Below are 144,179 nucleotides of genomic sequence, written 5' to 3'. Positions count from 1 at the left end.
TTTATAGAAGGAGAAGAAGGAGTAGAAGGAGAAGGAGGAGAAGGAGGAGGAAGAGGGGGAGGAAGATAAGGAGAAGGTTGGAGAACAACAAAACAAAACAAAACAAAACAACAACAAAAACAGTGAAAACACACTCACCAGTCAGCCTTCATTTTATACTGTAAAAGCATCATTAGCCCATGTGAGCCCAGGAAAGGACTGAGGCCCTAACTGGGAGAAAGCAAACATTGACACCATTTGGTCATGCCACAGCAGTTTTCTATTTTAAAGATGCCACCATAAAAGAAGCTTGAAGGTGCAGAGGGAGAGTCTCAGGACAGGTGAAGGGTGTGAATCCAGGAAAAGGGGAAGATTTGCTATTTTCTACAGCAGCATATCATTCTCTCTGTCATCATTGAGACACATGGGTTTTGCCAACGTGGACGCATGGATTATACAGTATTATACGGGATTACACCACCTATGTCAGCATTGACTTCACCAGTGATTCTTGAAATACCTGTGTGACATACACTCCCGATGGCCAAGACAGGTTTTATAAAAATTCTAGTTTTCTTGAAATCTCACTTCGTATGACGGGATTAACAGTTCCTGTAATTTCTTTTGCTTAAATGGACAAGTCTACTCTGCCCATTGTCTTAAGCACATCAGCCACACATCTCCGTTTGAATAGATGCCGGTTACCTAGCAATGATTCTTTCCAGTAAATCAGTGTTGGCTGATGAGGTGCCTTGTTCAAATCCCCGCCGTGGTAATCATTTTATTTCAGGATGGGGTGACCATGCTTGGAGCCTATGTCCATCTCATCACACAGAATAGCAGGCAACTCATGACTGGGGAGAAGATTTAATACAAATCGAGTCTTCTGTCCTGTTTCATTGAGGAGGGTCAAATGAAAAAGCCATCTTTATTTTTCTTCCATGCACGTGACCACCAACGAGGCTGCTTTCTACGGCCGGATTCAAACTCAGACACCAGCAGTGTGAGGTTTGCAGTCAGTGAACATGCCAACAAAGGAAAGGAGGCACAGAACCCTTCACAGGGGCTGTAAAGAGTTTTGCTCTCGGGAGCTCCGCCTTTTCTTAATTTCTTACTCAGAGATTTTCTTCTAGTTTTCCTTTGTGTTAAAAATGATCACTATCAACACATGTGCGTGCGTATGTGTTATGGGTGTGTGTGCACATGTGTGCACTGTGCCATGTGTGTGGAGGTCAGTAGAGAACTTTATGGAGTCACTTTTCTTCTTTCTCCTTTAATGTGGTTCTGGGTTTGAACTCAGGTCTCCAGTCTTGTACAAGGAAGCACCTTTACCTGCTGAGCCTTCTAGTTGGCCCTTGATTTTCCTCCTCCTCCTCCTCCTCCTCCTCCTCCTCCTCCTCCTCCTCCTCCTCCTCATGCTCCTCCTCCCTCCCTCCCTTTCTCTTCCTCCTCTTCCTCCTCCTCTCTCTCCTCTTCCTCCTCCTCTCTCTCCTCTTCCTCCTCCTCCTCTCTCTCCTCTTCCTCCTCCTCTCTCTCCTCTTCCTCCTCCTCCTCTCTCTCCTCTTCCTCCTCCTCCTCCTCTTCCTCTCCCTCTCTTCCTCCTTGTCTTCCTCCTCCTCTCTCTCCTCTTCCTCCTCCTCCTCCTCCTCATGCTCCTCCTCCCTCCCTCCCTTTCTCTTCCTCCTCTTCCTCCTCCTCCTCTCTCTCCTCTTCCTCCTCCTCTCTCTCCTCTTCCTCCTCCTCCTCTCTCTCCTCTTCCTCCTCCTCCTCTTCCTCTCCCTCTCTTCCTCCTTGTCTTCCTCCTCCTCTCTCTCCTCTTCCTACTCCTCCTCTCTCTCCTCTTCCTCCTCCTCCTCTTCCTCTCCCTCTCTTCCTCCTTGTCTTCCTCCTCCTTCTCTTTTGTTTCCTCCTCTCCCTCCTCCTCTTCAATCCTAGATTATCTACAGGGCTTGGGTACTTCTACTCCCTTCATTTTGTTTCCCAGCTATGTCTGGTTTCTGCACCCTTCTGTCCGTTCCGTGGTCTGTGTGGCAGCAACTGACATCACTGTTTACATACCAATGTTCATACATGCTGACCTGAACATCCACCTTTTGGCCATTTCGCATGCCTTTGTACATTCCTTTTCAAGCCTCTCTCTGAAGGGTATCCTCCTGCTCCATATCCTTCAGTGTGGACTCGCCACTCTCAGTATTAAAGGATATTTTTGCTGGAGAATTCCAGGTCCACAAACTGTCCTTGAATGTCTTGTAGCTCATATTCAACTGTCTTGCCTTTGAGAAGTCAGATGTCAGGGTTAGTCTTGCTCTGTTGAAGACTGTCTGTCTGAGTTTTTTTTTCTTCCTTTCTCTCAGATTTTAATGCTTTTTCTTTGTTTCTGATCTCCGTTGCTTCAGCCTAATGTGATTGGAGGCCCTTTGTGGTCATGAACTGTTTCTGAAAATTTTCTCAATATATGTATTGTTTTTTGAATGCTCTCCGCCATTGGCTCCTTAGGTTCCCACCTCTTCCTCACTCTATCCTGTTTTCAAGACTCCAGTTCCGTAGGCTTTCTTGCAGTTCCTTAGGATTTCTACAGTTTCTTCCCCCTTTTGATAGAATCGTTTGAGACATTTTCTTCTGATATATCTCTTTTTTTTCTGATTATCTCTTCAGCTACACCCATGGATTAAATCTACCCATTGGGGTTTTAGTTTCAATTGCTTTAAGTTTTCTAGTCTTAGGATTCACATTTGATTAATTTTAATAGGTCCTGGTCATCAGACACAATCTTCCTATCTTTCCTTTTGAGCACCTTAGGTTAATCACTCCTGGCTCCATCAGAAATCCTGTGGGGAGTCCCAATGTCACAAGCCTTTGTTTTCTCCCTTCTTACTTTGTTTCTTTGTTTGCCTGGTTTTGATTGAATACTGGAAAACCAAGGACCAGGACAGTTGTAACTCGTCCAGAGAGGTTTAATGACAACAACAACAACAACAACAACAACAACAACAACAACAACAACATCAATTTTAAATCCATCTAGAGATGGTAATGTCTTGAGTTGGGTTTTGGTCTCTCTGAAGGACGGCACACTTCCACTTTGCCTTTACTGCTAGGGTGAATCCCCTTAATATCAGTTAAAAATGAAACACATGGAAATCGCTGGAAACTGATAGCTTAGAAGAACGGTGAATGTTGGAGGGAAGAAGACAAGAGAAGGCTGTACTATCTCACAGGGTGCATGGTAGCCAGCTCATGTCAACCACAAAACAACCAAACCAACGCCTTACTTTTTCTCCTGTTACGACCTCCCTGGTTAGGACCTCCCAGAAGTGTCTGTGTACATTGACAATCCATGATATAAAAATCTGGGTACCAGGCACAAAGGGACAAAACAAAGCTGCTGCCCAAATCAAGCTTACACAGCAGCGGGGTGACAGTGTGTGTGTACACATTCACCTGTGCATCGTGTAGACATGTGTATGCACATGTGAATTGTCCACACGTGTGAATGTGTGTCAGGTACTCTTGAGGAGAGTTGGGCTAAGGCCTCTGGGTCGTCTGGCTTTTTATGGAACTGTATGTGCAGAAGGAAGTCATCACATTCTGCCTGCTGTTCATCGAGAATCTTCTATCACTTGGCACTGCTCTCAGCATTTCCAGAGGCCTTTATTGTGCCATGGCTACACACCCTCTACCACTCCTAGCTCCAAGCCTCAGAATATTACTTCCCCTTCCTTCTGGGAAGAGAGCACCTATGTCCCGTGCTCTGTTTCTATTCTATGGGGAGTCTGCTTTGTGGGGTGATGGCTCATCAGTGTGTGGAAGGTCGGTTCTGCTTTGGCCTCCCATCAAGGACTATACATGTCTTCAAGAAGGATTAGTCTCTTCTTATGCGCTTATGGATGTAGATGGGCGGTGAGAGGGATGAGGAAGGTGGGGGACGTGAGTATTAAATTATCCTCTCACTCAGCAAGTCTGAGTTTATTGAGCATGTACTTTGTAAAGTGAACCAGCGTCTGAGAGAGGATTCAAATCCAGATCTATCTAGATGCTGCAGCCTGTGTGGCCACTCCCACCATCTAAGATAATGCCCACCGTAGGGGAGTTAGGAAGAGGCCAGACATTCCATGCAGCAGGAACAAGTGGGCGCCTGGCATTTAAGAACTGAATGGTCTGCTGATGTCTCTCTGCGAACAAAAAGGAATCTTAAAGGGAAGTGAAAATCTGTTGCCTTGGAGAAGTTTGAGAAGAAATCAGATAGCGCGTGGGCAGGAATTCACTTAGTCTGGGATACCACACAGGTCCGGGTGGGCTCCGAGTCCCTTGTCCCCTAAGGATGGGGCATTGGCCCACCTCATCCAGGCTGATTTCCTCCACTTCCCCTGAGTGGATGGACAGTTGTCCTGGACAGACAGCAGTGGGTTGGTATCCTTTTCTGGCAAATGTTGTGGCCCTGGGCCTTATCATCTACTTACTGTGACTGTGTTCACAGGAAAGGCTGCACACCCAACAGATTGGGCGCCATCCTGGAGGCCGTGCTTACCGCACTTCTGTGGCTCGGATCAGCTTGAGAGAGAAGAAGAGGGAGGGGGTTCTTTGTGAAGAAAGCATTTTTTATCTGCCTTGTCATTACAGAACACCATCATGTTGTATTCAGCCCACCGTGTAGATTTGACGCTAACACCATCCTTAGGATCATCTCCTTCACTTTCCCTGGCACAGGCAGCCCTCATAGCTAACTGCCCAAAGGGAACGTGTCATGGAGCAGAGGAGGCAGAAGCAGCGGCTCTCATCTCTTCCCCCTTACTGCAGGGGCTCCCTGATGTCAGGTCTCTTTCCCCAGTGATTTGCTATGTCCCTTCACAACTCTGAGCTCTGGCCTTTCACCCCTAATGGGAGCCTCGAAGCCAAAGGTTCTCAATCTTCCTAATGCTGAAACTCTTTTATATCGTTCCTCATGTTAGGTGACCCTAACCGTAAAATTATTTTCGTTGCCACTTCATAGTTGTAAGTTTTCTATGTTATAAATCACAATGCAAATATCTGATATGCAGGGTATCTGATATTTGACCCCTGTGAAAAGGTCATTGGACTCCAAAGGGGTCTTGGCCCATAGCTTGAGAACCAGTGCTCGAAGATCTCCTGACTGGCTCCGCTGGGCTCAGGTAAGACCTTCTGTGAGGTGGTGGTCAACTGAGCTTGGCACCCCCTCAGTGTTTCTTCTCTTGTGTGAATTCTTCTTAGAGGTTGCTGGCTATTGGCTGGGACTCCAGTACAGCTGTGCCATCAACACGTGACTTCCTCATATGCCCTTTTGTCCTTCCAGTGGTTCAGTTCTGCATCTGTTGCTCTCCACCATTAGCCGTCATTGAGTTCATTCAGGATCAGTGGTGCAGCCTCTGCTGGGGCACCGAGTTTCTGGGATGGGGATGACTTTTGGAGAATATGGTTGGTCAACCCTAGGATAACGACAGTTGGTGTTTGGGTCCCTGAGAATTAATGAAATGGCCTTCATAGGGATTGAGATCTAGGGGGGGGGGATTCCAAATTCTTTGGTCCTCTTTTTTTGATGCTGGACTCTTCCCTCTTCAAGGTAAGTGGGGCAGGTTCTGGTGGCTTCCATATCTCAGGGCCTGACTGACGAGTTTTGGAGCCCTCTAAGGTTTGGTGGTGTGCACAGAAAGCTGTGTTGTCAGGCATCTGTCCAAGATGGCATTCTGTCATCAAGTCTGCCCTTCCATGTGGGATGCTCAGGTTAAGTGAAGGACTGAGGATACCAGACTACAGACCACGAGGGCTCTCCCACAGTCCTTTGCTTTTCGCTGATTGAAGAATTTGCTCATGTATGCCTCTCATTAGCACGGCTCAGACAAAAGAAATAACGTGTGAGCCAAGAATGTGGATTATATGACACAAGGGCTAGCATGGACTCAGGGTGGTGGCGTTGACAGTCATGAACTGTCATGAACTAAGGGAGTCAGGGTCTGACTCTGAGCATCCTGTTTATGTCTGTGAGGATATGATATTGAATGTTCTAAGATGGCGGAGGCTTTTGTTTCTGCCAGGCCATACAGACAGTGAGCTGGGGGTATGCCTGACATAGTCTGAATGACTCCATGTCTCCTACTAGGCAAAACCGTTGTGAAAGGGGGGATAGAGAAAGGAGGCTCAGCATGTACCAGGGAGATCTTTGGCAAAGGTGGTTCCCTTCCAACTTCTAGGAGTCTTGCTAGAGAGCAGCAGGAGTTCCCCATCCACTCAGGAACTTTTTAGAGAGGTGTCTTTCTCATATGCCAGAGGCCCCCACTTGGGGGAGAGGGTGAGGAGCAGATGCCTCATTCAGAGCTCAGTATCCTACAGTCTCTTACCCTGCACATCAGTACCAATCACCATTTACTGCAAAAACCTTCTCTGATGAGGACTGAGGATGGACCCGTCCATGGGTATAAAGATCAGAGCCCCAGGGCCAGTGCGTTACTGTATGGCTGGTTCTGTGTGTCAACCTGACAGAAGCTGGAATTATAACAGAAAAAGGAGCCTCCCTTGAGGAAAGGCCTCCATGAGGCCCAGCTATAATGCATTTTCTCAATTAGTGATCAAGCGGGGAGGACCCAGCCCATTGTGGGTGGCGCCATCCCTGGGCTGGTGGTCCTGGGTTCTATAAGAGAGCAAGCTGAGCAAGCCAGGGGAAGCAAGCCAGTAAGCAGCATCCCTCCATGGCCTCTGCATCAGCTCCTGCTTCCTGCCCTGCTTGAGTTTCAGTCCTGACTTCCTTTGGTGATGATCAGCACTGTGGAAGTGTAAGCTGAGTAAACCCTTTCCTCCCCAACTTGCTTCTTGGTCATGATGTTTGTGCAGGAATAGGAACCCTGACTAAGACGATTACTATGTCCATCTCATAGATGAATAGTACTAGAGTCTCCTCTAGGGCCCATTACCTCACCAGTCATGGGCTCTCTAGCCCAGTGCATGCTCCCAGGCATTGTTTAGGGTGAGTAAAAATCCTACTCAGGCCCTAGTAGGCGACAGGGCATCCTCAGATGTGGCTGTTAGAAGTCAATGAAGTAGATAGGCCACCTGCTGAAGGGACAGACAGAGAGGAAGAGGAGGGTCTGAAACTCCTCGGTCAGGTCCCTGGGGACTGCAGTTGTTAGAGCAAGAAGGAAAGTCCAGATGGGATTGGAGGCAGAGTGGGCTGGAGAAGGGGGACTGCAGCAGCTTGATGGGGTCTGGCTGGTGCTCAGAAGGGGCTGTGACCATTTGACTCCCAACCTTCTGGCTTATTCATTCTTATTGCCTATTCTTGGCCATCTCCGAGGGAAGCTCCAGGGCTTGGGGGTGCACAGAACTGTTTGTTGGACCCAAGAGGAGCCTTCGAGGAGACTCCTGGGAGACACAAGGATTATAAGCAGAGCCACCGAGATCATCCTGGGGGTGTAGGATTCGTTTCTCCTACTCCACATGGCCACCATGGCAGTCACAGTCCATTCACTGACAGTGGGCAGAGTCAGCCTGTGCTGAGCCAGTGCGGGTGGCCAGGACAGTTCCCCCAGTTCTAATCAGTTATCAGTCCCACAGCCTTCTACCCGTGTCTCTCAGCATCTTACCCCTGCACAAAGCCTTATCGGTCTTGGGTGAGGTGTAAGTTTTAGCCAGGATCCTGATGAAACTGGCTACACGTTCCTGTCACTTATAGTGGCTGCGAGACCTTGGCCAGCTGCTCATTCACTCCCCAGCCTCATTTTGTTTATCTGTAAAATGGGAACCACTACACCTGCCTCCCAGCCCAGCTGTGTGAAGGGCGTGAGCTGAAGCCTCTGTAGCTGGGCACTGGTTTAAATAGTACTGGCTGAGTCCTGAGTCCTCAGGAGCCATTCCTGTTCCTGGGATGGGGTCAGTGAGCCTAGGTGTGGGGGAAGTGGTTCTGGCCACTAAGTAGACGGGTGAGTGAGGTTTCGGGTTTGCGTTTGTGGAGTAGAGAGGGTCACGCTGGGGCTGGATGTGTGCTGTGGGGCAAAGCTCTCGCTCTGGGAGGGGGCATGAGATCGTTTGCTGGATAGGGTTTGGGGAAGGAGAGAGCAAACTTGGAACAACCAGGGGAAGAATGCTAGACAGCAGGGGTGGGCATGGGAGATCCCCCCGTGAGATGTATTTCAGTTCCAAGAAGATCAAGCAGACAAGAGGGGGATGGAGGGGTCACAAGTTGAGTGGGGGTGGGGTGGGGCCAGGCAGACATGGACTTGCAGGCTGTCACCAATAAGTCAACTTGAAGTATCTGAGAGACAGGAAGCCAAGGGTATGGGGAGTTGGGACATGCCCTGTCCTTCCCTTCCCTTATGATTTTCCCACTTTTCAATAACTGTTAAAAAAAAAAAAACTTTAAACAAACTTCTCTTCATTTCTCCCACTTACTTTCTCTCGACTCAAGAACAAAACGAAATGATTTTGTTCTTACCCAATGTGTTTAGAAGCAACCCAGCCTTGTAGTTTCCTTCTTACCCACAGCTCCAGAGATCCTCCTAATAGCCCCAGTGAGTGGCACCATCCAGTACCCACTGTGCACGGCTTCACGTAGCTTGTGGCAAAAGTAGACAGAATCAAACCTGGGTTGGCCTTTGTCCAGACATTCTCTTGATGGCAGCTGGGGAGGTCCAGTCCTGGAATCTTGTCGGCTGAGGGTCTTCCTCTCTCCTCTTATGTCCCCTCTAGCGTCAGCCTCGTGAGAGAGGGTGAGTGGTGTGGGAGACACAGGCGTTCCCATCACCTGGCAGCCTTGACAGGGCCGAGTGAATTTCTTTTCGAGATGATGGACATAATTAATTTAGAAGAGAAGTTGCCTTATGCTGCTGTGAAAGCGAGAGGGCTGTCCGCACACCTGGTGAGGCATTCTTGGGAGACGGCTAACACTCGGGGCCGTTGCCCTCAGCGATGTCTCCACTTGGTACTATCCTCAACTGTAAGTAAAGTACTAAGCGATGAGGGTGACAGATGTGAGAGGCTGGGCTATGAAGACTGGGCTGGGCTATGGAGACTGGGCTGGGTTATGGAGACTGGGCTGGGCTATGGAGACTGGGTTGGGCTATGGAGAAGAGCTGGGCTATGGAGAAGGGGCTGGGCTATGGAGAAAGGGCAGGGCTATGGAGACTGGGCAGGGCAATGGAGACTGGGCAGGGCAATGGAGACTGGGCTGGGCTATGGAGACTGGGCAGGGCTATGGAGAAGGGGCTGGGCTATGGAGAAGGGGCAGGGCTATGGAGACTGGGCAGGGCTATGGAGAAGGGGCAGGGCTATGGAGACTGGGCAGGGCTATGGAGACTGGGCTGGGCTATGGAGACTGGGCTGGGCTATGGAGAAGGGGCAGGGCTATGGAGACTGGGCAGGGCTATGGAGACTGGGCTGGGCTATGGAGAAGGGGCAGGGCTATGGAGACTGAGCAGGGCTATGGAGAAGAGCTGGGCTATGGAGACTGGGCTGGGCTATGGAGAAGAGCTGGCTATGGAGACTGGGCTGGGCTATGGAGACTGAATGCCAGGCATGTGTGGGACATTTCCAGAGCTCAGCACTCCGTGCTTAGTCATTACTAGGATTCAACCTTCAGCGTCCGTCCGTGCCCTCCCAAGTTTCTCCCTCCCAAGTGCAGATTCCTCAGCCACATTCCCGGAAGCTCTGTTTCACTCAAAAGGTAGCTGGTGTTGTTTGAAGGAGAAACATCCCCCACGGGCTCGTGTATTTGAACACTTGGTCCTCAGCTGGTAGTGCTGTTCGGGAAGGTTGCAGAACGTCCGGTGGGGGGGGGGGTGGATCCATGCTGGAGGAAGTGTGTCACTTGGGGCTCTGAGGGATTTATAACCCCATGCCACTTCAGGCTCCCTTTTCCTGCTTCCTATGTGGAAAGACAATGTGATCAACCAACTTCCTGCTTCTGCCTGTTGCCGCGCCTCCCTCGGCCATCACGGGAGCCTCACACCTCTGGAACCACACACCGAAATCAACCCTTCCTTCCCTCAGTTGCTTTTGGCCGTGGTGTTTTTATCACAGCAACAGAGAAGCGACCGATACAGTAGGTTTCCCTTCACGGTTCTTCCAGATGGTATAGGAATGTCGAGGGATGTGTGTACAGGACTTTTGCGCATAGCTTTAAAAAAAAATTATGGGTTTGACATCGATACAACCCTATCCAAGCTATGACCTCTTGACCTTTGCTCCCTCTGTATGACATGGGCCTTAAAGTGCAAAGTCTTCCTTGCCACCATCTTATGACTGCGGCCTAATCGTCTACAGAGACGTGACTCTATAACGTAGGCCCTTCCTCCTTGTTTTCAGCTATAAACATTGCCCGAGCGAACATCTTCATGTTTCTGTTGGTGCAACGAGAAAACCACACGAGACGCTGAGAGCAAACACTTTTTAACGGCTCATTTCTGTAAGAAGGTTCACACTCAGCAAGTTCACAGGACAGCGACCAGCCTCACGTTATAAGACGCAGAATAAAATGATACTTTAGCTGTACCTGTTAAATTATCAAGGTACCCCCCCACCCCAAACCCCCAGTGTGCACTTCAGGCATTGAGAGCGACAAAGTCGGCTACTGACTTTGGCAGCAGAAATCTCTACCATGTGATCACGAGTTAAAAATGGATATTCCTCCTCCTTGGAAGTCTGTTGTTGTTAGGGTGTTACTATGGACCTCAGACTCACGATCTTACCACGTCAGTCTCCAGAGTGTAGATGTGCGACGCCACGGCCATCTCTGGGATAATTTCTGAAGCAGAGATTTCTCCCCATACGTTGGAAGAATTCATAGTCTGTTCGCGGCTACCTCTTACGGAGACAGAATTCTCCTTTGTATGGAGATGGCTTCTACAGGATTCTAGGTCAGCGTGGATCGAGCTCCAGACTGGGGGGCTGGGAATGGGGTTGCAGATCTTGAGCTTGTAGAGTTGGTAGTTGGTTGTTCAGTAAGTGGGAGTGTGGAGTGGTAGGGACAGGTTTCCTAGCTTATACGTGTGTGTGTGTGTGTGTGTGTGTGTGTGTGTGTGTGTGTGTGTGTCTGTGTGTGTGTGTGTGATTCTCCTATATTTATGGCAGGATGGTGGAGAGGTAGCTGGGCCCTTGGGATGTCAAAGAAAGAGCCTGGAAAGACCAGATCATGACAGTCTTTCTTGGCCCTGCTGTGGCTTCTCCTATAGATGTTGTGGGGGTGGTTCTTTGGAGACTCTGGACTTCAGAAGACTTCATCAGATGCTGGGTGGAAGCTAGAGACAGGGGAAACAGTGGTGAGTGGTGAGGCCTGTAGAATCCTCTTGGGGAGGGAATTGGATGAAGAGGAGGTGGACTTCATGATTTTAGAACGTTCCCTCAACTCCCTCTGCAGCCCTCCCCCAGCCTCCCCTCAGGGCATTAAGCAATCTACTGCGTCCTCTCATGGTACCCAGAGTCTCCTAAAAGCCTGAGGTGCCTCCATCAGCTTGACACGTTACAAATCTTGCTAATTGCACAGTGGCTAATTGCATAATGCGGTTATCCGCCTAGTGGATTGTGGCCCGAACGTGGCTCCTTGCAGGATAATTATACTGGATAAGTGAATGACTGGTTACAGGATTCTGTCCCCTGGTCGATCTCCTTTCTCAGAAGACAGCCGCTGTGTGGGGTAAAACATAAGACAGAAGACATCTCTGGGGCTTGCGCAACATGGCGACAGGCAAGCGTGTGGCGTTTCGAAGAGGAACATGCGAAATATTAAGTTTGGATAAAAAAGAGCATGCAACTGTTCTGTCCTTGGTGTGCATATGTTCCGCCTGATGATTGGCAGGGCTCGATTTGCTCTTGCCTGCTTCCAGCCGAGCAGCGTTTCTCATTTTCAGCTCAGGCCTGCGCATGCTGTGAACCCCCTGTGAGCTTGGGCATCGGCCCACATGGTTCCAGGGGGTGTGGCTGGGTCTCAGGGTTTGCTGGATCACTTTGGGATCCTATTGGGGGAAGTCTCAGAGGTAGGACATGTGAAGAAGGGGACTGAGATGCTCATCCCCCCACGCTCTCTGTTGTCTGTGATAGGCCCAGTGAAAGCTCAGTGCTGGATGTAGATAGGACTCCCAGGAAATGGAGGGCATCCTCTTTTGCATTAACTTGTTGTCCAAGTTAGTACCAGCTATCCACTTGACACAGCCTAGAATCACCTGAAGGAGGAGTCTCAGTTGAGTAATGTCTTTATCCAGTTTGGCCATGTCTGTGAGGGATTGTCTTGATTATTAGATGATTCAGACGTGCACAGCCCACCATGGGTGGCACCATTCCCTTGGCATGTTGGCCTGGCCTGTGTAAGGAGATTAGCTGACATGAGCCTGAATGAGCTACCCAGGACTGTTCCTCCATGGCTTTTTGTATTAAGTTCCTGCCTTGAGTTCCTGCCCTGACTTCTCTCAACGACAGACAGAGTGTCCTGAACCTCTAACCTGAAAGTGCAAGTGGACGTGGTGAGACTCAGCGACTGGGGGGGGGGGGGGAACCACTGAAGGCATAAAAGACTGGTGTTGTGAGACAAATGTCTTAGGGACCACTATAGCCTTAAGTGGCGCTTCCATTCAAGTTTCTTAGTAGGCATTTGAGGCTCAGAGAGGCCACACATCGTTCCTTGGAACCCACATCTCACACATAGCAGGAAGCATCTGAAGCTCACTCTCCAGGGTGCAGGGGGCACGGACCTATCTGGTGGTAGTGGTCGACATCATCACCACCAGCTGTCTTCGCCCAGCTCCCTGCCATGGGCATCTCCCATTTCAAGACCTTCCTTGCTCTCTCATGGGGTGAGCTGATTAGTATGTTTCTCGCCAGGCTTTGGTAGGAAAGAGCTTCCTGGATTCAATGGCACTGAAAGGAAAGACTTCTGAGTGGGCTGGAGACTAGGACAGAGTCCTGGGCCCGGGTCCTGGTCTGTACTGACCACCTTCTTCGAGAACATCTTTAGCTAAGTCCCGACTTCTTGTTCCTCCATGTTTCTACCTGTCCAATGGGCACACACAGTTTATCCCTGTTGGTGAGGATGAAACAGAACGGCAAATACAGAATGGGTGAGACTGTGCTTGTTTTCTGGGGTGTGGTCTATTTCAGGCATTGTCATTATTAATTAGGGTCCCCTGGGAGATGGAGCATCTACCAGACACCTAAAAAGAGGTAAGAAAAATTGGAGTTCCTGCTTTTGACTCCACTGGACTCTGATGGCACCAAGCTACACACCTGGGTGGGGAAAGGAGGAACCCAAGGTCTCAGGATAAGTCTCAGTGCTCACCCCAGTGCAGCGTCATGCCTAGGGCTCTCTGAGGGTCAGTGTCACTGGTGTTTACTGAACTGTCACCTGTGCAGGAGCAGGGGGAAGATGAGCTGAATTCTCGCTAGATTGAAGTCGGAGTGAGTGGGTGCAGCCAGTGTCCATTGATGCATGCAGTGTGGAGGGGACCTTACAGTTCAAGCTCCCAGCATCTGTGGCTCCCCAATTTCCCATGCACCAAGACTTGGTCTTTCCAGCTTTGCCCCACCCTATTACCCCTGGCCACCGTGCGAATCCCAGTCTTGCTATCCCAGCAGCTTGCTGTGGCTCTAGTTTGTCCTGTGTACTTGGCCTGGTGTCCTCAGCTCCCTCTGAGGCTGTGCTGGCTGGCGGGTAGGGCTCAGTGGGTGCAGGTCTACGGCCACTTGTACTACACTCAGTACTTGCTCAGACAGGGCACACGGGGGGGGGGGCGCTGAGTCGCTGTCCTTGTCTTGGGGGATCCTTCTGTACTTGTTCTGCTCGGCCCCCCACCCCCGACCTGTCACCTAGCAGAACTCAAGATTGACCCTGGCAGTAGTGAATGATATGTCACCTCCTCCTGATAGCCCCTAGACAAAGAAGTTTTGATTGGAAACTTGCTATGGAGGAGAGAGAGGGAAGGATGAGGCGGAGGAGGAGAGAGGGGGACAACATGTCCTATGGGTTCTGTGGGTCCCTGTTGGCCTGTTAAGCCTCAACAGACTAAATGTTCAGTTTGAAACTGTTATAAATGACATCACAGAAAGACAATTTTTATGTGAAATTTGAGAGGAGAAAACTCGAGGGTGAAAATCTCTTCCATATGAACCGTTCGTGTGGGCATGTATTTTCCCGTGTGTGCATCTGTGTTGTGGTAGCTCTGTGGAGGACTGTTCCGGATCCATAGATGGGGGGGGGGGGGCATTACCTTGCCTCCCATCTGTCTTTTCAAGGATGTGTTTAGAAATTTCTGGCCTGTAGAGGTATGGAAGCCTGTGGTGATTTTGGCCCCACTATGCCGGTCTCCGTGCTGTTCATTCTGGGGTCTGCTCACAGAATATCTGTACCTCAGACATGGGCCCTGCTCTACAAATACAAGCCTGGCTCTGGAGGCTGCATGGCCAAGGTCGAGGTTGTTGCTTGGGTTAGCAATTGGCTGATGCTTCCTTACTGGTGATAGGGGTTTCTCTAGGCCTCTCTCACTGGCTGGTCAATGGCTTTAAAAAAAAAATCCTCGCATTGTCTTCTTCTATGTAAGTCTTTGTGTAGACTGTACCATATAAGGCCTCCAGCCGTAAATATATCAGGGCCCACCCTGAGGTCATTTTTACTGAGTTACTTCTGCAAGTCTTCTATATGTCCAAACACAGCTGCATCCTGGGGCCCCCGTGAGGAGACAATTAGGTTGTCTTTTTTTTTTTTTTTTTTTTTTTTTTGAGCTGGGGACCGAACCCAGGGCTTTGTGCTTCCTAGGTAAGCGCTCTACCACTGAGCTAAATCCCCAGCCCCGGACAATTAGGTTGTCTCAGAGGGGAGGAAGAGTCGGCTGTGAGGAGCTGGACCACAGTACCTTGGGGGCACAGCCTTGGTGCTGAGTTGGCTTAGAAGGATCTGGAAACTTTGACAGGCAGCAGGTAGGCAGGTGGGAGGGCAGGGCGGGGCGGGCGCTTAGTGAGCTATCCCTGTGGGTGGATGTAGGGCATGTCTTGGGCCTCCTCATGCTGAACTCAGGGAGCCGCGCCTGTAGGGAAGGCTGCCATTGTGCCTAGGTGTCTGTCTCATGAACTTCAGGGCACAGAGGGTGTACAGTGGGCAGGGCTACCTTGTGACTCCCACCTGAACACCATGGCGACTCTGAGGTCAGGGATGAGGTCAAACGTAGACTTTGCCAGGTTCACGCTTACCTTTGGTCATCTGTGCCCTTACTGGACATGCTCAGATTGACTTATGAAGGGACCTTCAGCTCGGGGTCATTCTGTGGACTGCAGTCTCACTGACCGTGACTGCATCTTCTAAGTCCCTCTGGGACTTGTTTTCTCTACTGTGGGTAGGGGACATGCCTGCTAGGACGTGCTGGGAAGGTGGCATGGTTTAGGAGTTACAGTGCTCAATCAATATCATCTCTGGTGCCGAAGGAGAACGAGGCAGGAGAAGGAGATAGACGGAAGCAAACACAGGAGAAGAGAAAAGGAACGAGCAGAAGAGTGGGGAGAGCCAGATAGAGCCACGTGCTGGGAGCAGGACACTTGGTAAGACCAGGGGTGTCCCCCAAACCCCCAGGTCCTCAACCCTAACGGTCTATAGATCATCTTCCATAAAAGCTTGAGGGAGAGACCAGGCATCAGGAAGGGGTCCTGGGAACAGGGAAGGCTATGTAGAAGGGACTGAGTTGGGTGATGGCCACAGGGATGCTTTGAGAGTAGTAGCAGAGGCGTCCACGTTTTTGATACAATGGACAGCAAGGTCTATGCTTGAAAAACATACCATCTAGCTACAAAAAAGGTCGCACTCAGTAATTTCACAACGTTTTAAATGTTTGATTTTACACAGCTATCCTGGGTACACATGGCCTGTGGGCTGCCGTTTGGACGCCCTGCAATGTGTTTCCTGCGGTTCTCCTACTAGGTGCTCCCCTCTGTGAGCTGCACACACCTGGGTGGCAGCAGGCAGGTTATGTGCCTGGTTCCCGTCTACACAGAGGAAGCAACAGCAGACAATGGACCCCGTATCCTTGATTGTTCCCTTAGGTGCTCCTGGTTGAAAGAGTCTGGGCCTTGGCTGTTTTCCCAAGTACAATGTCTTCCGTGGCAAGGACCTGCTCTGTCTCCCTTAGCATAGGACTTGACAGGCATCATGAGGTCCTCACTATGCAGTTGCTTGGGGCCTGTCTATGGTCCCCAATACTTTAGTTGCCTTCCTTTACAGAAGGACTCCGAGAGTTAAGAAGTGTCTGACACCATAGATGCCTATGCTAACTTACTTGCAAAATGGGGCATCCAAGGGCCAGGCCTGGTGTGGCATTGACAGGAAGATGCTTAAGCTGTCATGGCTACTCCAGGCATCTCCAGGATGGTGGTGCTGACTGTCTAGTGGATAGGGTCTAGAATCACCTAAGATCTAGAATCCCCTTTGGGCTTGAGGGAGTTTTTGGATGAGGTTAACTGGGGTGGGAAGCACCCAAACTGTGGGTGGCACCATCAAATGGCCGCACTCTCAGGCTGAGTACAAAGGAGAAAGTGACTGACCTCTCATGTCTCTCTGTTTCCAGAGGGCCTCTGCACGCAGCGTGACCGGCTACTTCACGCTCCTGCTGTCAAGATGCACTGTGCCTGGAATTGTGAGTTGGAGCAATCCCTCCCTCCCTTGGGTTGTTTCTGTTGGGTGTTTTCTTGTGCCCAGCGCACACAGCCTGCGACCATGACTGGTTAACTCTCTGGAGAGCACGCTTACCTCTACCATTTGCCCATGTCTGTGGTAAGCACACAGCCAGTTTCAAGACACTGAAAGATGTCACCGAGTGCAGATTGGGAAGGTATAGGTACCCCCACCACCACCACCAGAGCAACACAGGGCGGGTGTATTTAGCATGCATGGGTGGTGTCCCTGTTACTGTCACTGTTGAAGACTGAGAACGATTCGTGGATCTGTCAAGTGGAGGACACCAGCCAGAGTGTCAGCAAAGCAGGTAGAGGGTTTGCTGAACCCAGCCCTGCCCTCTGTGTCCGGGCTGGCCTCGTGCCTGACCCCACAATCACTGCCATCCGGAATGAAGGACGAAGCTCAGAGAGGCCAAGGCCCTCTGCTTCCAGGACTGATCTCCGGGAGGAGAAAGGAAGCAAGATGGCCGGCAGGTAGCAAAGGAGGAAGGATTTTGCGAAAGTTCTCTGTGTTCTGGAAGATTCTGGGGGGAGCAAAAGGCTGATAGAAGCTGAGGCAGCTGGGCTAGTAGGGCTGGGTACTACTGGGGGCCCATTGACACTTCCGCCTGGCTGCCCCTACAGAGGCAAGCAGCAAGGGGTAGCTGTTTGTGAAGGCAGGCTTGCAGAGGTCTGTGTAGGGGAAGTCCGCAGCATCAGCCTCTGAGGCACACACGGAGATGCTGGTGTCTATAAGTAACTCAGTAATCTATCCCGCTCAGAGCCTCAGGCTGACTACCTGGCAGGACAGTGTTGCACTGTGCTCTGCAGAGAGGGAAGGGATACAGAGGAAGCACAAGTGATAGCTTCAGTTTCCTCGTGCTGCCTTTAGGACTCGGTGGTACTAGGCCCTCGGAGAGTGAGGATCTTAGTCTTCTTGAGGGTGCGTGACCAGCACTCTGTGACGATTTTTGATCCATTTCACACGTCTCTTTGTAAACAACAGCTGCCCCGTGACATTCATTCTAGGTCCTCCTTTAGCCCCAGGGTGAGGTGTTGACAAAGGCCCTTGGCTGGCCCCTCCTGGGAAGACTGGGTGTGTTCCCAGTTGAGGCTAGGACTGCCTCCCCTATTGCCTCCCAAGCAAGCTAGAAAGCCATGCAGTGAACGTGGGCCACAGCCTTGGCTGCCTAGGGCTCTGTAGACTCTGGCTCAGAGCAGCTAGGACAAAGCCCCAGTGTGCAGAGCTCACCCTCCTGTCTGCTGTGTGAACCTGCCGACCCGGCCCGCCCCAGCCCACGGAGGGCTGGAGCCTCTGTTCTGCCTGTTATTGTTCCCACAGCGTGAGGGAGGTCACCCAGGGTGATGCTGCCCAGAGGTGGCCTTTGTGGGTGCAGGTGGTGAGTGAGTGCTGGTTGGAGGGGGGACCGGTTGTTCTTTATCCCAGCCAGGGTCCTGGTGGGAGCCGGTGGGCTCTCTGAGGCTGGTTAGTAGGGTTGGCAGGAGGCCACCAGAGCTGTGGTAAGCTGCAGGCTGGGAACCAGGCCCCAGGTCCCAGGCTTCATTTCCAAGTTGGGAGTAGGTGCGCTGCCTACCTGGCAGCAGGGGTGGACAATGTTCATGTGCGGTGAGTAAATATTTGTTGAGAGCCCACGATGGGCTCCAGCAAGGCTATAACTATGTTGGCTTGGGTGGCGCTTGTCTCCCAAGGCCTCTCTCAAGATCTTAGTGCTCCTTGCTGGCTTCCCAGCCTTTATAAGCCTTTATAAGCTTGAGAGCCAATACAACCTGGCCTCTGGAGTCTCTCTCCTTCCTGCCCTCTTCTTACCTTTCTCTCCTCCATCTTTCCTTCCTCTCCTTCCAACTCTCCCTCTGTTCATTTATTTATTCCCCCCTAACTCCCTCTGTCCCTCCTCCTCCCCCTCCCTCATTATTCTCACTCACCAAGCAAGACCCAAGGTAAATCATTCCCCAGTGCAGTCATCAGAATGTTAGACGTTTACCAGCCCACAACAGACCTGGAGACTAGGCTCACACACCTACTGCTGTATTGAGGATGTGCCTGTGAGGTCCTGTGATGCAAAGGTTGCTTACTGGTGGGCAACCATAGTTTCAAAAAGAGACCCCCTCAGCCTCAGCCAGTTCCCCAGAGACCTCCGAAGTCCACCCCGCTCTTCCTAGGTTGTCGTGGCTTTGAGTAAGGTCTGGACGGGTGGATGGCTGAGGTTTTATGACACCTACCCTCCCCCACCTCAGAGCTGAGACACCCCCCTCCCTGTGCAGTATAGCATCTCACATGGGTTAGGTGGTGTAACAGGTAGAGGTGGGAAGGGTTCGCCCAGAAGCACAACGTGGAGAGGACTCCAAAGTGGCTACTGACAGCCCCACATTCAGGATCTGCAGGAAGCTATGATTTGAGCCCAGTCCTGCCGATTCTCAGATGCACTTCCCTTATCCCTTTATCATTCAAGGTCAAAAATATTCACGCGTGCAGAGCTCCTGTGGGGAGGAAGACCTTTCAGGGGTCACCCCAACCAGATCCTTTACTTATGGGCCAGGAGGAGCCGTGGTTCCTGGATGTGACATGGTTTCTTGATAACCACAGAGGGATGGCATTCAGTCTGGGCCCAGCGTTCCAGCTGTGACCTTGTGGAGGCTCAATGCCCGAAACTTGGTAAGAGGAATTGGGGGTTCCTTAGCTTGCAAGGCCCGGATGTTTCCTTCCTCGGTGGTCCCTTGGACTTTAGGATGTACAGAAAGATGGAGGGATAGTGTAACAGTACCTGCCTGCTTCCCACTGTGGGGATACACCAAGGCCAGGACGGGTCATCTTAGTTGGGGAACCTGCAAAGGGTACCTTGTTGGTTTTGACTGGTAAAAACCTTTGATTCGGGCAGCTTGTCTGCCAGACCCCAACACCTGCCTGCGATGTGATAACCTCTCCAGCACCCTTGTTCCAGCGCCCACCCTGGTTCCCAGGAAAGAGTACGGAGAAGCCTGTAGAGCGTTTCTCCATGAGTAATAGGAATTTTAAATCGCACCATCTGTGTCCATTGCAGCAACACATCGTGGAAAACTAAGTTCTCTTAAAGGAGTCACCTCCACTTCCTGCTGTGAACTGAGGACCTGAGTGAGTCTTTCAGGCATTGTCTCTCAACCTGCTCTTTGGACCATCCCTGAACCATTAAGCCAAGAATAGAATACATCCGCTTTAACTAGAGCAGTGGTTCTCTACCTTTCTAACGCTAGGTACCTTTACTACAGGCCCTCATGTTGCATCGAAACCCCAACCCTAAAATTACTTTGTTGCTGCTTTGTAACTGTGATGGTGCTACTGTTACAAATCCGTAGTATAAATATCTGGCATGCAGGATATCTGATCTGTGACCTTCCAAGGGGTGGAGACCCAGAGGTTGAGAACTGATCTAAACAGAGCCTTAAAGGCTTCAAAGCAAACATGGTTTTGGGGGCTTATAACAGGGCAAGATGCACTTTCAGATGGTCTAATACGGGGCCACGGCATGTATGTCTGTTGAGACAACTGCTGGCAGCCATCTTGGAACAGCTGGTCACATACTGGGCTGAGCACCTTGACTGCTAAGACCCTTAGCTGGGTCACTGTAGGTTGAGGCTCTGGCCTGTCCCTGAGGTCATGATCCGTGTAGCTTTACAAGCGTCACTGTGCATCTTTTCTGAGATGGCCAAGGCTATCTCCTGACTATGCACGAGCTGCTGGAGAGCTGTCTCCCTGCTAACCAAGGCTGAATGAACCTCGAAACTTACACCCTGAGAAATCTCATAGACATTGTTTCCATGGATTCATCGGCAGGAGATGGGCACTTGTTCGTCTGCTTCTGGTTTAAAGGAAACAAAGGCTCAGAGAAGTGAAGCGGTTGTCCCGAGGTCACACAGCTGATTACTCTGTGATGGAGCTAGAAGGCCACCATGGTTGGCCACCAGGATTCTAAGTCCTCTTCCTCACTAGGAAGGGCACAGGACAAGTTCACTGCTAACAGCCAGGCACCCTCTAAACCACCTCTCCTCCCCATTCCCATCTACAAATCTGTGTTAGTCTTAATAGCAACCAATGGCCTTGGTTTTCTTTCTCGTCTGTAGCTGTGATTCAGACAGCCGCTGAGTGAGAAAGTGATTTTTAGGGGCCAGTATTGGGGAACATGCAAACTTTCAAACTTCTGGTTTGTTCCCCGGAAGGCGATAAACAGTCTCTCCCCAGACTAGGGGCTGCAGACTTTTTGAGTGCCTTGCATTTTTGGTGACAGTTTTGCAAATTGCGGGTAAAGAACCTAAATGTCTAATTAAGCCCCGAAGATGCACAGGAGTTTGAAGCGAATGATTGATGTTCACGGAGGTGCGGCTGTGTGACGGAGGCCGCCTGACAGGGACTGCGAAACCCGCGCGGCGGTGATGGCTTGTTGTGATCCGCGTTGTCATTTTTTCATTACTGATTAAAATTAAAAATCTGCTTGGCAAATCCATTGTAAAAATTCCCTTCATGAGCATCGACGGGTACAAATTATTTTGTCAATCGTCTGGCAATCAAAATGGGGCTGGAGACGATTTCTAGCCCACACTTTTCTATCCCCCTCTCCCTCACACCGCTGACTTTTCATCACAAAGTTTTAAAAAGCGTAGGTAGCAGTCTTGGCAGCGCTTGAAAAAAAAAATTAAAAGATTCATCTGTATTTTTTTTTTTTAATGAAATGTTCTGTTTGTGTGCGCCCCCTTCAGCCCCCCGCCGAGAGCGGAGGGGAAGGTTCTCGGAGGGAGAGCCAGTCTGTGCTCTGTAATTGTCTAATGCCGTGTAATGACAGGTGGATAACGGTAATAAAAGCCTTTATTAGGATAAAAATCTGTTTTGAGAATGGAAGCGTAAATTGTCTAAAACTGCAAAGCAGAAAAGAAGTCTTGCTAGCCGGCAAACCAAGTGGAAGATATTCACCGGCTCTCCACTGAGATGGCTTTCTGTTGGGTGCTCACGTGTCACGTGAAAGACGAGGGGGTGGGGCGGGGCAAGGTGAGGGAGAACCAGCGCGTGGGCGGGAGCTCTGCATTAGGTCCTGGGAGTAAGTGGTCCTGGGCTCCAGTCTTAGCATCCGACTGTGTGACTGTGAACCAGTCACACGCCCTCTCTGGTGCCAATTTTCTCTTTAACAAGTGAGATGATTGATGGCTCAGCCAGTCCGAACATCCAGTGCGCTCCGTGTTCATTTGCCCAAAGCCTGAGAGTCAGCGAGGGGCCCCCAAATAATTTTTGAGATAGACAAGAAATCAACCCTGGGTTTGGAGCTCAAAGCTCTGGGAAGGATCCCAGGCAGTATGAACGAACCATGTATCTTAAGAAATGTCCCAGAGCAGTAGAGAAGGACAGTGAACTGCCTGTCCGTTTTCTTTCCTAATTTAAAAAATGTTCTCGGGGTTGGGGATTTAGCTCAGTGGTAGAGCGCTTGCCTAGGAAGCGCAAGGCCCTGGGTTCAGTCTCCAGCTCCAAAAAAAAAAAAAGAACAACAAAAAAAAAAAAAAAGAAAAAAAAAGAAATGTACCCATATAGCTGAGCTCCCGTCCCCCAATCTGTGCCCAGGGCCCCATGAGCTATCACTTGCTCCTATCCTGACTCCAGGGGCCTGGGTGGAGTCAAAGGCAGGGGTTCAAGAAACCTTTGCTGGCCTTTGCGAAAGAAAGACTCCTGTTAGTCAGAGCAGTGTCATCTGTAACCCTGGTTCACAGGGCACTGATGCCTGAGGCTTTCAAGTCTAAGACCCAACTCAGCCAAAATGAATATTTCTAGATGAAAGAAAAGAAGAAGGATTCTTTGTCCACACATTGCTGTCCAGATCCCTGAACCCCAAAGTTCTACAGAGGGCTTCAGCATACTCCCAGACCCCTCGTCATTGAAAATGGGGCGTCTTAAAGAGGCAGTGCATGGGCCTGAGGGCCCAGCAGCACCCAGGTCTGATACTGTAAGCACCACACTGAACTTTCAGGAAGACCCCAGTCTCTGAGGAGACTGCAAGGCTCTGGGATACAGGGACAGGTGGAGCCGTGAAGGTCGTGACTTCCGGTAAATTCTTTGAACTCTTAGACCTGGACAGTACTTCTCTCTGTTTCCAGATGTTTGCCTATAGTGTGTATACTTCATTTCTCCAGCTTTTGTTTTGTCTTTGCAGAACCTGAAGGCTTCCAGTCTTCTGAAGGACGGGCGAGCGTGGGGTGTACTTGTTAAAGTCTGACTGAGTGACAGGGTCGGCCTACTGCGAGGCAGCCTATCCTTTCAGTCCAACAGCCCAGCTGCTTGTTCATCCTCACGCAGCAGAGAGGGAGCCCGAAACCTCCGAAATCTGAAGGGTTACTGTCCAGCCTACTTCTCTTTCTGACCAAGCTGAAATATCTCTCTTCCTTCACAGTTGGCACGGAAGTCTGGTGCAGAGAATAGGGCTACAAAAAAAATGCAAACACATCTGTACTCTCCTGGGTCTGCCTGCGGCTTAGCAGGAGCAGGGCTCCCGAGAATCAAGGCCAGAAATGTGAATCTCAAAACAAAACAAATAAAACAAAAGAAACAAAAAAGCCTCAAAAACAAACAACAAAAACAACAATAAAAAAACCACCAAAAACCTGAAACAAACCAAAAAACAAAAACAAAAACAAAAACAAACAAAAAACCAAAAAGCAACCAAACAAAAACTAAAGCAAAACTCTTTGTGATTGGACAATTTTTTTCTGAACAGGGGGCTGGTCCATCCTATTCTGTAGGGTAGTTTTCCCCACACCTATGTTTTGTGGATAATCTGTTAATGTGCCAAACCGCAGCTGGAAAAGATGGCACCCTCCCGCGCATGCGGTGTGAGCACCACCCACGGTGCTGGAGGAGTCCTGCCGGGCTCTCTTCTTCACTGTGGGACAGGTGGGGGAAGAGTTCTCTGAGACTTGTGTCCATTTGCATGTCCGCCCACTTTCCTTCTGGACCCATTGCTGCACCGTATTTAGTTAAGCTAATGTTCCCCAAGAGCGAGCGCTCTCAAGGACCTTGGGCTGTGTACTGGTTGGGGTCTGGGAAGTAGCCCACTCCCTAGAGGCGCAGCCCCGACCCCCCCCCCCCCCCCCGCTGGAGGGGAAACAAAGGTGGACCAGAGGGGCTGGGAGAGAGATATTGACAACAGGTTGCAAGCTCCATCCTCTTAGAATCTTTCAATTAAAAACCCAGCGACTCTAATTGATGTGGATGTGGAATGATCTAAGGCCTGGGTGAGTCAACAGTTGCCAACTGCACTCCTACATCAGTGGCAGACATGACCAATCAGTCACAGACAACACCCTTTCTGCTTGAGCTCGAGGCCACCATCACCATCTGTTGGAGCTGGCACAGGGCGGCAAACCCAGAGGCTAATTGCGGCGTGGTCCCCGGGGAGGAGGAAGTCAGGAGAGAAGCTTGCTGGGAACTCTCTGGAGGAGACTAGTCATTGCGGGGAGATAGGCGGGCTAGTTACCTGTAACTCAGACAGGATGAGTTTAAGACAGCAAACACCGGGCTGAGGGCTTACCTTTTGCTAGGCCGATAGCTATGGCTGGCAGTATAACCTGATCTCACAGTAGCTAGAATGTGGGAGAAACAATATGGTCTGGTGAAAGGCTTGGAAGAATGAGTGGGGAGAGAAAGATCACCCATGGAGAGGACCCAGATGGCTTCCCCAAGTTGCTGACCTGCAACCTGGGTCTCCATGGAGCCACAGAAGACCGTGAAGTGGTTTCGTTGGCTGTGAAGGTCACCTGATTCCTGTTTCTCTCCCCTCCAGCCTCCAGGTCTATATCTGCAAGGTGGGGACCATGCCAAGGACCCTTCATCAGATCAATTAAGACAGATGTTGGAATCACGCCTGGAAACAAGAGTCTTACACGAACGGCCGTTATCAATATTCATTCACTCATTAGCTCGTTTAAAGGATTTTAGTCAAGTGCCCACTGCATATCGGGCCCCAGGGAAACCCTGGGACAAGGAAGCCAATGGAGGTATGACACTCTTCCTTCTAGGAAGTCTGCACTGTGAGGTTTGTAGGTGTGTTCATGTCACTTCCAACTGGGTTTAGAAGTCAAATAACGGTTATAACACGGGGCTTCTGTCTTCAGGCGACATCTCTGCTTTCTTGGAGTCCCTGGTCCCCACCGCTGCGAGCCAGTTTGTTCTGTGCGGTGAGAAGGCAAGAGTAACAACTCAGCTTGGAGCTTCCCAGACTCCTGTGTGGAATGGACTCTGAACATGGCTGAAGTTCCAGACTCCCAAGTGGAGTAGACATGTTTGCACGAGGCTGAAGTCCCAGGCTCCCTGCTTAACTGCAGAGTTTCCCACCACCGAAGTCCACTGGATCCCCTCTGGAGAGCTTACTGGGATCCCTCTGTGGATTCTAGACCTAGGGCTTGCCAATGCGTCTGCCCTAAGGTCACCCAGCACATACGTGACAGGGCTGCCACAGCTCCAGGGAGTCTGATGGATAAGCTCTCCTTCCAGTCCTACCACACTGAGACCGTGAACACTTCTCACAGATCGCAGTGGGCTTAGCTCTGTCTACCTGGGGCCAGTAATGGTAGCCACATGGCTATGGTCGAAGAAACCTGCTGACCCTCGGTTTGTCATCTTCAGGGTGCGGCAGAGGTAAGCAGTGGCAGCTGGCAGGAGTCTTTTACTGCCTGTGACACGGTAGGCAACCTTCCACTGGGTGCCTCAGCCTTCAGGGAGAGGCCCTGGGCTGTTTTGTAATCCACCCTCAAGCTGCCACACCAGGCCCTGATCACACATTGTCCTGAAACGCTCTCAGTCTCTGTCGTCGATGCTGATACATACTTGTCGTGGGCGGTGTTCCCACTATCAGGCATTTGGTGGAATCATAAAAACCCGTTCCCACCCTGCCTAATACATTTTCATGTCTCTTCCCTGACAGGCCTGGGCGTGTTGGATCTGGGAAGGGGCTCTCAGTCTTTGAGCCAATACTTCGAGGTCGCTTGAGAAGGGTTGGTTGGTGAAGGACTGTCCAGGCAGGAGGCCGAGGTCTCTGCGGTTATCTTTGCTGTGACAAATATGAAGGGAAGGATAAGGCCAAGGTGTTTCCACCAGGGTGGACCTACTGTTCTTCCTGCAGCTCCTGGGTCCCTAAGGCTGTTGCATAGTAAGTGTTCATGCTTGCTCTGCTCGGAACCATGTGCTTATGGCTAATATCCATGAGCCTCATTTGAAATAAAACACGAATAATAGGGGTTGGGGATTTAGCTCAGCAATGAATAATAGGGGTTGGGGATTTAGCTCAGCAATGAATAATAGGGGTTGGGGATTTAGCTCAGCGGTAGAGCACTTGCCTAGCGAGTGCAAGGCCCTGGGTTCGGTCCCCAGCTCCGAAAAAAAGAAAAAAACCCATGAATAATGAAAACATCCACCCATGCTGTTATATGATGGGATGGCACTGTGCAGGAAAACCTTTGTGCCCAAAGCCTCCTTACGGTGTGCTTGGTTAGGTTTTTATTGCTGTGAAGAGACACCACGACCAAGGCAACTCTTAGAAAGTAAGACGTTTACTTGGCGCTGGCTTGCAAGTTTCAGAAGTTCGGTCTGTTATCATCATGGCAGGAAGCAGAGTGGAGGCAGACATGGTGCTGGGAAAGGAGCGGAGAGGTCTACGTCTTGATCAGCAGACAGCAGAAGGGGACCGTGTCACTGGACATCACTGGAGACCTCAAAGCCCACCCCACAGTGATGCACTTCCTCTAACAAGGGCACAACTACTCCATCGAGGACATATCTCCTAATAGTGCCATTTCCTATGAGCCAGGCCTTGAAACACATGAGTCTATGCGGGCCAGTCCTAGTCACACCACCAGATCACCAGAAGCTGGGATAACGATGTCAAGGTGTCAGCAGGCACGTGTGGAGCCCACCTGTGATCGCAGGCTTCCTTGTGTTGTAACACCTAAGAAGATCATGGTAACTCTGGATGGGGGGTGGGGGGCTTGGCTAGGGATTATTAGCTTACCTTTGCCTACAGAAACCAAGGTCTTGGGAGAGGATGAACAGCCAGATGAAGCTGAGGAAGTTTGTTTAATGGGCCCACGTTTTCTCCCTGTTTCACCCGCTTGAGTCAGGTTCAAAGCTTCCGAGAACATCCTGGAGTAGGTAGTCTGTTAAAATTGGGTAGGAGGAAGCTCGGGCTCTCCCTGAAATGTTGGTCCATTGGCAGCTCATTTGGGTCATCTAAGTCTGTGCGTCAGTTATGTGTACCTCAGTTGTTGCTGGCGGCCCCTCCCTCGGTAGGTACAAGCACATCGGTCTGTGAACTGGACACATCAAACACACAGAGTGCTCAAACCTCAAGTTGGGCTTTTCAGCTGTGGCTTCTCTGGCAGGGAAAGCCATAATTTTTTTTTCCAAGCCAAGTGGCGGATTGAGTGTACCAGCTACAACCTGCCATTAACCACTCCTGCTATTGGGAGCTGTGGTCTGTGAGGAGGCTCTGGAGGTGGGGTTCGGTGGGCGGTGGAGTCATGTGATCTGTTCTCTTCAGTTCTGAGTTCTTGCATCCATTTTAATGGCAGCTCCTCAGGACGTAAGTGGGTAGGGAATGCCTCAGCAGTTTGGGGATGAAACCTTCTCACTCAGTAAACCACGCAGGTTCGCTGGGAGCCCACACAAGGCTTCTACAGTGGACCACATTTGTCTAGGGATTGATCTCCTCCTTAGGGAGCAGTGCCAGGTCTCCTCGTTCTCCAGCCAGCACTAGTTTCAGTGTTTCCAAGCTCTGCTTTTGGAAATGTAAGCCCAGCTATTTTCTACAATAATAGTTGTACGTGCAGATGGCTGGGCCCAGAGCTCTTCAGTGACTCTCACTGGCTGTCTTCGTGAATGTTTCTGCCCATCTCTAGAATTAACACTTTAGACAGAAGGCCCTCCCATATCTAGTGGACAGATGAATGGATGAGAGGGTGGGTTGGTGTGTGGATGAATGAGTGGATGGATGGCTTGATGGATGGCTTGATGGATGGATGGGTGGGTGGGTGATGTCTTTGTTAGGGTTACAGTTGCTGTGGTGAGACACCATGATCCACAGCACCTTGGGGAGAGGAGAGCTAATTTGAATTATGCTTCCACATTGTCCACATTGAACATTACTGAAGGAAGTCAGGACAGGAACTCAAACATGGCAGGAATCTGGGGGCAGGAGCTGGTGCAGAGGCCACAGAGGGGTGCTGCTTACTGGCTTGCTCTCCCTGGTTTGCTCAGTCTGCTCTCTTATAGAACCCTAGATCACTACCCCAGGGATGGCACCGCCCACAGTGGGCTGGGCCCTCCCTCATCCATCACTAATTAAGAAAACGCTCCACAATTTCTTAAGCGAGGTTCCCTGCTCTCAGGTGACTTTAGCTTGTGTTAAATTGACGTGAAGCTAGCCAGCACGGGTAGACGAGGATGAGGGGTGGATACTTGGGTATACGGATTCGTAGGTAGATGGATGAATGAGTGGGTGAATGAAATTGTGTGTGTGTGTGTGTGTGTGTGTGTGTGTGTGTGTGTGTGTGATGGGAGTGTGGGTAAATAGTAGCTGTTTGGATGAGTGTGTAAATGAGGGATGGGTGCATCAGTGGGTGGGTGGATGGGTGTGTGGGTGGATGGAGGAATTGGTCATTAAATGGGTAGATTAACTGACAGATGGACAGATGGATACATGGATGGATAGGTGGGCGGATGGATAAGTAAATGGATGGGTGGGTTAGTGGGTTGGTAGATGGTTGGGTGGGTGCATGGGTGGGTGGATCAACTAATGCTTGGAGGATTTAGCCCCGGTTGGGGTGTGTTTTAACAGAACCACCACCCATTCTGTGTCCTGGTGAATGATACAAGTTCTTGTGCTTAACACCTGCTTCATCAAGACTTTGGACCTGCTTAGCCTTCATATAATGAGCTTCTCCGGGCCAGCATTTTGTCTTTCCACAATTGATGTTTGACATGAGGTCTAGAATAGCAGGTGTTGGTTTACACTCATCGAGAGGAGTCACTGGTGCCGATTCTACCGTTAAGGGAGGGATTCCGCCGTTCTCACTTTGGTCCCTGTGACCCATCTCAGGAGTCCCCCCAGCTCCCCGCATTTAATGACCGTAGACTCCTGGGTTTGAAGAGATGATGCCAGGGATGTTTAGTGCTTGTAGAAGCACCGAGTCCCAATGCAGATGAGGGTGTGGACGCTGACACATGAGATGTGTGTTTTTCCGCTGTCAGAGGCTGGGAATAGAGCCAGACTCTGTGGACAGGGGTACCATGTGCACTGTTTGGCCTGGGCAGGTTATCCTGATATAAACGCCAATTCTAACTCCCAGTGCCTTGACACCACATGGGTTTGCTTCTTACTCATACAACATATCCAAAAGCACTAACTAGGCCAGGGGGGCAGCTCAGCTCTCTCAGACCAACAGTGTAGCCTCCAGTTGAAATGCCACATACAGTCACAGGACAAATGTCATGCTGACTCTTTCAAGTTTCCACCGTGAAGTTCTTCCTATTTCATTGGCCAAGGATGTTGCATGGCAACACCCAACTGCAGAAGGCCCACCAAGGTGAATCCTTCCTTGTCATCAGGAGGAGAATGCAGGCACACTTCTAACGATGGCTACACTGTCTTTCTGAAATTCATAACGCTAGCGGGAGTTGTTCCCACCCTCTAAGTCTTGGTACCTTGAAGAGCCAAGGAGGGAGAATAATGAGTGTTTATCCAGCAGGCTAAGGGGAAGATTAAATGGGTCAATATACTTAAAAAGCACCTCGTCACTGCTACTTCTTTGTAGGTCATTTGCCAATGGGTGAATGGATGAACACTGGGGAGAGAATGGTAAGAAAAGATCAGGGCTTGGGTGCAGCCTTCCTGGGGTTATTTTATAGTGTGTGAAATGGTGGTCACACTAAACGGAGGGGGCTGAGGACTGTGATATGTACTTTGAAGGAATATGTGGTCCACTGGTTGTAAAACATGGTTCCAGGTCTCCACCCTCCCTTGCCCCCAAGCCTTTCATGACGTGCCCCTGCAGTTCCTCCTACTAAGAGCTGAGTGCCTCCCTCCACTTTTAGGATAGAGGATGGTTCATGCTTGCTTTGGCTGACGGTTTGTGGAGCCTGCAGTCTAGACTGCTATTGCTACTGTCATAGGCATGTGGCGGCTGTCCATGTGTCTCTACAGTGTCACACAGAGCACAGCAGAGCCATGCTGGCTGACCCACCACCCACTAGTCAATCCCCAGGTCACCCCTCTGGGTGACGGTGGACACAGTAGATGGTGCTGCTGAGTTGAGCCCGGTTCTAACGATCGATCAGAGTGAGAGTTCATCATATGTGGTATCATGTTACCTTTGGGAGTTGTCTTAATCAATTTTCTATTGCCTGATGAGGCATCTCGGACCAAGGTAACAAATACAAGGAAGGGTTTATTTGAGCTTATAGGTCCAGAGAGATAAGAGTCCATCTAGGTAGGGAATTAGCAGGCATGGCAGCAAGAAGAGAAGGCAAGAGCTCACACCCTGAACTGCAGGCAGGAAACAGAGAGAATGAATTCAAAATGGCGAGTCTTTAAATCTCAAGCCCACCTCCAGTGACTTCTTCCAACAAGGCTGCGTCTTCTAAGCTTTCCTAAACAGTGTCACCAACTAGAGATCAAATATTCAAATGCCCGAGACATTGGAGGTCTCTCTTTCAAACTGTCACAGCGGTTCTTTGTTATTTATGTAGCATTATGGTGGCAATCTGTGACTGAGACAAGGAGGTGTGTACTCCTAGGACAACATCGAAGTAGAGAGACAGATATGTGGGAAGCCAGGCAGACTTCTGAGAAAAGGAGGTCTGACCTGTGACCTAGTAGTGGAGTGCTACTCACTGGGTCAAAGGTGCCAGAGGAGGGACAATACGGGTAAAGGGAGCGGTAGAGGGAGGAACACAGTTCCTTATCATGGGGGTCCAGGGTTTTGGGTGGCAAAGGCAGGGCTTTTGGGTTTCCTCTTGATGCCATAACTAAATCTCATTTCTTGAGAACTCTACATTGTACTTCACTAGAGGCATAGAAGCGACGCGGTGCTCTGAATCACGTTTGTGTTAGATGGGGCTCGAGGAATTCTGCTTTTGGGGAGGTGGTGAGGAGAAATAATTGGTTGACTCTGGGGAAGGGCTGAATGTTGTCTGTTTCAGCCTGGTCTTTCTTGGTTGGAAAGCAGAGGCTTGGAGAGGAACTGAGGCCGGCTGGCCTGGGGACGGAGGGTAGGGGTTGGGGATGGGGTTGGGTTTGAGGAGGGCAGTATATGTGCATGGCCTCATGTTGCTTTCTTCTGACATGCTCCATGGTAGGCCACAGTGAGTTTCAGAGGCATCTTTGACCAGTTCAAAGATGTGGTCCCTGTAGGACAGACAATACTGTCCTAGATGGAGGGGTAGGAGTCACTTAAACACCTAGGTATACTGGGGACTATGGGAAGGGCAGGGCACACTCATTGGTCTCTTTAATCCTCTCAGCAACTCTACGGGATGGATGTTTATTTTAATACACACACACAGAGACACACAGACACACACATACAACCACACACTCACAGACACACACACACTCACACATACACACACTATACACACATACACTCATACATACTCGCATACACAGACACACACATACTCACACAACACTCATACACTCACACACAGGCACACTCACACACACATTCACACACACAGACACACACACTCATACACATACAGACACACCCACACACAGACACAAACACTGTCACACACACAGACACACACACTCACACATAGACACACTTACATACACTCACACACAGACACAGACACACACACTCACACACACAGACACACACAGACACAGACACACAGACACAGACACACACACACTCACACCCACAGACACACACACAGACACACACTCACACACAGACACACCCACACACAGACACACACACTCACACACACTCACACACACAGACACACCCACACACACACTCACACCCACAGACACACCCACACACACACACACTCACACACACAGATACACTCACACACAGACACACACACATAGACACACACACAGACACAGACACAGACACAGACACACACACACACACACACACACACACACGGTATACAAAGGGATGCATTCAGAGACACGGGTAGCCTACATTAATGTAAATGACGAGTTCCGAGGCTGCTCCCAGCTTCAAAGTCCAACTTGGCTTTATCCCACCATGGTGCCTCTCCAGACCTCATCCGTCCGATGGACCTGTCTGAGGTTTTGCCGATAGCAAGAAGGGAAACAGAACCAGTTTTTGTTATTGTTACTGATGGTTAACCGTCATCTTCTCTTTAGGGGAGCTCACTATCATAAGCAGACTGATCCCCAATCCTTCTTCCCCACTGAGGCTCAGCCTATGCCGTGGGCAACCAGGCAGAAGGTGGCCATTACAGAAAATCCTGAAGTTTATTTCAGGTGACTTCTGATGCCTCACAGCTCAGGAATCATGTAATTCCCTGAGCATCATGGCTGGCCTGTCCCTATCCACTCTCCCTGCTGGAGGTCAAGATAATGTCACTCAGGGGGAAGCCCACAATGAGCCCTTGACAGCAGCCGGTTTTCAGCTAAGCTGAAATCGAGGTATTTTCTGTTTCTGGCCCTGACTTATCCAACTAAAGTCAGCTCAGCTAAACCTGGCTGAGCTTAACTCTACTCAACCGAGTCCAGTTCAACTCTACTCCAGCTCAGCTCAACACACCCTCTCCTTGGTTCTACCCAGTTTGGCTCAATTCAGCCCAACTCAGCTGTAGACCCCCTGCACCTGACTGAGCTCAACAGACACAGAATTGTTTCACAGTTCCAGAGGCGTTTGTTGGGCCCCGAAGGTTGATCCTCTGTAGTTTGCTTCCCTTAGGAACTCATAGTTGGTTACTGACCTGTAGCTTTTGGTGAGAAGAGCATAAATGCCATAAGCAGTACACAAGGCTGTGGACGTTTAGTGGAAGGAGTCGCCTGTCTCTCCTCACTGGGGGTTTTCAGAAGCGTCATTTCAATTACTATTGCTTCCAGCTGTAATCCATCTGCTCCAGTGCGATTCAGATCGTCCTTCCGCTCCCTGAGTGTGCAGAGAGCAGAGGCTGGCAGAGGTTAGAAGGGAGCAAGTGCTTAGGAGAAAGCAGAAGCCTCACGGTGTACGTGAGGAGGAGTGCCAGCTGAGCACAGGTCTTCAAGCTCACACAGGTGTCATGCCACATGGAAGGGATTTAACTGCATCAGAAACTGGCGGTCCCTTAAAACATTCAATCATTCATTCATTCATTCATTCATTCATTCATTCATTCACCCATGGGTTCCTGTATGTGCATGCATATGTGTGTAGATAAGAAGGCCTATTTTCAGGAGTCTGTTCTCTCCCTCTCCCATATGGATTCTGAGCTCAGGTCAACAGGTCATGGCCCGATTTTTGCAGGTCTCTTTATCTAGGACCTCAAGGTCCTTCCCTTGGGAAGTAGCGCTCATCATGTTCCTCTAGTAAGCTTTAAAATTGAAATGAGAGGTAAGCGCTTGAGGAAATACTTGCAAATGTAAGAAAAATATGGAGATTGTAATAACACCCATGGACACATAGCCTGGAATACATAATGTTTGGCCAAAGTGGCTTTGGTGGTTTATTTTGAGAACAAACTCTTCGACAATTACACCTTTGTTCCACTAGCCCCCTCTCCAAATTCTTCTTCTTGCTTCCTGCCTGAAGCACTGTGGCAAGAGTTGTCTATGCCCCCTTCTGTACTTTTGCTAAGTATGAACAATGTCTACTTACACGTTTTAAACTCAAATATAGGTATAATACCGTGATGTGTAGTATTCAGCCACATACTCTAATGAGCTTAACCCATTTATACTTACTGTGATTCTTTTTTTTTTTTTTTTTTTCCGGAGCTGAGAACTGAACCCAGGGCCTTGCGCTTATTAGGCAAGCACTCTACCACTGAGCTAAATCCCCAGCCTCTACTTATTGTGATTCTTAGGGTTCCATTTTATTTTTCCTTTTAAAATAAAAAATTACATTTAACTTGGTATGTGTGTGTGTGTGTGTCTGTGTGTGTGTCTGTGTGTGTGTTTGTGTGTGTTGGACACCCATAGTCTATAATGTATGTGTGATGGTGTGGTGGTCAGAGGACTTTTGGGAGCCAGTTCTCCATCCAACATCTGGGTCCCAAGGATCAAAATTCAGATCTTCAGACTTAATTGAAAGTTGTCTTATATTTATTTTGCTTTTGAAATGAAGTTACCACTTGGTACCTGTAGGGGATTAATTTTATGATCCTCTGGATGTAAAAAAAAAAAAATAATAATCCAAGGATATTCATGCTTCTTACAAAATGATAGATAGTTGCCTCTAACTCCCCCACATTTTCCTGATACACTCTCACTTCCAGATGACAGGCAATACTGAGTCCAATGTAATTAGTGTATGCACAGTTGTCACCGCCGATTGTGATGACAAGAGAAGCATCTGCACATGTTCAATGAAGGTGAAAAGGTTTTCACTGCTGTGACCAAGGCAGCTTTATGAAGGACAGCATTGAAACGGGGCTGGCTTACGGGTTCTGAGGTTCAGAACATTATCATCATGGCGGGGAGGATGGCAGCGCCCAGGCAGGCATGGTGCTGGAAGAGCCCAGAGAACTGTATCTTGATCCAAAGTCAGCAGCTGGAGACTGCCTTCCGCAGCAAGCCAGCAGGAAGGTCTCTCCACACTGGGCGGAGCTTCAGCATAGGACCTAAGAGCCCGCCCCCACAGTGATGCACTTCCTCCCACAAGGCAAGGCCACACCTCCTAGCCAATGTGGGCCAAGCATTCAAATGGGTGAGCCGATGGAGGCCAAACCTGTTCAAAACACTACACGTCTTTTACTTGTGCTTGTTTAAATCTGCAGGCACAGAACCTGTGGATGTACAGGCCAACTGTATGTGCTTAGTTATGCTTAAAATACGTTTTAATAGTTTTCGCACCCCTACTACTCTTGCCCTACCTCTCCTGCTGACCCCCTTCCCTTCCAGCAAGTTTCCCTACTGCTTATAGGACTTAAAAAATTATTTTTAATGCAAGCAATTCTAATTAAACTCAATGGTTTAGGAAAAGAAAGAAGAAAGGAAAAAAATTAAAAAAATTTTTTTTTAAAAATTTTGTGTCTTTTTACAAAGGTGGCAAGCCATGACCTGTGAGCTAAATCCAGACAGCTGCCTGCTTCTGTGAAACTTGTGTTGTGGGAACTGTACCGCTTAGTTATTTACACATTCCTCTGGTGGCATCCATACCACAACGGCCACAGCAAGTAGCTTTGAAAGGGACTACGGGTTTCCAAGCTGAAAATGGTGGCTCTGTGCCCTGCGTGGAAAACATTTGCCAATCTTTGTCTATAGAATTGGTTTTATATCTTGTAGCTACCAGCTTTATATATGTGTATATATATGTATATACATATATATACATATATATATATATACTGTATTTTTTAAAAAGCAATTGCTCTTAAATGGTTAGCTAACAATGAGAATCGAAGGCGAGGCCTAGTCTTTATCAGCTTAACCCATTTATTTGTGAATTACCCTATTTAGTAAACTGTTGAACATTTCTGAGGCGCTTCAGCTAACCTTTGCATCGTCTCTTCTTTCTGTATCAATACTTTGTCCGTTTGTAGGCCCGCATTGCATCTTTAGCTCTGCCCTTCTGTCTGACTCTTGCTTTTTGAAAAACATCCTATTGGTTAGTAGAGACCACATGTTTTATACAGTGGGATGACTTGATACACACAAGCACTGCTTATTGATGTTTGCACTCACAGCAATGATCACATCCTTCTCTACACACCCCAAATAGCAGCTCCTCAGAGCTTAACAGTACGACTTAGAGTTGTATCCTTGACGGGCATCTCCCCCTCGACCCCCGGAGCATGGTTCTCTGCTCTGCTGAGTTTCGCTGTTTCATGGTTGAAGTTACACCTCATTTGCCTTTCCATGATCTGTGGACCTCACATTCTTTACATTCTAAGTGGTAGGGTTTTCCCCCCATTTTTTACGACTGAGTAGGCTCCTTTGTATCTATCTCATACTTTCTTTGCCTGTTCATCTGTCGATAGATGGTTCCATTCTTTGATGATTGTGAACAAGTCTACAAGACACGAGAGAGCTGATTATTACAAAGATATCAGCCTCATTCTCTTGGAGTATTTACCCGCTAGAGGCATTGCTGATAATACTTCTATTTGGAATCTGTCTTAGGAGCTTCCATGCTGTTTTCCATAGTGTCTGTCTTAGTTAGGGTTTTACTACTATGAAGAGACGCCGTGACCAAGGCAACTCTTATAAAGGACAATATTTAATTGGGGCTGGCTACAGGTTCAGAGGTTCAGTCTATTATTTTCAAGGCAGGAGCATGGCAGCCTACAGGCAGGCGTGGTGCAGGAGGAGCTGAGAGTTCTACATCTTCATCTGAAGGCTGCTAGTGGAAGAATTATTTGCAGGCAGCTAAGAGACAGGTCTCAAAGCCCAGCCCCAGAGTGACACACTTCCTCCAAGGCAATACCTAGTCCAACACTACTTCAGATAGTTTCACTCCCGGGGCCAAGCATATTCAAACCATCACAGTGTCACAACCCATTTCTGCTCCCACTACACTTTCTTGGTAGTAACCATTTCAAGAGCATTACTTTTTCAGGGGAGACATATCACACACACACACACACACACACACACACACACACACACACACTTTCAAGAAGATATATCTGTTTATCCCACATAACCAGTAACAGACGAAGGTAATGATCACATCACAGTTCAATTTAGTGAACCAGTGAGTTATAACTACTTGAGTATGGGGCTACTCATAGCAGCAAGGGTGATCCAAGGGCAGCCACATCACCAAAAGCTGATGGTTCCAGAGGTCTCAACTCATAGTGACCATTTCACTTGCTCCTCAGTTGTAGTTTAAAAAAAAAACCACAACATTATGGGAGTATTACCTCATGACACAGGTGGCTACTCAACCTGTGGTTGCCATGATACAGAAAGGAGCATGACTTTGCTTATGGAAATCCTTCTTTTTTCATTCTTCCTGCATTCCTTCCCACCCTTAATTGTCTCTAGGGTCACACTCTGTACTGAGTTCTAAAATGATACTCGAGGAAAATTTGAACCTCAATCCTCTTTGCAGAACTTGCAGGCAGCTGGGAAGGTAAAAGAGTATTCCCTCTTTAGCAGCTCTTACTGTTTATGTAAGGTGTGAATCTTGTAGGCTTTAGGGGCTTCCTGAGTCTTATGAGTTGTTGATGTTGCTGGTTTATGATGGCTAGCAGTGCCAAGCACTTCTTTCTAATGTTTCTTACCTTCCTAATGTTATACATTTTTATCTAGTGAAAGTCCCTGTTGATACAATACATTCTTTCTATGTCTGAAAGGACGTCTTTCTTTGAGTTCTCTCTCAGGAACAGGGAGTTGGTGGAACCTTCTGGAAGCCTCCTGAAAAATTTGGCCTTCTCTTAGACTTGAAGCATGTCAGTCAGGGCTTGTCATTTCTCAGTGCTTCCTGTCTTTTCTCCCAGGTGAATTTTAAGCCTTTCTCTTCACTGTGAGCATTTGATCATCTCACTATATATTGTTCTGAGTTGCTCTAACATTTTTTTTCAATCTTGAAAAATTGTCAGCTTTCACCTCTCCACACATCTTTCATCCACTCCTCCTTGTTTTCTCTTTGCAACTCAGATGCTGTGAGTCAAATTGGAGGGAATGGCTGAGAGTCAACTGTGTTTGACCTACAATAATTCAACCTAGCACATCAGAGCGGCTCTTCTTCATGTTGCAGATCTCAAATTCCTCTTTCATTTCTCCATTTGTTTAGTGTTTCCCTTTAGCCCACGCTATCCTCCAGTGGCCATGTCAGCGTTTGATATTTTTGCTTCAGTTTGTTTATCGTTCAGTTTGATAAATTCTCTGCTCTAATGATCGCACTGTCTCTTTCTTGAGCCTCTTCAGCACTTTTAGATGGACTTTTCTCTACATTCTCCCCCCTCCTCCCCATACTTTTCCTGAGTGATTTGAAGTATGTGGAGCTAGAAATTTCTCTCAGATCTTGCCTGTACTTGAGGTAAATGTATCAATTTTTTTTTGTGGGCATAAGTTGGTCTGGTGCTACTTATATTTAAAAAATGCTAAATACTGTCCCAAGATCTGATTGCTCCTGAGGAGCAGGTCCTTACATACACCAAGTGATGCTGAGTAAACCTTGCTCCCCAATTTAACAGGTCAATAAAAGTCTAGAGCCTGTGATTGGGCAAGAGAGGGAGAAAGGTGGGACTTGAGGATTGAGTGACAGGTCTCAGGGGAGATGAGAGAATAGGGGAGACCAAGGGAGGAGGAAACCTCCATGAGAGGAGATGGACCATGAGCAAGGCCAGGAAAAACAGCAAGAAACAAGGGTCATTATGGCTGGGAAATAAGTTAGAATAGCTTGAAATCTGCCCAATCTAGGCTTATGGCTTATAAATGAAGTACCGGGATTGTGTGTCTTTTCTACGGGCTAGCAAGAATTTCAATTCCTGTTACATCTAGGTCTTTGGTTTTTATTTTTTTCCACTCATATGGACTGTAGTTTTCACTGTGTCATCTTCAGTGAGGAGCTCGCTCCAGAGCCTCGGTCTCCTGACTCCGACAGGTGGCCAGGCTAAGCAGGTTCGTTCTCCCCTTTGTTTGGATCCTACACGGTTTTGTTAGACCTGTATCGATTTCGTTTCTTTCTATAATTTTTATTTTATTTGTTAGCATGACTATTATTTTTAGTGGTGGTGGTGGTGGTGGTGGTGGTGGTGGTGGTGGTGGTGTGTGTGTGTGTGTGTGTGTGTGTATGTGTGTGTGTATGTGATGTGTGCACATGTGGGGTTCAGGGGACAACTTCAGAGAGTGAAATCTCTTCCTCCACTACCATGATCCAGCATCTTTTATTTCTCCAAACTGCACAGCTCTGGGCTTATGTGATTTGGGGAAATTGTTTTGTCTCCCCCTCCCATCTCACCAAAGGCAGCTGGCGTCACAGACATGGACCCTGCATCTGGCTTTATGTGAGTCCTGGGCGTTGACTGTGGATGGTTGGGCAAGTGCCTTTTCCAGCTTAGCCATTTTACCACCCCTGTCCACACCAGCTTCGTTGTGCTCTCCTTGCGAGCTGGTAAAGTACCTTGCTGGGGCTCAGAGGCCCCACCTCCCCCTGGCCTGACATGAGCCAGACTCTCATTTCCTGTCCTGCCTTTTCGTTTCTAGAATCTTCCACGACCTTCTGGCAGTTGTTTGCTTTCTGCTCTTACCGTTTATTCTGGTTTGAGTTTTATTTCCACTTTGACTTGGGGCGGTGTCCTCCTTGTTTCGTGCATGGCTTTGCTGTTCAGCAGTTGGTTGTTATCGTACGTTCACTTCCTGTTATTGTGATAAAACAGCCTGACAAATGCAGCGTAAGGTAGTGAAGGCTTTCTCAGCTCACAGTTCTAGGTTATGGTGCCGTACTACTGAGACCCAAGATGGCAGCAACCTGCAGCTGCAAGTCATATCCACAGTCGAGGGCAGAGGGCAGTGAATGAATGTGTGGTCAGTTACATTTCCCTGTTCTTACACCATCCAGGATGCCCTGCCAAAGGAATGGCGCTGCCCATGTTCAAGGTACATCTTCCCACTCTAATGAACTCGATTAGAATAATCCCCTTCCCAGGCATGCCCACAGACCACTCAAATCTAGATGAGCTCCCACTGAGACTCATCCTCAGATGATTCTACACTGTGTCATATTGGCAAAGCCAACTGTCACAGTAGTCATAATATTAGTAGCCCTTGTATGAGTTGGGACTTGGGTACAGAAGGTGACCAGTCTTGGGGCCAGATCAGCCACCCCCATATTGATTGGCCATCCAAGAGTCCAAGTTATCACGCTGGATATTGTTGTCCGCATGGCGGAAGATCCCTGAGAAAAGAAGACCTTGGGTGTGAACCTAACTCTGTCAACTTTAGAGTTCTCTTTTTAATGAGAGGAGTGAGCTCTCGGTGTTTCATTTCTAACAAAGTCATTTTCGAAGTTCTCTCTATGTATTGAAATTAGTGGGGAAGCTGCCTACACATGCTATTTCTGCTTTCTCATCCCAGAAAAGGCGTGCCATGCATCTATCTATGTCCCCGATGTGACCTCTACACAGCTCTACAGTGAGCCCTTTTCTTCTCCTACTCTCTCGGTCCAACGAACCTATGCTCCCAGGACAGGTATTCCCGGCTTCTTCCTGCCTCGCTGTCTGTTGACTGAATGCGTGCTTGTCTCCAGCCTCTGAAGGTGGGTGTCTCAGTTCTCTTTATCTAGTTCACTGGTCCACCTCCAAGGCACATTCCCAAATTCATCCCCCTCCCCCCAACTCTGGTTATTCCATACTAACTCATCACCTTTTGTCTGGATGAAGAGAAATTCTAACTGCTCTCTTTGAGTTCCAGGCTATATGATTATTATCCTTTCCCCCACTAAGAAAGAGGGATCAGTGTCCAAATCAGAACCTGGAATTAATTCTCAGCTTAGAACCCATCTGTGGCTTCTGGTTGGACCACGGCCATTCTCTTCTGTACTCTTCAACCTCAGTTCAGACACCACCTTTCCAGGAAAGGACTCTCCTGGCTAAACCAGTACAAGCCCCACCATCTCCCTCCAAGCTATTGCACTGTTCTGTTCTTCAGGACCCTATCATCAAATAGGACTTGATTTAATTCTTGACTTGCTTGTGATCTGCACTCCCAGCATGAGCACGACCTCTGCCAGGACAAGGGACTGGGTCTCTCCTCTTCACTGTGGATTTCCCAGAGCTAAAGGTAGGAGCATCTACTACGGTGGTTTCCTCACACTGTTTCTCAAGGGGACTGCCTGTGCCTTATGCATCAGTTACTTTTCTTGTTGCTCACTGTGGATCGTCCAGAGCTGAAGGTGGGAGTATCCACTACCATGGGTTCCTCAGTGTTTTCCATTGTTTCTAGAAGGGACTGCTTGTGCTTTCTGCAGCAGTTGCTTTTCTTGTTACTGTAACAAAGTATCTAACTGAACCAACTTAAAGGGGGAAGGGTTTCTTTTGGCTCACAGTTTGGAAGCTCACAGTGAAATCACCCCGGGGGTTAGTCTTGGTGGCAGGAGAGTGGGGCAGCTGCTCCCACTGCAACATAGTTATAAAGCAGGGAGATGAAAAGTAGCACTCAGTATACTTGCTTCTTTTTATTCAGTCCAGGACCCAGGCCCACACCATTAACTCTGCCCACCATTAGGGTGTGTCTTCCCACATGAATTAACCAAATCTAGAAACGCCCCCTCAGACATGCCCAAGGGTTTATTTCCTAGGTGGTTCTGTTGTCAGGCTGAGAATCTCATAATTACACTTTCTGTGTGTCACCTCTTTCATTTCCAACCACTCTGTCAAAGCAGAGACCCCCATGCTCATTACAGAGATGAGGCACACGAAGTCTCCAAAAGCTAGATTCCCAGGGGACCCTAAGCCAGGGAGAGGCAGAGCCAAGGGGAAGTTTCTCTTTGCTCCATTCACTGTCTGTGTTCATTTTCTCGTATCAGGTTACTCTCTGAGCACTGATTTGGAGTCTGGTGCCGAGGTCAAGGCGGAGCAGTTGTTGAGTCAAGATGTCAACAAAACCTTTGCATTAAGTCACTGAAGGACTCCCAGGTTCCCAGAACCATAGCGCCGGATGGCAAACTTCCTTGCAAATGCCCACACAATGGCTGGCATTATGCAGGGACATTTAAAAAAAATCAACTCTCTTTTGGACTCTTTCGAACCATAAAAAAGCCAGTGTGAAACCACAGAACTTCTATGCTTCTTGTTCTCTTAAAACTAAAAAAGAAGAATTAAAAAAAAAGTGGAGGGGGAGGGCTGGGTTATTTGAACCGTATTTTGCAAACGCCAGCTCCTCTCGCTGGCTGCAGCAGCTGGTGCCAAGTTGCAACTCACCACACATTTTCACAGGCCCAGCTATTAACCTCTGCAAACAGCTGCCTGCAGTGGAATCACTGACAGGGCTCAGAGCCTGGGCAAGACAAGGCTTTGCCACGATGCCTGCCGAACTCACAGATTTCCACCCGACCCTGGGGATCCAATCTGTCGTCTGGCTGAGCGTGCTCGCTTTCCCCTTAAAGAATTTTCTCATACTAACATTCATCTGGGAGCTGGGCCATGAGTTGGTGCTGGCCCAATGGGCACAGGGCACAGGGCACAGGGCACAGGGCACAGGGCACAGTGCTAGGTCATGTCAGGGGGGTTCTTCAGATGAAGCTGGACTTTGAATCTTGGCTTTTGTTACCGGTATTTGCTCTCCATGACTTTGAGCAAGCCTCAGTTTCCTCATCAATATAGCGGGGGCTCTGAATCCTGCATGAGGACCACAAGAATTTGTGGACTCATTTGTTACTGAGATCCATGTTTGGTTCCTGACTCCAGTTCCTGCCACCAGTGTAGTCTGACTTCAGCACTGGCCCCACTGGGTGATGGAGAAGCTTAAATGAGACATCTCGAGATCAAGGTCTTGGCTCCGAGCCGGGAGCTTGGGTCTCGATAAATATGCATCATTTTTGTGCTGCTCCTAATAACCAGTCCCCAGGATAGCTTGCCATCCCAGGCATGTCCTAAATGAGGATCATCAATTTCATGAATGTGTTCTTAGGCCATCTGGCTAACCTGAAAAGTTTTCTAGTTGGTAATCACAATGAGGTGGTGTGTGTGTGTGTGTGTGTGTGTGTGTGTGTGTGTGTGTGTGTGTGTATGTGTGTGTGTGTGTGAGAGAGAGAGAGAGAGAGAGAGAGAGAGAGAGAGAGAGAGAGTCCTTCAGTGAAACTTAGAGAAATAAAGGAAGAGAGAGAGTAATCCTTTGTTGTGGGAACAAGTTTCAAAGGCACAGTTCTGGACCAGGGATCTTCAGACCCCCGTGTTGTGCACAGGAGAGACAGTCACTTTTCAAGATTGCACGGCACTTCAACTCTGTCCAGAAATTCCTTTGGTAAATAATAATAATAGGAAATATCCTTTGGAAATAACAGAGGGGATTTGGCAAACGCTTCTCTCTTGGAGATCTCAAAGGCTTTTTACGTTAGTTTAGAGCTTTAGTGATTTTCTTAAAAGGGTTGGATTTTCTCGCTTACCTTGTCGGAGGGGCATTTACAGGAACTGCGAGGTTCCAGGGCTAACTCGGCCCCTGAGGTGTCTTTGTTCCACATCCCTGCTGTGCCAGTGAGGGAAACTGAGGCACGAGGAGGAGATGCTGAGTGAAGGAAAGGCAGGGCTGTGTGTGGGATAGGAGTCAGGGACCAGCCTACCCGTCCCTACCGTGCAGCTTCCTCACTGCCAGGAGCCGTGCTGTTAGGAAGCCAGCTGCAGACAGGCAAGACCAATGCCTACTCCCTTCGTATGTTGCATTCTTCCACTTCAGTTTGATAGAGGGACAGGTGAACCATGGGAGGTTTGTGTGTGTTGGGAGGACCTTTTCCCTAGAGAAGCCATGGTCAAGGGAGGCAAAGGGTGTGGGCTCTAGAGCTGGGCTGGGCACTTAGTAGTTGGCTATGGGACCTTATGCAATGCACCGTCTCGTGGGGTTGGGCTCTTTCTGCCTCACCTTTGAAGACAGTAACGACTGGGAGGGGCTTTGTGTCAGGAGCCCCAGGCTATGCCCACCCCTCTTCTATTTGGACTGTTACAATCTGTCCACGCCATCCTACTTTCCACTCATCGCCATCTTTCAGTCATGTATTCACTCAACAAACATCCGAGCCCCACTATGTGCTAGGTGCTTGCCAGACACATAGTAGCCAGAACAACACGTGGGTCTCAACATCATAAGCCTCCTCAATTAAAAACAGTAACAGTAACAAACCACCATTTGCCACCTCTGCAAACACTTGCATCCCTGCTGGTGATGGGGGCTAGGCTGCAGGAACAAACAACCCCCTGTTTTGTGGCTGATGTCCAGCTCAACCACAAGGCTTGGTTTGCTACATGTCTAGTGCTGGGCAGGAGGATGTCTGTCTGGCCCTCAGAAACTCAAACTGACTCAGAGTGGCCTCAATGTGGCCCTTCACGGTCACTGCAGGGGATGGTAAGTGAGGGCTGGCTCTTTGAGCTTTCTCTACTCATGTAGCTCTTCCCCAGAAAGGTATATGTTGTATGGTTCCAGTTGACTTCTATGAAGCTGAGGTTGTGGGTCTGGAGTGATGGTAAAGTGTCTGCCGTGCAAGCATGGGGACACGAGTTCAAATCCCCTGCAGGCATATAAAAGCTATATGTGGTGGCGTGTGTCTGACTCCCACCCCAAATGCTGAGGGAGGGCAAGCGGAGATGTGCAGAATCTATAGAGTTCATGGACCAGTTTGCCCAGGTAAACTGATGAGCTCCCGAGTCAGTAAGAGAGATGTCTGACCTTCAAAAATAAAATGAAGATTACCAGGGGCCTGCAGGAGAGTGGACAGATGGAGTAGCCTGAGTCTCCTCAGAATGGGAAGCTGGCCTCTGGCCCTGCTCTTCTGGTGAATACTCAAGCATGAAAGGCTGCACCTCTTCTGCCTCCCCTATGAGAAGGTAGCGTCTTCCTCCATCTATCTGCAGGGCGTGGGTGGAGGAGGGTGCAGCCATGGGGTTAGTACCGACTTCAGTGTCTGAGTTCTAGGGAGGGACCTTGATGCAGAGCCTCTGTCCTCTTCTGTCCTCCTCTGCTCTGAAATCCTGGCAGAAGTGTCTTCAAGGTTATGGTTATTACAGCAATTATTTTTCTAATTTCTTCTTTGAGCGAGACCCATTTTTTTTTCTTTTCAGAGCTGAGAAGGAGCGGTGTGAAGGGGGTTTAACAGTGGAGGGAAGCCATCATTTTTGGCACAAGAATCGTGACACTTTCAAAATGAGTAATTACGGGTGGGGTGTACTGGGGAGCAACTTGTACAGCAAACTCCCCCCACCCTGCTGTTTCCCTTCAGGCTGGCCGATTGATTTGAAATCCAGCCTTGGCTTTCTCCCATGCCTGTCAGCCTCCTGAAGGGGACCTCACAGGGCAGTCTCGCACTTGGAGGCCTGTGGCTTGTGCAAATCCCAACCTGCTTCCTAGGGATATGTCACAGAAGTCTAGGTGACAGAAACGCAACCTTTGCTCGATTGTCGATGGGAGTGGGAATTTGGGGGGGGTGGTGGTTCATGGCATGGCCCAGGGAATGGAAGGGAGGAGATGGGAAGGGAAAGGAAGTGCAGAGTTGCTGGTCAAACGACAACATTTCTATCCTACCTTCTAGGCTTGGTTTTGAGTGACCCAGCATGCTCTGCATGGGGAAAGGGATCAGGTGACCACGGAGCCCAGTCAGGAGAGGAACTTTGTGACCAGCCTTCTATGGGCCTGTCACCTGTGTGCGCTCGTGCGTGCGTGAGTGCGTGCGTGTGTGTGTGTGTGTGTGCATGTGTGTGCAACATATGCATGAACACGCAAGTGCAGGTGGTGTGTGTGTATGTGTGCATGTGTGTGCAACATATGCATGAACATGCAAGTGCAGGTGGTGTGTGTGTGTGTGTGTGTGTGTGTGTGTATGTGTGCATGCTTGCGCACGCCTGTGTGGCTTGAGGAAGGGAGAGACATAATTGTCTCCTTCCCAGATGCCTCTCCCAATGGACCAAAGGAATGGTAGAAGGGCCTCCCTTTACCGAACGACTGGGCTCTGGTCTCCTCTCTTCTTCCTAGACAGCCGTGCTGTGTCCCCGAGCCCATTCCTTTGCCTTACTCTCCCAGAAGGTTCCTGATGGGGGAAAAGTAGGGGCCAGGGTCCACCCACCCTGAGACGAGGATAACTACTGCCCTGACATGTTGGTGACCTGGAGGCTTCAGTCAAGGGGCGATATTGTCTGTCTGTTTTCATTGTTGTTGTTTTCAGTGAGGTTTTCAATCTGGAAAAGCTCCTCTCACATGAACTTCACTGTGCCCTTTTTGTGGCCGGCTATGTCACCCAGCATGGTTTCTTCTCAGATTCATCCCTATGGTAGCCTGTATTAGTAGAACTCGCTTCCTTTTAGTGGCTGGACAGCATTCTGTTGTGTAGTAGGCCACATTTAGTTTGTCTTTTCATCTACCGATGGACGTTGGGTTTCTTCCAGCCCTAGGCCACTGGGATTCACAGTTACAAACATGGATGCACAGGCATCCGACTCAGACTCTACTTTATATCCTTTTAGGAGTCAGATTACTTTATTAGATGGCACATCTTTGAGAGAAAAAAATTGAGGACCCAGTGCCCTTCAGAACAGTATTTTTAAAGCCCTTGATTCCGTGAGCAAGGACCCACACATCTAAGGAAGGAGATAAAGGGAGAGGAAGAGTCTACTTTAGAGGTTGGAGTGGCAGTCCTGACAGGAGGAAGGATGTATTTTGACTAGCAAGTCAAGCAGTCACAATCCAGATGCTGGGCGGGAGGTGGAGGGAGGGGCCCGGGGAACAAGGACTTTGCACCCGCCTGGATTCCAGGCTGGCTAGCAGCTCTGGCTGCTGGCTTGATGGCGATGGCAAATTGTCACTTTGGCGGAATTCAGGAACATCACTTATGTCATTAGGCAGCAATCTATAATTAACTCACTCAAGGCTGGGTGAAGGGCAGGAATCCTCTAGAGTGAGAAGGGGGTCCCACCAGCACCTTCCTGGAGGGGGGTGGGACTCAGGGACCTCCCTTCAGCCAGCAGCTGATACCTAATTAGTGGCCATTGTAGGCTTCCTGTGGTTTTTCCACCAGGAAGCCTAGGGCTGGCAGCTGGTGGCTGCAACAGCAGAAGTGACCAGCCTGAGTAAGAACACGAAAGGCTACACAGGGGTACCTAGGAAGATGGAGGTTCTTGGATGTCAGAGTCACTTTCATTTCTGGTCACACAAGTGTCCGCTGTCCAGTTTATCAGGTCCCCGAAAGAGCCACTCAAACTCCTCGGGGGCTTAAGTGACTTTGAGAGCGTCCTGAGGAGGGACACAGTGTGAAAGCCTCTGACCAAGGCTGTAGGCAGCCTGGCTTCCCAAGCCCTGGGCGGGTTGGCGTCTGACTGTCCCCTTTGGAATGTCTGGGCTGCAGCCGGGGCTTGCTCTAAATGAGAAACAGGCGGGAAGGGCTTAGGAGGCCTGGCAGGCTGTGGCCAGCTCCTCGTGCGCTCTGGGCAGGGCCATTTGGCATAGCACGGCCGGGAGGGCACACTGGCTGCTCAGGCAGCCCTCCTACAGGCATGGGAGGCTTGAGTGCCTTGCCAGCCTGGTCAGGCCAGTGCTTGCAGAGAAGAGGACAGTGCAAACATCACCCTGAAGGCAGATGGAGCTGGCCTGTTCCCAGGAATGCCAGGAACTGAGCCACAGATTTTCGGCTCGCTCCTGTTGAGAACGAAGCCCTGCCACCTCCCAGGGTCACAATCATCACACAGAGGCCAAGGCACTGGCCATATCTCCAAGCTTTCAACAGCTGTGGAGATTTGTGTGTTTGCGTGTGAGCATGTGTGCATATGTGTGCCCGTGTGAGCCTGTAGAGGCAGAGGTTGGTGCCCTGTGTCTTCCTCGGGTTTTCTCTACCCTCTTATTTTTTTAATTTTTAAGATCACATTTTATTTGTTTTCTATGTGTGTGGATGTATGTGAGGACACATATATACCATGTCATGCATGTGAAAGTCAGAGGCAAGTTGAGGAAGTTGATTTTTCCCCCCTTTCTACCATGTAGGCCCCTGGGTTTGATCTCAGGTACTCTGTTTGGCAGAAAGTGCTGTTACCCACTGAGTCATCTTGTTGGTCCTTCTCCACCTTATCTATCTATCTATCTATCTATCTATCTATCTATCTATCTATCTATCTATCTATCTATCTATCTATCTAAGAATCTAAGCAGGGTCTCTCACAGAACTGAAGCTCTCTGGTTTGGTGAGAGTGTCTGGCCAATGAGCTTAAAGGATTATCCATCCCCTCTTCCCAGTAAGGGCATTGCAGGTACACAGGGCAGACATGACTGGCTTTTTCCATGGGCGCTGCAAATCCAAACTCAGGTCCTGATGCTTGTGCAGTAAGCACTTTACAGTTGGGATTCTCTCCTTGTTCCTACTGCAGAGGTAACAGAGGCTGACCCAATATCGTGGTTTTATATCCACTGGAACTTATTCCAGGGTGCAGGCCCACACCCAAGCTCTTACAGCAGATTCTTCTGCAAAGGAATGACCTCAGAAGCCATTGCTCTGTGCAAGAGCCCAGCAGCCCACAGTGTTTCCCAGTTCTCTCCAGTCTGGATCCTCGTTCTTTTTCTTCTTCCCAGCTCCAGCATGGACTGCTGGAACCTCCCAAGAGCCAGGGTGTCTCTGTTCATGACATGACTCTGCACAGGTCTTCATTCCAGGGTCTCCCTCCTGGTCCTCTTTCCAGTCTAGGCAGGCTGTAGACTTGATAACTCACCAAGAAGTATAGGGAAGTATAGGGATCCCAGAAGAATAGGGAGCAGAGGCTCAAGCAAAGACCTGGAAGTGCCTGCTGTACCCTCAGTACCAAGAAAATGTGTTGGTGAAGCCTAGCTAGTGATTAGCTAGTGTGTACATCCGAGAAATTAGGGTTGGGTCCTGAAAGCAAAGGAACTCCATGTCTTTGACCTCACTTTCTCCACCTGCATATGATACAGCACATAAAAGAGGATGTGGGAGGCAGGCACAACATGGGGACCCTAAGCATGCTGGGATGCCTCCTGGGCATAAGTGTAGGAGGGGCGTGGCTAGGGGGAGAAGTGAGCTGGTACCAAGATGGGAATAGCAGGGCCTCCTGCAAGGTGAGCTTCATCCTTCCCTTCTTCTGGAGTCTTTCTCCTCTCTCCTCTCAGAAGGAGTCATGAGATTGTGGTAGCTAATTAAACACCCGTGTTTAGCCTGTAGGACGGAGAAGCTGGGGTGGTCACAACACAGAAGCCTGTGGGAGGCACAGCGAGTGCCCACCCTCCCCGTTTCCTGTTCCTGTCTTCTGGGGGTGGGGCTGGGAACTGGACAAGTGTTCACTGGATCCACAGCTGCACCATCACAAATATCTTAGAGGTTACCCAGGATCAATTGATCATTGAGAAGAGTGGGTGTGTCTCTTAGGAGTCCTTCACTATGGGAAGTGTGGCCCCACATGACTGATGACTTTCCTATGTCTGGAGACCATGGGGCCCAACTCGCTCCACGGTCTTTTGTGAGTCCCAGATCTTCAGATGCTATGAGGCCAAACGGTCTCCATGATCATGAAGAGCCCTATGGATAATTGGGGTAGGATCCTGTGAGGCTGTGGGGATCTGAACTCGGGTCCTTATGCTTATACGGTAAACACTATTCATTGGGGGCACCTTCTCAGCTTCATAATTATTAATTTTATTAATAGTTATTGCTAATTTCTTATTATGCCTACATCGATTAACCTTAATGTATATATGCATATATACACACACCTATGGAGTAAAGCCCAGTTCCATGGCTTCTTTGTCTGTTGCTGTGACAAAGTATTCTTGAAAAGTCAAGTTGGAGGAGAAAGGGTTTACTCTGGCTCATGATACAAGGTAGAGTCCACCACGGTGAGGAAGTCAAGGCAGCACAAACTTGGAACAGCTGATCACATGAACTCTACAAAGCAGAGAGTCCTGAATGCCCGCTGCCGCTCAGATCCACTTACACAGGCCAATAGCCCAGCTAGGGGATGGTGCCGCCCACAGTGGATGAGTCTTCCTACCTCAAGGACCCCTCTCACAGTTGGTTCTAGATTCTGTTAGGAATTAACATTTTCTATTACACATAGTTTTCAGGACTTGGGTCCCTGCAGTATGAGTCTCATAAATGGCATAGCCTTTGCATAAAAACATGTCTTTTCATATTCCTCTAACTCTAAACTCTTAAGATCCAGTGTAAAGAAAAACCATTAAACTGAGCAATGCAGCTTTGAATGAGAAATGTTCCCCATCGGCCCCTGCACTGATCCTCACCAAGTGATGCTGTTTGGGGGGGTTAGGAGGTGCAGCTTTGCTGGAGGAAGTGTGTGACTGCGGGTGGGGCTGAGGTATACGGCCTTGCCCCATTTCCAGTTTGCTTTCTCTACTTCATGTCTACGTTTGAAAGTGTGAGTTCTCAGCTCCCTGTCACCATGCTTGCTGCTTGCTGCCATGTTTCTCTGGCATAACTCACTCTTGTTCTCCTGGGACCATTGGCCACATTAAACCCCTTGTTCCATTACTTTTGGTCACAGTGTTTTTATCAGAGCAACAAAGAAGGAACAGGTGCCATCCCGTACTCTTCACGGACCAACGAGGACAAAGAATCTCAGACACGGTAAATCCAGATACAGTTTTCTTTCCTCAAGTACTTTCCATCTGTAGAGATGGTGCATTTGGAGCAGTGACTGTGTGCAGGGTTCAGCGTGATCTGTAGATTTGCATGTCTGCCCTGCAGAAACGGGACACGGGAGCCACATGATATGGAAGAGAGACACATGTTAGAGACTCTAGCTACCCTTTGTCTCTGAGGTATGGCATGGTTGGCAAATGCACTACCAGCTATGAACTTTGTACTAGGCTCACATCTTGTTTGAAGACCCATGTGTGCCCTCATAAGTTCCTGTATATGTGTGTGTGACTGCTTGTGTGTGTCGGTGTGTGTGTCTGTGTGTGCATGTGGAGGGATTCAGAGCACTTTTCTACTCCTAGGATGCTTTAGAGGCATGCTTGATGGATTTGGTACCGCTAGGTTTAGGGCTTTGTGAGGAGAGTCAGCCCATGTACTGTCAACCATGACAGTTAATAAGCTCACGGTCCTGCGGGTAGTGAGGACAGGAGAAAGGGGAAGGAGCCTGCCATGCTGCTTTCCCAGAGCTGGTGCCATTTGGTGTCCAGTGAGAGGTTGGTAGGCCTTCAAAGGACTTACAAGAATGTCAGGAAGCAGCGTCCTTTTCTTACCTCAGGCTGAGATCTGCATCCCCCGTGAGCTACTGATCATTAACAGCACACATTAGCCCAGGTAGCTCATAAAATTAATCTTCCTCTTTCATCAGATCCGAGGTCATCATCCCAGCTTCCCCAGAGAGAGGTGATGTCACGAGGCGGCTTGTTGGGAGAGAGTGATTTTTATTCAATACGATGAGGCTGTTTGCATGAAAGCTAATTAGGATGGCCCAGCACAGGGGAGCTGGGGGAATTTGGCCAGAGGTGCACTTGTAGAAATCCCTGGGCAGGGTGGCTCCTTACCGAAGTCCTCATTCCCAGATGGGGTCTCTAGCTCATCAAATGGCTGAGTTTCCAGGTCAAGGTGATGCTAACCGAGGACCCTCTGAGCACTCCTTGGTGCCTGTCCGATAGTCACTCAGGCAGGTAGGCAGGACTTCCTTTCTGTAGAAAAGTTAGAGATAGCCAGGACTGCAAGTCTTGATGGATGGGCCTGTGTTCACATCCCAGCTCTGACTTACTTTCAACCTTGACTTCCTTGTGAATAAAACCAAGCCAGGAAGATCCACCAGTTGGGTTAGTTTAAGCATACACCACCAATCAATTTATTGATTGTGCTGGTTTGTGTGTTGTTGTTATGTGTGTGTTTGGGGTGCAATTGCTTGTATGTGGGGCAGTACATGTGGAGACCAGAGGACATCTGTAGAGGTTTGTTCCTCTAGGATGGGGATCCCCAGGACTGGACTTACATAGTCAGGCTCGATGGCAGGTGCTTTTACTCGCTGAGCCATCTTGCCAGCCTATGACTTCATGAATTGTGTCCCAATGTTTCTCTTGTACTCTGACTTTACTCCCTTCTGTTTAATATCCTCAGTTAATCCATGCTTTCCCACGCATATTTGTTTAAGATGGAAATATCCTATTGTTTATTAGGAGTGAAAATTTCAGTACCACTCATTACCTTATGGTTACAAATGCAGTACCACAATACGAAGATATGGCCCAGAAGCTATGTGTGCAAAACTATGACACATAGGAATCCAAGAAGTTCCCGTAAAGGGAAGGCATGCTGTGGCCGTGTGCTGGGCGCCTACAAAGATACAAATAATTGAGCTGGAGAGATGAGGGCTCAGCAGTTAAGAGCATGTGTTGCTCTTGGGTCCCAGACTTCTGACTGGTCACAACTGCCTGAATCTCCAGCCCCAGTGGATGTGATGGCCTCTCTGGCCTTTTCTTGGCTGCCTGAACCCATGTGCGCACACCCACACACAGGCAAATGTAAAATAACAAATAATGAGATACACTGAAGAAAATAAGGACATATATTCTCCTTATGTTGATAAAGGGATTTTTCATTAACTTGATACTAGCTAGGGTCATCTGGGAGGAGAAATGTCAACTGAGAAAATGCCTCCCTTAGATGACCCCTAGGCATGCCTGTGGGACATTTTCTTGTTTGCTGTGGGAGAGCCCTGGCCCTTCAATGTCTAAAGCCAGTAAAAGTACAGCAGCCCCAGTAGAACGTCCTCAAAGGCTGCAAGTTAAAGATATGGTCCCCAGAATGGTATTATTGGAAACTGGTGGTTCCTCTAAGAGTTGGGGCCTGGAGGGAGAGATGAGCTGAGCTCCTGCTCCTTTTCCTCTTGTTTTATTTCCTTGTCACTGTGAGCTGAGAGGTTCTGCTCACCCACTCTTGCCTCAGAGTGATGTTCACCACAGTTCCTAACCAACATGATGAACTGTTCAGGGACCGACATCTCCCAAACCATGACCCCAAACAGACCTTTCCTTTTTCAAAGATGTTTGCTTTAGGGATCTCTTCTAGTAATAGAGAGCTGGCTAAGACAGTTGGAGTTCTTTCTCCCAGACCCTGATACCAAGTGCAGTTAAGTACCTGGAAACTCATCCTGGGGCAGAGCTTGATAGGAGTTTATCCTGCAGACACCTGTGGGAGTCAGGTCAGAAAGCGGGACAAGATGGGGAAGAGGACCAGTGTAGTGCATCCTAGAAAAAGAGATTCATCAGTATTATCCAGAAGCACAAGCATATCCCTTATTTAAAGGGAATCTAAGAAGCCTTTCTTTCTGTGTATCCTCCCATCTTCTCTGCTGCTCTGCTCTCTTTCTCTGGACACTCGGGGAATAGTTACTTTAGGGGTTCAGTCAATGTTTTCTTGGGGAACTAGAAGATCAAGGCTGATGGAATGAATTGCACTCACTATCTTGCCCTGAGCTAGAAACTTTGCTGGTCTCAGTGGTTCACCTGATGGCAGGAGAAGGCTGAGACTCCTCGCCTCAGGATATGTAACTTTCTCAGGCCAGGTTGGCTGGACTAACTTGAGACCATGCGCTGGTTAAATAGCCTCTCCAAGGAGGGTCTGAGCCATCCCCATGGGCAGCCACAGCCTCTCCCCTGGCTGTGGGCGAATAGTTTGTGATGATATACATCAACATTTGTAGAAGAATTGAAAAAGTCCCAGAAACAAAATGGAGTCACTTGTGTCAATGTCAACAAAGAAAGAGGCAGCTGGGGTGTTCTAAAAGGAAGGGATGTTCCACATGACTGTCTGACCACAACTGTCACTAGACTCTGCCAGAGACACCAGCGTGTACAGAGCCTACCACAGCCTTACAGAAAAGTTCTTTTGTGGGGACATCTGCCTAGCAACTGTTTGCTCAAATCTGGACCCATTCCACTCTTTTCATTGAATCACAGAGGCCAAGAGTAATTGCTTGGAAATGTGTGGTGTCATCTGTATCTTTGACGATGTAACCTTCCGCGTGCCTCACCCTCCGTGAACGTGCACACAGCTTACTGTGGCACACATGTTCCCACTGCAATGTTCCAGCTTCCCCTGTGAACGCCATGTTCTTTGGAGAGCACCACGCTTCATCACGACACTTCCCGGTTTGCACCTCTCGCAACCCTCACCTCACAGGTGACTGACTGTACCTCAGAGCTTGTCCTCATCCCTTACTCTCAGCTTTTCTTAGCAAGCTTTATGTATGCAGGCAGGCCATTCTCTGCCACTCATGAGTTCATATATACTCTTACCCGACCCTTCAGCAGAACCTTTCCATTTCTATTGCACACAACATAGACAACCCTCTATTCCATCCGAAGTCTACCCTGTGGCGGGTTTGCCTTGGACTCCCCTAGGCAGCTTCACAGTGGCCATGGGGATGTGCTGGTGCGGCCACACGGACAGGAGAATGTGGGCTTCCCGTTGGTGCTGCTTGTACTATCTCAGCCTGCTCAGGACCTGCTCAGAGACACCTCTATTGTCTTAGAGGTGGTGTTGCTGTGCCTGGCCAACCATCCATCTTGGTGGGTCCAATAGGACCTAGCTTAAGGTGGACAGATCTGAGTCTCTTCACGGGAGATTCTGCCACCAACAGAGTCCCATGAGAGGCCGTCGATTGTCAAGGCACTAACTCTCTGCTGAGGATGACATGGGTCTCGCATTGGGCTTGCTTCATTCTGTGCTTATATCCACACTGGCCATGATCCTTCTAGTCCACACGGCCTGAGAGGCAGGTTGCTTGCTCTGGAGCCTGTTTGTTTCAGAGTTTGGCCTCACATGGCTGCATCGGGAGTTAAGAATCTATTTGGGAGCAACCAGGGAGGACCCCAGTTTCACCCTTGGTGATCAGTTGCAAGTTAACCATTCATAGATTATCAATCTCAGCTTACTTGATCAAGCCAATGTCAAGCAATGCCAAGCAAATCTCTTTAGCCACCTGCTCTTGGTTCTTACTACAGAAACACAGCATGGGTCAGGGCAGTCCCTTAAAGTACCAGTTGACCATAGGCTAATACACTACCAGTGAGGGTTTTAGCAGTTGAACTTCCTTCTAGAAGCTGCATGGACTCTGCTCGCTGCTAGTGATGGGTTCTTAATTATTAGGAGATGCAGCTCACTCTCCAATCCTTTATCAATGGACCCAAGCAGGAGTCAGTTGTGACATTACTGAGTTTCCAGAGAGATGCAGGTCAGAGTTCAGGATATAGAGGGTCCCATGGGAACTCACAGCTGGGTATAGAATGCTCGAGAGGCAGAACTGTATTAAAGGACATCACTGTCAAGACAGGCTGACCAGTGTACAGCCAACCTCTTGGAAATGCCTCAGCACACAGTGTTCTGGGCTGTTCCGTGTCAGTCTACTGTAGCTAGGCCTTCATGCTACCATTGGCTAGAGTCTCGTCTGGGAGACGCATTAATCTTTCTGGAAGATTCTCTGCATGCTCTAGAGAATCTTAAGAGCTCAGACCACACGTCTTCCCTTTTTGTGATGGGTTAACACTGGATCTAGGATCACCTCAGAGACAAACCTCTTGGCCTGTGTATGAGGGGGTATCTAGACTGGACTCACTGAGCTGGGAAGGCCTGAGCTGCAAAGAAGGCTTGGCTTCAAGTCCTCCCCTTGTCGGTCTCAGCTCTGGGATGCTGAAGAGCCAACTAGCAGGCTCTCTGAGCCCCAGAGAGCTAGCTGCAAAGTGTCCGTTGCAGTAGCAGCCTCTATCTTAGCTGCAGATAGCTGAATGGCTTGGCAAGAACTGAAGGTATGTCTCTGAGGGAGAGAATCTGCTCTTATCTTACTTCTTTGCCCCATGGATATGCTGACTAGAAACCCACTTGGCCTCCTCATCCGTCCCTTTCGTGACATTAGATAAACATGACATTTGTTCCAAAGCAAACCGGGAGAGAAAAAACTAATGCAGGCCATGTGGAGACTTCCAAAAGGTTAGCCAGAACAACCTGTGGAACGTGTTGGGGACCTGGATAGATCTCAGTTTAATCGAAACCACATTCTTACGGGACTGCTCATTTGTTTACATCATCTTAGATGCCAGAGTCTGATGCTAATGGGTAGCTGATGGCGTCTTCTTTGGAAGCTCCCTGGCTCACGGTTTGAAGGAACTTGAACCCAGTCAGTCAGGCACCAGTGGGTTGATATACCAGGATAACTGACAAGATTATGGGTTGGTGCCTCTGATGTCACCTTGCTGAAGATAGAGGCACCCTTCATTTAAGCCCCAGGGGAGCAGCCATGGCCTGTCTGTTTTCTGTCAGTTCCCTGATGCTTCAGTCCTCATTCAAGGGGAGTCTTTGTCATTGCTAACTAACCACAAAGCTGCACTTAAGAATCTCAGAGGAACTCTGAGCTGGAGAAGGCTACATGATGGCGAGACTCTCTCTGGAATTCACCGGACAGCTCTGGCTTTTTGACACAGTGTTTTATTCTGTGCTCTACAAGATCCAAGCTGTTTGCAGCTGGTAGAGGACAGAGCTTTAAATCCCACTTGGTTACAAAGATTCACCTCTTGCTCATAGTACAGTCTGAAAATGTATCCCCCATTTTGACTTGCTGGGGTATTTCCTGTGCAACCCCATCAGAGGTCCCCAGAAGCAAGGGCACATGGACACTCTGGTCCGTTATGTTGCCAGCCCCTTGTATCACATAGCCAAACACTTACTATTTTCCTGTTAGTGTTTGATACTGTGTAATTTGCTGTTTAGAAGACTCACACATCTGTGGCCAGCTCTTCAATGTGCGGTTCCTACTGCAGATGGCGGGAGACACTGCAGCCTCTTTGGAGGTAATTAAGACCAACAGCACAGAGGTTGAGAGGGGACAAGTTTGATCAAAGGCCACGTGTCTTTGAAGTCAATAGCGCTTGAAGACAGCTGAGGGCCCACAGCATCCTCAGTTCTCATGGAGTGTGAGAGTTCAATGGAGAGAACAGAGTTGTCTAGGATTCCTCAGTGAACTCAGGAGACGGTAAGAGGGAAGTTGAGACTTTGCAGTTTTCCAAGCCACTTGACTTTTTTTTCTTTTTTTCTTTTTTTCTTTTTTGACTGTTGGATAAAAGCATGGTTCTTAACCAGGATCCATTGCTAGAATCATCTAGAGAGAAATCTCTAATATGTTAGAATCCAGTTGCTGCACACTCGAATCTGCGTCAGTGTGGCCTTGTCTGGGTGGCTGTGGATCCTCCTGAATGGTCAGGATCCATCCTTTCATAACCATGGCTGGCTGGCGATCAGTTTAAGGAGAGGATGCACACTGACCTCTCTTCATTTATCATTAGACCAGAGGTCCTCAGCCTGTGGGTCATGACCAGATGAGATATTTACATTAGGACTCATAGAAGTAGCGAAATTACAGTTATGAAGTAGAAATGGAAATACTGTTATGGCTGAGGGCCAGCACAACGTGAGGAACAGTATTCAAAGGCATTAGGACTGTCGAGAACCACTGCATTAGGCTCAGCTCATTCTTGGGGATGAGTACAGCATGGAGAAGAAGCGAAATCCCACAGCAGAGAGATAGCCCCAGAGTGGGGTTTTCTTTGGGACCTCAACACCACCAGGGGCAGCTGACCTTTAGCCATGGGATCCAGTCTGTGGGGAGCATAGTCTGGTTTTCACAGGACCAAGAGCAGGTTCTTGGGAACCCATCTTTAGATGGAAGAGCTTTGTGAGACCCTTGGCTTGACAAGGGAGATATTTTGACTTTATTCATTTTTAATGCTACTGATACTACTACTACTGCTGCTACTACTGCTGCTGCTGCTGCTGCTGCTGCTGCTGCTACTACTACTGCTACTACTGCTACTACTGCTACTACTGCTGCTACTGCTGCTGCTGCTGCTACTACTACTACTACTACTACTACTGCTACTACTGCTGCTGCTACTGCTGCTGCTGCTGCTGCTACTACTACTACTACTACTACTACTGCTACTACTGCTGCTGCTACTGCTGCTGCTGCTGCTGCTGCTACTACTACTACTACTACTACTACTGCTACTGCTACTACTACTACTGCTACTACTATTGCTACTACTATTACTACTGCTACTCTTATTACTGTTACTGCTATTACTATCACTACTACTATTACTACTACTACTACTACTACCTCTGCTGCTACTACTATTACTACTGCTGCTACTACTATTACTACTACTGCTACTATTACCACTACTGCTACTACTATTACCACTACTGCTACTACTATTACTATTACTACTACTGTTACTACTACTACTATCTCTGCTGCTACTACTATTACTACTACTACTACTACTACTACTACTACTACCTTTTTGAGATCGGGTCTTGCTCTGTGTCCCCAGTTGTCCTAGAGCTTGCTACATAAACCAGATTGCCCTTGAATTTGTAGCAATCCTCCTGTCTCTGCCTCTTCAGTCCTGGAAATACAGGCATGCATCACCATGCCTCATGAATCTCCTGGATTCACACATTAATTTCCTAAAAGATGTGAGGAATTTCTTCAAGTGCACTCAGGATCTTCCCAGCAGTATGGCAGAAAGGCACTAAGTAGAAATGTCTGTGAATGCAGACTATTAGACCAGATGTTCTACCCCATGCTGGCATTGTCCCTGACAATGGCCACCCCAGACAGCAACAGAGTCTACTACCCTGTTCCTATTCACACATCATTAGTGAGGGAGCCCAGACCTGCAAGACCTAGGGTGGCAGGGGGTCTGAGCTCTCTGTTGCGCAGAAGTCCAGCTTGGGGATGCTAGGCTAAAAGATAAAAAGGCTACTGACTTCTAAGATGGTTTATGTTTTTCACAGGAATGACCTAGTCAGAGGCACCGCTCTTGCCCCGACATGGACCGTTTATCCACGGAGGCTCCTTTTAGCCTCACAGATCATCCTGTTGAGGGAGGCTGATTTGAGCATGTTAATTCAGCCCTGGTCTGGTTCTTTTCCACCAAAGCTTCAATATTCATCTGATCTCAGGATATTGGATTTTTCTTTGAGGAAAGAAATAAATGACTTATCTGGGGAATAAGCCCAGAGTTCTTCTGTACCCCCGCATGCTCTCTGAATTGGGCTAAAATAAGGTTGGCTGATTCTCATGTAAATCTCTAAAGCTTGGGTGTCATCATAAAGTATTTCATGTGCCAGGTAAGTAGGTTGCCTCCCCAGGAAGGGGAAGAAAGGAAGAAAGGAAGAAGATTAGCAGTTGCGTCTAAGGAGAAAGAGAACAGATTCAAATACTCTAAGTGCCCATAACTTCTGGATACAGTGGCCAAGAAGTACAGTTCTCACAGAAGGCAGTTATTCTGGCTTATGCTTGGAATTGATCTTGGAGTCTGACAGGCATCCCTTTGATAGTTGTTGCTGTTGCTTCCGCATCCATCCTCCCTGTGCCAAACAAAAGACAGCGTCATCATGGAACCCTGGGGGTGGGGTTGCTTCCCTCCCACATTGATGATGCAAGGCTGAGAGCAGAGTCTGTGGTCCTGCCCACTGAGGATGTTTGCTATATCTGCTTTTGGCCAAATGGAGACGTCCAAGGCTAGTTCTGTTCCTGTCTCAGGGGCTTTGGGAGTGAGAGACCTCTGAGAAGTGGTGTTCAAAAGGCGTCTTGTTAGGATGGCTTGGCCAGTCTGTTAGGAAGGGGAAAAAGACACGTTTTCTGATTCTAAGATGCATAGAAGTCTTTCAAGGTTCATCAAGAATTCAAGTAAAGACTGCAGGCTAGCACTGGGGTGATTTCAGCCTATGCCAAGTGCTCAGAATGTGTGCGAACCTCTGTGTTTCTAATCCCCAACTTGGGATTTCTTCTGACCCATTTAACCAGTTCCTTTGTTGTAGTGATGAGGAATGGAGGCTGGGACAGATGAGGAGACCTAACTATTGTCACGGGGAGGGGTGAGCCCCAGAAAGGCTGTGCTTTCCCCAGCAGGTGATTATTCCAAAGATGCGTGTGATCATGCTTCCCACCATGTCAACTCTTCTCTGTGTGACTTGTATCCTTCTGTTCAGAGGGAGCACTATTCCCACAGTTTTGCTGACGGATGCTTGGAACATTTACTCTTCCCATTGGCTTCATACCTAACTGCCATGTGTGGATGACCCAAGTTGCATGGAGAAGCCACATGTGCAGAGTGCTCAGACCAGTTGACAGCCTGAGCTAATTTTTAGCCACCTGAGTATGGCATCTTGGATGTCCGGCCAGCTCAGCCTTCAGACGACTGAGGCCCCAGATGCAACTTGCTTTCTTTACTCCTGTGGATGTTGGTTTGTGTTTGAGCCTCTAAGTTTTAGCATCGCTTGTGAGGCAGTAAAGTTTAGCTGGGGCATTACTCACAACGTGAATGTAAGATGCATTACTTGACTCCTGCTCTAGATTCTTAACCAGCTCTCTCCCACTTCTTCTAAAATTTGATCTTTTCCTAATGGAAGGCCGTGACACATTATTGGATCATAATAAGATCATTTTAGTGGGTTGAGCAAAGTTAAGCCAGAGAGAACTTAATGAGTCAGAGTGAGAGCAAGAATTGTCCTGTAAATGTTTTGTTCAGCCGTGTGTGTGTGTGTGTGTGTGTGTGTGTGTGTATTTGTTATTTTTGTGTGTTTGTATTTGTCTGTGTTTGTGCACACACACATGTGTGTGAGTTTTGTGTGTGTATTGTTGTCTATTTGCATGTTTATATTTGTATATGTGCATGCATGTGTGGTACATGTACATGTTTTTGTGTATTTGTCTATTGTGTGTTTGTATTTTTCTGTTTGTGTATGTGTACACACGCATGTGTGCATGTATGTGTGTGTGAGTTGCTGCACCACATACTTCTTACCATAGGTTACACTGTAGAATGCTAAGGACGTGCAGATCTAATTTGATACTACAGTTTGACAAGCAACCAGGGAGGCGTCTAGTCTGTTCCAGGTGCTACGCTGAAGTGCTGCGGATGGGAGGAGGTGGCTTATCAACATCAGAAATTAATTTTCCAAGATTTTGGCGCCTGGGAACTTCAAACTCAAGGGACCAAACCAACAATGTGATTTAGGGTGAAGTTTTTGAGTTGCACAGAATCAGGTTGTCCTCTAGGGGAGCTGGGGACTCAGGCTAGTCCTACATATGGTCAACTAAGCCTATGAGTTCTGGCCCTAGAGAAGACTCTGGATACCAGGACAAGGGACAGCTTTGTTTGATGTTTTATTGGAGTGCATGTTGTCACACACTGATGTCATGGAAGAGTTGCTGCCTGTCCCCAACTCCCCCGAGAAAGGGAAAATGGGAGCGCTTGCCTCTGGAAATACCCCAGTCCCTGCCCCTTGAGTCTCTTGCCTTAGTTGATTTTTAATGTGTCCTTCAGCTGTAACAAACTGTCACCATGAACATGACAGCTTTCAGTCAATGCCAAAGGGTCTTCTAGTACGATTATTTGGTGCCAGGAGCAAGCATGGTCTCAGGGGCTCTTAATTTTTATTTCAATGTCACGATTCTCTTTAATGTAGCCTCCCTCCTGCTATGTTATACAGAATGTTGCAGGCCACAGGCAGCCATGATGGAGCCCTGAAGGGAGAGCCCTCAGGCCCAAAGGAGAGCTTCATTAAGAGAAATAAGCATCATGAGGATTATGATGGGTCTCTACCTTCTCTTTGTTCCCCCCTTTCCTCTAGATGTGTGCATGTGTGTGTGTGTGTGTGTGTGTGTTTGTGTGTGTGTGTGTGTGTGTGTGTGTGTGTTTGCCTGCCATGTATGTCGGTGCACCATGTGGTGCAGCTGGGTCCTATGAAGTATCAGTAGATAGATACAACTTGGGTAGGCACTGACCCCAGGGGGCTGATGGGAGTATCAGGCGAGACAGCATGCTGCAGACTTACAGCCCAGGCAGAGGGAACAGCGTAGGTAGACAGCCCTTTTGAGCTACTGTTATTGGAGGTGTGGTCATCCTGCTGATTGCTGTCTCTTCACAGTCCTTGGAGTTGGGGAAAATGGCGTGAAGGTCTGAGAATGGGGTGAGAGGGTGAACCTTTGAAAGATATGCCTACCCAGGACCTCAGGATGGACTACTCCTTTGCAGATGGTACTAGCCCAACCATCATGAAACAGCACCATCCTGAGTTAGGTGGACCCTAAAGCCAATGACAGGTGTCCTTCTACTCGAAAAGAGACACAGCATGGGTGTAAGGTAACTGGTCTCCAATCTTCCAGCGTTTCCAATGCCACCACCTAACCATGCACCAAACTCAGGAAGGGAGTGTGTTCTGGGACCTCTCAGATCTGGCTTTGAATCTCTGCTCTGCCTTCATTAGTGGTGGAAGTCCTAAGAGCCTCGATGTCTAATCTTCATTTCTCCCCAGTCCAAGCCACCATGATGGTTTAGGTCTGAAATGTCCTCCAAAGGCCTCTGTGTTAAAGGCTTGTCCCTCAGCCCATGGTACTGTTGGAAGATGGAGGAAACTTTAAGAAGTAGGGTCTAGTAGATGGGGTACATCTTTAAAAGGATAGGGGTATACCTTTGGAGGGATGGGGTACTCCTTTAAAGGGTATGGGGTACTCCTTTAAAGGGTATGGTGTACTCCTTTAAAGGGTATGGGGTACTCCTTTAAAGGGTATGGTGTACTCCTTTAAAGGGTATGGGGTACTCCTTTAAAGGGGGTGGGGTACTCCTTTAAAGGGGACGGGGTACTCCTTTAAAAGGGATGGGGTACTCCTTTAAAAGGGATGGGGTACTCCTTTAAAAGGGATGGGGTACTCCTTTAAAGGGGATGGGGTACTCCTTTAAAGGGGATGGGGCACACCTTTAAAGGGGATGGGGTACTCTTTTAAAGGGGATGGGGTACACCTTTAAAGGGGATGGGGTACTCTTTTAAAGGGGATGGGGTACACCTTTACAGGGGAGCTCTGCATTCATCCCCCTCTCTTTTTTTGTTTCCCAGTTGCTGACCAGTGAAACCAGCCCTTCCATCACACAATCCTGGTCATGATGCCCTGACACCATGATGCCATGACATCATGACCACTATGCTGTCCGTTGTCCTAGACCCAGAAGGAGGGACTCAGCAAGCATGGACAGAAACCTTTGGAACCTCGCCTTGTTTTTTATTTAGCTTATGCATTTTTTTATGAGGCTAGAGACCTGTCTGCCGCAGTTCTCTACTCAATTTGGGTGAATTTTATGCCTTAATGGTAACTACTCAATAGGTTCTTAACAAAGTGTGGGGGTACCTTCCTGCTCCCCAAATTTGAGATATCAGAAGAGGCTTGGGGTGGGACACCCTAAGCTGGATTGTGAGTCCTCCCTTCTCTCGGGGTCTGCCTGTAAGGATGAGGGGAGCAGAGGGGATGGACAGGGTTTCTGATGCCCGTGAGCGAGTGTGAATGGAAACGACCACACATTCCAGGATCCATCAGCTTCAGGGAGACAGATCAGCTTTACTCCTGGTGAATCGAGGGTTATATAGTTTTGGGGAAGGCGATATGTGTATCCAGGGTGGGCAAAGGTCATTGGCTGAAGGCTGAGGTACTGAGAGACGCCTCATTAGCATGAGGAGGTGTTTCAGGAATTTTAGGTGCCAACCCAATGGGTTCTTACTGCAATCTTGCCAAAGCTCTGGGATGTTCTGCAGGTAGAGGGTGTGGGGTCTGGGACCTCCCAGGTTGAGAAGAGGAAGCCTCACTGACCAAGGGAGTCCACCATTTTGCAGTGAGCTAGGGGCTTCCTGGCAATGTCAGACTTGGACCTTAGCAGTGCGAGGCTGACTGGCAGGAGCTGCTGTGGACTCAGCTGCCAAGGGTTGTGGCTTGTCTCAAACATGAGGAGGACGTAGTCTCACCATGCTGATGACAAAAGGGACCATGGGTCCACGTGTAGGCGGATTCCTCCTCCTCCTTTTCCTACCCATTTAAGAAGTGACAGGTTTTATTCCTGAGGCATTGTGTGATGTATTCAGATTGGCCCAGAACTTGCTGTGTATCCAAAGTTGACCTTGAACCTATGATCTTCCTGCCTTCATCTCATGATCACTGAGATAGATGAAGGATGTGTGCCACCACGCTCAGTATATGGGGTGCTGGGTGGAACCCAGGGCTTTGAACATGGTAGATAAACATTCGGCTAACTGAGCTACACTAATTAATTAACTTGGATTGTGTAGCTCAGGCTAGCCTGCAGCTCTTCATCCTCTTGGGCCTACCCTCCCAGAGCACTCGGATTGCAGGCTTGGCCACTGTGCCCAGCCTCTCTGATTTGTTTAACGAGTATCTACTAAAGGTCTGCTACTCAGGGCCTCGGCAAGGAAGAGACAGAAATTGCGAAGGAAATAGAACCAGAAATCAGCTGTAGGTCAGGATGGGAGGAAGCTTGGGCACTTCAAATGGTCGGGGACGTGGTGAGCTTGGGGATGTGCTGCAGGGGAGCTTTCTGATGTCTCCTGCTTAATGGCGGTGCACTGCGTGCGGGGCCCCACTTAAGGTCCAGTCTCTTAGCCATTATGTTAAGGTCTTAGCCAGTGTTATTATCCCATCAATAGTCCAGTGAGGTGAAAACTGCATCTTCAGGTGGGAAAATGAAGGTGTAGCCTGTTCTGCAGTTATGGCGTCAGTGAACTGTAGGACCTGGGGCAATGGGCTGCCGTCACAGTAGCCCTGTTTCGGCACAGGGCACGAAAGGTGGGCAAAAGCTGGTTTGCAGAATCCTTTAGTGATGAAAGTGAGGTCCACAGAAACGTGTGGTGTATTAGAGCTGTTGGCAGAGGGAGGCTTTCATCAGGGAACTGTGCCCTAGGGCATCATCATCAGGGAGTAGCATCTCCCTGGTCTGAAGGTTAGGGCAGGGCTGTAGGAGTTACCCTGCCCTTGCTGGGGTAGAAGGTGCCATTGCAGTAAAGATGGAGAGCCCCACCCCCTCCTGCTCTTCCTGCCGCTTTCTTCTGAGGATCCAGGAGAGTAAAGGAGCTTCAGAACCCTGCTGCTTAGAGGAGGGCATAGAAAGGAGACTAGAGGAACCAAGAGCCCTCCAGCAAGGGTGCGACTGAAAACACTCCATCAGTCAGGCCAAGAGGAACATCAAGGCCTAGGGCTCGGCCACTCCCGTAAAGCCTGCTGTTTTAAACTATTACTGGGGCCATTTTCCTTTCAGATGTCCTTTGAGCACAAGGGCTGTGCTGAGAAAGGAGTTGTCAGAAATTATCAAAACTAAAGGTAGCCGATACCCAGGTAGGGTAGGGGTGAAAAGAGACCCTTCCCCCCACCCCCCAGCCAACCCTGAGGCTGGTTCTAATGAGAATGCAGAGACTCTCTCCAAGTCCCCCAACCAAGAGGCCAGGCTAATTATTCTAAAAGGGAGATTTACAGCATCTCTCAGTTCCTCCCTGAAGGCAGAAAGCGTGCACCCTGGCTGTCTGATTCCACAGCTCCTGATGCATCCTGAGCTTGGTCCTCCCCCGGTGGGTGCTGGGGGCAGGGCTCTGGTGCCAACACTTCCTCATGGGCATGCCTCCCTCCCTCTGGAGCAGGACAGCAGGGTGGAGGTGTAAGTGGGGGGGGCCACAGTGTAGATCAGGAAACCCCGTGTCTATACCTGGGATGTACGAGAGTGGACTGGGGAAGACTGGGATCCTGGAACTCTTGGCATGGGAAAGACCTATAGGTCCCTGGGTTCAGGAAAGTCCTCTGTCAATCTTGAGATGCAGGATAGACCTGCATTATCAAGAGTGGAGGGGATGGCACTGGGGCTCAGAGGCAGATTGTTTGCCTAGCGCGAATGAAGTCCTTGGTTTGAATCCCTGCTCCAAACAGAAACTGGTCATGGTCCATGCCTACTTATAATTCTATCACTCGGGAGGTGGAGGCAGGAGGAGCCGAAAAGTTCGGGGACATCTGTGGCTACAAGGTACGTTCAAGACTCATCTTGGGGGGGGGGGTTGGGGATTTAGCTCAGTGGTAGAGTGCTGCGCAAGGCCCTAGGTTCGGTCCCCAGCTCCAAAAAAAAAAAAAAAAAAAAAAAAAGACTCACCTGGGTTTATATGGGCTCCTAGGAGAACAAGCAGAAGAGTGGCCTAAGGAAGGAAAGGGGTGGGGTGATTAGGAGTGGGCGGAGCCAACTGAACTCTGTAGGCTCTCCAGGTAGGGAAGATATCAGAGTTCACTACCAAGAGCCCCTCTACATCAAGGGACAGAAATGAATAAATACTGCCCTTACCTTTGAGCCCCTTACCCTTAGGCACTTTTCTACACGGATGGCCATGACCGGTGCACTCCTTGTGAGAATTCCTCATATTCCTTTTAACCAGTGTCTTCTAACTGGGCAGGTTGTACTCCGTTCCTCCCCTCCCCCCACAGCTGCACCAGCTCCGAACAGAGAGGCCCCCCAAAGCTGTGGCCATTTGATGTGTCATTAAATACACCTTCTCACACTTGGCACGCAAGCCCTGATAAAGTTTCACCTTTTAACGAAATAAATGACTCAATTAACAAGATGAAAAACAGCAGCGTGGTGGCAGGCCCACTTGGTGGCCTGAAAAAAAAAAGGCTGGAGAAGAATTATCCCAGCAGGGAGCTAATGTGGGCAGAGACCTGGCGCTCTGTGGGCGTTGCTGCCTGCCAGCCTGCCAGCCTGGGTGGACAGGGCCTGATGACCGCTGCTAGGGGGGCTCCCACATTCTGGGCTGGGGTCCAGCAGGGGCGGTGGGATCCAGCAGAGCTGATCTAGTCAACCTCTTAACTACTGAATCAGGAAGAAAAGGAGAGAGGGAGCCAGGGCAGGGGGGTGGTGGGGGGATGGATAGAGGGAGGGAAAGGATAGACGAGGAGAAAGAGAGAGAGAGAGAGAGAGAGAGAGAGAGAGAGAGAGAGAGAGAGAGAGACAGAGACAGAGACAGAAAGAGAGACAGAGAGACAGAGAGACAGAGACAGAGAGACAGATAGAGACACAGCGAGAGAGAGAGACAGACAGAGACAGACAGAGAGACAGAAAGAGAGAGAGAGAGACAGACTAAAGCAGGGGAGAGAGGGAGAGGGAAAAAAAGAGGGAGAGAGGAGAGAGAAAAATAATATGTATCCTGCTTCTCTCTGTGGCAGCATACACAATTATAGAAATTCTTGTGTTATGTGTGTGTGTGTTTATCTGTCTTGTCTGTCACACAGAGGTCAAAGGTCAACATGTTTGCTTCCTCCATTGCTCTAAAGCTTATTTTTGAGACCCGGTCTCTCACTGAACTTGGAGTGCTTCCATTTGTCTACACTGGGTGACCAGGAAGCCCCAGGGAATCCTCTCCTCTTTGTCTGTCTGTCTGTCTGTCTGTCTGTCTGTCTTCCTGGCACTGGGATCCCAGGCATGTCCCTGAAGCACATGCATGGGTGGATCTTTCTCTGTCTGATTCTGCCTCGTTTTTATTGAGATGGAGTCTTTCGCTGAAGCTGAAGCTGGGTGAAACCCCAGGATATACCTGACTGGCCCACACCCCGGCCCCAGTGCTGGGATTAGACACATGCCACACACCTGGTTTTACATGGGTACCAGCATTTGAACTCAGGTCACCATGTCTGCCCTCCCAGCAAGCCCTTTACCGGCCGGGCAATCTCACTAGCCCCATCCATGTGTTCAGAGAGAGAGGGCTCCTGTATGCCCAGACTCTGTGCTGTGTGCTTTTCTGTGGTAGACACAGGCTGCTTCAGGGAACCAGTCCCTTGCTCTGAATTCAAGGTGCGCACAGTTTTGGAACAGTGGTCACTATCATGGTCCTACATTTTTCTCTTTTGTGGACATAGCCGTCGGGTCCAGGGCAGAGGCTCTCGACCGAGGATGTGCTACCAAGCTTACTGACCTGTCTGGGTCAATGCGTCCCCAGCTATAGGGTGCAGCTCTCTGCAGCTGAGAGTCCATGGCTCGTGACTTGATCTCTGTGGTTTGCTCACATCCTCTCCCGCCACAGCTGTGGCAGCAATCTCAACCGGTCCCTCTCATTACTCCCGTCTCTGAAATGATGGTGGTTATTAGACCCTCTGGCAAGTCTTGTTATTTAATGTGTTAATAAAGAAACACACACATTTCTAGGTCACAAATCTGTTTTTAATATTGGATTACTGTCAGAATAATGGGGTTTCTTTGTCATCGAATGCATTTTATATTTTATGCAGGCAAATTCTTATTCTGACTTGGTCCTCGGCTTCTCCCACCTGTCAGAAAGGTCTGTGGTAGGAAGGTGGCTATGATTGCCTGGGCTGGGAATTTTCACAGGTCTCTGGATCTCAGGTCTTGGGAAGCCACAGACCCAGAGTGTTGTATTTAGCGATGGTGGTGTCCTCTCAGAGTGCTTGCTGTATACTTGGGCTGTCCCTGTTTATTTATTTATGACTGAGTTGTAGTTGCTTGTGGAAGCTCCTCCTGGTCTGTAGTGCCCACATCGATGGGCTTTGACAGGTGTTTTGACATGGCAATGACATACTAATTAATAGCCCATCACACCCTCACGATGCTCCCTGTGTCCCTCTGGCCGCCCTCTGTGTAACCTAGGCAGGAGGTGGTCACTGCTGTCTTGTTTCATCCTTGGGCCTGCCTTTGGGATTGCTCAAGTAGAATCCCGTTCTACGGGCTTCTGCACATGGCGGCCTGACATCGGCACAGAGCCTAGAGGTTCACTGTAAGTGCAATGCTTGGTTATTTTTCACAACTGCATCGTATTCCAGTACAGGAATCGTGTGGATGAGTAATTAAGTTTATACATCTATTCACACACACGAATCTTGTCATCATTAGCAGGTGAGTATACCTTTTGGGCATGGGGATGGAGATTTGATTGTAGATAACGTGTATGGGAAGGCTGGACCACATCCTCTCTCGGGCCCCCACGGCCTGGTTCCTCTGTGAGTATGACAATTGTCCGGGGACAGTGCATACGGATTCATCTGGTTTGTAGGTTGTTTTTTTTTTCCCCTGAGAGGTTTGGTTTGACCTTTGCCCTCAAAGCATGAGCACTGCTCAAGAACAAATAAGGGAAACGGATACCTTTCCCTATGACTGCCATTCAGGTTGCAGGCTGGTATGCTCATGGTTCTCGTGAGAGGGGGGGCACCCACATTTTATGAATGAGACCCAAGGGACCCCCTAGACTATGTGGGAGCAGAAACTGGAGCTGAAAACTGCACAGCTGGGGCTCACAGGCAACAGCCATGATGCGTGATGTTCTCAGATCTCGGAGGGAGGGCCCTAGGGCTGGAGTCCTTGGGGAAGCTTCCAGAAGGTGGGGCAATCTGAACTGGACGCTGTCTATTGGTTGAAGGAAGGTGCAGCTTGCTGGGGGCACGCAGCGCGAGTAGGTGTATTCTTCATGGGGGCAGGCGGCGAGAGAAGACACGCCCTGTGGATGCGCCACCAGTTGTGGGACATGTGTGGGAAGGCCAGGGCTGGTGTGTTGGGAGACGTGGGCGGACATCCGATTTCAGTTGCAAGTTGAGGACTCGAACCCTCCCGCACTCTGTGGGGAGATTCCATCTGAGGAGTAGAGGCCAGTTCCGGTTTGGGTTGATTTTTATGCTCCGGCTACTCGTGTAGTCACAATGAACAGGGGCTAACTGGCTCACGGTCTGGCATCTGGGAGGCCAACCTCAAGGTGCTGGCACCTGAAAAGTCTTGTTGCTACGCTGTCCCATGGTGAAGGGCAAAGAGAGAGTAGGAAGGTGGGGAATTTGAGCCATAGTCTTGCACGCATCCATTCACAAGGGTGGTGCCTCCCCTCCTCAAGGTCCTGCCTCCCTAGGCCCCGCCTCCCCTCGGCACTGCCTTCCATTACTGCTGCCTGGGAGATTCCGGTTCAGTGTCAGGCTGTCTAGGGGACACATTCCCACCACATTCAGTTCCTATAACAGGACACAGCGCCCAAGCTGGAGCACGGAGACCATAGCACAAACGGACACATTTCAAAAGTCTTGTGTTTGGCTCGAAAAGTGGCTCTTCCTCTTACTTCTTCGCTGAACTGAACTGTCTCTCAGAAACTGCTGAAATGATCTTCCTCATCTATCTGGGCAATCTTTGTGTGCACAGATATAGAGGGTATCAACCCTATCTATTGTCATGTTTCGTTTTGTTTTGTTTTTTTGACCTTTTGGGAGTGGCATGGGGAGGTGGTTAGGGTTGACTAAGGGCAGGGAGACAGCACTCCATGAAGGCATTCACGGCTTTACAAGAGGGTGAAGCGGATCCCGAGTGGGCATTTAGTGTCTGACCATGTGGTGTCCTCCACCTTGTCACAATGCAGCACAAGGCCCTCGCCCCATGCCAGCACCACGTTCCTCAACTTCCCAGCTTCCAGTTCCATAAGCCAAAGATATCATTAGCCTAGCACCGAAGAGTTTGTTACAGCAACAGAAAGTGGGCTAAAGGAATGGAGAAGCTGGAGTCCTCTTTGTAGTCTGGGCTTTCTGTATTTGTTTCTTTCTATATGTATGAACATGTGGTGTGTGCATGAGTGCTCATGTATGTGGGTCCTTGTGTGTTTGTGGGGGCCACTAGGATGCCTGTGGTGGTCTGGCACCAGCAAACTGTTACAGCCAACATTTGGAGAGGGGACTGGGGAACACAAGGCAGGCCAAGAGGCTGCAGAGGAGAGGGAAGGAAGCATGTGTTCGTGTGTCGTGTCCTGTGTGTGTTGTATAGGGAGACACACAGTGTCCCCTCCCACTCCAGGTTCCCCAGGTCTCCAGCCGTGTGTTGCTTTATCTCCCCTCCTGTTCACCCCCTCCCCAAGCCTTTGCCCTGTATGTTTGAGTGACTGGAGAAGGGCTCTGCTCCTGACAGCCTTCAGGCTTTGGAAAGCCAAGCCAGTGCCCTGTTCTGTCTTTGTAAAAGCCGGGGCTCAGGTCAGTCTGACACAGGGCCAGGTGGCTGTATGGGTCATTCATAAAGACACCAAATGACCCTGTGGAGTTGATTATGCTTGCCTCCAGGATGTGGCAGCAGGAGACAGCATCTCAGGTGAGAGACAGCAGAGGGTCATTAGGAATGACCCACAGACCCCACCCCACCCCGCCTATTTCTGTAGCTGTTCATAAACGCCAGTTCTGTAATCATAATCAGGGGGCACCAGCTTGGCTTTTCCAGGGACGGATGGCCGCCAGGAGCAGAGTCCCATTCATGCTACTCAGACACATGGGGACAGAGCAAACTTGGCAGGAAATCTATGTCTTAGATGTTGTGAGGGAGACACACAGGGTTCCCTAGGCTAAGGGGAGTTACAGCAGCATAAGCTACAAACCCAGATACACCCAAAAAGGCTTCGATGATTTCAGAACTGAACTATAAACTGTCAGCGGTCTCAAGTGCTACTAAACAGGTCAGACAGAGAGATGGCTCAGTGGAGAAAATCGCTTGCTGCTAAGCTTGGTGGCCATTTCCCTGGGCCCCTTCATGTTCAAAAGAGAAAACAGAATCCTGCGGTTGTCTCCTGACACCCCCTCCCCCTACAAATACTCTGTGGCAGGCATACACCACTCCCCAAATAAATAAATATGAAATGATTAAACAAAGAGAACAAAACAAAAAGACCTGACCAGTCTATGGGTGGGTTTAGAGTTTTACCCAAAGACTATCATTCTACAATTATTAGGCACCATCTGTTTTCAGTTGAGAATAAAATGACTGGAGACGTTGCCTTACTGTTGGTCAGGGGAGGACATTCCAAGACCGGTGGCCAGTCCTTCAGCATGAACTATTTCTCCGTATTTACCTTACTGACTTTTTTTTTTTTTTTTGGTTAATCAATTAAAAACCCATAGTGATAGAATTGGGCCGAGGAAGAGCTCAAACATCTGGAAGAAATCTGAACATCTGACATCAGGCTAGTTGGCATGGAGCAGGCTGCTATGAGCCAGCAGCTTCCTCTGCTGCAGAGGGCTGGGCTTCTGGCACCCTGAGAGATGCAGGACTCAGGTTGGAGTGCTTGGTTGTGAAGAAAACGGCCAAGACAGCAGTCCTGAGTCCAGGGCTGGCTTCACACTTCACTGTTTGGGCCATTGCCAAATGTCCCACGCCCCAAGCATCCACCCTTAGCCTTCTGCTTGCTCTAGATGGCTCACCATTTGTGTCTGGACCTATGTTTTGTGAGTGGAATGCAACAGATTGCCGGAGCAGGCATGTGGCACGTAAGAAGCTGAGGTGCTGCAGTGGGAGGTCCAGTTCCCCTCCCCCGGAGCAGTGTGATGGCTGGCTACTGTATGCAGGGAGTCAGGCGATTCAAAGCAGGTACACACGGAATGTCCCGGGGAAGTCACCAGCCGCCGAGAGCTGGTGGGCTGTGTATAGTCAGAAAGTGGGGCAAAAGCAGGTGAGTTCATTTCCTGAGTCTTTCCACCATCTGGCAAGATTGAAATGTCCGGTTACACACTACAGACCCAGGCGACAGTCTGCGAGGGACCGTGGTATGTGTGATGGGGATCCCTGAAGACTGAAGGGGTCGCATCACCCCGAGCCATTGAGTCGCCTGTGTGTTTCCAGTGGTGCTCCTCCAAACAGACGCTGCACACCCATTTGTGTGAAAGTGCCTTGGTGACGTGGGGCTTCGCACCACATAACCCCCGGGGCAGGCTTCACACTGACTCATACCCCTTCTGCCACTTTAGAGTGTACCTGGTTTTATTTGCACACCACAGTTGACTGTAGCACAGCAGGGTGGCTTCGCCAGCGGCTGTCTCACAAACCTTGTGTTTCCTGATCTTTCAACAGCTAATTTCTTTTTAACCGTGCTCCACTGTGTCTCCTGCTGTTTCCTCATCATGGGATATGTGTAAGTTTGTGTGTGCCTGTGTGTGTGCCTGTGTGTGTGTGTGTGTGTGTGTGTGTGTGTGGTTGTATGCCTATGTACAGTGTGTGCATGTCTCTGTGTTTGTGTCATGGTGTGTGCATGTGTGTATTGTCTGTGTGTATGTCAGTGTGCCTGTGTCTGTGTAGCTCACATGTGCCTGTGTATATGCAGATGTATGTGTGTATGCATGTGAATCTGTACACATGTGTATACACCACACAGCACAGTGGCTGGCAGACAATTCATCTGGGTTTGGATAAGCCCCCTGCTATTGCTTCATGCTCAAAGACAAAATTGCCTGATGCTGCACTTCTCGCAAGTGCCCCGTGGCTTAGCAGTGCAGGGTTGGGTACGCACACTTTAACCACTGGGGACTTTCACCGTATGCTGCGATGGTCGCCTTTCATCTAGAATATATATACGTGAGTAGAAAAACTTATGCCAAAAGTTCAAAGTTTTTATTTCTTTTTGAGTGACAATGTCCAATAGAGATAGAAAAGAGTCTACACACATACATTCACCCACTCTCTCACACACAGCAAAAACACACACACACATACACACATACACACACACACATTCTCTCTCTCACATTCTCACTCACACACAGGTACACAGACATACACACACTCACACAGACACACAGACACATACACACATACACATAGATACACACACACACATACAGACACACACACATTCTCTCTCACACACAGCACACACTCACACACACAGGTACATAGACACACATACTCACAGACACACACATATGCACAACACAAATATACACAGGGCACACACACAGACACACACATACATATATACACACACAGACACACATAACACACACATGTATACAGACACACATACTCATGCAGACAGACACACACACAGACACACACACATGGGTGGGGGGGGACGCATCAGCAAGCCCCACTCTACTATCTTGCAATGCTCTTCCTGCTCTCTTGAACAAGTATGTCTGCTTTTACATGTGTAGCCACCTTGACCATGCCTCTTGTCAGGACCAAGACACAGAGACATTAAACTACTACACTCAAGCGGGATAGGGACAGGTGACATCTCACTCAGCGCTCTGCTCAGAACTGGAATTGTGCTCACTCTGCTACAGTTGGGGGGATGGTGGACTGATTGGACTGAGGATAGGAAATGAGTCTCTTCTCTCTGGAAGCCACTGTTGGGTTTATCTATATCTTGCACACCTCTCCTAGTGGACTTGGACCTAGAGAAATGCTGGCTTGCCTGGGGCCACACATTCTGGTGACTAGGATCCTCATCTAATTTATCTAGTCTGCACACTAGAGCAGTGGTTCTCAAACTGTGGCTTGCAACTGCCCAGGGGGACATCGAATGATATTTTCCTAGGGTTTGCATATCCAATGTTTACATTAAGATCCATAACAGTAGCAAACCTAGAGATCTGTAGTAGCAACGAAAATACATTTTATGATTGGAGGTCACCCCAGCGTAAGGAACTGTGTTAAAGGGTCGTCGTGGCATTGGGAAGGTTGAGAACCGCCGCTCAACAGTCTTCAACAGGTACCTGTTACTTGAATTCTCAGAGAAGCCCACCTCCTGCTGGGTCTTTATCCCTGACACAGTGATGCTAGGTGGGTTAGAGAGGCATGCAGGGTTGTGTGTCTATGTTACTGTGTGTGTGTGTGTGTGTGTGTGTGTGTGTGTGTCTGCACCCCAGTGCAGAGTCAAGCCTCTAGACTTGGGGGATCAGTAAGCAACCACAGCCATGTTCACCTGCCCAAGTGACAAGCTCCACAAAGGAAATGTCCGGTATTACGGGACGAGACACAGCCTATTCCTGGGTTTGCAGGCCCTAGTTTCTCCATCTGCATAATAGAAACCATAAACCCGTCTGAGAGGCTGTTGGGAGGACCGAGAGACAGGGCCTTGGTATTTGGGAAGAGACCAAGGTGAGAGGCTGAGCCAGCTTCACGCTGTGATTCTCTGTGGATGATCACCATGTCCGTTTGTTGTCTACGACAGGGAAAGGCGCCCGCACTGTTGCTAGTGGGCAAAGCTCCCAAGAGTGTGGGCAGTTTCGTCTACCTGTGTTTATTACAGGCAGATTTCTATTTTAACTCCAAGAAAACCTTCATCTGTTTCTCCCTCTTCTACCGTGGCACCCACTTGGCTCATTCACTAATCAGATGTTATCTTGACTTAATGGTGCCATCCGGATACCTAAGTGACAGGCTCACTAACGATGCCAACCTCTATTTGATCTTCTTCAAGGCTCGAGACACGGCATCCACTTGATATGTAATCTTCTGTCCATGGAGAAAATAATCATAGACAATAAATAAACTGGCATGAACCAGCCAAGCTTGGGGGTGGCGGTGGGGACTTCTTATAGACATTTCTTCTGGGATTTCCAGTAAGACGTCTTTTCTTTTAAACGCTATTCTCACCCGGAGCTTAACTTGGTATCTCACCGGTTAGAAGTTGGGAAAACAATTAGGAAAAACTCAGTCAAATTGTGGGAAATAAAATCCCCAACAGGGCTGGGGACATAGCTGAGCAGTTGGGTTGTTGGCTCAGCATGAGTGAAGCTCAGGGTTTCATCCCAGAGCCCAGAAAACTGGACACGGTGGTCCATGCCTATAGCCCATTGTACAGGAAGTAGGTGTCGGATGATCAGAGTTCAAAGTCTCCCTTCACTACATAGTGAATTGGAGGCTAGCCTGGGCTGGGTGAGACCCGTCTCTAGAACGAAACAAAACAAAACGATCAAAACAAATGCACAAAACTTTCACCTAAAACGAGGAAGTACAGCGACTTCTACACAATCACTTAAGAAGTTTCTAAAGGAATATGCCTGCTGCGTCCTATTCCCGGGTGTGATTTCATGAAAGTAATCCTGAGAACTGTGTTTGCTCACATTCATTCATTCATTCATCTATCATTTATTTATTTATTTATTAATTATTTATTTATTGTGTTTGTATGTACGCATGTTCATGCTGTGGCACGTCTACTCAAGAGCAGAGGGCAGAGACAGTTGGTACCACCATGAGTAAAACTGAGGGTCAGGGCATGGGTGGTGCTAATTCTCCTGCTCACCGTGGGACATTCCCCCTTGAGTTCCTGGAAACCCCAGAAAGACACTCCTCATCGAATTTCATAGGTCAGAACTGGGCCAGCCTGCCCGTCTGCGCTGAGCCTAGGTGGAGCTCCCCAACTGGCTCGGAGGAGTCTGCCTCAGACTGGGGGTTACTGGTGAAGGATGCCTTCTGTGAGCAAACTCGGGATGCTGGCAGGAAGAAAAGCTCGTGGGCACAGGTACCAGGAAGCTGCCTCCGTTCTCAGTTCTTCATTCTTCCTGTGGCCCCTGACACCTACTTATCTGTATTCCTGACCCTTCCCTGGATGCCTTAATGCCATGGCTCTGGCTTCTGACTCTTCCTCACCGCCTAGCATACCCCAACTGTAGTTCTAGGAGGGGGTGACTACATCTCCTTTTCCAAAGGGAGTTAAAACGAAAATACCAACCCTGCAGGCACATCTGTGCATGGAGACTATGCTGCCATCTTGCCACCCGTGGTTGTCCTTTGATTTAAATTCCTTGGTGACACTTCTGTTTTTTAAACTTTACTACTGAAGGCATGTTTATCAACATGCTGTATGTACAGTGAGTAAACAATCTGATGTTGCAACAATAACAGGCAACCCACGGCGTGTGCTGAGGCTCACGGCTTCTTTTGGGGTGCAGGGGTCCCACCTGTATTGAGGTAACTAGGTCATCTCATCTTGCCAATATCCAACTCTCAGATCCAATATCCTGAGGATAGTGGTGGGGTTGCTCCTGTGTGTATGTGTGTGTGTGTGTGTGTGTGTGGGGTATGTGTGTATGAGTGTGTGCATGTGTGTGTATGTGTATGTGTGTGTATTGTATATGTGTGTATGTATGTGCATGTGTGTGTATGTGTCTGTGTGCATGTGTATGTGTGTATTGTATATGTGTGTGTGTATGTGCATGTGTGTGCATGTGTGTGTATGTGTGTGTACATGTGTATGCGTGTGTATTGTATATGTGTGTATGTATGTGCATGTGTGTGCATGTGTGTATGTGTGTGCATGTGTGTATATGTGTGTCTGTGTGTCTATGTGTATGTGTATATGTGTGTGTGCATGTGTGTGTATGTATGTGTCTATGTGTATGTGTATATGAGTGTGTGCACGTGTGTGTATGTATGTGTGTGTATGTGTGTTGTGTGTGTTGTGTGTATGTGTGTGTATGTATATGTGTATATGTGTGTGCATGTGTTTGTATGCATGTGCATGTGTGTATGTATATGTGCATGTGTATGTATGTGTGTATGTGTGTGTCTATGTGTGTGTCTATGTGTGTGTCTGCATGTGCATATGTGTGTGTGTGTGTGTGTGTGTGTGTGTATGAGTGTGTGTGCTGTACAGGCCAGAGGACCAACCCAGGTGTTATTTCTCAGGCATCATTCCCTTTTGAAGCAGGGTCCCTCTTTAGCCTGGAACTTATCAGATGCTAACCTGACTGGACAGCAAGCCCCCAGGGTTTATCGTTCCTCAGCACCTCTCCACCCCTGGGGTTAAAGGCCTCATGCTCAGCTCCTTATTCTTTAACTCATAGGTCCTGGAGACTGAACTCAGGGCCTCATGCGCACTACCAACAGAGCCATCTCCCCAGCCTGAAACTTTCTCTTTTGAGCACACAAATACACAAGCAATGCATCAATCTGTAACGCAACCACCACCACCACCAATAAAATAAAATAAAATAAAATAAAATAAAATAAAAATGCCTGCACATGGATTCATTACTATCTATGAGTTTCATCCTCTGACTTCCAAAATTTGTTTGCAAGCCATCCCTGAATCCAGAGCTGCTCCTTCTGGATGGTGACGGATCCAGCGTCAACAGACAACGAGGCCCTGCCACTGGGCCCAAGAAATGGATGTGGACCCGCGAGAGAGAGAGAAGGGAGGGAGCGGGGATCCAGCCTCCCCCCACAAAGTCACACTTGGCGGCACCTCGCCCGTTCCATTCATCACCGCGGCTGTACCCCCTAGATCAATGCATTGATTTGTTTGTTTTTCACACTGAAGGGGACTGCACAGCCTCATCACTCATTCCGGAGTGTGGGGGGAGGAAAAAAAAAACAAAAGCCAGCCACCGAAATTTGCATGGTGCTCAATTATACATTAGTGAACATCACTTGGCAATCTGTTCATATCAATTTAATTGGATTTTAATACTGCCTCTGATCTTGTTTTCTAATTAACAACAGTGCTCGGAAATAAAGCAGAACCATGCACCCAGCAACACCTTTGATCTCCACCATATGGAGCTCCACCAAGCTCTAGGAAAAAAAAAAGCCCTCCTCTGCCTTTGCAGCAGGCCGAGGGAAGCAGGGCCCCCAGATGGCCGGGTACCATGGGCACCCGCACCCTGCGGATCGTCTTGTGCTCCAATTGGTCCTTGTTCCAGAGGCAAAGGACTCATTTCGTGCACTGCAGGCAAATGTGTGTCCCTAGGGCCAGGGAGGTTGGTGGATTTCGCAGCTCAGTTTTGGGGGACAAATATTTGAGTAAACAGAACCGACCCTGCCGAATCTGCTTCAGAATGGGGTCTTGCTGTCAGGACAGAGCAGTGTGTCAGGACAGAGGGGATGGAAACTGAGTGGTACCTCAGAGTACATCTTTCGACCCCTGGGGACCTCTTTCATCTGTCTAGCCTCACCTCCAAGAACACCTCTTTACCTCTTATTTCTGAGACAAGGTCTCTTGTAGTCCTCACATTTGCTGAGCAGGTAAGGATAAGCTTGGGTTCCTAATCTTCCTGCCTCCATCTTCCAAATACTGGGACCACAGCCCTGTACCACCAGGACACTTTTATACAGCGCTAGGGATCAAACACAGAGTTCTTGCTTGCTAGATAAACACCCTTCCAATGGAGTCACCTCTCCGCCCCCACTGCTCCTCTGTGCTTTTGATGTCCCCTGGTTTCTCACTCCACCGGCTATCAATTTTTGGGTTGACTTCACGGCTTGACTGGCCACAGACTGGGGAGATGTACAGAGGTGAGCATAGCTGGTGAAATTGGGAAGACAACTGAGGGTCTCATCAGGCTCTTTGAGGACCAGGCAGAGAACAGTCCCAACTGACTTCTGCTCACATCCAGCAGACATGGATTCAGCTTCAGGCTGACAGCACCTGCACTAGGAAGTGTAAATGTCTCATGATCCCAGAAGGAGACGAGAGAGAGCCCTCCTGACTCTCTTGACCATGCCACACTCTTCAGGTTGTCAAATGGCTGTCTTAACTTTGCCTCTGACACACACCCTTCACCTGTCTCCAGGGGAAGGATCCTGAGTGCTATCCTCCAGCCTCTGCACCCAGAGATAAGCCAAAGCATCTACATCTTCTTCTATGAAGCCAGCTCAGTCAGTCAGCAGAGTCTCAAGGGAAGGAGCGAGGACGGAAAAGAAAAAGACAGTTAGACAACATTATAACGACTCCAGGCAGCGTTGAGGCCGAAGAGGGTTTATTTCTTTTCCAGTCTGCTTTTATATCATTCTAGGTACATACAAAAAATATGGTCAGTCCTAAAACATAAACAGAGTAGTTAAGGAACAAATAAAGCATAAACAAAGACCCATCAACATACAAAGAAAACTTTCCTCAGCTGTATTCATATTGAGTCTACTTCTGTCCTAGCCCAACGCCAAATTCCTGCCTAAGCCTACTTCCGTGTCCTTCCCAATGTCAAATTCTTGCCAAATTTTAGAAGTAGCCCCAAGAACTCTGAATACCTTTTCATGTGTTTGCTCACTGATGGCCCATCTTTGGCAAAGCCAGAGCCCTTGCCCATTTGGTTATGGAACTGCTTTCCTGTTCAGATTTGTGAGGGCTCCTTATGTGTTGAGCAGAAGTCCTTTGTTGATTTGAGATCTATAAAGATTCTCTCCCATCTCTGTGTCACCCTTTAAAGTTTCTTGGCAAAGGCATTTGAAGAGGAGAAATTGCAAAGTCTAACTTATCATTTCTTCCCACCCCGACCCCTAAGATTGTTATTTTGGGTGCTGTATTTAAAAAACTCTTTCTCTAAAGCCAAGGCCATGCATGTCTTCTGCCTATATTTTCTTGTAGAACAAAGTGTGTTCAAAGTCTTGAGCAGTGGGAGGCTTTTACAATTCAGTCCTCGAGTCTCAGTGATGAGTAAGAACTTAGTGATCTCCTGGTCAGTTGGCTGTGTTCATTCTTAATCAGCAGCTATGCCCCAAGCCCCTCCCTGGTATTGTTCTCAAAAGTCTTTCTGGCCTTTGTTTTGTCTCCCATGATCTTCTGGGTAACACCCTATCAGTGTACTGAGATTCCCCCCCGAATTACAGAGTTGAACAAAAAGCCCACATTCCTGACCTGATCTTGGCATTACGTAGTACCCTGGGAGTTTTCTTGTTAATGTGACACATCTAGGAAGAAAGAGCCTCAGTTGAGAAATTGCTTTCATCAAAGGGCCTGATGGTCATTTTCTTGACTGATGTAGCAAAGCCCAGTACACCATGGGCAGTGACATCCCCTACACTGGTGGTCTTGGACTGTGTGAAAGCAGGCTGAGCAGCAAACCATGAGGAGCAAGCTAACTTTTGCTCCAGCTCCTGTCTCCAGGTTCCTGTGTGTGTTCCCATTTTGGGATCCATTGATGTTGGACTGTAAATTGTAAGCTGAAATAAACCCTTTCCTCCCCAAGTTGCTTTTTGTCATGGTGTTTATCACAGCAACAGGAAAGCAGACTCAACCATTCATCAAGCCTTTAAACCCTTTTTATTCTTTTGTCAAGTTCTTGTAAGTGAACAATACATTTTGGCCATTCTCTGTTCCTCCCTCTTCTCTCCCCACCATGGAAAACACCCTCTGTTACCAATAAGACAGGTTCCTACTTTTTCATGTGTGTGTGTGTGTGTGTGTGTGTGTGTGTGTGTCCCACTGAGTTTGATGAGTGATCATAGCCAACTTACTAGAGACCACAGACCACAGCACTCTCCTGACCTCTCCTGAGAAGTTTTTGTTTGTTTTTGTTGTTGATGCTTGCCTTTTTGATCAGGCAGCAGTTAATGTGAGGACTTACCACTGCTTATCATCAAACCATTTAGATTCCCGTTTTCTAACCACTTGGCACTAGAAGCAAATCTTCCAAATTAGACACCCCCCCGCCCCCAAGGCCTGTTTCTAGATTTTTCTACCCCCTTCTATTCTGCTTCAAACTGGTTAACCCTTCTCTCAGCTTATCTCTTTTGCAATGTTTCTTCTGATGAGCTGTAGGTCAAATATACAGGCTGTGATGCTTGCCCTTTCTCAGCCCTTCCGTAGAGCTATGAGTTCATGCGTGTCTCCACATGACCTGGTGACCATGAATCAAAAGACAAGCCCTATGCCTCCACATTCCCAAAATGTGGGGGTGGGGCAGAGGCTGACTACTTACTGTAAGTATGCCCTCCAGGAAGTGACTGGATGGGAGGCAGTCCCCACTCCAATCCCCAGTGGTCTTAGGAAGGCTTGCTTCTGCATGACCCTCATGACTATACCTGTTTGCCCACATCTTGCCACTTGGCTGAGGAGCTGGCATTTCTCACTTGGAATTTTAACCAGTCTGGAGTCCTATTTCCACACCAGTCAGGATGAGTAAGAGTAGATGCTGTAACAAACAGCCCAGCATTGCGTTGATTTAGCGCAGAGACTTTAGTAAGTTCTTCGGAAGCCCTGCTTCCTTCAGCCTGGTTCCATTGTTTCCAGGTTCTCCATCTGCTGCCATATGAGGAAAGAAGGGAGAGAGAGTGAGTTCAGGAAGGGCCAGGTGGAGTAGCAAGGGCTGGACTCAGAGGAGCACATTCTCTACACTCATATTTCCTCAGTCGGAGCCCGGTCACATGGTCTGTTCCACTATGTCCCATGTGCTGGATAATCTCATGTTATCCAGCTAGAGTCATCCGAGAGTAAAGAAACTCAATGAAGAAGACTCCTCCATAAGGTCGGACTGTAGGGCATTTTCTTTCTTTCTTTTTTTTTTTTTTTTTGGTTCTTTTTTTTTTTTCGGAGCTGGGGACCGAACCCAGGGCCTTGTGCTTCCTAGATAAGCGCTCTACCACTGAGCTAAATCCCCAGCCCCGGGCATTTTCTTAATTAGTGATGGGTGCAAGAGGGTAGGTGGGGCCATCCCTGGGCTGGTGGTCCTGGATTCTATAAGACAGCAGGGTAAGCAAGCCATAGGGATCAAGCCAGTAAAAAGCACCCCTCCATGGCCTCTGCATCAGCTCCTGCCTCCAGGTTCCCACCCTGTTTGGGTTGTCTTAACTTCCTTCAGTGATGAGTTACTGATGTAGAAGCACGAGCCAAGTAACTGCTCTCCCCTTCCACTTACTTTTTTTGGTCATCATGTTTCTTCATAGCAATAGGAACGTAAGCTAGACATTTTCTAAAGTTCATATGTTTGAAATGAATCCCTAAGGTCAGTGTGGAGAGGGGAGACCTTCAAGAGCCCTCATGAATGGACCAGAGTCATAGTTGACCATCAGAGAACATTTAGTATCGGAGGGCAGGGGTCTTATAGTGGATGCTAAGAACCTTTCTCTTGCTGTCTGTAACCTATGTGGATGCTTCCTGCTATGTGTGTGTGTGTGTGTGTGTGTGTGTGTGTGTGTGTGTGTGTGTGTGTGTGTTTACGTGAACTTGTATAGAGGTGCATGTGCATGTATTGGCCAGAAATGGATATCGGGTGTCTTCCTCAGTTGCTCTCTCTTTTTTTTTTTTTTTTTTTTGGTTCTTTTTTTCGGAGCTGGGGACCGAACCTAGGGCCTTGCGCTTCCTAGGCAAGCGCTCTACCACTGAGCTAAATCCCCAACCCCAGTTGCTCTCTTTTGAGACAGGGTTTTACACTGAACCTGACAAGATCTTACACAGATGTCTATCTGTGTTCACCGCTCTAGTGCTGACATTCCAGGTGTGCGAGGATATATGCCGCTTTTATGCAGTCGTGGAGATGTAAACCGACTGAGCTACCTTCCCAGCCCTTTCTGACACGTTCGTTAAAATTAATTAATTCCTTGATAGTTTAGTATATGAGCACCGTATTTACGTCATCTCCCCAGCTGTCTCTCCGGGATGGGACCTGTGAGATTTCTCTATCTGCACTGCATGTCAACTGGTGCTGTCACCGTGCAGGCCTGATTCAGGCAGCCATATTGTTGGGGTTTCATGGGTGCGGCTTCCCTGTCCCATCTAGAAGACACATCTTGCAGCAGATGTCCTGGTCCTCCGGTCTTCTTTCACCCCCTTTTCTGCGATGTTCCCCAAGTCTCAAGCCATACGGTTTAGTTGGCGCCCCGAGGTCTCTTGTGCTCTGCACTTAGTCAGACTGTGACTTCCTGTAACAGTCTCTGTCTGCTACTGAAGGAAGCTTCTTTGAGGATGGGTGAGAGCACATTTGTCTACAGATTTCCAGATTTGCTGAAGCTCGAAGCCTTTACCAAATCCAGGCCCTGAGCCCCGTGCTTCCCCGACCCCAGGGCCCGGAGACAATATATTTCTGTTCCTTATAAATTTCTCAGCTTGTGGTATTATGTTACAGCAGAACAAAACCATCTGAGACAATTGTAGCTCTTTTTATAACAAATACATGGAAATACAGAGCTCGTTTAGGAACTGGAGACGGGTAGAGCAGGCACGGCTTTGAAATGAATCCTGGAAACAGACTACATCACTGTTAATGGCACTTGAAGGGCCAGCCTGGTGACAGGTTATAAAAGCTGCAAGGAAAATTGGAAACGTCTTTGAGATCTCAATGGCTGGCATCAGAATGTTGGAAGAAATGTGAAGGGAAGAGGCCATTCTTGTGAGCCTTGGGGAGAAAGAAGAAGCAAAGAACTGGACGTCACTTTTTAATGCAGTCAGCATTTTAAAAATGTGTATGCGTGTGCAAGTGTATGTGTGTGAGTGTGCATGTGAGTGTGTGCTCATGTGTAAGTGTATGTGAGTGTGAGTGTGCGAATGTTCCAGTGTGTGTGCAAGTGTGCAAGTGTATGTGTGTGAGTGTGCATGCGAGCGTGTGCACATGTGTGTGAGTGTGCGTGTGTGCTCATGTGTGAGTGTATATGAGTGTGAGTGTGCAAATGTGCCTGTGTGTATGCATATGTGTGAATGTATATGAGTTTGTGTGTGTGTGTGAGCGTGTGCTCATGCGTGTGTGTGAGTGTGTGGCATGCAGATGACCACAGAAGCCATCAGACGCTCTTAAGCTGGAGTTACAGGTAGCTGTGAGTCACCCAATGTGGATGCTGGGAACTGAATTCAGTTCCTTTGGAAGAGCAGCCAGTGCTTAACCACTGAGCCACCTCTCCAACCCTGCAATGAACATTTTAAAAAATAATTCTAGAGACTCTAGCTAAATGGTGTCCATGCTCAAAGAAGGCAGTAAGCGAGAATGTCCACTGGGAGACGAGGCCGCTTTAGTTTGCTTTCTGCTGCTGTGAGATAGGCCCTGATCAAAAGCAGCTTGTAGAGTGAAGCCTTTATTTTATCTTACACATCCAGGCCACACTCCATCACTGAGGGAAGTCAGAAACCTGGAGGCAGACATTGAAGCAGAACACAGTTTCATGGGGGACACTGCTTACTGGCTTGCTCAACTTGCTTTCTTATACAAGCCAGCACTACCTGCCCAGGGGTGGCTCCACCCACAGTGAACCGGGCCCTCCCACTGCAATTGTCAATCAAGGAAATACCCCACAGACTTGTCTACTGGTCAATCTGGTGGGGACATTTCTTCTCAACTGAGGTTTCCTTTTCCCAAACGACCTGGTTTGTGTCAAGTTCACGCACACACACACACACACACACACACACACACACACACACACACACGCATTCATGCACACAAAAGGAAAAGAAAAAGAAAAAGAGAAAGAGAAAGAGAAAGAAAAAGAAAAAAACCCCAAATGAATAAATCTAACCGGGACAAATGCTGACATGGCTGTTATGACTTCTGGGAAATGTAGTCTTTCTGTGGGTTCAAAAGAGAGGAAACAGTGCACCCATGAATAGATCTGTTTGGACATGTTTCCTGTGGAAGGCGGGTGAGGCTTTTGCAGGAACTGTGTGTGTGTGTGTGTGTGTGTGTGTGTGTGTGTGTGTGTGTGTGTGTTAAATAAATGTTCTGCTTAAGTTCCATCCATCTGAGCAGTTGTTGGTGAGGATCTAGGCAAAGTATTGGCCGTGCAAGGTGGGTCTGGCAAGGGGTGGTGTTAACACATATCAAGTGTCGGTCTCCTTAAAGCCTTTAAAATGGCTGTCCCATTGATCAGGACCTAATCCCCCAACCCACAATGAATGAACAAACTGATTCAGGCTGCTCAAAGCTACCAAGTTGGTAATATAACCGTCAGTAAGGCTCACGGTCATTCTAAGTTACTCTCTTTTATCTGTATCAGGAGAGGTTTGTGATTTCCAGCATACTGGGAGACAGATGCAAAATCAGATAATTAGGATCCGGCCTGATAAGTGGATGGATGCAATATTGTCAGAACAATGACTACTAGTGAGTGACTGAGACACTGGGAAAATCTCCAGGTTGAAGGACATTTGAGTTGAGGCTCTGTAGGGTAGACAAGAGCTCGCCAGATAGAGGACTTTGTCCCAGTGGTCAGACACCTGTCGAGTGTCAGGCCAAGGCTTCTTGTTTTATTTCGTGGTGCCCCTCCTGAGGGCTTCTGCTGGGGAATTCTGAAGAAACATTCTTCTGCACCTGCCTCTGTGTCCCCAGACCCTGTAGATGATCTGATAAAGTGCGGTCCTCACGACCTTGCAGAGCTATCAAGATGAGGACAGATTTGCTGATGCGAAGGCTTCCTGCCTCTGCTGATTGGCAGGCCTGGGGATTTGCATCTGTGGCGGCCCTGGTCAGTGAAATGCTGAGGCTGCACTCTTTACCTCGCCCTCTTTCTCCAGATCGTCTGACTCATGGGGATGGCCAGAGATCTCCAGAGATGAATTAGAGCCTAGAGGCTGCCGTTGCTTCTCATCTGTGTGACAATCTAAGTTCGTTTCTGTCCACACGGCTTTGGGGGTGGGGGTGAAGACCGGAGCTGTGTGATAACAGTGATCTACGCCAGCTATGAGAGTCAGCTGGCTACAGAGAAGGGCACGGGTCCCTCAAGTGTGGAGTCAGGTACCCCCCCACTTGGTGTGTCTCTCTTCTCTCCTGAGTTTTGTGGGAGGGGCCTCAGCCTGAGGAAGTGACAGACAAGCTCTCAGGGAATGAAGGGTGAGTTTTCACCCATTCACCAAGCAGTAGCTCCAGGCCTGGCCCTGGGCCCTGCTAGAAGGAACATTCCCACATATGCTGGAACTCTGTGGAAATTAACATGCATGCGACAAATGGGGGCGGGGGGGGGGGCTCCACATGGGCTGGGAACAATGCTAAAAACTGCCGGAATATTAATGGATGGTGGCGCGTTCACAGAGCGAGTGTGAGCTTGAGATGGTGTAGCGGCTGTGCGGATGTCTCCACACAGAAAACATTAAACACACACACAGTGGCAGCAAGCTGGATCCTTCCGGGACAGATTTCCCACAAACGTAAATTGGTCGTTAGCCTCTTTTCAGACAGGGAGAGAAGCTGGCATCATAGTTTAGACTAAGGCAGGAATTTTAACCCCATTTAGAAAACCAAGCTCCGTCTCCAGCATCTGACAGGACTCCTTGGGAGGTTCTGAGTCAGAGCAGGAGGCCCTCTCCAGGTCCCCGGTTTCTCCTTCCCAAGGCTCTTTCTCTCTTGTTCTATCATGATGTAGGCTTCACTTAGGAGGCACCTGCTCTAAGGCCTAACAGTTCAGTCTAGCCCCGCTGCCTCCCTCCTAGTCTATCCCCCTAGGATTGGGTTACTCTATCTCTAAAGCTGACAGTGCCTTTGGGAATCAATTCCTACGCCAAATAAGTACAGCTCTGGGGTCAGATTTGGGTACACAATTACATTGTTTTTCCATCCGGTTATGAGTGGGGACCATAGGTCAATCATCCCAGGTCTCTGCATGCCAAGAGATGGGGGTGGGGGGATATTTCTGTCATAGGTCTTGGGTTCTGACCCCATACCACACAATTACTTTACCGGATGGTTCCCAGAAAGATAGGTGTCACGGAGAATAGGGAGACCCGGCTAGAACCTTGATGGTAAACCATTTCTATCCATGAAGCAACATACACACATGACTACACTGGCGTCTGGTTTATAAATAAGAACAGCCAGGTCGCTCTTAAGGACCTGTGGCCTGGAGACTGAGTTGTGAGGCGACTTGTTACTGTGTTAGCACTTACTGAGACCGTGGTTTGCTCACGCAGCCTCTTGGTGCAATCAAGATACACTGGGCTGCTACTGGCATCAGCGGCCTTCTGTATAGATCATACTTTTGTGCGTCTCTGTGTGCACAGGTACATCATAGGTTTGCGTGCACACACATGTGTGAGCATGCATGTGGAAGTCAGAGAACAAGCTGGAGTGTCATTTCTTGGGAGGCATCCACTGTGTGTGTGTGTGTGTGTGTGTGTGTGTGTGTGTGTGTGTGTGTGTGTCTGTCTGTCTGTCTGTCTGTTTGGTTGGATTTGTCTTTTATTTTTGAAACAGTCTCACCATGTAGTTTATCCAGGCCCAGGACCGGGATCCTCCTGCTTCCGTCTGTAGATTTATGAAATTGTACCACGACCCCCAGCTGCTGCGGCCCTTGGTCTATTTTATTTTATCAGATTCTGGAAAATCACTTGAAGTTCCAATCTTCCGTACTCTCTACCCGTCTCAGATGTGAATGTTCGCTTTGGTCAGCTGCTTTCTATGGTCAGATTTTCAGTCTGTGAATGTGATGGATTACGCTGGCCATCGAACATTAACCCAATGATGAATTCCAAGGAGAAATTACATTTGGTTTTGATTTTTTTTTAAAGGTTTATTTATTATGTATACAGCATCCTGCCTGCATATATGCCTGCAGGCTGGAAGAGGGCACCAGATCTCATTACAGATGGTTGTGAGCCACCATGTGGGTACTGGGAACTGAACTCAGGACCTCTGGAAGAGCAGCCAGTGATGTTTACCTCTGAGCCATCTCTCCAGCCCTTGACATCCTCCCACTTCCCCTAACTTCTACTCTTTTTTTGGGTGTTATTTCTTCTTGGTTTTCTGGAGCTTTCTGGTGAACTGTTAAGGTAATAATATGAGATCTCTTTAGGTGTTTTGGTTGTGGTGGTTTGATGGTTTTATTTTATTTTATTTTATTTTATTTTACTTTATTTTATTTTATTTTATTTTATTTTATTTTATTTTATTTTATTTTATTTTATGTAGGCACTTAGTGCCATGAACTTGCCTCTTAGAACTAACTGCCTTCATTGTGACCGTCGTGTCCTGTAGGTTGGGGAATGTTGTACTTTCATTTTCATTCAGGTTCAAAGAGGCTTTAATTTCCTTCTCCATTTCTGTCTTGACTCAGTGGTAGGGAGTCTTTCACGCTCCATGATTTGTGTGCTTCCTACTGCTTATATTCTTGATGTCTAGCTTTCATACATGGTACACAGGTAGGATTAAGGGTGTCATTTCAATTTCCCTACATCTGCTTAGACTTTCTTTGTGTCCTAGTCTGGGGTCCATTTTGAGGAAAGTTCCACGAGCTGTTGGAAAGGAAGTATATTCTCTAGTGTTCAGTGGGGCATGCTATAGATGACTGTGAGGTCCATTTAACCTAGAATATTATTTAACCCTGGTGTTTCTCTGTTTAATTTTTTTGGGGGGGGGTCTGGATTACCTGACTATTGCCAAGAGTTGGGTTTTGAAGTCACCCATTATCGCTATGTGGGTTCAGTGTGGGATTTTTAGATGCAGTAGTGTTTCTTTTATGAATTGGGTACCTGTGTGCTTTGTGCATAAATGTTTAGAATTGCAATATTTTCTTGATGGTTGTTTTTTGCTTCTTTAATTAGTATGTAGCACCCTTCCCTATATCTCTGACTAGTTTTGGTTTAAAGTTTATCTTGTCAGATACTAAAATGTCTGCACCTGCTTGCTTCTTGGTTCTGTTTTCTTGAAATACCCTCCACCACCTTTTTAACTTTGAGATGGTATCTGACCGTGATGGTGAAATAGGTTTGTTGAATTTGAGAGAAAGTTGGATCCTGTTTTCTAATTCTGTTAGCTGTTTTATTAGAGAGTTGGGATCATTAATATTGTTAACATTGGTTGGTGTTTATTAATTCTTGTTACTTTGTTGCGACGGTGCGTTGTTTCCCCTCCTTTTGATGAACTGTTCTGGGATTATATTTCCTATGCTCTCTCTAGCTAACTTTCTTTTTAAAATGAAAATCTTCTTTCAGTGCCTTCTGCAAAGCTGCATTGGTGGACAGAAATCATTTAAATTTGTTTTTTGATCATGAAATGTTTTTCTTTCTCCTGAAATTGTGATTGATAGTTATGCTGGGTAAAATAGTCTGGGCTCTCAGAGTTTACAGAACATCTGTCCATGCCCTTCTGACTTTCAGTGTCTATTGAAAAGTCAGATGTTATTCTGATGCATCCGCTACTGTATTTGACTTGGCTTCCCCCTTTCCCCTTGCAGGTTTTGATATCCTTTTTTTATTGTTCTGTACATTTAGTGTTGTAATTATCATATGTGTGGGGATTTTCTTTTCTTGTGCTGTCTGTTTGATGGTCTGTATTCTTACTGTACCTTAGTATGCACCTCTTTCTTTAGGTTAGGAATGTTTTCTTCTATGCTTTTGTTAAAAGTATTTTCTGTGCCTTGACTTTGTTTTTAATCCTTTTGCGATACCTATCACTTGTAAATTTGGCCTTTTCCTTGTGTACCAGATTTCCAAGATGGTTTTCACTTAGATATTATTTATTTATTCATTTGTTTTTGATTGATTAAGTGATTGATTAAAAAAACATTTTCATGGATTGAACTATCGATGTCTTTGCTTTGTCTTCAAGACCCAACAATTCTCTGTCCTGCCTTGTCTGTATGTAGGTCTTACCTCTGAACCTTTTGTTTGGCTTCCTGAGTTTTTCAATTTGGGTTTTATTTCAGTTTGCTAGGTTTACCTTTAGTGACTCTCTTTCTTTGTTAAATTCTGTTTTCATGCCTTGAATCATTTTTATTATTTCATTTAACTGTGTTTCCATGGTCTTCACTGAGGCATTTATTCATGTCCTCCTTAAGGTCCTTGAGTATATTAATAATTGATATCTTAAAATTCTTGCTTTGTGTCCCAGCTAAATTGCTTTACTCAGGACCTATTGCAATAGAATAGGGTAGCCGGACTCTGGGGAATGTGTATTGTCTTGACTGCTCATGTTTGTGCTTCTGAACTGGGATCTAGGCATCTGAAGCTGTGATGTTTGTGGTGTTTCTTGGCATGGATATTTGGTATGACCTTTGTTGGGTGGGCATTCTGTTATTTTGTTACTGTTTCCCAATCTGGGTCCCAACTGAGTGTGGTGGCTTTAGGTTCCCTGGTAGAGAGAGGTTCTTTGGGTTCTTGGTGGGCAGTCACAAAGCCTGGAGAGGGGTTAGAAGCGCTTCTGACGGAACAGGGGTTTGGTGAGTGCACTTCTGTGTGCCATGCATGGGTTAGTTACCCATGAGAAGCCTTAAATTTTCACTTAAAGGACAGGGAACTCCCAAATGTCCCTCAAACAGGATGTTGATTGGACAGGATTGTAGAAGAGCCAACACTTGCCATTCCTGATTCGCTAATTCACGAAACCAGGGAAGATGCAAGCCTCTGTACGAGGCTCTCTCTTGCTGTTGGGCAGTGCCTCTTGGAATATCTACCAGTATTGCTGCCTTCTATCTATAAAATGCTAGTAGCACCCAGACTTAGTCCAGCATACTCTAGGCTCAAAATTGTCCCCAGGTGAAAAGCAACAGCTCTGAAGGCAAGTCGGATACTGTTCAACTCAGCGGAGAGCTGCCAGCTTGGGAATGAGGTCATGGGGAAAGGAAAGGATTGATTCGAGTCCTAGGGCCTTGGGTTAGTTCTTGTAAAAATGGGTTTATTGTGTGGCTAGAAGCATGGCTCGGTAGGTAAAGCACTATGCCACAGAGGATAAGGAGACGATTTCAGAGTTCACAAGTGGAATGGATTAGTGGATATAGGATGTGCAAGTGAACGAGCCTTTTCCAGGTGGGTGGTTGTGTAAGTTCACTTGGGTGTTTGTTAATGTGGGTCCTGGAGTGATGGCTCCCTAACTACAATTTTCCAGGGGACATTTGAGAGTTAGCAAGTGGTCTCTCTCTCACTTTAGTATAGCCCTGCCTTAGCTCAGCCTAGCTCAGGTCTCAGTTAGTGCTATGCCAGGTGCCACTAAACTTTAAGTTCCTTGCTATGGCATAATGGATTGAGGGAGTCCACAGTAAGGAGTCAGGGAATGTTAAGAGGAGATGATCCTTCCCTGGGGTGCCTGGAAAAGGTGGGAGTCTTCCTTGGGTCTCTGAAGCTGGTCTTGTCTATGCTTGCATATGATGGCCTAAGTTGGCCTTACCCCACTCACTGTTCCCAACCCTGTCCCCTGATGTTCTCCAGAGGGGCAGGGCCAATCTGGATGTCAAGATTGATAGATGAGAACATGGTTGTTTAGTGAGCCAGCGACTTTCCAAGTAACCCCAGGCACCCTTCTTCTGTGGCAGTGAGCTCTCTGTCTAAGACGGTTCTAAGTCATAGGAACAGAGACTCGTGTAGGAGAGAGTGTGGGGCCGTGTCCTGAGTGACAGCCAGGTGACAGTCATTCCTGAGACCACACTCTCTTCCTTCCTCAAGGGCCACCAGCCTGTTTCAGGTTCTCCCTGTGTCTTCTCTCCTCCCTTGGAACCTGGTCCCCAGTCTTGCTCTGAGGATAACTTGCTCTATAAGTTCTAACACGAACTATTATGCTCAAACTTCTTGTGGCTTCAGGAGATACAAATCTGTGGTAATGCTTCAAATTAAGTGTCGTGAATGAATAATTGCTTTCTGAATCAGAGGCACTCCACTGAATGGGGATCATTATTGTGTGTTAATTAAAATCCCACTGATTATTAAAATCATATTTTGGGGTTTTAATAACTCTATAAGGGACACAAAGATAAAGCTCAGAGATAGGCATCAGTATGGGCTCTTGTTAAACCCCAATAAATATTGATGCTAATTCAAACATGTACTCATTGATTCATGAAACTAAGATGGGATTTCTACCTGAAACAGGCACAGATGTTGCAACGGCTCATGGTTCTTTGCAGTCTGAACGCAGAGATCTTTTTGATCTGTATAAAGTCTGAGCTTGGGGCGGACTTCCTCAGGGTGCTGTGTGGTGGTGGTGGGGAGCTGAAGAGGGTGGTTTGGATGACTCAGTAGGCTTCTGCCCAATACCTTCTGGGCTTTTCCAAAGACAAGAAAGCTGGAGTTTGGAATCCTCTCAGAATCTGATTAGCATTGGATCTAAGAACCTGTACTCACATGGGCAGAAATTCCAGGCTATTTATTACTCTCTATGGGACTTACCTTTGGAAACATCCTGGCTTCCTGTTGCTCTGAGTTTGACTGGGTATGCCTGGGCTGGTCCTAGCTCTCAGGTGATCTGCTCCTGCAGAATCTCTATTCCTCTGCGGATGGCAAGGATAGTTTAACCCCCTGGGCTGCCTTCATCTTCCCTTGCTCCAGTGGCCAATGGAGGTGGTATCTAGACACAGCCATCGCTCAGTGTGGGAACGGCTCTCTTCTGTGGTTGGTCCAAGTGATGTCCAGCTGGTCCCAACTTCCTGCTTCTGGAAGTTGAGCCATCTGAAACATCTCAGATGCTCAGAAATGATTTTTCTAAGAATGGAGTGGTATCCTGGGAACGGGATGGAGAAACAGCATTACTCATCTGGGCAAAGCCCAAGCCAGTGCCAAGGGCTTTTGCCTGGCTTCCCCCCACCCCCTTTTGAGAATATCAAGCATACATGTTTTGGTCATTGCCAGCTTTCTTTTCCTTCCCTTCATTTCCTCTCCTATCTCCCCGACTGCTTCTCTTTCCAGATCTCATGTGCTTGGATTTTGAAAACTCACTGAGACTACTTCATGTTTCCTGTATGTGCATGGGTATAGATCCATATACAGGACCATGGGAACATCAACCTCTCATGGATCTCTGTACTAATAATCATCACAAACACTTTTTCTGACGAGGGCTGAGGATGGACCAATCCATGGGTATGAAGATCAGAGCCCTGGGGCCAGCATATTACTATGTCCATCTCATAGACGAATAGTATTAGAGTCTCCTCTAGAGCCCATTACTTCACCAGCCATGGGCTCTGTAGACCAGTGAGTGCTCCCAGGCATTGTTTAGTGTCTAATCTCCTACTCAGGCCCTAGTAGGAGATGGGGCATCATTAGATGAGGCTGTTAGAAGCCAATGGAGTAGATATACTGCCTGCAGAAGGGGAAGACAGAGAGAAAGGAGGGCCTGAAACTCCTCGGTCGGGTCCCTGGGGCCTGCATTGGTTGGGACAATAAGGAGAGTCCAGATGGGATTGGAGGCAGAGTGGGCTGGAGAAGGGGGACTGCAGCAGCTTGATGGGACCTAGCTGGTGCTTAGAAGAGGCTGTGACCATTTGACTTCCCAGTCTTCTAGCTTATTCATCCTTATTGCCTGTTCTTGGCCATCTCTAAGGGAAGTTCCAGGGCTTGGAACTGTTGGCACAGAACTGTTCACTGGACCCCAGAGGAGGCTTCAAGGAGGCTCCTAGGAAGAAGGTAGCCAAGCATCAGGCAAGGCTCTTGTATTTGGACAGGTAATGAGTCAATTGTGCCCTGCATTCTTTGCGGAGGGTATAGTCTTGGGGGTCCTGGGGATGGTAGAGCTGGAGGCATCAGGCCCAGCACCAGAAGGGATAGATGGTGCTCAGGTAGGAGGGTTGGGATATGAGTAGGGATGAATGTTGGGAAGAAGAAGTAGGTTGGGGAAAGGCCTGCTAGGACCCTTGATTACTAGGTTTGTTATCAGCTTAACAGAATGTAAAATCATCTGAGAGAGGCCTTTGGTCTTGGCTGTGGAGGTTATCTCAATTGTGTTGAGCCAAGAAGACCTGCCCACTGTGGGTGGCACCATTCCCTAGTTGGAATCTTGGCCTATGTGAGAGGGAGCCAGACAGCAGCAGGCATTCACCGCTCTCTGCTTCATGATTTTGGATGCTGTGTGACAAGAAGTTTCAAGATCTTCCTGCACACAGCCTGACTCACACCCCACTCCCAATGCTGCCCATGAGCTGTGGACTCACAGCCCTTAGAGAATCAAGGGAGACTGAGGCACACACTCACAGGACTGGCTTTCCATCTGAGTCTGAAAACAGGTCCGTGTAGGAAAGATACTTGTCTATGTGCTCCTCTGGATGTGGCTATGCTCTGAGCCTTTCGGATTGGTGGCCTCAGTTATTCCCAGACTGGTTTCCTATTAGGAACAACCCCTGATCCCCACTCCCAACCCTGTCAGTTTGCAATGCAGCTTTTGGGGCCTCCCCCTCCCTGTCAGTTTGAACCCTTTTAGAGTAAGTCCTCTATCCAGTTACCTCGATCTAGACAGTCCCTCAGGGATTCCCCTACCCTCAGTGGTTTATCTCCCAGGTGAGTCTAGATTCTGCCAGTTGCCAATGTTAAGGATCACAGAGCCCAAGGGTGCTCTTCTAATGAGAATAGCTGAAACTTTCCCTCATTCCCTGTCTATGGGGAAGGGGTTTGGGAAACTGAGGCATGGAGGTGGCTGACCTTTCCATTCTCTTATGCTTGGATCCAAGGACAGGCATCTACATCTGGACTCATGCAACCCGAGAGGAAGGAGGGGGTTGGTAGCTTTGATCTGCATTCTCTCTTCTCCTGCAGACAGCTCACTGGGAGGTTAGGTCCTGCAGGGTGGGGCAGGCCCCACAGCTAGTGGATGTCTTGGTGCCAGGCCCTTCCTGGTGGCCAAGACCTCAGCAGACAGAGCTGGGAGGAGTGGGGTTGGCCTCAGCAAGCCCTTGAGAGGGAGCTGGGCTCGAGCTGTTGGTGGGGAGCCTCTTGGCCCTAGGTCCCAGAGATTCATTTTGAAAGGATCAAGAGAGAGGAAATAACTGCGGGCCTCTTTTCTCGTGGGTTGCAGTGCCACGGAAAACCCACTCTTCATACCTGTCTTTTCTGGATTCTCAACATTCCCCCCAACCCTCACTCCTGGGAAACGTAAGGCCTTAGTGGACATAGGACTCAAAGACTAACATGGATGCTTAGTGTCGTACAGTCAGATATACTTGTTCCCAAACCCAGCCTGTGTCCTCGGATGAGCGGCTTCTGAAAGCCCTTTCCTTCCTCCCTCCCTCCCTCCCTCCCTTCCTCCCTCCCTTCCTTCCTTCCTTTCTCTCTCCTTTCTCTCCTTTCTTTTAGTTGTGGTGTGTGTGTGTGTGTGTGTGTGTGTGTTGTGTGTGTATGTGTGGTGTGTGGTGTATGTGGTGTGTATGTGTGTGTGTTCATGTGTGTTCAGGGACATGTGTGTACACATTCATGTGGAAGTAATGGGTCACGGATCAATCATTAATGTCATCCGTCCGGTATCACTTGATTTCTTCTCATGACAGTTTCTATCATGAACCCCGGCCTCTCCAATTAGATTGGGCAGGTGGCCAGTGTGCCCCAGGGATCTGCTTCCTCTGACTCCCAGCTGCTGGGATGGCCAGTCACTGCCACCCCACTTGGCTTTTTATTATTAATGTGGGTTCTCAGGTCCTTGTGCTTGCAAGGCACATACTTTATCCTCTGAGCCACCTCTTTAGCCCTGACATATAGTTTCTTTGCCTTGCAAAATACAGGTAGCAAGACCCACCTATCCCTGCTGTGGTGGCTGTCAGTGCCAACGGAGCCACACTTGCAGCTGGATTTGGTGCTGGGCACAGAACATGAGAAACTACTGTGATCTCAAATACACATCAGACTCAAAGAGAGAGCCTTGTATAGGTTAAGGCTAGCACGGAGCAAGCATCTCTAGGTGGTACACGGTGTGGTTGACTATATGTAGATATAGAAACCATCTGGAGCTTGGTAAACAGAGCTGACATTCAACTAGGAGGAGTGGTAGACAGGGAGCCTCTGAGTCCCTAGGGTCTAGGATGGCTGCAATGGGGTGAAGGGAAAGGAGCCCATAGCTTCTACCAAGGGAACTGCGAACTGTGTAAGTGGATCAAGAGGTTCTAATGACTCAGTATCCCCAGTGCTCATCCCCAGTGTCAGGAACCAGCAATGCAGGGAAGGGGTGCAGAGTAGTGAGAACATTGCCCCAGGAGATTGGGGGCCTGGTCTTTGGGGTGGGATTTGGAAGGAAAGATGTTGACTGGTTCCTTCATCTGCTTTTCTCCATCCTCAGGGTGGAGTGCATCCTGAGAAGGCTCTGCTCTGCTCATCCAGAGTCTGGGTGCTCTCAGGCTGGCAGCAGGGGCCCCTCAGGTCTCTTGTAGTACAGGTGTTTAGATCTAAAACAGCAGGGCAAAAGCCAACGCCTCTCAGTGGGGACGAAGCTCTACCTTGCTCTGGAGTTGCAGAGAACAGGGGACGAGAACGTAATGTCAGAGTGTGTGATTCTCTTGGCTTGACAGATACCGTGTTTCCTGTTCCCCAGAGTTTGCACTCAAAGGCACCTCTGTGGCCCGGGCTTTGGCCTCCGGTCTGGATCAGTGTGAACAAATGGGTCTTGCTTCCTGGGGAACCAGTGACAAAATATAATGAGGCAGGCAGACTCAGGAATGATCTTGGGCCCTGAGTCCTCTGGGGATGATCCCTTTAGTGACCGAGAGACTGAGGGGCCCTTTTCAACCTTCATGTTAAACACCTGTGTGCTCATCATTGTAGATAGGAGAGTTGAAGTCCTGCTGCTTGGGTAGCATTCGAAGAGAGGAAGCCCTGTGCTGGTTCAGACCTCACTAGTAAGATTCAGGGACTCTGGTAAGAGTGAAAGATGTCCTGGCTAGGGTGGCTGTTAGCATTTCCTCTAGGCTGTGCCCCACAGTTACCTGGCAGCATCCAGGTATTCTAGCCTCATTGTAAAAGGGACTACTTGCCCCTTCCTCACTCTCTTGCTCTCCTGTTCTTGCTCCTGCTCCCTTACTCTCTTCCACCTCTCTCCCCGTTCCCCTCCCCCCTCTCCATGCCAGCCTCTATTCCTCTACTCCCCCTCCCTCTCTCTCAACTTATCTTCCCATGCCCTGAATACTCTATACTATACCATCCTGTGGCTGGTACCTCAGAGGGGGCAGGGATGCCCCGGAGTGCCACAGAGGCACCACCTTCCCTCACACCATACTGCACTCCACCAAACATATTCCTTCCTTTCCTATCTTTTTATGAAACATAACAGGGGTCAGGGCAAAGGTCAGAAGGCAAAAAGGCAGAGTCAGGTGGGGACACCCCAAAAAGAAGGAATTGTGTATGTGAGAGGCCTGTGGCAAGAGAGACTTTTGAAACAGTGCCTTTGGAGTGGGAGCAAAGGCAGAGTGTCACCTGGTGGGACAGAGGGACAACAGAGGAAGTTATCTATCACCCTCTCCCTTCACATAGGTGATGTCCAATCACTGCTTATTGTCGATGCTGTGAAAGGTTCCGTTCAGGCACATAGCATAGCTGTGCAGATGGCTTAGGATGCCATGGGTGGACGTAAGGATAAAGTCAGGAGAGAGATGACAGGCAAGACATACCAAGAGACAGGAGTCTTGGGATTCAAGGTGTCTGAGTCATGGTAGGGACCTTAGCATCTCCCCTGCCTAGTGTGTTCAGTGGAGGGAGAGACCAGATCCGACGGAAGTTTGAAAAGGTGACTCTTTGTGCACACCAACTGGAGGAACTCGCACAGAAGAGATCAAGAGATCAGCCCATGAGAGAAATGGGGAGGGGGTCTGGAGCACAGGATCGTGGCTCTAAGAATCAGCAGGGCCTGGTAAACCAGAGGTGCTTTGAGAAACCTTCAACTTTTCTGTGGATGTCCTTTGGGGCAGAAAATCCTTTGCTCACACCTTCAGGACCTGTCAGCCTATCAGAAACTGGAGCCATTGTCCTGATCGGGCACACAGAAACTTGAAACATCCCTTGCCATTCTTCAGTGAGGCTGCTGGGCAGTGAGACAGGACAGTGAGAACTTGGTGACATCTCTGAGTTCAGAGGCAGGGGAAGGCACACTGCAGCAAACTCAGCAGAGGAGAGAGTGGGTGATACCTGAGGCCCTGGCTAGGTGGTGTTAGGAAGGGAGGGGTGAGGAGTAGGTGGGGTGGAGAGACTCCCCAGCCAAGGTGGGCTGTTTGGAAAAGCCCCGACCCCAGCAGGCAGGGAGGATTCAGCCTGGGCCTGCTCCAGGCGGTGGGACGCTTCCCGCAGGTGGCCCTTTGATCTCCCAACAAATATCCCATTCAGCTTCTCCAAGACTGGGCTGGCCTCTGGCAGCCGGAGTGGGAAGGTGGGAAAACACAAGAGGATTGTCTGCCCAGGATCAGGGACTAGAATTGGCTAGGCAAGGCCGACTGCACACGAGGGAGGGAGCTGGCTGGGGTAGCCCTGGCGTGGGGATGAATGGCTGCTGGCCAAGGACTCCCCTGAAGGCTGCAGGCTGGCCTCAGGGCTGGGACTCCCAGGTTCTGTTGCTTGCCTTTGCAGGTTCTGGGGAGATGTGGGGTGGAGAAAGGATGACACGGACAGTACAGTACACCCCCTGGGGGGGGACTCCCTCTCTACCTGTGTGTGTGTGTGTGTGTGTGTGTGTGTGTGTGTGTGTGTATGTGTGTGTGTGTACAGATTGAAGGGAGATAGACCTTTACACAGAAACAGACTGCGCCTCCCCCCCCCCCCCTCAAGCCAACACCTCCCACTGGAGGCCCTGGTCTAGGGGTTGAGTTGCAAGGAGACAGTAGGCTGAATCTTGAGACTTTAATACTGAAAAATCTCATCCCCACTTCCCCTAACCATTTTCTACCTAGAGTTTTAAATGAAGCTGAAGACCCGGTCTAAAGACCCGGTCAGCTTAGTCTTTGAAAAGATGACAAAATGCAAATGGCCAGAATTCTTTCTCTCTGATCATTGGTTCTGGATGTCTCCCCTTCCCTGTGACAATGGACAAGAGCCTCTCTAGATTGGGGGGGGGTGGGTAACCCTATTTGCAAATTGTCAAGTTCAAGGGAGACAGCTTGGTGGTGGGCCAAGGGGAGCCTTGGAGACAGTGCAGCCATAGTTCCTGGATTCGCCTCTGGTCCTCAAGCCGTGTATGGATGGATCTCCAGACAAGTCACATGACTCCTCTGAGCCTCAGTCTCTTCTTACAGTGCTAGTGAGTATTAATTGTGCCTATTCGTCTAGTGGGCTGTTAGCAGCTTGTGTGTGCCAGCAGCTCTTTATTTCAAGGAGGGAAAGCTGGTTTAGGAATAAACTTTCAATTAAACTATTTTTGTCATACTAAGACTGGGTCACAAGTTAAAAAAAAAAGAGAAAAGATTAGGAGATTATTTTCTCTGAGTTACAAAGCCCAAGAGATGGTTTCATCCATGGTCTGTTTTCTCCCTGACCCGTGCCTGAGCTAAACCATCTTTGAAAATTTACACCCGAAACTTAGGTTTTCTGACGTGGCGTGGCTTTTCTTCTTCACTCACCCGTCCTGCACATTCTGAGGGAGAAGCAGTCGGCACCTCCCTGTGAGGTCTGTAAGCTGTGGGAAGGGCAGACACTGGCCCGGGGGTCCCTGCAACTCACTCGCTGTGACCCCAGGCAACTCATTTCGACTCTCAAGCCCCAGCCTCTCACTTCTATAATCAGGACGGTCATATTTCCTTCCCAGGGTTGTTTTCGAGAATTAAAGATGTCAGGGGTAAGACGTTTGGCTTGGGGAGCACAGAGAAACGCCATGATCGTTAAGAGCCACCAGGTTTCTGTTCCTTGGTGGCCAATGTCTCCAGGTGGTCAAGGGAGATGAGCAGATGTGACCCAGAGAGACGTGTCATACAGAAGAGGATACTTCTCCATCTGCCTCTTGGCTCAAGAGGCCTCAATTCTTTCTCAGAGCTGAGTGGCCTCAGGACCTTTCTTTGGGTGGACCTTTTGCTTTTCATCGTGACCATCTGATTCTCCTCAAACAGTGCTGGGAAGATGCTTCGGAAAATCTCGAAACAGCTGGCTGCTGGGCACGGAGGGCTCTTGGGTTGTGCCGGAGCCCCTGGGCTAGTGGAGGCCTTCTGGGAGTCTGGCTGTCTGGGTGCTTGGCTTAGACAAGTCGGAAGCGGTTGTAGGAAAAGGCAGGACTTGCTCCCCTACCTGTTTGTTTATTCTACTTATCTGACCTCAGAGCCCATCTACCCTAATGGCTTTTAATGACTGTAATGCGGCTCTTGATAGGGTCCATTGGCCGAGCTGCACAATGGCCCCTTTCCCACATGCCCTATCTTGCAAGAGCATGCCAGGTGGAGCTGCCCCACTGGCATCGTGGTGGGCTTTTAGCTGGGGTAGGGCAGCTTCCCCTAAAGGCCCTTTGTAAGGAGGAGTGGAGAGAGCTGTCTAGAGTGTGGGACTCCTTCTTAGAGGTGTGCCATGACCTACGGGACTCTCAGCAAATGGTTTGGACTCCCTGGCCTTTACTTCCTCAGGCCTGGAGCAAATTGCACAATTTAGACAGTCACTGGTCAGCACTTCCTGTCCACCCGGCTGCCCTGGGATGACTGGGCTCAAAGATTTCCCAAGAATGGTTTGATGGCTGTGGCTGCTGCCCACCTGATTAGGGTGGACACTTCCTAGTTACTTATTGGCTGTCACCAGAGAAATAGGACAAGGATGTACGGAGACCGGGGTCTCCCCCTAACTCCCACAGTGCAATTGTCCTTGGAGATGAAGATTTCTAGGAAGGGAAAACTCCTCAGTTAGTCAGAGCTCCCAGCAGCTTACAGCCTTCTGCCCGGATGGAGTCCCACTCCTGCTTCGCCCTTCTCCACCCTCTTGTGCAAGTCCCAGCATCCCGACCAGCTGACTCACCCAGGCCAGGACTCCAGCCTTGTTAACAGCAGTGTTGTGAGGCTCTGACCCTGCTGAGGATGGGCCTGGGATCTTCTCCACCCACCACATGGGCGGAAGTTCCTCATCCCTGGTGGTGTTCTGAGTCTCTCCCATTCTCCAGCCAAACCCTGGAAGGGGCACCATGCTTCCAAGCCAGGAAATGACTGGGACCGGGGTTGGCCCTTGACACAACCTTAGGCCTATGCAAGTGAACAAGCTCGGGGCGGGGGGGATTTGTTACTGAACAGCAGTCTACCCGGGACATTGGTGCTTTGTCCCCTGGGTATGCGTGGTCATATCTGGACACTCTTTAGGTTGTGGCAGTCGTGTGGTGGGGCACCAGTTGCATCTGGGATGGGGTGGTCGTAGCACAGCCCCATGCAGCAGCAATGAGGTGACCCAGTGGGTCCCCAAGGCTCTCTTACTGTTGCCCTCTGATCATAGGGCCTGATTTCTGCCCCAAGGGATGTGATGACACCAGCCCGGGCTCTGGCCCAGGGTGGAACCACATTCTTGGTCTTCAGCTCTGATGTCTATCTGGGGCTATTGTCCCACGTTTGGTTTCCACTCCTGGCAAGAAGTGACATCTGCATGTCCCACCCTCAGCTCAGAGTGAACGTGCCCCAACCTGAGCTCGGCCTCCACCTTCCCACCTGATTCTCTTCTGCAGCCCTGTGCCCTGGCCCCATCCCCGCCTCCTGCCTCCTCCCTGTCTCTCCACACCCTGCCCTACTTGGTTCATGCCCCTGCCACTTTTTGTGTGTGTGTCCCTTCTTTCTGGTTAGTTATTTTATGTCGACTTGACACAAGCTAGAGTCAGGTAGAGAGGAGCGTCAGTTGAGAAACCGTGTCCATCGGATTGCCTGTAGGCAAGTCTGTGTGGCACTTTCTTCATTAATGATTGACATGGGAGAGGCCAGTCCTCTGTGGGCGGTGCCACCCCTAGGCAGGTGGTCCTGAATGGTATAAAAAAAAAGAAGGTTGAGCAAGCTGTGGGAAGCAAGCCAGTAGGCATTCCCCCTAGGGTCTCTGCTTCCATTTCTACTCCTGTCCTTCTTGAGTTCAGACCCTGGCTTGCCTTCATGGCAGACTATGAAATAAACCCTTTCTTCTACAATTTGCTTTTGGTCGTAGTGTTTATTACAGCGACAAGAGCCGATACAGCCCTTCAGCTTCCAAGCTCCTTCTGTCCCCTATCCCACGTCCCAGCCGGCTTTCCTCTTCACTGTCCATTAAGGTTTTCCTCTGGTCTGAGGAGATACCTTCTGAAGCCATCTTTGTCTCTGCAGGGCTCTTTTTCCTGAGTGCTGGGGCTGTTCCACACCCCATCTGCTTCTCTTAGCTAACCAGGGAGGATCTAAGCTCAGTGGTCTTTTGTGGAGTGCCTCGGGCTCTGCAGGCCTTGACCAGGGTCTCAGTCGTTCTGAATATCCGCTCTGCAGCCAGAGTATCTCCACAGCACAGCCCACACGGTGCCTGGGCTCTGCGAGCACCTGTGGGCTCCCAAGTCCCTGGTCATCGGGTGGTTTGCTTCTTCACACACTAATTTGCTGGTCTCTGAGGGGATTTGTGAATCAATGAAATGAAATGAATGAATGAGTTCATTCAAGTAGTAGCCAACGCCAATTTTCTCACCTGTCAGGCACCTCAGATATCATCCTAAGATCTTCTTGTTTGTTTGTTTTTTTCCTTTTCAGTTCTGTAGTAAAGCAGACGGTGACTTATTCTTACACAGTGCACCATGGGTGCGGAGGCGAGTGACCCAGCTGGGGGAAGGGGCTTCTTGAAGGGTGGACCCAGTCACAGCCTAAATCTCGCCTTGCCTCTGGAAGCAGACTGAGAGAATCACCATGTCCCCCCCACCCCCCACGGTCACTCTCTGCTGTGTCTGCTGCACAGGTGGGACTGGCCTTGTGGGAGAACATTCTCTTGAATGGCTGAAGAGAATTCCTAGGTACCTGGGAAACGCGGCCGTGTCTCCTTTACCTAAAGGGAGGCATGGTGATCCCATGTGAGATGGAAAGCTGAAGTTTGTGGAGGCAAAGGGCTGAAGGGACAGCAAAGCTGGAGGGCACAGGACACGAAGGTGAACCCTCCCTCCCCTCAGGCAGTAGGCCTCTGCATGGCTTGGGACTGGACCCTTCTTGTCTCTGTGCCTGCTTCAGTGTGTCTGATTAGAAGGCAGGGATAGTGGTGATATGTAACTGCTTCGTGACCTGATAGTGACAGCTATGTGTGCCGTGCCCTACCAGGGTGCAGATCTGTGTGGCACATGCTAGCTGGCACTTAGCTTGTGTTACTATTACTACTGGTCCAGAGAGCTTTGTCTGTCAGTCACTGACTCAAACCCTCAGATCCTGCTGCAAAGGCATCCTGACTGAGCAGGTAGCTAGCTCGCCTGAACTGTCTTTCTAGACTCTGTTGAGGTGGTTAGAGCAAAAGCAGGGGACCTTGATGCTGAAGAAAGAGAGGGGCAGGGGACTAGGGGAGCCCCCAGGAACCCTAGCTTTTGGCACTTTCTCTGAAGCTTCTTTGGAAATGCTGGCCTGGCACCCAAGTCCCTCTTGCCTCATCTGCTTGGGCATTGCGACATCTGGCATGTCAAGGAACACAGCGCTGTACTGGGAGAGCAGTCTGAGTCGTGGGAACCCTGGGACTGGAGCGTCCAGCAGCTGGGGCAGGGCCTGAATGGGGGGGCCACAGTTAGTCAGGGGCCTGGTAAGGGAGATCTTCGTTGTGCAAGCAGAGGCCTAACAGGAGTGTCCTCTGTGGAGGCAGGACTCTCCCGCGTGCCTCAGGGAAGCAGGAACTGCTGCTTTTCCTGTGAAGGGGCATCAGGCACAGCAAGGAATTTGGGGGCCCCTAAGCAGGCTGGGAGACATGGAACCGCCCTCTTTCTGTTTCTCCGTCAGCTTTCTTGAACGAACTTGGGCTAGTTAACCAAGTCTGGCAAGGGGAGTGATCGGAGGGGCTTCCCAACATGCATCTCAGCTTACAATCTCACCAGGCCCAGAGTCCAGTGGGGCCCAGTGACTGCAATACGTCGTCAGATGACCCTCCCCTCGTGCAACCCACAGAAGGCAGAGTGGATTTCTGTGTGAAGCTGAAGCGTGGGGCAGAGTCGCCATCAAACACGGGTGCTACTGCCCCCACCCCACCTTCCCGAGTGCAGATCTTCCCCAGAGAGAAAGAGTCAGAGGATCAGAGGATCAGAGCAAACCAATTATGGGCCTTTGTATATTTAGCTTTTCACACCAAAAACGCTTGCGGGGGAAGGGAGAGCCTTTGAAATCAGGAACATCTTGTTGGTTGGTGTTGATGTTGTTTTTGGAGGCAGGGCCTGACTACGGCAGCCAGAGATGCCGCACGAAGGGCACATTACCAATACACGAGGTTATGCCTAATTACCTGATATAGTCTCCTCCACTGGGTGAAAATCAGTTGTCGTCAGTCCGGTATTAATAACAGCAAAGGAGGGTTTTCAGCTCATGACTCAGGGCTGACTCAATCCTGGGGCAGGAGCTTTCCATGGCCCGGAGCTGAGGTCCCCTCTTCTTTTTTTCCTGGAAACGCCTAAGCTGACTGCCAACCTCCTGGACAAGAGTATCAACTTTTTCTCGGAGGCCCTGCACCCTTAGTTAAGCTCTTGCTTCCATGCTGCGCATGGGGGATGGAGTGGGGACTGTGACTAATTTGCCTTCAGCTCCCTCACCCCATAACCCTTGGCTGCTCCACAGGGAGGCCAGTTGTCTGCTTCTCTTGCAGTGTTGGGGGCAAAACTGAGCCTCTGTTTTGGAGCAATGGAGGATGGATTTGCACCCAGCAGTTTCTGACTTTGAAGTTGCTATCTATCTTTCTTTTCTTTCTATCTATCCATCTATCTATCTATCTATCTATCTATCTATCTATCTATCTATCTATCTTTCTATCTATCGTCTATCTACCTACCTATCATCTATCCATCCATCATCTATCTATCCATCTATCAATCATCTATCTATATCATGATGTATGTATGTATGTATGTATGTATGTATGTATGTATGTATGTATCTATCTATCTATCTATTGTCTATCTATCTATCTATCTATCTATTGTCTATCTATCTATCTATCTATCTATCTATCTATCTATCTATCTATCTATCTCCATTGTTCTTTAGAGGTTTTATCCAGCACACTTGAAAGGAACAAGGGGTCTGTCCCAGAATGAGATGTGATGGTCGGTAACACGTACATAATGCTCAGTACTGAACTTGTTTCTAGTTCCTTCTCAGGGAAGACAGGCCAAGTTATAGAACAAGGGTGATTTTCTGGGCTGGGTGGAGAGAAAGGTTCTTGTCACCAATCTTAGCTTTAGTCTGGATGGACTGACTGACTGGACATCCATCTGTCTCATTTATCTCCTCACTGACAACTCTCTAAGATCTTTAGTTGTTTCCTGACGTTGGAGGCTGAAGCATTCTGAGCAAGCTTGTGATGGAAGATGCTTCCAGGCTTCCTATAGACATCAGTACTAGAACCCATAGCGTCTGCTTTTTCTTGTACCAGGGCTTGAACCTAGGGTGCCCTACAAGTTAAGCATTACCCTGCCTCCAGGTTTCCTTCCAATCTTAGAGCCAATAGGAATACTTCTCTCCCCTGTCATGCCTCCTTAACATAGAGTCTCAGGTGTCAAGGGTGAGGGGGGTGGAAGTTTCTCTCTTCCCACCCTGCTTTGAGGCACACAGGAAGAGGTTTACAGATCTGACAGTGGTTGGGGACATCCCACTGTCAGCTGTACCTGTTACTCTAGTTGCTACTTCTCAGCAAAGGGCCTGTGGTTGCTGAGGTCAGAGCCTGTCAAATACCAAAGAGTAGGACACGCTCAGCACACCCAATGTCCTCCTGGCTCCACAGGGGGTCTTTACCTTTCATTAATTTACATTTGCTTGTCTGAGTCTCGGAGTGGCTGAGACGATAACCCTGCCCATGATCTTAGCATATAGGCACGGTAACCGTCAAGGACAAGAACCCTAAATGCAGTGGCCTATAGTGTAGTGGTCAGATGACTAGTGTCTCTCAGCCGGCCACGTGGGTGAAACCAGTGTCCCCGTTTCTCTCTCTGTCTCTTTGTGGTTCCGAGTGTTAAAACTTTCACTCACTGCTTCTTTCTCCGGGGTGCTGGCAGCAGCACAGGGAGGACAAGAAGCACGGATCTTCTTGAACAGCAAAGACGCCCTGCATAGCTGTCCCAACCACGGCTCTTGACAAATTCCAAGTCGTCATGGCCCCCAGGGATGCTGAGGTGGCAACAGAACACCGCAGCCTCTTTGGAGGTGAAATCCAGTTTTCTTCTGGAAAAAAGGCGACTTCTGACTGCTGGAGAAAGAGAGGAGAGTCTTTAAAAGGCTCCAGCATTCCCGGCGGCCCCCAAATTGTCGGCCTCCAACATTTTGATGATTTAAGTGTTGATGGATTAAAAACATGTGGTTTGTGTTTCCCCTAAATTCAAACACACGTTGAACTTAAAGGGAAGTTAAAGAAAGGGAAAGGATTCAGGAGAGCAGGTTGGGTTTTATTTACTCGGTGCTCCGATTTGAGAAACTTGGTTGAGGTATTTATGGGTACACCTCCAAATGGGCTCTCTCAGGCCTCCAGAAATGTCTTCACTTGGCTGAGAGGTAGTATGCATTTGTGCCTGAGGTTGGAGCAAAGGTGGGGGCACTGCTTCCTTCTACTGCTGAGCTGGACCCAAGCCAACTTTCTATTTCCTCGGGCACGGGGAGAAGGCTACACTTTTCAAAGGATGAGCTTCAACTTCTTTTCTTCCAGAAGGGGACACCCCAACCTGTACCACACCTCATCCTGATTTTACCCAAAGATCCTAACACTCAAGTTAGTCATCTTGAGCAATGCTATGTGCTGTTCTCGGTGAGTTCTGTAGAGGGGGAACCCTTTATAGCTGCAGGTTCATGGACCACTTTGATCCAACAAGCAGCCCCACCCCGACCCCCATCTTCTCCAGCTTCCTCCCTCTCTTGCCTGTTTCCTGCAGGGACTGATTGCAGCTTACTAGGATAGGAATGGGAGTCGCTTTCATGTGGTGTGAAGGCTGGAGTCTGGGCCCTCTCAAATATCTTCAGAGTTTTATGGTCAAGCTAAGGAGCCAGTTGACGTTTGTAGAAAGAGCTCTGGCTGCAGCAGTGACTGGGCACGGGGCCTATAAATATCTCTTGCAGGTCAGAGAGGAGCGACTGCAATTTTCCCACTCCAGGTGAACAGCACTGTCCAGAAGTACTTGGCCACAGTTTGGGTGTATACCTCTAAAAGTTGGTGAATATTCCGGTTGGAATTTTCCACTGAAGCCAAGGATCCAGTGTTAGAGGATTCTGTTTGTGTGACCCTGAAGCAGACATTTAGATACGTCACCCCGTTAGTCTCCCAGTCACCCCCAGAATCAACATCATTCCTCCACAGGTGAGGCATGAAGGTTCAGAGTAGGCAGGGGCTGGGACGGGAGTCATGGTCAGTGAGTTAAGGGAGGCGCGGCTGTGGGCCATTGGCCTGAGCGATGCCAGCCCTTCACATCCCTCCCTGGCTCAGCCACAATCACCACGCAAGATCAGGGTTCTTTTTAAAAGACTTGTGCTTCCCCTGGTAATATAAATAACACATGTTCCTTTTTCTTTCAGGAAAGTGGGGGAAGTTAAAACCACATAAAGAAAATTGGAATCACCATGTCCTTGCTATCGAGCAACCCCTGAGTATGTTTTGCTGAGGAACATAGATGGACATATAGGAGAAGGTCTGGCAGACACTCTAGAAGATGAGTAAGCACTGTGTGTGCGTGCGTGTATGTGTGTGGATATGTGTATGTGTGTATATCTGTGTATGTATGTATATGTGTATATGTGTGTATCTGTGTATGTGTGTGTATTTTTGTATGTATATGTATGTGTATGTGCGTATCTGTATATATATGTATATACATGTATGTGTATCTGTGTATCTGTGTATGTATATATATGTGTATACATGTATGTGTGTGTATTTTTGTATGTATATATATGTGTATATGTGTGTATGTGTATATATGTATATGTGTATGTGTGTATATATCTGTATGTGTGTATTTATATTTATATATGTATGTGTGTATACATGTATTATGTGTATATGTGTGTATTTTTGTATGTATATGTGTGTATGTGTGTATGTATGCATATGTATATGTATGTATATATCTGTATGTGTGTGCATCTGTGTATTTATGTATATGTATGTGTGTATATATGTGTATGTGTATATGTATGTATATGTGTATGTGTACATATACCTGTATATGTATGTATGTGTGTATGTCTGTGTATGTGTGTATCTGTATATGTATGTACATGTATATGTATGTGTGTGTATACCTGTGTATATGTATGTATGTGTATATGTATGTTTAGGTATGTGTATTTATGTATATGTATGTTGTATGCCTGTGTGTTTATGTGTATGTGTGCGTAAATCTATGTGTGTATATGTGCATGTGTGTGTAAGTGTGTATGTATGTATATGTATGTGTGCATACATGTGTGTATATATGTATGTGTGTGTATATGTATGCGTGTGTATGTGTGTGTGTTTGAGAGAGAGATAGAGAGATAGATTTGGGTCTCTTCTATCTATCTCTGCTTTATTGTTTGTGACAGTCTCTCTCATAGACCCTGAAACTCACCATTTCAGCTGCCCTTACCGGCCTTTGAGGCCCTGGGATGCTCCTCTCTCCCAAAGCCCTGGGGTCATAGGCACTCTTCTCCAAGCCTTGCTTTTATATGAGGACTGAGAGCTAAACTCAAGTCCTGCTTGTTGCATAAGCGCATTCCCCAGTGAACCCTCTCCCCAGCTGGGAGAAGCATTTTAATTTTTAAAGAGTATATTCTCTTTCATAGAGTGCTTCAGTTACTGATTACTAAGGATGCTGTTGCCATTCATTTTCTCTGGAGGCTTGAGTCTCAAAGAGGGGAATGATGCATCTCCACTTATACAAGGACGCCGCAGTGAATGTCCTCTCTGCTACTGCTGGAGCCTGTGTTCTCCAACATGGGTCCCAGACACAAATGCCCTGCTCCTTCCAAAGCCAGCCATGACAGCTTCTCTGTGGAAGTTCCTCGTTCTCTCATTCCAGAGGCATCAGCTACACCCGTGAAGGAGGGATGCTGTAGAGACAGTCCCAGGAGACTCTGTGCAGGCAGCCTTCCTGGCTTCCATGTACCCTGAGACACATCTGGTTCCACACTGTGGCTCCATCATGCTGCCATATGTCCTTCCTTTCTCCTTTGAATGCAGCTGTGTATCTGTGTATGCCTGTGTGTGTGTCTGTTTCTGTCTCTCTGTCTCTGTCTCTCTCTCTCTGTCTCTGTCTCTGTCTCTGTCTCTCTCTCTCTCTCTCTCTCTCTCTCTGTGTATGTGTGTTTTCTGTGTCTCTGTGTATATGACTGTGTATCCATGTACACCTATGATAAAAAGGGTGGACATCTAAGACTGGAACCCAACCAAAGACACAATCCCCCGTTTTCAACATCTGCTAATACAAAATGATTATGACAGTGATGTAATTTTTTACAGCAGGTGGGCAGAAAAGAGAAATAAGAGAGATCATGAGTGTTCTTTACAAAGGGATCAGAACCAAAACATATTGAAAATAATTACATGATAGAATCGAAGAAAACGTAACTGAAACAAAGACTTTTCCCAGGCCTGGGGTCTATACTTCCAAAACGTCTTTGTCGTGTAAGACTTGGATTCATTAACTTGAGTCTGCCATGCCCCTTTTGGTGGGCAAGGAGAACCATCACACTCTCTGCTACATGCCAGTCAAGTGCATGCCATGTGTGGACACCCGCAGCTAAAGCCCAACTCCTCTTTGCTAAGTCTTTACTAAAAGTGAAGCCTGGGCAAAGCATCTTCAAGAAGCCATGGATTACAAGGAAGCCTCCAAGGACATGAGCAGACAATGCTTCTATGGAGACCTAGTTTGATATGATATAGCGATGGGGTGCTGAAGGCATTAAATACTTAACCTGAGTAAGCCACTCCCACTTAAAAATAAGAATCGATGTATTAGAGAATGTGGTGAAGGACCTGCTGGCCAGGCTGAGACTTACTGCCCCAGAACAACCAAGTTAGTAAAAAGCCTTATTCTTACATATTAGAAGATACTTAGGATCCTTAACACTACCGCAAAGATGTCAATTAGTATTCTCTCTGAAAGTTGTTATGTCAACTAGAAATATCCCCCCACTTGATGTTGACATAAGATTACTATGAAGGCGACATATAATAGATGGAAAACAGAAACACAGGAGTAGCAAGACTACTGGTGTTCTTAAAAGGAGATAGTAACAGATGAAATAGAAAAATATTAAATGATATAGTTGAAGAAAACTTCACGGAAATAAAGGATGACTCAAGGAAATATGTGATCCAGAAAGGGACACCATGCGTATATCTTTGAAGAAACTGAATCTAAGACTAAGCCAGCAGCTTGTAAAGAGAGACATACACTTTAAGGTATAAAAGAGTCAAATATGCCAAGGTTACCTTATGGCCTTCTGAGCTATGTAGTAAGTGCCAGAGGACTAATGCTTGCTAATGGCAGGAATGAAAGAAATGCTTCTAGATCCTTTGGTGGCAAAATATTCTAGAAATATTGACCAACATGCACTTGTATACACACACACACACACACACACACACACACACACACACACACACACACACCCCTTCAGGGAGAACTCAGCCTTTTTCTTCGTTTAGTTTTTGTCTTTAAATTTTAGAGAATGCAGGGATGGACTAAAAATAAATGGTGGGGGGGGATGATGTCATCTTAGTTTGATGCATACATAGTCATGACACTGACCCATTCAAGTTTATACACCAGCGACATTTTAAAGATGCCGAGAGAAGCCCTCGAGGCTCGTTGCCTCCCCCTCGCAGGGAGGAGTTAGTCTAACATTTAAACATAACAGTAACTCCAAATACGTTTGTGTCTCAACCTCTTTCCTTAATTGAGAAAGATCTGGAAAAGAAATCAAATCCCACACGCTGAGGGAAGTTCATTTGAGAAATAATTTTCAGTTTTCATTTCAGCCTCTTCTTAGCTTGCCTGGCACCTTTGCTCTCTGAGGCCTTTGGCACCAGCCTTGGCCCTGTGCTCCTGGTGTCCATTCCTTTTGGATGGGGGGCATACACCATTCTATAAGTTCGATCATGACCTGGTTGCCTTGGTCAGTTCAGGGATTGCCGATGGCTTCGGGTAACCATTAGTACAAGGGCTGCTTTCTGCTGTAACCAATACGCATGGTCTCTGGGTTCTTTTTAAAAAATTTGTTTATTTTCCAACAATTTCATATGTACCTATAATGTATTATACGTACTGGATTATAGGACTGGATTTTCAGTGAGTGTACAGATGGCCTCAGCAGACACTTCTTCGGGACTACCACAGAGATCCCAAGACAGGGCCAACGAGAGTGAGGTGATTCGTATGTGGTTTGCCATTGAATTGTTGAGGCTCTTTGATCGGGCCACAGGAAATCTAACCGCTGTGGACCCTGGGGGCACACAGAAGATGATCAATCAGTCCTCTTTTGAGTCCTACTTGGTTTTATGACCTATGAGGCTATGTGGACCTGATATTTTTAGAAACATCAGCCTCCGTAAGCAGAGGGGATCCAAGTACCGAATCTCTTGACCCGGTGTAGACATTTCTAGGCAGACCATCCAGGGCGTCGTTCAGCACACACTCTGGATGTTCTAGTCCTTGGAATTGTAGCTGGATCTCTAGAAAGCAAAGCCCTTGGAACACCTGCCTCTTAGGAGTGACTGTCCTTACAGAAACTACTGCCTAGGATGGGGGAACTACGGATGACAGGTTGTCACTTGGAAAATGTCTTAAATGATCCAAATTAGAGGAACAATCTTTGTCTTCGATGTGCACATAAAATCGTCACCCTTTCATGCTTAACAAGCCAGTTTCTATTCGCATTATCAGAAGCACAAAAACAAGCGAAGCGGTGGGTTTTTTTCCCTCCGTCTTAATTCAGAAATGTTTTTCTACCACAGATTATATGAAATTAGATGGAACTCTCCTCCAGGAAGCTGTGGAAGGCCGGTCAGCTTTTGTTGGATCTTCTCACTGTTTTGACACAATTTCCTTGTCCTATAAACACCGGTGACTTGCCATTGGTCAGAAGAAGCCTGGAGAAGCCATGCACAAACTCTGTGTTTTGGGGGAGACAAAGACAGAGAGCTGTTTGGGAGAAAAGTTACAAACGTGAGCACAGGAGGAACCATGTGGTTCACATTAATTCAAAAGTGCCCCTTTATTGCATTGTGATCTGATTGTGTTTACAAATATATAGCCAGGGGCTTTTAATTCTGGGGCAATTTCATTGTTCATAGATATATATCCAGCTACAGATATACATCTATGAAATTATGTGCTTATGTATTTTAAATGAGATACGGCCTCTCTCCTGTAATGTAATAATCTTCCTACTTTATGATCTACAGTTGCCCAAAGTTGGGGCAATTTCATAACAATCTTATTTGAAGTACCGTAATAGACGGAAGATGTAAATACGTGATGTTTAGAGACCCGGCTGAAATTTGAATTCATTGGAATCCAGCAACCGCGGGAGCTAACAAGGACAGACTTTATTAAATCGCACACACAGGCTTCTTGCGACTCTAGCAACCTCTTGCCTTTTGGCTGTTTATTTTTCTTTTAAGCCCAAGTTCAATAAATAAACCCAACTAACAATTAGAAAGTCCCCCAAATGATCCTAGATTGAAAAATGCAAAAACAGCCTGGCTGGCTCTCCTCTTATAGCTGAGTTTGATTAACCTCTCTAATTGCATTCGGAGGGGTGGGATGGGGGCTTGCAAGGCGCTGGGGCTTTTAGTGCAGAGCTGCCTATGACAAACCTCAATTATCACTAAGAATGGAAAATGCTCACTACAGATAAATACCCTTCCGAGTCAAGCACTGCCTCCTCGGCACAGAACAACCGATTTGGGAGACACTGCTCTACGCCCCTTTCCTCTCTGCCCTAAGCCCAGTAGCTTTCGCTTGGCTGTAGGTGAGCCCCGTGGCCTGCAGCCAGCTCCGCTAAAAACAGCCATTTTTCTAACTCTGACACTGGATGTTCTACCCAGATGAAGATGAAACCAGGAAGATGAGAGGAGAGACCACGATGGAGAAAGGTTCTCACATGAGACCTGCCCTTGGGTGGGAGGTGGGTGACTCTGAGAGGGTACAGGACAGTACAAAGGGCCTCCCACAGTGTGTGTATGGTTGTGTCTGTGTGTATGTGTGTGTGTGTGTGTGTGTGTATGGTTGTGTCTGTGTGTATGTATGTGTGTGTGTATGTGTGTGTATTTGTGTATGTGTATTTATATGTGTGTGTATATATGTGTGTGTATATGTGTGTGTGTTTGTGTTTGTGTATGTGTGTATATACATGTGTGTATATGTGTGTATGTGTGTTTGTGTATGTGTGTGTATGCATGTGTGTTTGCATATGTGTGTATATGTTTGTGTGTGTTTATCTGTGTTTGTGTGTGTATATGTGTGTGTATGTGTGTTTGTGTATGTGTGTGTATATGTGTGTATGTGTGTGTATGTGTATGTGTATGTATATGTGTGTGAATGTGTGTGTTTGTGTATGTGTGTTTGTGTATGTGTGTGTATATGTGTGTATGTGTATGTATGTGTGTGTATGTATATGTATGTGTGTGTTTGTTTATCTGTGCTTGTGTATGTGTGTGTGTTTGTGTATGTGTGTGTATATGTGTGTATTTGTGTGTATGTGTATGTATATGTGTGTGAATGTGTGTATGTATAAGTATGTGTATTTGTTTATCTGTGCTTGTGTATGCGTGTGTGTTTGTGTATGTGTGTTTGTATATATATACATGAGTGTATGTGTGTGTGTATACATGTGTGTGGCTTATATGTATATGCTTGAGGTCATAAGTTGACCTCAGTCACTCTCCACCTTACTTTTTGAGGCAGGGTCTCTCACTGAACATGGTGCTTGGCCATTCAGTTAGGTTGGCTGGCCAATAGACTTCAGGGATCCACCCCTCCAGTATGGGATCACAGGTGCTCCTTCTGAAGACGCTGGGCGTCTGAACTCAGGTGCTCATGCTTGTGTGTGTCAGCCCTATTAGGAGGTAACCCATCTCCACAGCCCCAGGAAACGCCATGACGCAGATATGCCAATATGCCACGATCTTCCATTAAGATGAGGCTTCAGTCAAATAGCACCATGCAGAAGCTTTTGTGTCATAGCTTTCCTTTGGGCTGAACTCATGCTTGTGTGTGTGTGTGTGTGTGTGTGTGTGTGTGTGTGTGTGTGTGTGTGTGTGTGTGTGTGTTTGCTAAGTTCAAGATTGGCTCCTAGTAGGCTTCCAAAGCACAGAGACCCCTGATTCTGGCTCCTTCTCTGCATCTCCTTTTCTTCAGGGCTGGGACCTTTAGACTCACACAGGCTTGGGCTAGAATCCTCTCCTGCTATTTGAACAAGGAGCTGCAGCTTTGGGGCATTGGTTTTCCATCTGGAAGACAAGGACAAGTCTATCCACCTCTGGACATCACCATCCAAGGTTAATGGAAGCACAAGAGGGGTAGGCAGCTGGCAGGTGACAGGGGATGCAATGGACACTATGGTACAGAAAAGCTCAGGACTCTTCTACCTTGAAGAAAATAACTTATTTTGACAGTTTCATATGCATGCACATTGTATCACCGTTGTTCTCTCCACAGACCTCCCTGCCCTCGTTCTTCTTCACACTATGTAGCTGTTTGTATTACGGTTGTTACTTACACTCCCCACAAACTATTTGTAGGAGAGTGTCTGTATTTAGCTTTTGAGACCCTGTCCCCAGTTAGTCCTGATTGGTAAATAAGGATGTCAACAGTCAATGGCTGGGGAGGACAGACAGAGGTGGGATTTTAGGATTTCCTGGGTTTGAGGAAGAGAGAAAGAAGGAGATTGGCCATGCTTTAGGAGAGTGTGGGAAGAGGAGAGACACAGAGGCCGCCATGGGGTAGAGAAGCAAGGAGAGCACCCTGGGGTCTGGCCAAGAAAGTGAAGCCCAGAGGGTGCTACAAACAGGTCCAGAGTGGTCAAGATGGAACAAGAAATTAGTAAATAGTAAATCGAAATTATCAGTGAGAGGTAGGTTCTAGAAGCATGGATGTCAGGCAACTGCCCAGCTATTGTGCTGCTTAAGGTACATTGGAATATAAAGTCTCTCTCTCTCTCTCTCTCTCTCTCTCTCTCTCTCTCTCTCTCTCTCTCTCTGTGTGTGTGTGTGTGTGTCTTACATTTGGGAACACAAATCATTGAGGCAGGTAGTGACCCCGGGTTGGGATTTATTAAAATAGTAATACTAAAATACTCAGTTGCCATCCCACTTTAAAGTCTCTTTCTTTGGTTACTTTTGGTCTGTGACCCATTGGGTTTATCCAGGGGTTATCCCATGAGCATAGGCATGACTCCATACACTGCATCACTGAAGAAAATGACTTCCTCTTCTTTAGCAGTCACTCCCCTGCTACCACTAGCTCCCATGGGCAGAGTGAGGCTCTTTGTTACTTTTCTATTGCTGTGATAAAACACTGTGACCAAGGTAACTTATAAAAGAAAACTTTCAATTTGGCTTAGTATGGTTTCCGGGAGTTGAAGTCCACACTTGTGGAGTGACCCGAAGCCAGAGAGAAGAGAGACACTGGGAATGGTGCCAATCTTCCATAATCTCAGAGCCTACTGGACACACCTCCAGTGAGGCCACACCTCCTAATCCTTCCCATACAGTTCCACCAACTGGGGACCAAGTATTCAAATATGAGCCTCTGGAGGCATTCTCACTTCAATCACTATGAGCCCCTCTTTCATCTATGACTCTGTGTGGCTTGATTTTGTGCATGCCCTGTGCAGGCATCCATAGCTATTGTGAGTTTGCAAGTGTCATGGTTATCACTCAGCTCTTCTGTTCCTTCTGGTCCTTCTGTGAGGGGAGAGCTATGGATTTCATGATCAATGCTGACCACTCAGTGATCATTGTCAGCACCTTAGCTACCAACATGTTTCTGTATTGACCACTGTTTTCTGCAAAGGGAAGCTTCTTTGATTAAGGCAGAAGACAGCGCTACTCTATGAGTATAAGCATAAATGTTTAAGAAACAGCTTGATGACATGTTCAACCAACACCACACCAAGAAAGATAGAGTAGGTTTACTACCATTGCCTATTAGGGCTTTAGCTACAGGCCTGATCAAGCTCCACAGTGCTGGTCAGGAAATCTCTGCGACAGGTCAGGCTCCGGAATCACATGGAGAAGAATTGGTTATCCCTATAACAATCATGCCACTATTGTATTAGTGGGCACCTCTTATCTGGTGAATTGTTACTGCAGCGCGCAAGGTCTGAAGCCAGGGTAAGACAGTTTCTGACTTTCCTCCCCAGCTCCTTATAGAGTAACGTTCAACACTCTGAAGGCTGGAGAGCAGTTGGGAGCACCTAGCTCAGAGTTGGCACAAGTCTTACCATCTCGTTTTGGTGGACAGCATGGGCAATGCCCATAACCATGGCTTTAGAGGTCTCTGGAAGTTTCCTTAGGGAGGTGCCATGAGGGGCAAGTGGACCGTGCTACCAGACAGAAAGATTGGCAAGAAGAGTAAGGCTAAAACCCAGGAAATCTCAGAATTGAGAAGGGTAGGCGTGAGGCCAGCTCCCTGCCAAACTACCTGATCTGGGACACATAACCACGACCTCCTACTGAGAGGACCATGACAACTGGTCACGTAGAGTAAAAGCCATAGAGTTCTCCGTGCTAATGAGGTATCTAGATAGGCCCAGAATATTTAATCAGTGAGTTTCCCTTCCTGGGAATTCCTCCTCACAAAAGGTATTTAATCCCTGGTTCGCCTTGGGTAGTACATATGCATTCACATCCGCCGTCAAATAAAGCAGTTTGGATAAACAAGGACCCTCTCCTTCAACAAGGATCACCTGGAGGTGGGGGGCTTCATCCTAAAGAGCCATGCCTAAATCTCCTGGAAGAGATTTCTTCTCTCTTCCAGACCCTCCGTACTCTTGCCACTCACTCAGAACCAAACTGAATTCCACCCCAGTCCTGGGCTCAGTCTTCCCCTTTCTGCCTGGCATGTAGGGAAGGTATGGAACATGGACTCCTATTCTCAACACCCCTTACTCCCCAGAGGTGTCTGGGTATACAGGAGGCCAGGAACTACAGCATCCATTCAAGATCCTACTGTTTCTTACTGGGAAAAACACGGACTGGGACCCCTATCGCAGACCGTGTTCTGCTTCCTCTGAGTGGCTTGCCGACACTCTGCCACCCCAGCAGTGAGGCAGATGCACAGCTCCACATTTGACACTACATTTTCACTTAGCAGTCTATAGTTTCTGAATCAGCATTACCTAGGCATGCATAGCATCCCCATCCAAAGTCTTACTTTAAGATATATTTTAATAACTATATAAAGCAATGGCTTTCTATTTAACTTTTTCATACATCCTTAGTTTTGGTTAACCCTCTCCCTATACCCCACTTTCTGCCACCATCTCCTACCTGTCTCTATTACCTCACCCATTCTGATATCACCTTCTCATGCCTTCATAGGGAGGATCGCCATCCTCATTAAGTCATTTGCTCTCCTTCTCACATGATGTCATTCTTGCATCATTTCCCCTCACTATGATGTTATTCTTACATCATTTCCCCTCACCATGATGTTATTCTTACATCATTTCCCCTCACATGATGTCATTTTTGAATTATTCCCCCTCACATGATGTCATTCTTGCATCATCTCCCCTCTCATGATGTCATTCTTGCATCATCTCCCCCTCACATGATGTCATTCTTGCATCATCTCCCCTCGCATGATGTCATTCTTGCATCATTTCCCCTCGCATGATGTCATTCTTGCATCATTTCCCCTCGCATGATGTCATTCTTGCATCATTTCCTCTCACCATGTTATCATTCTTACATCATTTTCCTCCTCACCATAATGTAATTCTTGCCTCAGCATTTCTACACACATCTCGATTTCGACAAACATCTAAAGAATTGAAACTTGGATCCACATGAGAGACCATGTAGCATTTGACTTTTGGGGACTGGCTTACTTTACTCATTTAATTTTTCTAGCTCCATCAACTTAGCTGCAAATTTCATTTTCCTTTACAACAGAATAAAATTCCATTGTGTGCACACATCAAGTTTTCATTATCTATTTCTCTGTTGATGGACCTCTCCTCTGATTCCATTTCCTAGATATTGTGAATAGAGCATTAGGAAGGTTGAGAGCTGTTGTTCTAGACACTAATCATCTGTCCGATGTATGGCTGGGAAGTGTTTCCTCCTGTCCCATGTGCTGCCCCCTCACTGGATTGACAGCTTTTTTTTTTTGCCTCACAGAAACTTTTGGGCTTTGTGAGGTCTCGTTTGTCACTTCCTGCTTTCTTTTCCTTGACTCTGATTTCTAACCAGCTCATCACAATTGCCAACATTTAATATAACATAGCTATTGAATGCTCACGTCAGGGAGCCCTTCTAAGAAAGATGCCATAAGGTGACTGTATGTCTGTGGAGGTCAGAGTATGCTCACCCACTTAGAGGGTCAACATATTGTAAGGCCTGTCTTATGGAACTTCATGATGTATATGATTTGATGTCAACTTCTGAAACATCATTAGGCTGCCTGACTGGATTCATTGCCACTGAGTTCTGTGTCTAGTGTCTGCCCCTCTCTAGTATAAAGATTATTCTATGTCCTTACATTATCCTCCCCATCCACTGCCCCGTTGGCATACTTTGACCTCAGTGGTCATAACCCCAGCCATCTTCCCTTCTACTTATGGGGTTTCATAAAGAGGAAAGCCTAGGCTTGCTTCCAGTGTATGGCTTCAATCTAATTTAAATTCACTTTCTGATTGACTCATTATGGAACCCAGAAGCTGGTCCTCAGACTGATGAAAGGTTCCCCCATGTGATTGGATAAGACAAACAGTATTAGCTTAAACCTCAGTGCCACTCTATGCCTTCACCCATGAGATTAGGTCCTTGTACCTTGACCCTGTCAGGGTTCTACCTTCTAGAATCCTCCACAGGAAGAGCATCTGCCTGTCCTGGCTTTGGACTTCATAGGGTGTTGAGCCTGTTGGACACTTTCAGCTAATCTTGTGACACAGAGTCTCCTGTCACTATGGCTTCTACCAAGACATGTTTCTTGGTCTCTCCACTGTTCCTCCCATTTCTCTAAAGTGGAAAATAACAGGTTCTTTGGAAAGTCAGTTGTGTTGGATGATGTTTTGCGGGGGCAAACACATGAAGGAGTGAAGTGCACAGGTGAAAGGCTAAGGCAGACTCATGAAGGAATGTTTTGCTGAAGCAGACACAGGTGAAAGGATGTTCTGCTAAAGCAAGCATGTGACAGGATTCATGATGAATGATACCTTGCTAACGACATACATGTATTGGTCCACCTTACAATGCACCATTGAGCTGCATTTGTTGGGACTCCACAGAGAGAAAGGCACCCAAAAACTTTTGGTGGTATGCTGTGACCTCTTGTCACTTCCTCGGAGTCAGGCTGATTGGCAAAGTGATGTCAGCTGAGAGAGATGCATGTGGGGAGGCAAGACACATGGTGAGGCAGGACCAGTGCAGGACACATGATGTTTGGAGGGAATATAAATGGGGCCCAATAGACACGTGTGGAGTCTGGGGTAGGCTTGCTGGTACAGCTAGCTATGTAACACTTGTTTGTTTTGTGTCTCTCTGATCTTTGCTTCACCGAGAAAGGCATAGCTGAGAACTTCTCCTGGTATCACTTCTGGTCCCTCCTGCCAACTTGTGCTGAGGCCTGGCTGTCTCTGCTAGGTAGTACCACCACTGTTGATTCATCTTTGCTATCTAGATTCCACCGAACTGGACTGCCGATGTATCCACGAAGTGATCGTGAGTGGATCAAGCTGCCACTGCTGACCTATGAACTGAACTGCTGATTTCCAGACAACACAGACTGGAGTTGCTCCAAAGAACCTTTGTAAACATGTCCACTTCCCCCATATCCACTATCTCTGGTGGGTGGTGGGGTAGAAGGTAGGTTAAAGTGTTTTAAAATCATCATTAAAAATAGGCATTGAAAAAATTAAAGTTACATACCTTTGTCTTCCTCATTTCTCTGTCATTATTTTTGTTTTCTCTGACTCTCACCTCTAAACAAGCCTCTCATTTTCCACAGAAGGTCCTGGCATTGTAAGATACAGAAGGAGGGACCTCTGTCTAGCAGAGCCCAAACCTAGTGGGCAGCACAAGGGAGCAATCACCCATGGCACCCATGGCACACCTTCCTGGGGAGCCCACCTGAATCAAGGGGAAAGCTTTATTTGCTAGACAACTACCTATCTTAGGTGCAGGATTCAGAGAAACCACACTGGGACCGGGCTGGAAGGTTCTTCCATAATGGCCAACCTTCATACTGCTTGAAGTTGCTACACAGATATGTGGGGGAGAAAAGAAAGCAACGGCCTTTCTCAGATTGAGATCTTGCCTGCTGCAATATCCACCTTCCAGATAAGAGGGCCTTCCTGGTGCACCACTGGCATGACCGTCATGGTCTTAACCAAACAGATTGCTGATAGAATCTGTTGCCCCACCCACAAAATGGGGTCAAAGACCTACGGCCTCAGGGGTAGTTGGCACCAGGTGTGAACCTGCTACTTCTGTTTTGTTAACTGGACTCGGTGTCCAACTGCTTCTTAGCACTTTTTTTTTTTCCTTTGGAGCTGGGAACCGAACCCAGGGCCTTGCGCTTGCTAGGCAAGCGCTCTACCACTGAGCCAAATCCCCAACCGTCCAACTGCTTCTTAAATGTCAGTGTCCTACCAGGTCCTGTATATTGGTTGACAACCCAAGGGCAATGCATGGTAAGGGGGAAGAGGGATTAAGCTCTCCATGAAAATGAAAGAAGTGACTTGGAGAATACATTCAGCAGGACTCAACTAGGTGCTGGGCTAGCTGTTCAAAGCCAGTTGGGTCTGAGACAACATCCTAGGGTTTCAGAGTACATTGGAAAGTAGACTGTTATCATTCCTGCATTTCCCCTCTATGTCCAGCATTGAGTTCCCTTCAGGGTAGGTGAGGAAGAGGTGTTGATAAATGAACAAACAAACCAACCCACACAGTACACTGGGGCAGTGACAAGCACATGTTAGCACTGTGCAAAGGGGCCTGGTGGTAGGTACAGGGACATGGGCAGTCTCCACAGAGGAGTAAGTGCTTCTGCTTGGTGTTCAATGTTCAGACTGAGCAGGCAGACACTTGCTTGACTGAGCGGCCCAGGGGATAGGACCACAGAGACATAGTTTTGGTGCAACGCTGTTCTCTGACACCAGCCCTCCAGCTCCATCAGCATACCAGTTGAAGCAAGTGTCTTCCAAAGGGCATCAAACAGGAGCATCCAGTAACCGGACCATGTAGGGATGCAGTAGTCCACTGTTCATAAAAATGGTGGACAGAGTTTCCATTCCCTGTGGCGTTGGCTGAGGGTTTTACTATGCCTCATCAGATTCAACTTCTCCCTCTGCTTAATCCTTCCTTAGCCCCTTGAACTTTTTTGTTTCTGGAGGCTTTTCTCAAATCAACTCCTCAGCGTGTTATTCAGGAACCCAGTAAATGGCTTGTAGGTCTGCACAGGCTGGAGGATGCAGGCTCAAGAAAGGACTCTGGATTTGCAGATGCTGCTGGCCCAGGGGCAAGGAAGACCTATCACTGAGAATGGACAGTAGATTAACAGGCCTGGGCATGCTAAAACAACGGGGGTGGTTCAACCTCTGACCAGTGGCGGGGTGTTATGAGAGACAGGAGAGAGGGCTCCACTGCAGGTCCAATGTCTCAGGTGAGGAAGGAGAGGACAGCAATGAGGTATTGTGGAACTGACATCGGGGACACCAGGTTCATGGCAGAGACACAGTGCAAGGAGAAGGGGGATAAATCATCGAGCAAGGCTGAAGTGTGAGAGTGTGTTCATGTATGTGAATGTGTGTTTGTGTGTGTTGTGTGTGTGTATGTGTGTGTGGCGTGGGTATATGCATGTGGAGTGTGTATATGCACGTGAGGGTGAGTGTGTGTGTATGTGTGTGTTGTGTGTGTATGTGTGTATGGTGTGTGTATGTGTGTGTATGTGTGTGTGTATGTGTGTGTGGCATGTGTATATGCGTGTGGAGTGTGTATATGCATGTGAGGGTGAGTGTGTGTATGTGTGTGTTGTGTGTGTGTATGTGTGTGTTGTGTGTGTGTATGTGTGTGTTGTGTGTGTATGTGTATGTTGTGTGTGTATGTGTGTGTTGTGTGTGTATGTGTGTGTTGTGTGTGTATGTGTGTGTATATGTATTGTGTGTGTGTTGTATGTGTGTGCTCTCTCTCCTTAGCTCCTCCTCTGTTCTTTTCCAAGCCTCCATGAGTTCAAGGGTCTTTATTCAGCATGGTTTGTTTTGGACTGTCATGCATCTCATTCAAGGACTTTTTAGCAAGAAAGGTTTACTGTCTGGACAGTTCTTAGTGGCTGCTTGGTGCCTCTCCCTTGACCAGATGACTTAGGCTCCACTACGGTGACAGGACAGCCTCAGGCGTCCTCACAGGAGGTCAGCCTGGTGGAGAGCTTCAGAGTTGGCTCGACCTTTCATGAGAAGGAGGAATGTTCACGGCAGGGAACAGCCTTTCTTCTTCTTCTGGTTGCTGTAAGAGTCTGCATGATGAAAAGAAAGCAGAGGCCACTAATTGTCTCCTCGGCCTGCGGCTTTGTTGCAAAGGCCTCTGGGAAACCCTTTTCTAGGTGCCTTGCTGTTTTGGCCAACCATATCCTGCGACTGGCTTTGCTCGCAGAGCTCAACCCAAGGCAGCAGAGGACCCAGTTTGTTTCTCCATGGGACACATTGGTTGATCTGTCTCAGAGGCCAGGGAAAGTCAGGTCAGGAGCAGCTGCAGGGGAGTACTGTGTTTTGAGCATCCATGTACCTTTGACCAGATAGAGGAAGCAAGATTGCACAAGCGTGTCTGGAGACTCCAAGGCCAAATGCTCAAATGTCCAAATGTTCAGACAACACTGCCTTGCTTGGGAGCATCAAACTGTTTTGAAGAGAAATGGGAGAATGTGACCAAGAGGGCCCTGTCCTAGCATAGTTTCCAAGTTCACTGTGCAGCAGACACAAAGTGACTTTGTTCAGGAAAAAGAAAGCCCTGAACTTGAACTTGGGCAGACCACTTTGTGCTTAAACAAAGTGTGGTTGTTGTGAGACCTTCAAACAGGTCAGTGGCATGTTTAGCACATGCCTGCTGCTGTGTAGTGAGGGGGTGCTGGTGTCCATTGCTATGGGGACAGCCAGACCTCTGGTCAGGGAGCTTTGGGATCTGCTGTTGTCTCAGGATGTTTTTTGCTAGGGACTTTGAGTCCAGCTGCACAGAGAAGCTACCTGAGAACAAGTCTGGGCCTCTCTGACCGAGATTCTAACACAGAATCCCCCAGGGACTGCTCGGTGGGGATGGATGTGAAGTCTGAGCTAAGTCACTGGCAGGACTGTAGCATGTGCTGTGTGTATATGTTCATGTGTGTCCATTTGTGTGCACATGTACACATATGCATAAATGAGAGGCTAAGGGCTATGTGGAGAAAACTTTTCTTGGGTTGGCAAGACCCCATGGTTACTCCTCAGTAAAGAATCTAAGCTGAGAAGATAATTCTTCCCTTTTCCTTTCCCTTTCCCTCTCCTTCCCCTTCCTCCCTCCTCCTCCACTACCCTTCCTCCTCCCTGCCCCTTCCCCATTCCTTCTCTCCTTCCTCTTCTCTTCCCCCTTTCCTCCCTCACTCTTCCCTCCCGCCCTCCTCCTTTCCTCCCCTTCTGTTCTTCCTCCTCCCTCTTCTTTCTCTGTCATCTTTCTTCTTTTTTCTTCCCTTTCTCTCCCCCTTTCCTCCCTTCTTCCCTCTTTTCTTCCTCTCTCCTTCCCTCCTCCCTCCCTCCCTCCCTCCCTCCCTTTGTCTCTCCCTCTCTTCTTTATTGTCTCCCCACCCCTCATTTCTTTCCTTCCCACCCCTTCCTTTCTTGCCTCTTCCCCCTCTCCCCACTTCCCTTCTTTCTTTCCCTTTAGTGAGGCGAGGCATACTTTCTCCATGTGGGCTAGCCCACCTACTCCTGCCCTGTAGGAGAGGGAAGTTACCTAGTTAGACAGCGACCTGCTGTCCTGAGTGAGACCTCACGGGGCTGAGAACTGGAAGCCCACCGGAGTGATGGAAAATACGAAACCCTCTGGTCACCCAGGAAGGAACTGAGCATACAGGGAGGAAGGGACGTGTTGGCAAGGGCATAGCCATTTGTCAGGAGCCACTATGGGGTGCGAACCTAGAAATTTTGTAGTGTTTTGTGGAATTTTTAGAAACAAAGAAGTCCTGCCCCTCAGGATTAGCCCATTACCTCAGCTCTTGTGCTTTACTTATATGAGTAGTCACGTCTTGTTAAGTACTGTGTGGGATAAATGTGAGTTTCCACCAGAGTCCTGCATGTTCCCCCACATTTGCAGTATAAGAATTAAAGCTCTGTTCCCCTCGTGTTATACACTGGGCATGGGATGACTTCCCTGCACCCCATTTTTTCTAGTCACGTGTGTGACTTGCCTGTAGTCTATCTGTAGTCTACCAAGACATGAGGGATGTGTGGAGGAGTCACTCCAAAGAGTGGGTAAGGAGGGAGCCTCCTTAAATGAGGAGGTCGTTTATACACCACCAACCCTGGGAACAGGTGGACAAAGTTCTATCCAAAAAGATAGACAAAGCCCTGGGAAGAGGTCATCATAAAGAAGTAGGGGTGTTTCTCTGGCAGCTTGACAGGGTGCGGGGTCCCCTCTTCATTGCCAAGGGTGGCTGAATACAGACAGAAAAGGTTTCAAAAGGTGAGTTTGAGAACAACCCCCGGATCAAAGTCAAGGTGCAGTCAGTTGTCTCTAGATAGAGTTGTCTGATAGAGTTTGGGGGCAGCGTGAAGAATGCAGTAACAGGTAATGGAGAATGAAGGGTGCTGAAATGGTCCCCTTCATGGGCTTTCATGTGGCATACACAAAGCTTTGAAGTACAAATTCGAACGTCTCCAGTGAGGCAGGGGAAAGGCCATTCCAAGCAAAAGGACGGCTCAAACACCCGTGACCATAAAGCAAATAACGAAGGGCCATGGAGTGAGAATGTGTTCCACGGGTGTGGAGGAGGTGAAGGATGGCAAGAGAGGAGGTCATTGACTATCTCAAACATTTACCAACCATTGTCGGACAGCCGCGAACCAAGGGACGGGAAAGAGATTTGTAGCCCAGGAAGATGGACAGGACAAACTGGAAGGAAGACAGCTTGAGGCAGAGGTGGAACAGTAGGACGAACGGAGATGCCAGGTGGGGCTTAGGGGACAGCTGGAAGGCACCGAGGGAGCATGGGAAAGAGAAGGACACAGAGTTATCGGCTGAGCATGAAGTGCATGCTTCAAATAACATTTTTTGTTTTTTTGCTGTGACTCTGTGATTGAGTAATCCGTATACACCTGTTTTATAGACAAAACAAGGGAGAAGTTAAGGGGAAAAAAAGCTTCACAAATCCTATACACCTGTGGAAACCCAGTTCCTCCTAGTTCACGGAGAAGAAAGGCAACTTTTTACTAACTCTGAGGATGAGGTTTTGCCTTTGGGGACCTGCCTAGAGAATTGTACAGCGGACACCCTTTCTGCTGCAGACACCCAGCCTCCTGTCCTGTGGTTGAGAGTGGTCACGTGACTCTCTCTGGCCAATGGGTGAGGCACTCTGACCTAGGTCAATGCTAGGCTGAGGTGCTTAATAATTGGTGAATGGTCTTTTACCTTCCCGCCTCTCTTGCTTTGGTGGTCAGGGAAGTGTGTGTTGAGACTCCTCCAGCTCAGACACCTCAGGAACTTTGGGGTTCAAGAAGGTACCTCCCTAGCTGTGTGGCCGAGGAGTGCGGTGGTGAGCAGCCCTGTGCTAGGCTGAAGAGGTCTAGACTTGTTTACGCCTGCAACAAAACTGTGCAACTGTGCACTGTGCAACTGCACAGTGGCTGCCGAGGTTGACTGTACTCCATGAGTGGGAGCACAAAGGGCGTGGAATGAGTGGATAGGAGGAAGAAAACACTCCACTTGGATTTGGGAGGACAGTGCTGAGGTGGGACATCATCATGAAAGGGAATCATAAGGAAAGGTTCTTCTCAGTTTTCTCCCAGGAGAAATGGGGAAAGTTGGGATCATGACTCCTTTGGTCCATTAGGATGTATTGAGCTGACATGTAAGGAAGGCATGTCACAAAACGGGCGTCCCCTGAGCCATTTGGTCTATCTGCAAGTGATGGTTGTTGCTCTTGAAAGATGTTGGAGAGTTAGTGGTTTAGACTTTGTGATCATGGACACAGCTTCTATCTCGCTCACTTGCTACTGAAAGGTGATTGGCTCATGAGGGTACTAACTTACCAATGGGCTAATCCCTTGATGAATTCATGGCTGAACAGCTATGATGAGGTGAGGCTAAGTTAGAGGTAGGCTCCTAAACTCTTGCTTTTGAAGGTCTTTCCCTACATTTGAGTATTTTTACTCTCTCTGTTTCCTGGCCACTAAGATGTGACGGCTTTGTTCTATCACCCCTCTTATTCCAGGCTAAGGGACAATGGTGCCACCAACTACGGACTAAGACTTTTCAAACTGTGTGCCGAAACCAAACTTTCTTTAAGTTGGTTTTCTTGGGCATGTTGTCACTTCGGTAAGGAGTACCAGGCTTGATGTCCCCAAAGCAGTGCGTTGGTGAGATGTTATCGGTTTGTGTTCATCAGATAGGCAAAAGTTATGGTAATCATTTGTATCTTATACCCTTTCTGTGCTAACCCAGTCAAGGACCTCTTGGATGGGAAATCCCAATATACTTTGCGTTCATGATATCATCTGATTCCTCCTTGCCCAGGGAATGTTTGTTCTCAGGAGGATTTCCTTGAGAGAATGAGTCACCTTGGCGTTAGAAATCAACAGAGCTGTGGACCGTCTCCCACAGACATCGATGTCTGGCTTTTGTAGGGGACCCCAAATCTACCCAGCCAGCAGGACTCTAACTGTAATCCCTGGGACCCTTCAATGCCCAGGGCCAAGGCCTCCAGAATTCTACCCATAGAAGTGGTATCTGGGATCCACACGTAATCCAGCCTGACAGGATGGTCAGAATCCCCCAGGCCCCAGCATCTCCCCAGGAACCCATCCCAGCTGCAGATGGTCAGGGACAGACCTTGCAGGTCAGGCCTGAGTGGGCCTACTGTTTCTGCTTCCCAGGCAGACTTGTGTGGAGCAAGACTGTTTATAGACAACGCCTTGCTGTAGCCAGAGGTGGTGGCTTAAAAGCAGCAGGAACACCTTCATTGCCTCACAAGCAGCAAGTTTCTAAGATGCGCCCTTGGCCTCGGCGGGCAGATAAGCACCTGCACTGGAGAGGGAACCCTTGATCTAGGGCTGATAAGCTCGGGAAAGGAGAAAAAAACACCCCAATAACAAGAAGAAAAAGCCAAGCGACCCACTGTCGGAGGCTTTTTCATGTAACCTTGGGTGTGTGCTGTGCCTTCGCCAGCGCCCAGGGTGGTGCGAAAGCTCTGATTTTAATTTAATTTGGTGGTCACGCAATCACGGAGCGAGCAAGTCAGAGCTGGAAGGGACTGTGGGCATTGTGTGGTTGAACCCATTAATCTTCCAGGTGAGGGCACTCAGGGCCGGGGAGCTGCTGCGACTTGTTTGCAATCACCCAACACAGCTTGGGGAGAGGGAGAACTACACCCTGGGTCTCAGACCCCAGGGCCCTGGGATCTCTCCACCACACAGATTCCCTCCCAGCCTGCTCAGGTGCTGTGCTGGCTGCCAGTAGCACCTTGGTTCCAATGTCACTCACTTATCTCTTCGGCCTCCAGAGTCAGGTGGCCCCTCCCTCCCACCTGCTGCTGGAGTTGATCAGTTACCCCCCCCCCCCCAGGCATTCAGGGTTGGAACTTGTCACCCCGAAGAATATTCAAAGCCTGCTTTTTTTCACATTCGGGGAAAGAGTGAGGTTCAGCTCAGGGGGATTGCTTAGGCAACACCTCTAAAGAAAACGAAAGACTTGGGCCCCAAAGCCACAGTCTCTGGGGTAGTGGAATGAAGGCTTGGTGTGGGTGAGGATGTGCAGACGGGAGGCCTTTGCAGTGATCCTCAGAGGCTCGGGAGAGTCCCTCGGGTTACCTCCAGGATGGACGTGGAGCCCAGCAAGCCTGTGTGATACTGAAAGTGTTCTCAGACCTATGATAAACAGTGTCTGTGTGAATGGACGAGTCCTTAAGGGCCACCTGTGGGTGGGGAGCCATGGCCCAGAAGGTACTCTCCAGTGGCTGGTGACTCATAGTTCTCTGAATAATTTGCCTCCTGGGTTTGATCTGTGAACAGAATGGAGTAGAACCATCTACATTTTAGTTTTAAAATAGCTTCTAGATGATAAGCAGCGGCCACATCACCAGTGGGAACAGGCTTGTCACCCTAGGGAGCCTAAGTGTGATTGGCAGGTCCCATTCTTTCTTCCTATCTATCTATCTATCTATCTATCTATCTATCTATCTATCTATCTATCTATCTATCTATCTTTCTATCTATCTATCTATCTATCTATCTATCTATCTATCTATCCATCTATCTGCGAGAGTACGTGTGTGCATGGGTACCACATACTTGTAGGGCCCGTGAAGACCAGAAGAGAAACTGGAGTCACAGATGGTTGTGAGCAGATACCTGGGTGCCGGGACGCGAACCCAGGTTCACTGGAATTGCAGCCAGAGTCTCTCCTGCCCCTGGCATGCTCCAACCTGGTGGATACAGTGTTTACATACATTTAGTGTGTGTGTGTGTCCACATGCATGTGTGCCTGTGCAGAACGGGGACAGCTTTCAGGAGTCTCATCCTTCCCTCTACCATGCGGGTTCCAGGGAAGACACTCAGGTCATTCATCATGAGGCAGAGGCCTCACGAGCTGAGCCTCCTTGTCAGACCCTGGACACCGTGACAACGAAAAGCAACAGGCTCTCATCCCAGCACCCTGGCTCTGGTAGCATTCTCCTGCGTAAACTACCTTTAATTCCACCAGTGATTTTTTTTGGTTTTATCAAGTTAGGTAACTAACTCCATGCATCTCTATGGCATGGTAATGATGTCATCGTTGCTCAAGTTTGGACATCGTATCCCGATTTCCTGTAACAAACTGAGTTTTTCCATTTATACGGACATCTTTACCACTTTCTTCCCTGCCCACTGCCCACAGCTGCTCATTAAACACACACACACACACACACACACACACACACACACACACACAGATACACACACAGATACACACACAGATACACACACAGATACACACACATACACACGCCACACACATATACACACACCTACACAAACACACCACACACACATACACACACATACACAAACACACCACACACACATATACAAACACACACACACACGCCACACACATACACACACATACACAAACACACCACACACATATACAAACACATACCACACACACACACCACACATATACACATACACACATACACACACACCACACACACATATATACACACACCACACACACACATACACATACACACAGATACACACACATACACACCACAGACACACATACACACAGATACACACACACCACACCCCCCCACACGCACACACAGACCCTCTCTCTCTTTCCTTTATTAACTCTGTTTGCAAATTGTAATCACCTTTGCATACAGTCTGTGTTCCTTCATCTCCTTACGATAGCATCTGACCCCACAGTTCTAAAGTGACCATATCAGCTCCTATCCTATCATCTCTCTCTTCCCTCAAGATTCTATCCCTAGCAGCTGTGCATATGAGTACCCATTGCTAAGGGCGGTAGCAGGCACTTTTAACTTTGTAAGGTTGATTACGACATGGCTTTGCCTAGAAGTCAGATATTCAAGGAACAAATCCGCCTGGTTGAGTTGTGACTTTGTCACGTCCAAGTAGGCACTGCAATTGCTACTGTAAGAGGTTTCCGGCTTTCAGGAGTAAGTTCGAATATCTAGAATTTGGATTTCACACTCCCACCATTTTAACCCTCTGTTCTGTTCTCACCTAGACCAAGGACTCTGGGTTCTGCAGGGTTGGCATTCTGGGATGCTCCTTTAAGAGGGTCTAGTGCTTGTCTTACTCCTATGTTGCTTGGTCATACACTTCCCTGTAAATGTTGATTCGCCTGGTAACAAGTTTCTTCTTCCCTCAAGCTTTTTTCCCTCCCACCCTTTGGTGATAGCTTAGCAAGGTATAGAAATCTATTTTGGCACTTTTAGACCCTTGGCAGGATTTCATCGTGGTTCTCTGAGATCTTTTTATGCCGACAACAGGCTTGAGCTTGGGTTTCTTTCCTTTCCTTTGGCAGTGACTGACCAGTGGCTGATTTTTTTTTTAAATTTTGTACTTTAAAATTTCCTAATTGTATACTTATAGATATTTGAAAAGATTTATTTTCATTTATGTGTCTACGTCTGTGTGTCTGTGTGTGGCTATATGCACATGTGTGTAGGTATCCTCAGAGGCCAGAAGAGGGTGTGGGATCCCCTGGAATTGGAGCCATAGGTGGTTGTCAGCCAGTTGACATGGGTGCTGGGAACTGAACTTGAGTTCTTTGGAAGAAAAGCAAGTGCTCTTAGCTACAGAGACATCTCCTCAGGCTGTCAGTTATAAATGAAACCAAACCAAACCAAATCAAAGCAAACCAAACCAAGTCAAACCAAACCAAACCAAAGAAAACTACAAAAATGGACTGCCTGGGAAATAGCATTCTTTCTTTATTCTATGTTGTCAGTTTCCTTTCTTGAACTACTTTTTTCTTTTTCCTTTTTTTGTCATGTGTATGTGTGGTGTGCATGCCTGTATATATTGTGTGTGTTGGTACACATGTATGTTTCTACATGAATATTGAGGTCTGGGGTTGACATCAGGAATATTTTTGATGGTTCTATGTTTTATTCGTTGAGACAAGGTCTGCCAATCAAACTAGCTAGTCTATTTAGCCAGCTTGCCTGAGGTAACTCTTTTCTTGGCCTTCTGTGGGTTGGAACTGTAGGTGGGACACCAGGCTCTGCTGTCACTTAGGCGTGATCTGGGGATCTGAACTCTGGTTCCCATGCTTGAGTGGGAAGCACTTTAAATGGTGGCTGATGGCCCAGACCCTATTTCTGGAACTTGTAATAGACGGCTGTGGGACCTCCTGAGACTCTCACATCTCACTTTCACACATGGTCTCCGAGGTCCTCTTTCCTGGCACGATCCGCTAACACTACTTTCCAAATCTCTTATTGGATTTTCTTCCTTCTTCACACAGCTTTCCAAGTCACCCAATTGACCCTACTTTGCATTGCAAAATGTAGCATTATCCTCTCCTACATCCCTCATCTCCCCAATACAAGATGTCTACGTTTGCTTCTGACACACACACACACACACACACACACACACACACACCCCAACCTTTTCCATTCTGGATATTTTGGTTGCTCTGTTAAGTTCAAACTTTCCCCAAGTGTCTGATGATCCTGGGCAATCACACAACTCACTGGAACTGCTGCAACCATGCGCCCTGTGCACTAAGGCAATCCTTGGCCTCCCTCGGATGTGAGAAGGCTGGGGCTGGCGGCTGACCTGAAGATCTCCTCCTCCTGGGCACAGTTCTGGGCTCTCAGGCGTCCCCACCAGCAATCCTGTGCTCTCTTAAGTTTTTCCTTGTAAATTTGCAGTGTGCACGCTCATTGTACGTGATGCTGCGTTATGTAGGGGTGTTTTCATGGGTGTATGTGTGCTGAATGCATTTCCTTCTGTACCCCCATCTGTCTCCCGTGAGTCCCCTTTGTCTCCTTTGACAATGTCGCTTCTACTTGCATGCTATACATACATACATACATACATACACACGCATATACACATACAGGATTTTATGTGTCTATATAAACCTAGAACCCACACTTGAGAGAAAACGTTCACTGTTTGTCTTTCTGAGGCCGAGCTAATTCACTTAATATGGTTATCTCTAGTCACATCTATTTTCCTGCAGTTGGAATAGCTGCATTCCTCTCCAGGGCTGAAATAATTTCCTCGTGTATCTATAATACATTTCCTTCAATCCCTCTGGGATTGACTGCACAGCTAGGCTTTGGTGAACAGGGCTCCTGTGGACCCTAAATATCCCGTTTCTTACCCAGTGTGGGTAGCTGCATGACTCAGACAGAGCTCCACTCCTCAACTTCCCCTCTCTGCTCTTTTCAAATAGACAGCATGGAATCCTGTGCTGAGGAGGATAGGGTGGGACAGGGTTGTGTCAGTTCAAAGAAGGTGAGAGGGTTGAGGCCACAGCTATCTGGCCTCTCCAGGACTCACCCCAAGACAAGCAGAAGAGCGGGTTCTCATTTTCCCTTCCTGGGTCAAATCAGAAGTGGATACAACACCTTCACCCCAACTCTGAGAAATAAGTTACACAGGGACAACTCTTCCTGTAGGCCTTCCCAAGAAGGGGGAAGAACAGAGGATCGAGTGGAAAAAAAAGGCAGGAAGGGGGATCAGCAGCCAGCAGACCTGGCGCTCGACACTGGAGGCTTAACATCAAATGCAGGGAGAAATCCATTTCCACGGCTCTATTGGCCATCTCGGACGCCTCATTTCAAAGAGAAAGATTTGAATTCAGAGACGGTACACTCCCTTTGTTCTCTTGCCCTGCAGCCTTTGGTGCCAGTGTGGACGGTACCACAGGGAGAGGGTGAGATCAAACCCCCTCTCCTCTCCGTTACCTGCCCCCAGAGCTGGCCCTTGGCATGCCTAATGAAATCAGCTTGACTATAGGTTGACAATGCCCTGTCAATTATAATCATTTATCTTGGCAAGCGGAGTATCTGAACACTTGAAAGAGCAGGGGTTCAGCAGACCCAGCAAAACCAGAATAAAATTATACTGCATGGTAATCAGAGCGAGAGTATATTGCTCACATAAAATTTTACTTCAACTGTCAGAAGGGCCGATATGATCTTACGTCTCATTTTCTGCCTCTAGGCTGTCCATGGTTCCATTTGGGTCTCTCTCCACTGACAGGGATGTAGGGGTGATTTGCACAGACCCCCCTGTGACTGGAGGGGGGAAACCGCCTGAAGCACAGGGGTGTTCACGGAGTTTGATGCTGTTTTTGTATGTACGTGTTGGGGGAGGGACCCCCCTATGGGTGTGTAAATCAGGGTGATGGCAGGCAGGGGGCTTGAGGGGACCTCGTCCTCCACTTTGTGGCTGTGTGAGATCAGAGGAACGGTTCCCTCTGGCAGAGTCTCATTACACCTTTTAGACTATGAAGGACACAGAAGGCCTCCCGTAGCCAGCTACTGAGACAGGCCTGCACGGTCTGGTTTTAGATTCCAATTCGGCATGAGTCTGAGTCCTGATGGGAGCCAGCTGTGTGTAAGCAGAGCCCCATCCTACCCTTTTCTATGATGGCCTTGAGGAAAGACAGAGGGACAACAAATCCAGGCCACTGAAGAGCCAGCAGTGTGAGGGAACCTGACTGCTGCACCTCCCCAGGGGTGGGAGGATGCTGTCCTAACTGCTTTGGTCCTCTGAGGGAGCTCTGGGCCACAGCCTACAGCCTTCAGAATCTCCCAACCTAGCCTGATATATAGGGGTTCTGGGAGAGGATCACGGCCCCCAGCATGGTGGAGCTCGAGACTGAAGAACAAACATGGAAGAAGGCAACTATGGTTCTTAACAACCTGGGTGGACACCAGGGACTGTGAAGGACAGGGCCTACCCCACTTCAAAACTAGGAAGACATTTGTTTCTCCTTCACCTTCCGTGTGGAAAAGACTGGACACTGGAAGTCACAGGGCATTTCCTAGAAGAAGTCCTTGGTGGGGAATGCTGGGAGTTCTCAGGAGTAGGTGGGTGTCTCCACTGTGGTAAGAAGGCCTGAGTACTGTCTGTACTCCCTTGCTGGCAACATGGCCACAAAAACACACAGGCTGGCTACACCCATCTGTGGACTTTCTGCTACAACCCAAACCTCCATTTTAGAGCATATAAAAACCTGAAACCCATTCATGGCAGGGCAGGGGATCTAGCCCTACTGGCACAGTTGTTCCGTGGGCATTGACGCAGCTGCCAGCACCCAGCTTGAAGCTGGCACGACGAGCCTACGAAAACAGAGCTTCTGCTCCATGTTCAGGACAGAGGGTAAGAGAAGAGAGAGGTGCGTACACTGCTTAGACCTGGGGGGCTCGGGTGTCAGGGCAGGCAGGTCTCAGGACAGAATTTGGGGTGAAGTTAGGAGTGGGTACCGCCTGGACTTCTGAAGGGACCCAGTGGAGGATGCGTTCTCATCAAGTCTTGTCCTGGGCCACCTCGTCTCTTCTCCATCCCCATGCGACAGGTTAGCAATGACCACCTGTACTTCATGGATGGGGAAACTGAGGCTGGGGAGGGTCAGGGATGCATTTAGTTCTTTTTGCTTTACAAATCTTGGGTCCTGGACCGTACTGAGGGCCGGGCAGCTGTGGACAGATGCTTTAGACAGGGGCTCTATGTGGCTGGAGCCTTGATATGCTCAGCCTTTGCTGGATTTCTTTGCTTGAATTTTTGCCCACCAGGATCCCTGGTAACTGAAGCTGGCAATGACGTGGGGATGGGGCTGCTTAGCCCAGCTCTCTTCCCAGCTGGAGCCCCAGGAGGTGACTCTGGCTCTGTGTCTTGGCCCTGAAGGAAGCTCCCCTCATTAACTATGGCTGCAGCGACTCCTGACTCACGGGGCACTGTGATGGGGGAGCAGAGGAGCTGTTTGGTGAGAATGGAGAGCCTCACCTCTTAGAATAATGGTGCCCAGAGAAGGAAGAACCTTGCCTAAGGTCATACAGCACTCTGGGAGGCTAGACCAGTTAACTCGCTCTGGCCCATTTACCTCCTCTTTCCCTCATCTGTGCCCTCTTTATCCCCGGACTGGAAGCAGCCCCTGGGACCTTCCTAGTAACCTTTCTGCTCTCTAACTTATATGGTACAAGTGTACACAGTAGTTAAAATGGGTCACACAGCACCAGAAAGCACTATGAGTCTTCTCATAATGTATCATCAGAGCAGGAATTCAAGTCTTTTAAAACAATCATTCATTCATTCATTTATTCATTTTGCAGCCTGATGGTAGCCCCTCCTTTCTCCCCTCCTAGCCCCACCCCACCCCTTCTCTTCTCCCCCTACCCTTTTCCTTAGAGAAGGGGAGGCTCAGGTACCAAATTGTCCCAGTGCATCAAGTGTCAGCAGGGCTAGGGGCATCCCCTCCCACTGAGGCCGGACAAAACTTCCCAGCTATGGGAAAGGGAACCAGCGAGTCAGAGACAGCTCTTACTCTGTTAGGGGCCCCATGTGAAGGAGCTGCACCTCTGTTACATCTGTGTAGAAGCAACCCATGCTTGCTCTTTGGTTGGTGGTTCAGACTCTGTGAGCCCCTGTGGGCCCAGGTTAGTTGACTGTGAAGATCTTTTTGAGGTGTCCTTGAACCCCCTGGTTCCCTCAATCCTGCCCACCCCACCTCTTCCATAAGAGTATTGGTTGGCTGTGAGTCTCTGCCTTGGCTTCCCTCGGCTGCTGAATGAAGCCTCTCAGAGGACAGTTATACAGAGAGGCCCCAAGGGAAGGTGCTTGAATCTCACTCAGAAGGGGAAATAAAGTGGGAATTCAAGTCTTAAGCCTCGGTTTCCGGTTTCCCCTTCTGGAGTGGAAGAGCTTCTCTGCGTCCTCTCATCAGGGGAGAGAAGGCAGATCCCTGGGGGGGAATGGAACTCTCTGAGAGGTGACCCTCAGGGCTGGTGCCCATGTTTCACTGAGGTCATAGGAAGCTGTCTCAGGACAGGGGGCCGCTGTGTGGGTCAGGTATTCAGGCAGTGGTGGCACTATTATGCTGGCCCCTGTGGGACTTTGATGCAAGTCTGTAGGCTAATGTTTCTCCCTCTTTCCATTCCTTCCTCCTTTCACTTCTCCTCTGGTTTGTTATATTGCAGACCCATGCTGTGGATCTTGTTAGAGATGTGGCCATTTGTGGGGGCTCAAGGACATGGGTGTCCCTGATTCCCCAGGTCCTGCCATCCCTCACGGTCCTCCTCCAGATTTCGGCTTTTCCAGAAAGCCATCTAAACTCCTTTCTCTGAGTTGCTTGCAGTTGTCCACGGCATGGGGTTGGGCCCAGCTGGGTTCATGTGTGATCTGTGACGTGACTTTCTCACCACTCCTTACCCTGCATGGCGTCTGCTTGAAAGCTGTTCCCACGTGGGTGGAAGTGAGACCCATCCTAAGGCCAGGAGACTCCGGTGTGAAGGAACTGGGTGGAGAGCTTCACTACTCTCAATCAGTAGAGGTAGAATTTAAACAAACTTGAGGCAGCCGAATTGAAAATCCCCAACGACCCTCTCCATGTCCTCTTCCAGAGCCTCCGTGGTAACGTCGGTGACCTCTGTGTCAGCACTTCTGAGGGGCTTCCTAGCGAAAGGCTGTTTGTGAACACCTGGAGTAGCACTGGGTGGGACGATGGTGTGATTGGCGGCTTGCCTTAGCTCAGCTGCCTCTGATCTTTCTTGATAGAAATCCTCCACGCTGCACATACCGAGTGTGTCCTCTGCTCCAGGAACCTGTAGACCGTGGAACCTTACATTACTGATGAGGAGGGCACTGTTCCTGGTCTTTTCCAGAGTGGGAGACCCAGGCACTGAGAACTCATGTAGCTACTTCAAGCAGAATTGGCTGTGCTCAGGGGCCCTCTTACCCCTCAAAGCAAAATCTGTACTCAAAACCCAGATAAATACCTCTAGTGTGTGGCTCTGAGATTTGAGCTAGTGTTAAAGTCAGCTGGATGAGGGGAGGTCCAACTAGGAGCAGGTGTTTTTGACATAGTATCCCCTTCTCTCACTGCTGTTCTCCTGGCCTTGTGACACCTGTCCCCTCTACTTCCTTCCAGGCTTCAACACAGTAGGGACTGCTTTTGGTCACAGACGTTGGGGGTAAGTAGAGGTTATTTGGAGGTACTTAGGGGTTGATAGTCTCAGCATCTTGACATGAGGGGAAGGTCAGGACATCAGGGGAAGGTTCAGGAGTATCCTCTCAGTGATTCATTTGACTGTGGTCATACGGTAGTAGGTTGCTGAGTAGTCTCGCAGGAAACTGTTCAAACCATCCTATAAACGGAGGTAAATTTATTTGATCATGAACATTGTAGCTTTTCAGTCAAATATATGGCACACTCCTTTGGGAAGTGGGCTTGGGAGAGTGTCTGCTTAACATGTGTGAAGCCCTGTATTTGATCTCCAGTACTATATAAACCAGGCATGGTGGTTCGAGCTTCTGGAAGGATCCTCCTGGAGATAGGAGACTCAGAAATTCATGGTCATTCCCAGAACTCCATGAAGTTAGACACCAACTTAGGTTCTGTGAGACCCTGGCTCAAAAACAAGCAAACAGGCCAGCAAATGAATTTTTGGCCCATTCAGCTTTGAAAAAAATGAACTCCCATTACTGTCTATACCACAGATGCAAACAGGTTGTCATGCTACCTGTGGAGAGACAGGTGCTGCATGTACCTTAATTAGTATACTCAAAGTGTTCATTTCACGGAAGTTGGGAGTGAACGGTGGTTGTCAGAGGCCAGGGAGAAATAGGTCAATGTCACCATGGTCAGATGGGAGAGAGACACTGTGGCCTCTGTTCACACAGTAGGATGACTAGAGTTACCGTCACAGGTCACTTTCCAGGAAACCAGAGCAGAGGGTCTTGCCAATCTCGCCATAAAGAGACAAAGTGAGGACTCAGGCATGTTTGATTTGCCTTAAACACTGTGTCATGTGCTAAAATATAATAATGGTATTCCATAACTATGTAGAATTTTTTTGTTTTCACAAATTAGAATTTTAAAAGCTCTGGGACTTGCCCTCATTCATTCTGCACACCCATGTAGCCTCATGTCCTTCTGGTGCTGGAAACACAGCAATTGCTGATGGAGCCCATATTTGACCATCATGCCTAAGGGAGACATACTGGGTATAAATTTATTTTTTAACATGTATTTGTTATTGACATGCGGAGACCAGACGACAACTTATAGGAGTCAGTTCTTCCCTCCCACCATGTGGATTTGAACTCAGGTTTCTGGGCTTGGTGGAAAGTGCCTTTACCCAGTCAGCCATCTTGCCAGCCTCAGCTGTTGATTGTTAGACTTGGGAAAATGGATAGACAGATCCCTTGGTGGGAGTCCTACTTCAAGGACATTCCCTTTGTAAATTATCTTGTCAATGCTGAGGTTTGAGGCCTATGGAGGCTGCAGGGAGAGGAAAATGGAGTGGTTTGCACCCCTGCTGTACCAAAGTTATACGGTGGTTCCTTCCACTCTGAGTAGCAGGGTTTGGCTGGCATTCTGTGATACAGTTTCAGAAATAAGCTCCAACTTGTTAAGGGTCACACTGCATGGTGTGTGTGTGTGTGTGTGTGTGTGTGTGTGTGTGGCCCTAAAATAGGATGACATCTGACCAAACATTGGGAGGACCACTATGGTATAGAGACTGGGAATCATTGTTGTTCTGCCTCCCAGAGTGCCATGTCTGGGGAGGCCGTAGGCAGAATAGCTGCTCGCTGAAGGCACACATGTCAGAGTGCAGAGGACTGGCTCCCCCAGATTCACAGCTCTCGTCTTCATAATTTCCTGTTGATTCTATGAAAATATTTACTCTGTAATACTATACCAAACGAAGTGTGTGTTGCCATGGTAACCACCAACCACAGACACCTCTCTAATGACTTTTGATCTAATTTTCTGCATGTGAGAACTGTGAGAGAACGGCCTCTCTGACCCTCTTCACCTCTTTTCCACATGACAGAACAACAGCCTTCGAGGCCTATGTCCCCTTCTTCAGTATGCCACCCAATCTGGAGACTAGCTCCCTTGATTGCTTTGTAGTGTCCTTTCTCCAAACCTCCAGTAAATTCCTTTGGATTGTGAAGATTTGTTTATATAAGAATGTATCTACCCATAAAAGCACTTACTTGCCCATCTGTTCACTCATCTACCTGTTCATCCATCCATCCACCCACCCACCCATCCCCCATCCCCCATACCCACCCCCACTTGTCCATCCATCCATCCACCCATCCATCCACCTGTCCTATCACTGTGAAGAGACACCATGACCATGCAACTCTTTAAAAAAAAAGAAAGGGGGCTAAAAAAAAAAGAACTGGGGCTACAGTTTCAGGGATTTAGTATTATTATCATCATGGCGGGGAACATGGTGTCACATAGGCTGACACGGTGTAAGAGAATTCATAGAGGGCAGGAAGAAGGGAGTCTCTGGGTTTAGAACAGGTTTTTTTTTAAACCACAAGCTCCCCAACCCCCAGTGATGTACTTTCTTCAACAAGGGCACACTTTTTAATTCTTTCAAATAATGCCAACCTCCGGTGACCAAGTATTTAAATCTATGAGCCCATAGGTGCCATTCTCATTCCAACCACCCCATTCACCAAGCTATTCATCCATCCATCCATCCATCCATCCATCCATCCATCCATCCATCCATCCACCTATCCATCCATCCATCCATCCATCCATCCATCCATCCATCCATCCATCCATCCACCTATCCATCCATCCACCCATCCATCTGTCCATCCATCTGTTTGTCCATCTGTCTATCCATCCACCTATCCGTATTCTCTTCTTGGTCTTCTGTATGGTGCTGAGAACATCATCACGGAGAAGATCATCCTACTCTGTCCTGCCCTCAAATGGGTCATGGGTTGACTTTAGAAAGCACTAATTCCACAGACATTTAGAATCTGGGTAAGGCGGGACTCTACCAGGGCATGGTACAGAGGAAAGAACAGCCAGCCCCATTTGTGGGGTCTTGGGAAAGTCTCTCCCAAGAGGCAACTGAGCGGACACTGAGTGTGGATGAGGCAACTCTTGCAGGAGTGTCTGGGTGAGCGATGGTCCGCGGGCTTTGTGGTGCATTTGTTAAAATATAAAAGCACACATCTCTCTGGGAAACAGCACATGTAACACGACTTGCTGGTCCTTCAGGCTGCTCCCTGTCCTTTGTTATCCCTACGGACATGTCTGAGCCTCTCTGTGGCCTTGATCAAAGAGGTCCGCTTGGACTGCACATTGCATGTCTGCTCTATGCTAGTTCATGCCAAGTTAGATGGTGTCCCAGCTCCCAAGGACAAGACTGTTACCATGTACCTCAGATACCACATGAGACGTCCTGAATAATTTTGAAATATTCCTAGCACCAGAGAAGTTCATAGAACATACAGTGGCTTCTCAATTCTAAAGCTAAGGACACATTACTTCAGAAACATCTGGAGGGAATTTTAATGGTAGGACATATAGTCCCTACCATTGGGGAGAGGGTTCAAGTGGCAGGCACAAGGGGTCACATGGTCATGTGGGGGTTATTACACCTGTAGACCCATCAGGTGATAGACAAGGGAGGTGAAATAGACAATGCAGATGCTGCCCCAATCTTGGGTTCACAGTAGGGAAACCCACAGAGAGGGCGGGCTACGGAAAGTTGTCCAGTCAGGTAGCAGAGCTCAGGGCACAGGGTTTCTATGCTGTATGATCCCAGGATGGTGGAGCCTGGAGACTTGGGGAGACTGATTCAGAGAAGTCCCATTGTCCCCTCATACTGCCCAATATAGAGTGGGAGTACATTCTTTGGGACAAGGAGGTTTGTTCAGTGTCCCACTGGCTATGCCCCGCTCCAAGTTCCTAGAGAGTCCGTCCAGGTGATCAGTTCTGGTACTATCAAGTCAGTCCATTCTGAGCTCTCCGGGACTTCCCTTTCACGATGTCTGATCTTAATGCCTTTGAGAGGCCTAATACCCGAGATAGGAGAATGCATGCCCAGGGACAGTTCACAGTATTTAGAGACTTTTTGGTACTCATAGCTGGGTGACTCGGGGAGGGGATACCATGTCCCAATGGAAAAAATCCCTGGGCCTGTGGCTACAACATCACCCTTTCTGAAGGCCCACAGTGTTGAGACTCAGAGCTCCTTTAGGTTGACTGGTTTCTTTCCTGACCCAGGTCCGCAAAGGGTGGGCTTCAAGGTGAACTTTCACCACTGTCACCTCCAGCTAATTTTCCAGCCTGTTTCCAGTTTCCCCATTCCCTTTAAATGGTCCTCACCAGCCATTCCTACCTACCCTTGCTCCTGATACTGGGTGCAGGAATCCTCAGGCCAGGAGGCCTGCTCTAGACTGCAGGCAGATGAGAAGCCCAACACCGGCCCATTTTTCACCCCGGGCATGACCTGATCAGCCTTCAGTTTCTTCTTCTCATAAATGACTGTGTGAGATGGCTTGCTTCAGGGCTGCAAGCAGTGACGGAAGACAGGTGACAAAGGGAATTTTTTTCTAATTAATCAGTTCCTGGTATGATTATCTGCTTGCCACTGCCCTGGGCCGGGGCTGGAGGCCTGGCACCTCTTTTGTATCATCTACTTTCCCATATGCGCGGGCAGATCCAGCAGAGAATCTGGGCAGATCTCAGAGGAGAACTGGGTGGGATTAGAGGTGGGGGTGGAGAGGACGAATCCACTTACCTCCTCACTCAGCCCACAGCACAGGGCCTCCCTCCTGGGTTGGGTTGTGGAGATCAGACCTGCCACACTTTAATTTGGAACCAGTGCCTCAGGGAGAATTTGTCAGCTTGCTTTGTACAAATAACTTGCCTTCCTGGACAGCTGTCAGGGAGAGTCCTGGAGAAGCCTCCTGGGTCCCTCCCCGGCTGAAGAGGCAGAGTGAGGGCTGGGCACCAAGCCAGGCCTTACACACAGGGGCTCTTCTTCTCTGTGGCCACCATGAAGACCAGCATGTGAAGGGATAGATAGAGGAAAAGCAAGACAGGAGAAGAACTCCCCAGCCTGGGCTGGGCCAGGCTTACATTCTCCTGTTCCCTCTCTTCATGGTGGCCTTGATTGAATGAAGGGACACACTTGTAGTCTCAAACACAGTAGGTGTCCAACTAAAATGACTGCAGATCTAGGTAATGGCTCAGGTGGTTCAAAAGGTTTGCCTTACAAGTTTGAGGGCCCAAGGGACATTCCCAGAACCCATGTACACAGCTAGGATAAGTCCAGCAATGGTGAGACAGAGCTCAGTTAGTCAGTCTGTTCTACTGCGGGAGGTTCCAGGCTAGCGAGAGACCCTCTCTCAAACTAAAAGTGGAAGGTGCCTGGGGAATGTGTGGGCACTGGGGTTGTCTGGTGACCTCTATATGTATGAGTGTGTGAGTGTGTGTGCATGTGCACACACTCATACACTCTACACATGCAGCATACATACTCTCACATACATACCATACACACACCACACACAAACACACACACACACCACAATACACACACACCATACACACACACACTCTCATATACACCATACATACACACACATACACACTCACATGCACACCATACATACATCACACATATATAACACACACACATACACACCATATATCAGAGAGAGAGAGAGAGACAGAGAGACAGAGAGACAAAGAGACAGACAGAGACAGAGATAGAGACACAGAGAGACAGATAGACACACAGACACAGACACACACACACAGAGAAAGAGAGAGAGAGATTGAAGTTGAAGGGAAGCTAACAGATGAAAGGCATAGTAGTAATTAATGATCATAATTAAAATAATGATGATAATGAAAAAAACTATGACCACAACCCCACAGGATGGAGAGTCTTGGGACATTTCCTGTCATTTCTTTTAGATGTTCTACTGGATCCCACACAGACCATAGCCCCCTTTGGCCCTCTACCACTGGGGATAGCAGTAATGGCTTCACCAGGGCTGGGACAACACTCAGAGCTCAGGAAATTGAATGATCCAGAGTCCTGCCCTGGCCCTATGGTGGAATCTGCCCATCTGCCCTGGACCATCTGCCCTGGACCCTTGCTCAGTTTGGCTCTGGGGAGCGGGGGCTGCTGTCTGCTGTGCAGGGCAGGGAGGGCATCAAATGGATGGAGAGGCTCTTTCTCATATCCCTGCTCCAGCCTGAGACAGGGGATTCAGAAACGATGACTCTTTGTGTTACATTTGATTCTGGACACTGTTTTCAAAACCAGAAAGTGACAACCTCATTGGGTGCCCATGTTGATGTTAGGACCCAGGCTGTGTTTGTCATGTGCAACCTCAGGTCTTTACTTCTGTGACTCAGTTTTCCACTTGTAAGCTGGGCAGTGCTAGAGAGTAACATAGGAAGCAAGCAGCGGGGCCGCTCCTGTCCGAACACTGCTGGACAAGCCTCCCTCGACTTCTGAAGGCAGAGAGTACCACTCCCATCTCTGGGGTGGCCTTGATGACTGTGGTTATCTGAGTGTGGGGCTTCTGTAAGCTAAGCACTCCTATGTGTCACAGCCCTGGCTCCAGGCAGCACGGTTTCAACGGGTTTCTGCTAGAACTAGAGGAAAACCCAGCCGTCCTGGGCCCAGAACACCCACTAGGCTGTTTGTGTCCATTAGGAGCAGGCAAGGGAGAGCTTGGCCCAGGGCCGAGGAGCCTTCAGAAGCAGCAAAGAATGCTGGCATGCAGACAGGGTGACTGTCCGTCGGTCCCACCCACTGTTCTCTGCCTGGGGTACTTGGCAGCCCAAGTCAACCACAAGACAAGTTTTATCATCTGTTAAACCTGTCGTTTGGAAACAAAAATGACTTCAATAAAATATTTCAACAATTATAGTCCGTTTTAATGAGGTGTGTACCACATAATTACAGATTTAAAAAAAATGTATAGAGTTTCAAAATCCAGCACCATGGCCCGGTGGAGTTAGCTCTCCTCCCCTTGGGATTTCCAGCTGCAGTCCCCACCTGAGGGGACGTGGCATACCTGTGGAGCCCTCCCTTCCCTCCCCCACATGCCTTAGTCCAGACAGCCATTCTTTCCACTTCTACCTGGACTCCCAGAATCCTCCGGGCGGCTGTGAACCTGCCCATAGGAGGGGCCTGAGGCAGGAGCATCCTGGAGGGCAGAGCGATTTCCTCTCTGTACTTTACTCATTGTGTGTGTGTTTGTGTGTGTTGTACATGTGTGAATGTGGTGTATATTTGTATGTGGTGTACATGTGTATGTATGTGGTGTACCTATGTGGGTATATGTGGTGTACATGTAAGGGTATATGTGGTATACATGTGTATGTGTGTGGTGTACACGTGTGTATGTGGTTGGTTACATGTGTGTGTGTGGTATACATGTGTGTGTATGTGTGTATGTGGTGTACATGTGTGTGCAGTATAAATGTGTATGTATGTGTATATGAGTTATACATATGTGTGTATGTGGTATACATATGTGTGTTGTATACATGTGTGTGTATGTGTTGTACATATGTGTGTGGCATACATGTGTGTATGTGTATATGTGGTGTATGTATATGTGGTATACACATGTGTAGTTTACACGTGTGTGTGTGTGTGTGTGTGTGTGTGTGTGTGGTGTACGTGTATGTGCCTATGCACATAGGAGATCAAAATTGGTATTGAGTGTCTGCCTCATTTGTTCTTCACTACTATCAAGGCAAGGTCTCTCAGTGAACCAGGAACTTGCCAGTTATAATTA

The sequence above is a fragment of the Rattus norvegicus genome, chromosome 6, assembly GCF_021556685.1.
Source record: "Rattus norvegicus strain SHRSP/BbbUtx chromosome 6, alternate assembly SHRSP_T2T, whole genome shotgun sequence".
Taxonomy (NCBI): domain Eukaryota; kingdom Metazoa; phylum Chordata; class Mammalia; order Rodentia; family Muridae; genus Rattus; species Rattus norvegicus.
This window is presented reverse-complemented; position numbering follows the sequence as displayed.